The sequence below is a fragment of the Microcebus murinus genome, chromosome 16 (assembly GCF_040939455.1).
Source record: "Microcebus murinus isolate Inina chromosome 16, M.murinus_Inina_mat1.0, whole genome shotgun sequence".
Lineage (NCBI taxonomy): Eukaryota > Metazoa > Chordata > Mammalia > Primates > Cheirogaleidae > Microcebus > Microcebus murinus.
In genome coordinates this window covers 66,135,066-66,275,939 of record NC_134119.1, presented here as the reverse complement: position 1 = coordinate 66,275,939, position 140,874 = coordinate 66,135,066, and the positions used below count along the sequence as shown (strand labels likewise).

Genomic DNA, 140,874 nt, shown 5'->3' with positions numbered 1-140,874 from the left:
CTAGGCTGGGCGCCGTGGCTCACGCCTGTAACCCTAGCACTCTGGGAGGCTGAGGCGGGAGGATCGCTTGAGGAGTTCGAAACTAGCCTGAGCAAGAGCGAGACCCTGTCGCTACCAAAAATAGAAAGAAATTAATTGGCCAACTACAATATATGGAAAAATTAGCCAGGCATGGTGGCGCATGCCTGTAGTCCCAGCTACTTGGGAGGCTGAGGCAGGAGGATCGCTTGAGACCAGGAGTTTCAGGTTGCTGTAAGCTAGGCTGAAGCCACGGCACTTACTCTAGCCTGGGCAACAGAGTGAGACTCTGTCTCAATAAATAAATAAATAAAAATTTTAAAAATGAAATAAAAATTCTACTGCACTCGCTAAGGAAAGAACAGGCAGTTTTCACAGGCTTGGGCTGCAAGGCTCACTCCCACGTTTTAAAGATTTAGAATGGAATGCAAATAACAAACGCATATTTCTATCCCAGGGATTTTCTCGTTTGCAGACTTTTGTGAACGACTGCCTGCTGGACGCCCATACTTGGGCATCCAAGGGGCTTCTCAAACCGGAGTTCCTGATTTCTCTCCTCCACCGCCCCCAGACCTGGGAGCCCCATCTTAAGAAATGGCAGCTACAGACCAAGTCCAAAAACCCTGCAGTCACCTTTGGCTATTTTTTCCTTCATATGTCAGCCAATTTTGGTGGATATACTTAAAATAGATCCCAGATAGGCCGGGCGCGGTGGCTCACGCCTGTAATCCTAGCACTCCAGGAGGCCAAGGCAGGAGGATTGCTGAAGGTCAGGAGTTCGAAACCAGCCTGAGCAAGAGCGAGACCCCGTCTCTACTAAAAATAGAAAGAAATTAATTGGCCAACTAAAATATATATAGAAAAAATAAGCCGGGCATGGTGGCACATGCCTGTAGTCCCAGCTACTCGGGAGGCTGAGGCAGGAGGATTGCTTGAGCCCAGGAGTTTGAGGTTGCTGTGAGCTAGGCTGACGCCACAGCACTCTAGCCTGGGCAACAGAGTGAGACTCTGTCTCAAAAAAAAAAAAAATAGATCCCGGATGCACCCACTTTTCCCACCTGTACCTGCCGGCGTCACCGCCCACCTGGCCTCCCTGCACTCCCTGCCCTGCCTGTTCCCCACACGGCCGCCAGAGGGCGCCGCTCCCGCCGCGTGGCTCCTGCTCACGGGGACCCGGTCGCCGAGGCTCTGCGCCCTGAGCTGGCCGATCTCCCCGCCCAGCCCTCCTCGCCGTGCCCAGCCGCACCCGGGTCTTGCTCCTCGGGGAACACAGCAGACGTGCTTCCTTGTCCTTTTTATTGTTTTCCTTTTTCAAAAATTGAGGTAAAATTCACATAACATGAAATTAACCATCTTAGTGCATGAGTCAGTGGCATTTAGTACATTCACAAAGTTTTTCCCTTTTTTTCTTTTTTTGAGACAGAGTCTCGCTTTGTTGCCCAGGCTAGAGTGAGTGCCTCGGCCTCAACCTAGCTCACAGCAACCTCAAACTCCTGGGCTCAAGCAATCCTCCTGCCTCAGCCTCCCGAGTAGCTGGGACTACAGGCATGCGCCACCATGCCCGGCTAATTTTTTCTATATATATTAATTGGCCAATTAATTTCTATTTATAGTAGAGACGGGTTCTTGCTCTTGCTTAGGCTGGTTTCGAACTCCTGACCTTGAGCGATCCTCCCACCTCGGCCTCCCAGAGTGCTAGGATTACAGGCGTGAGCCACCACGCCCGGCCCCATTTTTCTTAATTGTGATAAAATACACATAACCTAAAATGTTCCATCAGTGGCATTTAGTGCATTCACAATGTCGTGCAACCATCACCTATATCTAGTTTCCAAAATATTGTCATCACCGCAAAAGGAGGCCTGCACCCACTAAGCAATCACGCCCCACTTCCCGTCTCCTCCCAATCCCTGGCACCAGAATCTGCTTCTTGCCTCTATGGATTTGCCTATTTTGGGCATTTCACACAAATGGAATCGTAAGATCTGTGACCTTCTGTGTCTGACTTGGCATGGTGTTTCTGAAGGTCACGACGTAGCATGTATCCCTCTCAGAGTTTTTGCATTGGCTGTTCCCTCTGCCTGGAACACTTTTCCTTCAGATAATCACAGGGCTCTGTCCTCACTGCCTTCGGATCTTTGCTCAAATGTCACTTCACAATGTGATCTCCCTTGATGCTCTATTTAAAATTGCCAGCCGGGCGCAGTGGCTCATGCCTATAATCCTAGCTCTCTGGGAGGCCGAGGCGGGAGGATTGCTTAAGGTCGGGAGTTCGAAACCAGCCTGAGCAAGAATGAGACCCCGTCTCTACTAAAAATGAAAACAAATTAATTGGCCAACTAAAAATATATACAAAAAAAAAATTGGCCAGGCATGGTGGCGCATGCCTGTAGTCCCAGCTACTTGAGAGGCTGAGGCAGGAGGATTGCTTGAGCCCAGGAGTTGGAGGTTGCTGTGAGCTAGGCTGACACCATGGCACTCTAGCCTGGGCAACAGAATGAGACTCTGTCTCAAAAAAAAAAAAAAAAATAGATACAATTACGAACATTCTTAATTTTCACAAAAACCACCTATGTTCACAAACATTTAAAACAATTGAATTACGTAAAAACTTACTATGAAGGCAAACTCAGGCATTTGTTAGCACCAAGAGAATTCTTATCTTCTTCTCCCTGCAATAATTCTTATCTCTCTCTGGGCAAGTACCCAGGGGCCCCATTTCCTGCTCAAACAAGCCTGCTGCTGATAAGAAGCAGATTTACATACTTACAGGAAAAAGGCATATTTCAGATTTTAAATTTTTTAAAGTAGGGCTTAAAGGCTCTTCCTCCAGGGGGAGGGGGAGGGCAGAATTTTCCAAAGCCCCCCTGAGTTCCTGCTGGTCAGGCTTCTTTAGTTTGCATACTGTACCGCCAACACAGGGGACAGAAATCTGTTGTGACTTCTCCTGGGGACTATGGTACTCAAAGGAGCCATGGTGAGCTATTTGATCCCTCCAGATCCAGATGTGAATCATTTCCAGGTCCCCAAGTTCTCGCAGGCATCCCAATTAATCACAAGGGTCCACTAGCTGGACTGAGACTAACTTATCTCACCATAGATTAGGTTGGCTTGTTCTAGAAGGTTACAGACATGGAATCATATAGTGTGTACTCTATATCCAGATTCTTTTTCTGCACTTTATGTCAATGATGGATGGATGGATGGATGGATGGATGGATGGGTGGATGGATGGATGGATGGATGGGTAGATGGATGGATGGATAAAATGGGTGGATGGATGGATGGATGGATGGATGGATGGATGGATGGATGGGTGGATGGATGAAGAATGGGTGGATGGATGGATGGGTGGATGGATGAAGAATGGGTCAATGGATGGATGGGTGGGTGGATGGATGGATAGAATGGGTGGATGGATGGATAGAAGAATGGGTGGATGGATGGATGGATGGGTGGATGGGTGGATAGAAGAATGGGTGGATGGATGGATGGATAGAATGGGTGGATGGATGGATGGGTGGGTGGATGGATGAAGAATGGGTGGATGGATGGATGGATGGGTGGATGGATGGATGGATGGGTGGATGGATTGATGGGTGGATGGATGAAGAATGGGTGAATGGATGAATGGATGGATGAGTGGATGGATGAATAGAAGGATGGGTGAATGGATGGATAGAAGAATGGGTGGATGGATGGGTGGATGGATGGATGGATGGATGGGTGGATGGATGAATGGATGGATGGGTGGATGGATGGATAGAAGAATGGGTGGATGGATGGATAGATGAATGGGTGGATGGATGGATGGATAGATGAATGGGTGGATGGATGGATGGATGGATACAAGAATGGGTGGATGGATGGATGGATGGATAGATGGATGGGTGGATGGATGGATAGATAGAAGAATGGGTGGATGGATGGATGGATAGATGGATGGGTGGATGGATGAATGGATGAGTGGATCAATAGGTGGATGAGTGGATGGATGAATTGATAGATGGATAGATGGTCCCATTGATGGATAATGGAATAGGTGGATGGGTAGATGGAAGGGTGGACGGATGGATGGGTAATACAATGGATGGACGATGATCCCTGCCATCTGGTGTTTATACCCTTGTGTTGTCTCCTCGACTACGTCAGGGCTGGCTGGCCCTGTTTTGTCAATTGTACACAGCAATGACAGTATGTGACTTCTAAGACTAGATTGCAAACAGCATTGTGGCTTCTGCCTTGCTCTCTGACTTCCTGGAGTAGAGGGGCTTGAGGAAGGGGCAGGGACCCAGTGAGCCAGGGCGAGGGGACCAGGGCTGACATACCAGGAGGAGAAAGGGCAAGGTGGCCAGACTGGCAGGCCAGGCCCCAGGTCTGGATGTGGTCCCACCACAGGGGTCAGTCCTGACCCCCTTTGCCCACTGAAAAGCAATGAGGGCTTGTACAGACTGTCTCAGCGACTTGTCCCCCCACCCCAGTGGTCTACACATGCCAAGCGTGGCCGGGGACCCCTGCCCTCCGGGCCCACTGCCAGAACCCACATCCTTCCCCCCCCCACTGGCCCTGCCCCTTTCGCCCCTCCCCCACCTCTCCGGGCCAGGCCCCCTGCCCCCCCCCACTCCGCCAGGCCAGGGTCTGGGTCAGGGCCAGATGGAAGGGGGTTGTGGCCAGTGTGGACATGAGTCCGCTCAAGCCTCAACTCCAACCACAGCCCCCAGGCCCTAGACAGCCTCCTGCGCAGGCTAGAAAGGGCTCTCCCGCCCTTCCAGAAAGCAGCGCTACCCCGTGGGGCCCAGCTGCCATCCCGCCTGCTGTCGTGCGGCCCTTTGCGGGGCCCCGAGTGGGGGAGAAGGGAGAGTCGGGGCGCGCGGGGACCTCGGCGGCAGTCTGGCTCCTGGCGCGGGCTCTCGGCGCCCCCTGGCGGCCACTGGCTCCCGCATCGCCGTTCTCCTTGAACTTGGGAAGCCCTGGCTGTGACAGTGGCCCCGGGGCGCCCGGAGAGTGGGGGACGTTCGTGTTCACGCAGGGACGCCGGCAGTGCCACGGGCTGCTCCCGGCACTGTCACCAGGGCGCCCCGGCCCGGGACCCCCCAGGCAGTTCTCCTGGCCACCCTCCTCCCTCCTGCGGGTACTTCCGGCCTTGTGGGGGTGGGGATGAGGGAGAGGTGCGTCGGAGCCCTGACTCGCCCGCATCGTGCGGGGCCCTCATCTTCCTCTCCCTCCCACCCCCCTCTGGTCCACACTCGACTCCTCCTACCCGGCCCAGCCGCCCACACCACGTGCTGACACTCCAGTCTCGCCCTGGCGGGTCCCCTGGGCTGATTCCCGTGTCCCGCAGCCTCGGCGCCACCGTCCTGTGCAAGCTGGCCAGGCTGCTAACCTGACTTTCTCTGCCCCCAACCCCCTGTCACGTGAGTGGGCCCACCTCGTTAACCTGCCTGAACTCACGCCCCTTCCACCCACCCTCCATCCATCCAGCACCCAGTTTTCTCCCATCCCGGCTCCCTCTGCATCTCCCCACGGGCCGAGAAGGTATTAGAGCTTCACTTTCTGGAATTGATGTCCCCGAAACCATCCACGCCCCATCTCAGGACATCTCCATCCATCCAAATGTCCTGCCCAAAATACCCTTGGGGTCCCCCTGCTCTCGCCACTCCGTGGGTTCCACAGTCAGACCGTTCCTCACCTCCCCCGTGTGACTCCCTGGTCCAGCTGCCATCGTGCAGTGCCTGGACTGTTGCAGTGGCTCCCTGCTGCTCTTCTTGCCTCTTGAAGTCTGTTCCCCACCCACAGCAGGAGGGACTCCCGTCGCATGGCCCTGGGCTACGCCATGGCCCTCACCTCCCACACTCTTGCCTTGGTTCACGTGGCCACGAGTACCCCAGTGTCCTTGCACCTTCTTGAGGCTCCCAACCCCAGGGCCTTTGCACTTGCTATCTTCTCCACTCGGAAAGCCCTTGCCTGTGACAGTCACGTGGCTGCCTCTCTTATTTTATTGCAGCCTCGGCCCAAATGTCAGCTCCTTGGAGAGGATGCAGTATTTGGGCGTGGCACCTGGCCGGGTGAGTGGGGTGGACACAGATGGGCTATTTCAAAGAGGCTGGGCACGACCTGGGTTAGAATCTCAAATCTGGGGAGGTCACTTCCCATCTCTGCCCTCAGATCCCACAGCTGTAAAATGGAATCACAGTATCTCCTGTCACACTGGGACCAGGAGGACCTGCCACAGAGACAGTTTTCTACATGTGGAACAAGGATTAATTTGTTTAATGACATTATTATCATCGAAGGAAAGGAATCCGCGATGTTGCCAGGTTACCAGCCTGGGGGACTTAATGGGAGTGATGTCCTAAGTCCCTGGGTCACCATCCTTTGCTCACAAATGAACATAGCAAGTGTCAGCTCTTCACAGTGGCTTGGTTTTATTTTATGCAGACCTTGGAAAGCTCTTAGAATTTTAAAAAGTCACTTTCCTGATTATAAAGGCAACGCATGATCATCTCTGACAGGGGATCAGAGCCTAAACAGAAACCACTCCAGGTGTTTTAAACAGGAAGGGACTGAATACAGGGAATCAGGTGCTTACAAAATCTTGGGAGGCTGAAAGAGCAGCTGAGGCCAGGCCCTCAGGAATGACACCCAGAAGGACAGCACAGAACTGACTGTCCAGGGCCGCTGCTGCTTGAGGCCACCGGAACCGCTGGGCTCCAGAACACGGGGCCTGGCTGTGACTCTGGGGTCACTCCTGCCATCGCTGGTGGGACCTAATTCTCCATCCAGAATCCCAGCTGCCGGGGAGTCTGGCAAGTTCAGCTGTGGCTTCAGCCTCTGCTGCAGGGAGGAGGGTGGAAATCAGCCGAGCCACCCAGTGTCACCGCAGTGAAGAGCGTGGTAGCGAATGGAGAGTGCAGAGAAGCGGATGTGAGGGGGAAATAAAACCGCCCACAATCAGCCACCCGAGGGCTGCCCTGCTAACCCAAAATGTGCAGCCTCCCCAAATTATTTCCTATTTATATACATTTTTATTTATTTATTTATTTTTGAGACAGAGTCTCACTCTGTTGCCTGGGCTAGAGTGCCGTGGCGTCAGCCTAGCTCACAGCAACCTCAAACTCCTGGGTTCAAGGGATCCTCCTGCCTCAGCCTCCCGAGTAGCTGGGACTACAGGCATGCGCCACCATGCCCGGCTAATTTTTTCTATTTTTAGTTGTTTGGCTAATTTCTAATTATAGTAGAGACAGGGGTCCTGCTCTTGCTCAGGCTGGTCTCCAACTCTTGACCTCAAGCAGTCCTCCCACCTTGGCATCCCAGAGTGCTGGGATTACAGGCATGAGCCCCATTTAACATTTCCATTAAGTATTTCCTCAGATCATTAAAAATCTTCCCAAATCTGTTTATTTTTTTTTCTTTTTAATGGCAGTGAACTATCGCATTGTGTAGACATACCACTGGTGAAAACCTGTTTACTACTGTTCTACACGTAAACTGTTTCTGGTTTTTCTATTAGCTTTTGTTCTCAAGTGTTCCAAAGAACACAACGGTAGACATCTTCGCAGATATGCCTTTTTCAGGAAATCCTTGTCGTTATTTTCGATTCCTATATCATAGGTTTTTTTCAATTTGCTGAGTAATCCAACACTAAGATGGATTTCTGTTTTTTTGAGACAGAGTCTCGCTTTGTTGCCCAGGCTAGAGTGAGTGCCGTGGCGTCAGCCTAGCTCACAGCAACCTCAAACTCCTGGGCTCAAGCGATCCTCCTGCCTCAGCCTCCCGAGTAGCTGGGACTACAGGCATGCGCCACCATGCCCGGCTGAGTTTTTCTGTATATATTAGTTGGCCAATTAATTTCTTTCTATTTATGGTAGAGACGGGGTCTCGCTCTTGCTCAGGCTGGTTTCGAAGTCCTGACCTGGAACAATCCACCTGCCTCGGCCTCCCAGAGTGCTAGGATTACAGGCGTGAGCCACCTCGCCCGGCCACTATTTTTTTTGTTGTTTGTTTTTAAGGCTTGCTCCATTATAGAAAATTTGGAAATGCTGGGAAAACTAAGAAAAAGACTCCTGTGAAATGCCCCTAACCCAGGAGACTTTGGGCACGGGGTTTGTCGCGTGGGAGTCCCCGTGGGCAGTGGCAGATCCTTTGCTGTTTTCCATAAAGCACCAGCACGCACACACAGCCCCTGGTCACCGCACACGCCCCCTGCCCCTGGGTTAACAACCCAGAGCCCCTCCCCCCATGGGCGGATCCTGCCCCACGGTCATTACCACACTTCCTTCCATTCTGCAGACCAGCCCTTGCCATGACGTTTTTTCCTGAACTTCTGGCCATTTCTGTAGGGCACATTCCCCAGAGAGCAATCACTCGGTCAGAAGGTCAGAGGTTTGTGGGGAGGTTCTGGCACAGGTTCCAAAGTTCCATCTTTTTTTCCCACCGACCTTGTTACAATAGCAAAAACTCACCTAGCGCCGACCGTGTGCCAGGCCCTGTTCTGACTGCTCTCACGTGCCAGCTCGGTTCGTCCTTCCAATAGCCGAGACGGGCGCTATCATATGCGCCCATTTTGCAGATGGGGACGCCGAGGCAGAGAGGTTGAGCGAGCTGCACAAGGTCACCCAGCCAGCCTGTAACAGAGCTGGGACTCAGACTCAGGGCTGTGGTGCTGGCAGCAGACAGTCACCATCCCTTTCCAACTGCCAGGTCTTGCTCGTCCGGCAGCTCGGATGTACCCGCCACCTGACAGACAGTCCTGTCCATCTTTTCCTCACGATCAGAGGCAGAACCAGGTTTTGTGATGCCCGAAGCATTTACAATTTGGGGGACCCTCTTTTGGAAAAAACATCAATGTTACAGATTCAAAAGCAGGTGCAGGGCCGTGGAAGGGACCTGCACAAACACATGACCCTGAGACCCCATCATGCGTTAAGCCGCTCCGGCGTCACAGTAAGCGATGACAGGCCTGCTCCCGCTATTAGGAAAACCTTCAAACGACGAATTTCCCTGTGAACACTGCTCACCCCCCACTTAGACTCCGGCCTGAACACTCCACTGCTCTTGTTAGTTATATTGGACACTTGGCCACCCCCCACCTGGCCACGAACCCACCTCATTGTCTTCTGTGTTGCAAAGGAAATTGCAGGAATCAGCGCGCTCGTTAACTAGTTCTGGACTTGTGGGTTTTTCTTCTGATGTGAGATCCAGATGTGAAACGCAATATAAGCGCACGAAGACACACAGACTCCGTTTTTGCACACGTGGGAACACACGCATTTCCCCAGGCACTTAAGTACCAAGGACTTCCGGATGACACTGCGAATGTCCAGGCTGCGGAATCTGTCCTTGAGCAGCTGTGACCACCCTCATCTGCCCCCCCCCCAGCTACCGGCGTATCTGCAGATGCCATGACAGCCATCTCTGGCCATCCGTGAAGTTTCCTCCTGATTTCCAGAAGGTTCCTTCAGTCACATGCGTGGATTCACTGGGTCAGAGGCCAGGTGCTAACGCTCCTTGGCACGTGGCTTTCACCTCTACCTACTGTCCCGGTCATTCCCTATCCCTCCACACACACACAGAAAGAGCTGTTTTCTTATCTGTAAAATATTTCCTTTTATTTTTACTTAAGGTGGGGCATGGGGAAGAGCAGAAATAGCTCCTTTAAAATCATGTTTTTATGGGATACAGTGGGGGAAGCACTATGTCGTCTCTCCCTTCACCCATTTGTTATAAATCTCACTCTCCTTTTTAAACATCTTGTCCCAGAGAAACGTTCCCAGTGGCCATAAAAAATGAAGGAACCAGGCGTGGTGGCTCACGCCTATAATCCTAGCACTCTGGGAGGCCGAGGCAGGTGGATTGCTCTAGGTCAGGAGTTTGAAACCAGCCTGAGCAAGAGTGAGACCAAGTCTCTACTATAAATACAAAGAAACGAATTGGTCAACTAATATACATAGAAAAAATGAGCCGGGCATGGTGGCGCATGCCTGTGGTCTCAACTACTCAGGAGGCTGAGGCAGGATTGTTTGAGCCCAGGAGTTTGAGGTTGCTGTGAGCTAGGCTGATGCCACGGCACTCACTCTAGCCTGGGCAACAAAGCGAGACTCTGTCTCAAAAAAAAGAAATTTTATAACAGGTGCTTGGCAGATGTCAGCTGCTGCCACCTCTCAGTGACCTGTGGCAGGAGGAAGTGGGCCAGTCCCTGAGTCAGAAATCCAGGCTGGGTCTCAGCTTCGCCTCCACCCCACCCCCAACACCCTGCCTACCGTCCGTTTAGGACCTACCCACCCACCCCCACAATGGCCTTGCTATCAGATGGGCCATAACTCAGCTGGCTGTTCCACACGCCCTGGAGTCTCACTGGGCACTGGAGGAAAGGAATGTTCTGGCATCTGCATCCTTGTGCACCAAGGGGGATGTACAAAGACCCCACAGAGACAGAAGCCGCCTAGGGCAGCGAGACAAGTCGCACACGCGGCCAGAGGTCAGAAGGAGCTTTATTGAAGGGAGGGGCTCCCGCAGCCAGGGCAGCTATAACCTGGGGACAGAAGACAGGGGCTGAGGGGGCGTCGGGGGAGAGAGTGTCCCACGTCCTTGCCCACTTAGCACCTCCCTTCTGCCCTTCACTTTCCCTTTGGGGACCCTCCCAGCCCCATCCTGGGTTCAGGGCCGCAGAGTGGGCCCGGGCCCACCCTCACCCGGGGCTGGCCAAGGGGCACAGCACTCAACTGCTGGCCACAGCTGCTGGGTTGGGGAAAGACCACAGGGAGGGAGGAGGGGGCCACTCACTGGACCTCACGGAACGCCCGCTTCTCCACGAGCTTCACTTTGTACTTGCGCTTGAACCTGCGGAAGGGACGAAGGAGCGCTCGATGACCCGTGACCTCGCCAAGCCCAGTGTGGGTTCCAGACGCCCTCACCCCCAGACAGCCTCAGGCCCTCACTTGGCTCTCTCGCGCGGCTCGATCATATTCCTCCTCTGGAAGCTCTTGAACCGGTCTCGGAGGATGTTGCCCTCGGGCTGCGGGACAGAACAGGAGGGAGCCCTCAGCGGGGCCTGGCAGAAGCCGAGGGCCTCGGACTGGGGGTGGTGGGGGGTTCCCGGTGGGGCTCAGGCCCTTCTGGCTCCCCAGCCTGGCCCTGTGCTCACGGTGCCGGGCCTTGGGGGGCGACGGCCACCGACCCACGGCCGCCTCTCAGCTGGGAGGAACCGAACCCAGAGGGACAATAGTGTCAAGACTAGGTCCCGGGGAGATGGCGCATGGCCCCCCGAAACAGCTGGCTGGAACCCCAAACCAGGCCGGCCACACGGGGCTTGTGCCTGTGGAGAGGAGCTGGGCGTCCTCGGGGCACTGGGGAGCCACAGCAGGTTCTGAGCTGAGGAAGGACAGGAGCTTTAGCAAGGTCCCTTTAGTCCTGAAGAGGGTGAGACGGAGGCCGGGAGACAGGACTGCGACAGGGACCCAGCTGGAGGACTGGCCTTCTGAGGGCCATGGGCCCGAAAACCACCCGGCCCCTCACCCCAGGACCCTGTGCCCTCAGCCCCCGGGCACCGGCCCCAACCAGCCTGGCCCGGGGGCAGCCATGTGTCGCCCACAGCCCCTGGAGGGCACGGGGAGCAAGGATGAGTTTCATCACCGGGCACAGGCCCCCACAGCCCACACTGCCCGGACAAGCAGGTACCTTCAGTGTCCTGAGCGAGTCCGACAGCTCCGAGCTGAGCTGCACGTCGATGTCGGGGGCCTGGTACCTGGACGGCAGGAGGCAGGTGCTCAGGGGACTCAGTCCCTGGCACAGCTCAGGGGACACCAAGCCCAAAGCCCCTCCCGGGGAAGGGTGGGCCCCTGAGAACACAGGGCTTTGGGGGGCTCTCCAGAGGCCCTGAGCAAAGGCAGGAAGGTGTCAGGACGTGGGGGCAGGACCCCTCCCCCGGGGTCCCCAGCCCGGGCCTCACTTGAGCCGCCCCAGCCTGCGGGGCTTGTCGTCCTCGGCCACCCGCCGGGCCTGCCGCCGCCTCCGCCGCAGTGCCAGCTCCGCCAGCCGCCGGGCCACCTGGGCCTTGATCCCGCGCAGCCTGAACAGCTCCTGCTGCCGGAGCCGGGCAGCCCGCACCGCGGCCTGCTGCACCCGCTGTGGGGACAGGGTGGGGTCAGGTCCGGCTGGCACCAGCCAGTCCCCGGGCCTTCCGGCCTCTCCCGCCCCCGTCCCTGGTCGCATCGCCAGCTGCTCGGGTGCCGTCCCAGCAGCTGTTTTCTGACACCAGCTTCGTCACCATCCGTTTGCTTCTCTGCGGTCCATAAACCTCCCCCGTCCCTGCCCCGCAGAGCTCCAGGACCCCTGGCCCCCAGCCCAGCCTGGGGGCTGCTGGGAAACAGCCTTGCGGACGAAGCGGCAGGGAGGCGGCCGCGCAGCACAGGCTGCAGGCTGGTGGCGGGGCGGGGGTGCGGGATCAGCGGCCAGGGGCAGCGTGGCCCGTGCTCACCAGCCTGCGCGCCTCCTTCTCCCGCCGCCGCTGCTGCTCCGTCTTCTTCTCAGCCGCGGCCAGGCGGGCGGGCGCGAGGCCGGCCTCAGCTTCTGCGACCTCGGGGCCGCCCGTGGCCTGGCCCGGCTCCCCCTCGCCATCGGACTCCTCCAGCAGCCCCTGGCACAGCTCCTGGAACGTGGACTCCTAGGGGACAGGGCGGCGGTGTCAGGGGCAGGGAGCGGGAGGGGAGGGGAGGGGAGGAGGTGGGCAGGTGCGCGGCATACCTGGGTGGCGGCCTGCTCCCCGCTGGGCAGGGCCAGCTGCCGCTCCAGCTTCTCCGCCTCCTTCTCCCGCTGCAGCTCCACCTCGTGGGCCGCCAACAGCAGCGTCTGTGCAGGTGCAGGGGAGGGGGGAGGACCGTGCCTGGGACTCCACAGACCTGGCCCCTCACCCCTGACCTGTCCCCAGCCAGGACCTAAAGCCCCTGGCCTGGCCCCTGCGCCTCGCCCACCCGCCATGGCCGCCAGAGGGCGTTCTCCCACCCTCCCCTCGCAGCTGCCCTGCCTGTCTGAGGCCTCTGGTCTCCGCGCTTCAGGTTCACCTACGTGACCTGTCCACGACAGGCAAGTCCCCAGAGGCACGACGCTTGGTGGCTGCCTAAGACTAGGGGAGACAGGGAATTGGGGGGCCATGGCTGACGGGCCTACAGTTTCTCTGGGGGGTGGTGATGAGAATGTTCTAAAACGAACTGAGATATTACACACGGGTCACTAAAAGCCATCAGATCACACACGCTGTAAGCAGGTGACTGCACGGTTCGAACACGCAGCTGTGCAAAGCAGTTACACGAAGACAGACAGAAAAGACCGATCCTCACGCCTTGTCCTGTAGGGCCCACCCTCCCGTCGGGTCCACGCTGGCCACCCTGGAGTTAGGTGTGTCCTCTGCTTGGGGCCAAACCCTTGGAACAGTGACAGCCTACCCCGAATGCTGCTCCCAGGTGGCCGAGAGCCCTTCACATGAACAGCGCCGAATGCCGTTCAAATGAGCATCCCGCCTCTGCGGCCATCACCTTGACCTCCAGCAAAGGGGTTTTGTCCCTTCGTCCCCCCCCCCACCTGGGCTCGATGTATATGGCTGGTAACTGGGAGCAGTCCGGCCCCCACCTGGCAGGGAGCCTGTGAGGACAGGCCTAGGCCGCCTCGGTCACACCTGAGATGCCAGCACCGGCAGGCTCCTGGCCAGGGCACGCCGACTGGGTGGCCGAGCTCAGGTGAGGACAGGGCTGGGCGCCGAGTACCTGGTGGTCTTCAAAGGACGGGTTGTAGGAGGCTCCGGCAGGCGTCACCTCCACGGCGGGAGCCTGGGAGGGCTTGGTGTGCAGACGCGGTGGCCGCTGGGGAGGACACGGCAGAGGCAGGGTAAGGCCATGCTACGGTCTGAACCTATCACCCCAGGCTCATAAGCTGAAAGTTAACTGCCAACATTAAGAGGTAGGGCGTTTGGGAGGTGACCCAGTCACGAGGGCTACGCCCATGCATGGGATTAACACCTTATCAAAGGCCCTGCTGGTCACCAGCATAAGCCTGGGGGTCACCCGGATGCCCCCCAAGCTCTTCCCACAGCAACCACCGGTGAGTCCTGGTGCTTCTGTCCTAGGACTCTGTCCCCAATCACCTGCAGCCCCAGCACAGCTGTCACGGGCCCTACCCTCATGCCCTGCTAGCCGGCCCGGCCACAGTCCAAGCACCTGGGAGTGGCCACCTGGACCCCATAGCTCTCATAGCACCCTCTGGGGGCTCCCCAGCCCCATCACCCCACCCAGAATAAGCCCTGTCCCCAGGTCTGCTCCTTGCTAACCACACCGGCCTCCTGATAGTTCTAGAAACATTCAGTCCCACCCCTCAGCCTCGGCCCTTGCTGTGCCCGACCTGGAGGCTCGCCCCTCCCATCTTGGGCGTCACTTGCTCCCTTGCCTCCCCACCCTGGTCTCTAACCCCGCTGGGTCCTGTGTTCTTCCCAGCTGCGGCTTCCCTGCCACCGCACTGACCTCCCCCTGTCAAAGAACCAACCGCAGACGAACTTGCAGATGAGACCACCCCCGCCCCTTTACTGCTTGCTGCACTCGAGCACCTGGAGGGCAGAGGAAAGAAGCCGGACCCCAGAGATTCCAAAGCACCTGATGCTTGGGGTCGAGCTGCTCAGAATGAAGACAGCTGCAAACTGACACTAAAACACACAACACGCCCACCACGTGCCAGGCACTGCTCTCGGCTGTTTCACGCATCGCCCCTTAAAATGTTCCCAACCGTCCCGTGAGCTAAGCACCATGTCAGCCGCACCTTACAGTACAGCAGGAACAGGCCGCCCACCCCGGCAGCACTTCCCACGCGTCTCACCTTCACTCCTTTCTTCTTGGTCTGCTCCAAGAAAAACTCATCCTGGCCCACCAGCGGCCTGTCCAGAGGGTCTGTGGAGGCGGGGAGGACGGCTGCTGGGGGCTTTCCCGGTGTGCCGCAGGCCCGTGGCCCCCTCCCTCGAAACCCTCTGGATTTCAGAAAGGTGGGACTAAAGCTCAGGAAGAAGGACGGACTGATTCTCAGACCCTCAGGGGCGTGAACAACAGGCAAAACCACGTCTGGACAGGGTTCAGAAAGGAGGGGAGACCCAAGGTGGACAGCAGGAGCCCCCAGGACTCAGGAAAGCATGAACGGGGAAAGGGCACCACTTCGAGACGTTGGACTCTGCCGGGAGATTGTCACAGCAATACTGCAGACGACTGCCTTAGACACCGTGCTCTTGTATGGTGCACAGCACACACAACCGCACGTGGCAGGCCCCTGGCTGTTCACAGGAGGATCACTCACTGTCTGGGGCCCAGAGGTCGTAGAAGGGCCGCTCGACGGTGTCCTGGGGCGTGGGCTTGGCCTTGGTCAGGGGAGGGTTGAGAAGCCGGGCCTGGGCCCTGCGCACCTCCCGGGGCAGCTCGCCCTGCGTCGCCAGCTTCTCCCATAGCTGCTCCTTCCGCCGGAGCTTCTTGGCGTTGGGGACCTGGTGAGCAAGGACGCTGGCCGGGGAGAAGCAGCACAGTGTGGAGGGTGAGGTGACAGCCGGAGAAGCAGCTGAGCCCCCACCGGTCAGACAGCTCTTCCCCCGGACCCCTCCCCAGAAGGCCGTGCCTGGCCTCCCTTTCAGAGACCCCCTCTCGCCACGTCTGTCCCCAGCCCAGGCCTCTCTCCTGAGCCCCAGACGGACCAAGTGATAGCCTTGTCCTGGGTGCCACCCCCCCCAGCACCTCACACGTCAAAACCAACCTCAGCATCACCCCAAAACCCACTACTCCTCTCCTACGCCCATCTCAGGGGCAGCCTGGCTGGCTGTCACCTGTCCACCCTCTCCCCCTATTGATGTGCCTCCCAAACATGGCTCCCACCCACCCCCTTCGCTCTGTTCCCAAAGCCCCCAGCCAGGCCCAGCCCCTTCCTTGCCTGCCTCGGCCCCAGCACCCTGGCACCCAGTCTCACTCCCCCCAATCCCCCAAACCCAAATCTGACCCCACCCTCCCCTCCAAATGACCCTCATCTATCGCCCCCTCCCCAGAAATCCTTTAGGTCCAGGGTCTGGTGGGAATGAAGGGCTAGGAGGTGTTGGGACGCTCACTCTTTGGGGGCAGGGACCTTGGATGTGTTCTCAAGAATGAGGTCGACACGAAGGGGTTTCTTGAGAAGCAGTGACTTCTTCTGGAATTTGGTCCTCTTCTTTTTCAGCTCTGCGAGCGGAAGAAAGGAGTCGTCAAGGCCTCGGGCTTCCCCACTACCAAGGACCGCCGCCACTGCCCCCGACCCCCAATTTCAGCTCCATCAGAGCCATGACATCTGCATCCCAAGTCATCCCAGTGCAGACTCAGGAGGTCCCCAGACTGACCCCAGGCTCCCAACTGAGAGCAGAGGCCCCCAAGGGTGGGGCCCAAGGTGCTCAAGCCCTCGCCCTCCACCACACCCACGTCCTGGGGACAGAGGGAGTCACACCCACCACCCTGTACATGAGGGGCTCCCAGACACAGCAGGGAAACAGCCACAGAACAAGGAGAGACCGGGTGGTCAGGTGACACTGAAGTCCTAGACGGCCGATTCTCAGCATAGCTTGAGATCTTTGCTTTTTACTTCTAAAGGCCAACAGTTAAAAGCAAGAACCCTAGAACAAAACATACTGGGACCGAACTGTCCCCTTCTTTGTATGGTGGGAAGTCAAGAGACTTCACTCCTCTGTGCCTGCAAACTAAGGAGGTTAATAGCTCCCTCCCGGGGCTGTTGTGAACATGGAATTATTTCAGAAGCACAAAACACAAGGATCACCTGTGAGGGCTCATAATCACTATTCTCTTTGCCACACTGTCTTTTTTTTTTTTTGAGACAGAGTCTCACTTTGTTGCCCAGGCTAGAGTGAGTGCCGTGGCGTCAACCTAGCTCACAGCAACCTCAAACTCCTGGGCTCAAGTGATCCTCCTGCCTCAGCCTCCCGAGTGGCTGGGACTACAGGCATTCGCAACCTTGCCCGGCTAATTTTTTCTATATATATTAGTTGGCCAATTAGTTTCTTTCTTTTTATAGTAGAGACGGGGTCTTGCTCTTACTCAGGCTGGTTTCGAACTCCTGACCTGGAGCAATCCGCCTGCCTCGGCCTCCCAGAGTGCTAGGATTACAGGCGTGAGCCACCGCGCCCGGCCTTCCCACATTGTCTTACTAAAACTGAACCCATAAGATGCCTCTTCTCTACTCCCTAAAGAGATCAGCCCCTGGCTAAAGCAAGCCCTTAACTATTAACACTTCCTCACCTGTCCAATGGGCAGGTCCCTGACTTTTCCTTTCTGTTCCTACAGCAGATCCACTCACTTCTGTGAAAGCTGATCTAATTTACCTCTTTTTTATCTGCTCATTCGAAGTCTCCTATGCCTCAAAGCAGTCCTTCCACTCTGTCTGCTCATTGAAACAGATCCTTCCATCTTTATTAAAACAGACCCATCGACTGATCTTGTCATACAAGCTCAATAGAAAAACTTTCAGCTTGTTTTCAGTCCCCTCATTAAAGCAAACGATCTATTCTTAGTTTGTTTTTCTATGTATTGATGTCAACCCTATTACTCATCAAAGTAACCACTAACTCGGTCCTCCACTTGTTTCAGCAGGTCCTGACCCTGAATTCTGGCAAATTAAAGCAAGCAGGTTAAGATTAGTTTCTTACCTGCTCAGTAACACAGGCTCTCTTGCTCTTACCAACTAAAATCGGTCTGATTCCTTCAAGCAAGTCCTTGACTTACTTTTCTGTATGCCAACAGGAAACCCCCTAACTTATTTCTAACCTATTCATCAAGGCAGGCTTATCTGTTCATGGAGATCACTGAGACCTTAAGAAACAACAACAAAGAAAAACACCTGGCCAGACGTGGTGGCTCCCACCTGTAATCCTAGCACTCTGGGAGGCCAAGGTGGGAGGATCGCTCAAGGTCAGGAGTTCAAAACCAGCCTGAGCGAGACCCCATCTCTACTAAAAATAGAGGGAAATTAATTGGCCAACTAAAAATATATACAAAAAATTAGCCAGGCATGATGGCACATGCCTGTAGTTCCACCTACTCGGGAGGATGAGACAGGAGGATTGCTTGAGCCCAGGAGTTTGAGGTTGCTGTGAGCTAGGCTGATATCATGGCACTCTAGCCCAGGCAACAGAGTGAGACTGTCTCAAAAAAATACAATAAAATAAAAACCCAAAAAACTACCTTTTTTAAGTTAGTTTGTAGGCCGAGTCCGGTGGCTCACGTCTGTAATCCTAGCACTCTGGGAGGCCGATACAGAAGGATCGCTCAAGGTCAGGAGTTCGAAACCTGCCTGAGCAAGAGCGAGACCTCATCTCTACTAAAATAAAAACAAATTAATTGGCCTACTAAAAATATATAGAAAAAATTAGCTAGGCATGGTGGCACATGCCTGTAATCCCAGGTACTCGGGAGGCTGAGAAAGGAGGATCACTTGGGCCCAGGAGTTGGAGGTTGCTGTGAGCTAGACTGATGCCACGGCACTCTAGCCAAAAAAAACTCTGTTCAAAAAAAAAAAAAAGTTTAGTTTGTAGATTGTAGATTGCTTTCTTTCCACTGAAGGTCTTCTTGTTTACATCAAAGCTGACCCTTTTAGCAGGTTATTTGTCTTCCAAGCCACGTCTGTAACACAGATCTCAGAGGCTGCAGGCCACAAAAGCCCCTCCTCACCTTTTTCCTTGGAGCCAGTGTCCACGAAGAAGAGTTTTTCATCGGGGGCCTCCGACACCAAGCCTCTGGGAGATGGAAACGCAGACGTCAGCCCAAGATTTTGGGGAGGGTACAGGTTTAATCTCACGGGGTCCAGTCTTCCTCTTATGCTCACTCGAGCACCCTCTTCCCGCCATCTAGGCTAACGCCTCGCCCTCAGTTTACAATACTTAATGTTTGAAACACACCAAGCTTCGCTAAATCTGGTAACTCTATCAAGTTCGCCAGCTTCCCACCCTGAGGCCGCAGCCCATCCTGTTGACTCCCACGGCAGAGGAATACCCCCACCAGGTACCTGAGGTACCTGTGGACAGGTGCCTCTCAGCTTCCCGGGAGGGCACCCGACCCCCAAAAGCACGCTCTGCCTCGCACCTGGCCGCGCAGAACGTGGCCCAGCTCCCGGAAGTCCCGCCCCACGTACCCGCTCGTGCGCTCCTGCAACCGCACGTCCTCCAGGAACTGATCAACCTCCAGCCCCAGCGGCTCCTGAGCGAGCCGCCGCCAGCCCCGCTTCTTATTTCTCGGGCCTTGCCGTCGCCGCCTTAGCGCCGGGTCCACCGAAGTGGGCCGCAGTCCCAGGAAACCAGAATCGGCATTGGTTTTCGAGCGGGGCCTGCCACCGCCGACACTGCTTCCCGTCGCCATGTTGCCAAAGGAAGAATTCAGCCGCCGGTGCCCCAAAATCCCGTTCTGGGCGTGCGCGCGCAGATGCCCCACCCCATTCCTGACGTACTTCCTGTGGAGCCATCTTGGTAGAGTGCAAAGGGGCGGGGAGGCTGCCATCTTGGTTAAGGACAACTAGCTCCTCCCTCCTTCGTTCTTTGCTATGAGATCTGTAGATTCCTAGCGGCGGGGGCGGGGCAGAGGTTACAAGTTCCAGGCTCTCGTCCTACGCAAAACACTTTCCTCGGCTGCCCCGGGTCTTTGCTCAAGCTGGTTATATATTTAAATCTCTCTGTTTTCTTTTTTGGAGATAGAGTCTTGCTCTGTCCCCGGGACTGGAGTGCAGTGGCGTCCTCATAGCTCACAGCAACCTCAAACTCCTGGGCTCAAGCGATCCTCCTGCCTCAGCCTCCCGAGTAGCTGGGACTACAGGCGTGTGCCACCATGCCCGGCTAATATTTCTAGTTTTTTTAGAGGGGGGGGGGTTCCTCGCTCTTGCTCAGGCTGGTCTCGAACTCCTGACCTCAAGCGATCCCCTTGCCTTGCCCTCCCAGAATCTCGTTTTCTTAAAAGAAACAATCAGAACTGTAAGCGCAGGCAGATTCTGCCCAGGACGAGTTCCAGTCTGAGAGCGTTTGTCCTCTCAATGTTCCAACCCTGGAATCTCAGGACTCAAAGAACCTTAGGGATGTCGCAGTTGGAAGCACAGAAGGTTGCATTTGAGGGACGCTAAAAGCATACACTGTTAGGGCCTTGCGAGCGCAGACTGAGAATCTTTCGTCTTGGGCAGGCTGCTTCGCTGTGCCTCAGTTTCCCCATCTGCGACATAAGGATGATAGTGGCACATCTGCCTCACAGATTATTCGGAAGATGAAGCGAGGGGACGAGGCCGAGCCCGGCACCCGAACGCTAGCTACCGTCACCGCCTGGCCCCGAGGCTTCATCTCGGACTCCGCGAGTCGCGGCTACTGACAAATAAGGAAGGAGGCCGGAGTGCGGCAGCCTGGCGGCCGTCCGGGGGGCCCGCGCCGCGGGGAGGCCACGCTGGACTCGTAAAGGAGAGGCACGGCGACGCACGGGGGACTCGGATCCAGGAAGGTCACGAGCCCCAGGGCCCCACCTGGGCGCCGACCACCTGGGACAGGGGTTTCGGCACCCCGCCTGCCTGGCGTCGCGGCGTCCGCCAGGGGGCGCCGGGCGCCGGGACACGCGCGCGCGTGGGCGGGAGGGGCGCGCGGCCAGCGTGGCCCGGGGCGTGGCCTCGGGACGGGTCCCCGGGGCGTGGCCTCGAGCGTGTGCGCGGGACGGGTCCCCGGGGCGCGGCATCGAGCGTGTGTGCGGGACGGGTCCCCGGGGCGCGGCATCGGGCGTGTGCGCGGGACAGTCCCCGGGGCGCGGCATCGGGCGTGTGCGCGGGACGGTCCCCGGGGCGCGGCATCGGGCGTGTGCGCGGGACGGTCCCCGGGGCGCGGCGGCGTCGCCTCTCCCCCGCTAGCAGCCCTTGTGTCCCCGCGTTGCGCGTCCCTGCCGCGCACCCAGGCTGTGTGCCCGGTGCACGCCGGGGGGCAGGGCGGGCACGGGCGCGCCCCAGGCCGCGGTTCCCAGGCCCCGCCGGGGAGGCGGGAGGAGGGATGTCCCCGAGGGAGGGCCCCGAGTAACTTTTCTTCGGAAAATATGCCGGTCTGGCCCGCAGCCCAGGCCTGAGTCACCGGCTCTGCTGCAGTGAGTCACGGACTCCGCCGCGCCCGACGGCTCGGAGGGGCCTCCCCTCCCCCTGCCCGTCCCCGTCCCGCCCGGGCTCTCCTCCCCGGGGGTGGAGGTCCTCGGGGGTGGCTGCTCCCTGTCCCAAAACAGGCTGACTGCGTGCGACACAGAAGAAGCCTTGGCTTTATTCGCTCCGTGGGGACCCTGTTCTGTTCACGGGCCCGCGGGGCGTGGGTGGGGTGGGCGGTGGGCGTGGGGTCCCAGCGGGCGACCTGGAGGGGGCGCCGTCCCCTCCCTCCTGCGCGTGCCCCCTGTCCCACGAGGCCGCCTGCCAAGGGCGGGGAGGGCAGGAGAAGGTGGGCGGTCCCTTTTCGGGATGGCGGGAGGGCTGTAGCACCAAGAACCCCCCACGACACCCGGGAAGGGGGCTGCAATAAAGCCCGGAGCCTGAGGACCGGGCAGGACTGTCGCGGTGGGGGGGACCCCGGGCTGTGGGGGCGGGGCAGGCTGGCACTGCAGTCCAGGCAGGGGGGACAGAAACGCCTCCGGGGACACAGTGGCAGGAGGTGCGGGCTCAGGAGGGCCATGTGCAGAGGCAGGAGGGCGTGTCCCCCAGGACCTGAGGTGGGGCCCCTTGCCTGGCCGGGCAGGAGAGGTGAGGCAGGGGGTCCTGTCGGGGATCAGCGTGTTCCTGTGACCCAGAGTGTCAGCTCCGTGAGGACAGACGTGTGTCTCCAGTGCCCAGGGCGGGCCGGGCACATAGTAGCTGCTCAATAAATACGTGACCGCGGTGGGCGGGCGGGCGGACGCCTGTGTCCGCGTCCCGTGCCTGAGTGTGCGCGAGGGCGGAGGTGAAGCCCTGTCACTCCCAGGTCCCCACTAAGCCTGCACCCGGGCTGTGTGGCAGCGGCGGGGGGGAGGGCGCGCGGGGTGCGTGAGCCGGGCAGGGGCGCTGGGAGCCACAGCAAGGCACGTGGGCGGCGGTGGCCGCCTCACTCGGCGGAGCCCTTGTGGCGCCGCTTGGAGGGCGGCACGAGGCGCCGGGGCAGGTTGGCGGGCAGCCCGTGGCCCTCGAGCTTGGCCTCGATGAGGTGGCTGGCCAGGGCGAACTCCTCGTCGTCCAGCATGCCGTCGCGGTCCACGTCGCTCAGCTTCCAGATGCGGCCCAGCACGGAGTTGGGCAGCTTGGTGCCCACCATCCAGGTCTTGGCCTTGGAGCCGCTCAGCTTGCCGTCGGCGGGCGCCAGGTTGTAGAAGATCTCGTCGTACTTGGACTTGTCCTTGGTCACCACCCACTCGGCCTCGTCGTCGGAGCCCTCGTCGCCGTCCTCCAGCGCCTCGTCGGGGCCGCGCTCCACGAAGGGGCCCATGCGGGCGCCCTCGAAGGCGCCGCCCTGCACGCGCGCCTCGGCGCCGTCCAGCTCCTCCTGGCGCAGCAGCGGCATGAGCGCCGCCACGTCGCGCGTCAGCATCTCGTCCAGCGCCTCCAGCAGCCGCGGCTTCAGCGAGTGGAACTTGGTGAAGTCGTGCGCCATCAGCAGGTCCTGCGGGCGGACGGGCGGGCGCGGGAGTCAGGGCCGCGGCGGCATCCCGCTCCTCCCCGCGCCCCAGAATGTTCTGGAAGGGAGGGAGGTCGGGCCCCTCCCAGGACTCAGACTGACCCAGTGGCTGCCACGCTAGGAGGCTGGGGAAGGTCAGATCGAGAGAGGATCCTGGGACCCACCTGCCACCAAGAAGTCACCTCGCCCCAGAGCAGCCGCCGGAGCGGGTTGGCGGCCACACCGCTTCTCCTATGGGCAACTCTTAAGTCCCCTGCGCGGTGACAGTCCCGCAAAGATGGCTTCATTGCACAGCCCCGCGTGAACCGCCCGCAGGGAGGGGACAGGCCCTGCCAATCCCAGGCGCCAGCCCGGCTCCGCGGCGCAGGAGCTGTGTGTCCCCCCATAAGTGACTTCACCTCTCTGGGCCTCGGTGTCCACGTTGGTAAAAAGGGAGCGATGACATTAGCGCTCCTCTCATATAGGGAGTAGGGAAGGGCCAAACGCGTTCATCTGGATAAAGTGCGCGACAAATGTCAGCGTCGTGGCAGCAGCTGCCATTTACATAGCCCGGACGCTCAGCCAGCGTTGTCCTGTCCCACAGGGGACACTCGGCAATGTCCAGAGACATTTCTTTTTCTTTTTTTTTTTTTTTGAGACAGAGTCTCACTTTGTTGCCCAGGCTAGAGTGAGTGCCGTGGCGTCAGCCTAGCTCACAGCAACCTCAAACTCCTGGGCTCAAGCGATCCTCCTGCCTCAGCCTCCCGAGTAGCTGGGACTACAGGCATGCGCCACCATGCCCGGCTAATTTTTCTATATATTTTAGTTGGCCAATTAATTTCTTTCTATTTATAGTAGAGACGGGGTCTCGCTCTTGCTCAGGCTGGTCTCAAACTCCTGACCTCGAGCGATCCTCCCGCCTCGGCCTCCCAGAGTGCTAGGATTACAGGCGTGAGCCACGGCAACCGGCCTCTACGGACATTTTTGATCATCATGACTAAGCAGGGGCCGGGGAAGCCACTAGACACCCCCCAAGGCACAGGACAGCGCCCCACAGCCAGGAATTACCGGACCTGGGGCGTCAGCGGTGCTCAGGCTGAGAAACCTTGCTCTGGCCCAAAGCAGGCGCCGGGCACTGTGCTAAGGGGGTTGCACACATTTGCCGACTCAACACCCGCCACCATCTGCTGATGCTGACATCATTAATGGCCATTTTCCAACTGAGACGGAGGCTCAGCGAAGGCAGGACTGGTCTCAGTCTAAGAGCTAGTGAGTGGTAGAGGTGACACTCGCTCTGCCCAAATCCTCGGGGTCTGGGCTGGAAATATCTCAGATTCAAAAGTTCCCAGGCTTTGGGCTGGGCACAGCGGTGCGCGCCCGTAGTCCCGGCAACTTGGGAGGCAGAGGGAGGAGGATCACTTGAGGCCAGGCGTTGGAAGGTGTGGTACCCCGGCCTGGGCACCCCGGCCTGGGCAACACGGTGAGACCTCGCCTCTGGCCACCTCGAGGAAAGATCACACACTTCCCAGCGTGGCCGTGTCACTAAGTGCCAGTCAACTGGATGGAAGCACGGGTTGCATGTGCAACTACTTCTAGAATTTTCCAGCTCAATGTGGTAGCCACTAGCCACGTGTGGATATTTAAACTTAAATTAGTTAAAATTAAATACAACTTACAGGCCGGGCGCGGTGGCTCACGCCTGTAATCCTAGCACTCTGGGAGGCCGAGGCGGGCGGATTGCTCAAGGTCAGGAGTTCAAAACCAACCTGAGCGAGACCCCGTCTCTACCATAAAAATAGAAAGAAATTAATTGGCCAACTAATATATATATATATAAAAATCAGCCGGGCATGGTGGCTTGTGCCTGTAGTCCCAGCTACTCGGGAGGCTGAGGCAGGAGGATCACTTGAGCCCAGGAGTTTGAGGTTGCTGTGAGCTAGGCTGACGCCACGGCACTCACTCTAGCCTAGGCAAGAAAGCGAGACTCTGTCTCAAAAAAAAAAAAAAAAAAAAAATACAACTTACAATGCAGTTTTAATGTGGCTTGTGACTACCATATTGGACAGTGCAGCATACAACATTTCCATCACTAATGAACAGGAAAAAAGTGTCCTGCTCTTCCCCTCCCTCCTCCTTGCTGGCTGGAATGCAGACCCGATGGGTGGAGCTTCCACAGCCATTTTGTACCATGAGGTTTCTTGGGACAGGAGGGTCAGGCATGGAGGAGAAATAAGATAGAAGGGGACTAGGTCCCCAGCTTAACAAAGCACCAAACTCTCCCTGGCCCACCTTCTGAGACTTCGTAAAAGAGAAAAAGAAACTCCTAAATGAAGCCACTATTATTTGGGGTTTCCTCTTCACTCCCTTATCCTGAGTCAGGAAACCATGCTCCTCTGGAGCCCTGTGCAAGAGGTACTTTCCAGAATCTTCCATGCATCCCTCCAGCTTTTGAGGCCCCACCCTGGAGCTCACAGAAGCCCACCTTCCCGTCACCCTCCCACTGCCCCCCTGCCCCCCGCGACCTCCCACCTGCATCTTCTGGCAGTCGGGAAAGTCGCCCGGGGATATGTGGTGCTCCAGCTGGATCTTGGCAAAGATGACCGGCAGCTTGAGGATCAGCTGCTTCTTCTTGTTCTCCTTCCCGAACACGGAGGGCATCTCCTTCTTCAGGTAGCTGATGATGTATGCGTGCACCTGCGGGACAGGAGCTGTCACCTGAGTCCCCATCAGAGTCCCCCGGGAGTAAAACCCAGCTTGCAGGGCACACTCCCAGGGTTTCTGACCCACTTGGTCCGGGGCGGGGCACGAGAGTGTGTGCATTTCTAGCAAGTTCACCGTAGGGCCGCGGCCACCCTGTGCGCCCCTCCTCTTCCCACTCGGGGGCTCCAAAAAAGGTGGCACGCAGTGGCTCACGCCTGTAGTCCTAGCACTCTGGGAGGCCGAGGCGGGAGGATTGCTCGAGGTCAGGAGTTCGAAACCAGCCTGAGCAAGAACGCAAGAGCCTGTCTCTATTACCAATAGTAAAAAAAGAATTGGCCAACTAAAAATATATAGAAAAAATTAGCCGGGCATGGTGGCGCATGCCTGTAGTCCCAGCTACTTGGGAGGCTGAGGCAGGAGGATTGCTTGAGCCCAGGAGTTTGAGGTTGCTGTGAGCTAGGCTGACGCCACGGCACTCTAGCCCAGGCAACAGAGTGAGACTCTGTCTCAAAAAAAAAAAAAAGAGAGAGAGATAAACACCCCTCCAAGCTGCCCACTCCCAAATCTACACACCAGCCTGAGCCATGGATCCTGTGAGAGACTGCCCTGGTCAAAACTGTTTTAATAACAACAGTAAGGCCGGCGCGGTGGCTCACGCCTGTAATCCTAGCTCTCTGGAGGCCGAGACAGGTGGATTGCTCGAGGTCAGGAGTTCAAAACCAGCCTGAGCAAGAGCGAGACCCCGTCTCTACTATAAATAGAAAGAAATTAATATTTTCTAAAAATATATAGAAAAAATTAGCCGGGCATGGTGGCGCATGCCTGTAGTCCCAGCTACTCAGGAGGCTGAGGCAGGAGGATCGCTGAGCCCCGGAGATTGAGTTGCTGTGAGCTAGGCTGACGCCACGGCACTCACTCTAGCCTGGGCAACAAAGCGGGACTTTGTCTAAAAAAAAAAAACCCAAAAAACCCCAGTAAGACTTATTTGCTTTTTTCACTCCCAAGCAAGACGGTGGAATTTTCAAGAGGCTACAAGACCTGTGATATCAAGATGGACAAACAGAGGAACAGATGTGAGAATCCTGGAGCCAGACATTAAAGAGTTTGGCAAAAATGTAAAACAGGCCCAGGTTCCTTGCTTTCTTTTTGGGGGGAGGAGGGTGGTGAAAATTGTTCATTTTGATAAAATGTTATTTAGGTTAACAGGTAATAGGTTTGTTTTTGTTATTTTCAAATCATCTTGTACTATTATTATTAATGCTTGTTAATTATAAATTAACATTGATAATTTATTGATACCTTTTCTCATAAATTACTATATATTAGTAATTAAGTAATTATTCATTGTTGATTAATATTATGAATTAGAAATAAATATGAAATGTTTTTAACTTTTCATATGGTAAATATGGACAAATTTAATCCATTTACATACAAGCTATTTAGGGTCCTCGATAATTTTTAAGAGTATAAAGGGAGGCCGGGCGCGGTGGCTCACGCCTGTAATCCTAGCACTCTGGGAGGCCGAGGCGGGAGGATCGCTCGAGGTCAGGAGTTTGAGACCAGCCTGAGCAAGAGCGAGACCCCGTCTCTACTAAAAAAGTAGAAAGAAATTAGCTGGACAACTAAAAATATATAGAAAAAATTAGCCGGGCATGGTGGCGCATGCCTGTAGTCCCAGGTACTCGGGAGGCTGAGGCAGGAGGATCGCTTGAGCCCAGGAGTCTGAGGTTGCTGTGAGCTAGGCTGACGCCACGGCACTCACTCTAGCCGGGGCAACACAGTGAGACTCTCTCTCTCAAAAAAAATAGTAGAGTGTAAATGGAGCCGGGAGCACCTGTAGTCCCAGCTGAGGCAGAAGGACCACCTGAGCCCAGGAGTTTGAGACCAGCCTGGGCAATACAGCGAGACCCCATCTCAAAAAGTTTAAAAAAGGCATAAAAGGGTCTTGAGACAAAAAGCTCTGGGCGCTGCTGCCCTGCACAATCCGGCTCATGCAGAATCACCCCACATTCTCTCTCCTTACCCACTGTGGCAGCTTCCTCAGCAAAACAATGTTTCCCCACCCCAGGGCCTTTGCACACGCCCCTTGCTCTGCCTGGAACTCTGCCCCAACCCGCCCACGCACAGCTGGCTCCCTCGCCGTCCTTCAGAGTGTCACAGAGGCCGTCCTATGGGAACCAGATGCCCCGGCCACCACCACCTGATTATTTTCTATTGTTTCGTTCGCAATTATTCTAACTTCCTAGGATTTTATTGATTGCCTGTTTATTTATCCTGTCTCCCTCCATAAAATCACCAGCAAGATGTGCACAGAAAGCACATCGAGAAATGTCTGTGGAATCAGCCAATGAACTTGGGAACCTCTGAGCTACCCTCTTCTAAGTTACTGAAAAATCAATACGGAGGGCAGAATAATGAGCATCGGTGTGTCTGGTTTTTGTAGGAGGCTCCAAAAATTAAATACATATGATTATATTAAATAGATTAAATATATCCAGAAAGAGGCACGAGAAACTCCTTATGGGGGTTGCTTTCAGGGAAGAGAACCTGTGGCCTGGGCCACACCTGACATAGCATGAATGTTTTACCATGAGACGGTCCCAAATGTTTGATCAAAAAGACTTGGTAAAAAAAAAAAATATTTGAAAAAGTCACAGGTTTAGAATGTTAAGAATGTTGGTGGCCTCTGGCTGGTTCTGAATCGTTATCTCCTCCTACCCTCCACCCGCCGGTCTCCTGCAGCCACTGGGCTCCCAGTTCAAGTGCATCAAGCATGTCGCTGCCCCAGGGCCTTTGCACCTGCTGTTCCCTTTGCACAGAACGCTCTTCCAGCGGATCTCCGCTCGGCTCACCCCTGCCTCTCCGTTAGACCCCAGTAAAATAGTCCCTCAGTATTCCTGTCCTCTGCTTCGTTGTCCTTCGCCACCATTAATTTGTCTAATGTCTGCTCTCCCACCATAGAGTGACCCTGCAAGCAAGGGAGCTTATCTGGTTTGTCGCCTGCTGCCTCCTCGGGGCCCAGAAGAGCGCCAGCGCGCGTGGCGTGCGCTCAGTCACTGGCGAGCGAGTGTCACCGGGCCACCTCGGGGAATTTCGGTCTGAAAGGTCAGGGCGTCGTGGCCTCTTTAGAATCGGACCGCGCAGTCGCCCCTTGGAGCAGCTCTCACGTCAGCCCAAGGGCAAAGCCAGAGGGCTCATCCACCCCCTGCATCGTACAGACGGGGAAACTGAGGCCCGGGGTGGGGGGAGCCGCGGTTCCTGAGAGTCCAGAAAGGCCTTGTGCCGTGGGGCAGAGCACGAAGGGAGGCACACAGGAGGCTGGACCAAGTGCGGCGGGCCCGCACGCGAGGGGTGGGGGCGGGCCAGCAGGCGGGAGGGGCAGCGAGGCTTGGCCACCGCCGCGCTCCCGCGTCCTCAGGGGTACTGGGGAGCCACGGAGGAATCTGCAGGAAGAGGGGGAAGGCGTGGCCTAGGGGCCCGAGGGGCCAATCAGGGAGGGGTGGGGCGGGCCGGTGGGCGTGGCCCGCGGGAGCGGCCCAATGGGGCGCGGGGGCGGGGCCGGCGGCGAGGGGCGGGGCCGGCGGGGGCGCGGATGGCTTTCCCAGGGAGGAAGCGGGGGAAGGTGCCAGGAAGCGATAAGGGGCGGGCGGGCTCCGGGACTCCGGGGTTTGTCTGCGTTTCCGGAGCCACCTCCTGCCTGGCGGGGCCACCAGGTGTCCGGCCGGCCCTGGGCCGCAGCTGCGGCGGGGACCGGGGGACCCGGGCCAGGCGGCGGGGGCAGGGACGGGCTTGGGGAGCAGACGGGCCAGGCGCGGAGGGAACGAGTCCGAGGGCGAGCGGGGGACAGGCGGGCCCTCGAGCCGCCCGGGCCGGCCGGGGGAGGAAAGGTGGGTCCCGAAGGTTCCAGGCGGTTCCAGGCGCGCAGCTCCCTCCCGCGGAGGATTCCTGGGGTGGGGGCGGGCTCTGACTCACCCCTCTCCTCTGCTCCCTAAACCAGAGCCTCGGGCTCCTCCACGCCCCAGAACCTTCTTGGCGCCCCTGCCTGCCCAGCTTCCTGCCCCACCCCCGCCCTGGCAGCCTCCCTGGGAATGTTCCATGCGGCCTCCAAAATCGCTCTTAAACCAGTGCTCCCGCCCCAAGGCCCCTCCTTGCTCCTCTCCTGCTCCCTGGGCTCCAGGCTCCTCGTCTCACCCGCCTGGAATCTACCCTCCAGAAGGCAGCTGGAGTCTAATCCTGCCCTTCCCCTGCTCCCAAGCCTTCCATGGCTCCCCAGTGCCCTGAGGACAAAGCACAGCAGCCCACGGCCAGGGGGGCCTGACCCTGCGGAGCCTCGAATTGAGTTACTGGCACTGTTTATCCTGGGTTCAAGGCTGACATTTTTCCTCGGATGTCCTCTCCTCCAAGGAGGCCTCCCTGACTCCCCGGCTCCCTGGCCCCAGCCCTGACCACGCTGGGTCATCATGGTCTGGGGACCGGTCTCTCTCCTGCCCAGGAGCCCAACAGGGCAGGGCAGGAAGCGCCTTGGCCACTGCTCTGTCCCCAGCAGCCCAACAGGGGCCGGGCACAGAGGGGGGCTTGTTGAATGTGACTGTTTGTTTAATGTCGGCCGTTCGATAAATATTTACTGATGACCCATTCTGTTCCCCCCGCCGGGGATTCACCAGGGAAAGAAGTCAGAGCTCCCTGATTCTGCAGAACCCAAATCCCAGTCGAGGAGGCAGACATTAAACACACAAACCCACGAATGGGGCCGGGCGCGGTGGCTCCCGCCTGCAATCCTAGCAATCTGGGAGGCCGAGGAGGGAGGATCGCTCGAGGTCAGGAGTTCGAAACCAGCCTGAGCAAGAGCGAGACCCCGTCTCTACTATAAACAGAAAGAAATTAATTGGCCAACTAATATATATAGAAAAAATTAGCCGGGCATGGTGGCGCATGCCTGTAGTCCCAGCCACTCGGGAGGCTGAGGCAGGAGGATCGCTTGAGCCCAGGAGTTTGAGGTTGCCGTGAGCTAGGCTGACGCCACGGCACTCACTCTAGCCTGGACAACAAAGCGAGACTCTGTCTCAATAAAATAAAATAAAATAAAATAAAATAAAATAAAATAAAATAAAATAAACCCATGAATGGGTAGCAGAAGGTCAGGCAGGGATGACAGGGTAAGGCGCAAAGCAAGACCCATATTCGGGGAGTTACTGTCATAAATAGGAGGGCAGGGACGGCCTTCCCCAGAAGGGGACATGTGAGTAGAGGGTTGGAAGAAGCGGGGAGGAGCCATGCGGATAGGCAGCTGGGAGGGGGCAGGAGGCGGCGGAGGTTCCCAGGAGGCGGGAAGAGCAGGTGCAAAGGCCCTGAGGTAGGGCGGAGGCGCACAGGGTCGAGTGCAATGAACGATGGGAAGGGAAGAGGAGATGGACACAGACAGGGAAAGGCGTGGGGGAAGGCGACAACATGGGCCACCGAGAGGGCCTGGGGTTTGTCCAGGGGCAAGGCGCGGCGGGGGACGGGGTTGGGGGGCACGGAAGGCGAATACCAGGACGGAGGAGGCAGGGGACTCGGAGGGGACACGGAAGGGCAGCAGTCGCTCGCTCCCTGCAGGGGGCTGGCTACCCGGGCGCACAGGGGCGGAGCGGCACGTGGGGACCCCGCCCGCCGCCCGGTCTCTCACCCGCACCAGGCGCGCCCGCTTCACCAGGTCGTTGAGCTTGCGCAGGGCGGCGTGGCGCGGCAGGCCCTGGATGTCGCGGAAGAGGTCCTGCTCCTCCAGCTCGAAGAGGCGCCGGTTGTCGGGCACCAGCAGCGGCTGGGACCAGAAGGAGCCGATGTAGACGCGCAGGACCTCGGGCGTGCCCACCACCTTGCCCAGCGCCCACATGAGCGCGCCGTACACGCGCATCAGCTGCTGCGTCTCCACCATGTCCGCCTTGTTGAGCACCACGCGGATCTTGTCCTCGTGGCCCCGCAGGGCGTCGATGGCCTCCGAGAACTCGTCCGAGATCTCCAGCTTGTGCGCGTCGAACAGGAGGATGATGAGGTCCACGCGCTCCGCGAACCAGCGCAGCACGGCCGGGAAGTCGTAGCCTGGGGGGCGCGAGGGGAAGAGGGGCGAAGGGGCGGACGTCAGATCCCCACCCCACCCCCCGCCGCTCCGTCGCCTCTGTCCCTTTGCACGGATATGGGACCGTACGGTTGCTCAGGTTGTTGACTGCTCAAATCCTGTCTAGGAGAAACGGCCCAGGACCCGAGTGTCCGACTCCCCAACCTGCAGAATTACCCTGTCGCCTTGGCTCCAACCCGCTCAAGCCATCTGGCTAGAGGGGACAATCACAACCAGCCACTTTTTCATTCATTCATTAGGCAGATATTGGTGGCACGCCTTGGTACCATGCAATACTGAAGTGTCCCCTCCCCCAAACCTCCAAGGGCCTCTCCCACCACCCCCCTCCTCCCCGGGTCCTGTCTGATCCCCCCAAAATCCAGCACCTACGGCTCACCCTGGATGTTTATGTTCTTGCCATTAGCAGATATTAATTATTTTTAATTTATTTAACGATATTTGCCAAGAGTCTTATGTGTGCCATCCCCTGTCCCAGGAACTGGGGACCCCCCAGAAAACACAGACACGGAGCACCCATCCCAGCAGCTGGCTCCTGGGCCCCTTCATTCATTCCTTTCACCGTTCGTTTCCTCATTCACTCATTCATCGACCGGCTCTTCCCTTTGCTTGTTCACTCATTCGTTCACCAAAAAGCCATGTCGGGGTAACCACAGAGGAGTCCTTGAGACCTGACTTGGCAGAAAGGAAGCCCTGGATTTCAATCCCTCCTCTGCCCTCATCGGCTGGGTGGCCTTAGGCAGGTAGCTTAACCTCTCTGAACTTGTTGCCTCTTCTGGAAAACGGAAATTATAATAGGACTGCCGCGAACATTACAAGAAGATAACTGAGTGAATGTAGTGACATATTAAGAACTTAAAGCAATGCCTGGCATTGAACTGCACACTTCAAAATGGTTGAGCTTTATGGTATGGAAATTATACTCCAACAAAACTGAGGGGTTTTGGTGTGTTTTTCTTTCTTTCTTTCTTTTTTTTTTTTTGAGACAGAGTCTCACTTTGGTGCCCAGGCTAGAGTGAGTGCCGTGGCGTCAGCCTAGCTCACAGCAACCTCAGACTCCTGGGCTCAAGCGATCCTCCTGCCTCAGCCTCCCGAGTAGCTGGGACTACAGGCATGTGCCACCATGCCCGGCTAATTTTTTCTATATATATTAGTTGGCCAGCTAATTTCTTTCTATTTGTATCAGAGACGGGGTCTCGCTCTTGCTCAGGCTGGTTTTGAACTCCTGAGCTTGAGTAGTCCACCCGTCTCGGCCTCCCAGAGTGCTAGGATGACAGGCGTGAGCCACCGCGCCCGGCCGTGTTTTTCTTTTTAAAAAAGTGTCACTCCACCTAAGTTACAGAACAGGCCATATAAACTTTTTTTCTACACGCTTGTTAATAAATGTTGTTTGTGTTTTAAAAAAAAGATTATTTTAATTGACAACTAAAAATTATATATATACAAGAAAAAAATAAAAAGTAAAAAGAATTTATATAAATAAAAATTTTTAAAAATTATATATGTTTATGGTATAAAAATTTTAAATAAAAGGGAGGCAGGATTTTTCACTGTCCTTCACTTCGCCTCCTCAAAAAAAAAAACAACAGCGCCAGACGCGAGGCAAGTGCTCAACAAGTGTTAGTCACGGCTAGCGCCAGGCACAGGGGTGTGGCGGTCATTCGGGACCGAGCCCGGCACTGCCTGGCCTGTGCTGGAGCCCCAGCCCTGTCCTTACAGGCTCACAGTCCACCGGGGACACAGACCTGTCCCCAGAGTGGCCAGGCAGGAAAGAGGAGCCCACGGAGGTGTGGGAGCCCAGAGGGGTGCCCGACCCAGCCTGAGCAGTCAGGGAAGGCTTCCTGGAGGAGGTAACACCGAGTGGGGCCCACAGGGACGCAGAGTTAACTGGCAGAACAAGGGACGTTGTTGAGTCACCTGCACCGTGCAGGACAGAACTAACCTTCAGAACCCCAGGGCCGGGCGCGGTGGCTCACGCCTCTAATCCTAGCACACTGGGAGGCTGCGGGGGGAGGATCGCTCGAGGTCAGGAGTTCGAAACGAGCCTGAGCAAGAGCGAGACCCCGTCTCTACTATAAATAGAAAGAAATTTATTGGCCAACTAATATATAGAGAAAAAATTAGCCGGGCATGGTGGCGCATGCCTGTGGTCCCAGCTACTCTGGAGGCTGAGGCAGGAGGATCGCTTGAGCCCAGGAGTCTGAGGTTGCTGTGAGCTAGGCTGATGCCACGGCACTCACTCTAGCCTGGGCAACAGAGTGAGACTCTGTCTCAAAAAAAAAAAAGAAGCCCAGGAGGCAGGCAGTTTTAGGAACCCATCTTCCAGATGAGGAAACTGAGGCACAGAGTGGTTAAGGAACTTCCTTAAGACACACAGACTGGTAAGAGGTGCCCACGGGCTCCGTGCTCTGCTGGGGGGGGGGGGCTGGTGCTCAGACCCACCCTGCGGGAGAGGAAGCAGGCTCCTTGCTGGGGCTGCTGGGGACAGGGTGGGGTGGGGGACATTGTTCGGGGGGAGGAAGGGCCGGGTCACCAGAGGGACAGCAGCTGGAGCCCCTCCCTCCCCAGCGTCTCCATAAACACACAGGCTGGCCCGGATTGGAAAGTGAGTCTCATGGGGCAGGGAGGAAGGGATGAGGGGTGTTGAGTCAGCACGGGAATGAGAGACGTGGCGGAGAGGAAGCCTGGGTGCACACAAGAAAAACAAGCATCGTTAGCACTTATGTAGCACCTACTGTGTGCTGCACGTTGTTCCAAGTGCTTTGCATGTTTTAAGTAATTGAATTCTTGCAACAACCTAGGTGGCTGATGCTTTGATTATTCCCATTTCACAGATGAGAACACGGAGGCAAAGAGTGGTTAGTGGCTTGCCCAAGGTCCCACAGTTTTTGTTTGTTTTTTTTTTTGAGACAGAGTCTCACTTTGTTGCCCAGGCTAGAGTGAGTGCCGTGGCATCAGCCTAGCTCACAGCAACCTCAAACTCCTGGGCTCAAGCGATCCTCCTGCCTCAGCCTCCCAAGTAGCTGGGACTACAGGCATGCGCCACCATGCCCGGCTAATTTTTTTGTCTATATATATTAGTTGGCCAATTAATTTCTTTCTATTTTTAGTAGAGACGGGGTCTCGCTCTTGCTCAGGCTGGTTTCGAACTCCTGACCTCGAGCAATCCGCCCGCCTCGGCCTCCCAGAGTGCTGGGATGACAGGCGTGAGCCACTGTGGCCGGCCAGTCCCATAGTTTAAAAGTAGCAGAGCCCAGATTGGAGGGCTCCGCTCTGCTACTGTCGCACACACGCGTGTTCACAGACCGTACACACAGGCAGCCGCGCCTCCACGCCAACGCACGCACGAGCACGCACGAGCACGCATGAGCACGCACGCACACACACCTGGCGGCACGCGTCCGGACGCAGCCCCGGCCGAGCACTGCAAGACGCGGACTCCCAGACACAGCCCTGCTCCTGATCTGGGAGTGCACTGATGCTGACGGTCACACAATCACAGTGACGCAGCGAGAGCCACACGCAATCACACACGTGGCCACCAGCACACACACGCACAGAGGCACAGCTGCACACCATCCACACAGACGCAACCACACACAGACACGGTCACATGAAGGACACGCTGCTACACACACACACACACATGCTCACATGTGTAGCCGGAGATACAATCACATGCGGTCGGTCACACGAAGTCCCACGACAGCCCCTCGATCCCATACAGTCCTATATGGCCACACACAGACACAACCGCACACAGCCAATGTCAGACTCACATGCACAATTACACACCTTCCCAGACACACACGAAACTATCTGCACAGTCAGACAAAAGGCACCCTTAGACGCATGCACACGCACGCACATGCACACACACATGCACACACACGCACAGACACGCATGCACACATGCACACACCCACACACATGCACACACCCACACACATGCACACACATGCACACGCACACACATGCACACACAGAGACGCATGCACACATGCACACACTCACACACATGCACACACACGCACGCACATACACGCATGCAGACACCCACGCACATGCACACACGCGCACATGTACACACATGTGCACACGTACACACATGCACATTCACACACGTGCACACACGCACATGCACACACGCACACACACGCGCACATACACGCATGCACACACCCACACACACGCAGACACCCACGCACATGCACACGTGCACATGTACACACATGTGCACACGTACACACATGCACACTCACACACGTGCACACGCATGTACACACATGTGCACACATACACACATGCACACTCACACACGTGCACACACGCACATGCACACACGCGCATATGTACACACATGCACGCACGTACACACATGCACACACACGTGCATGCACGCACATGCACACACGCACGCACATGCACACATGCGCGCACATACACGCATGCACACACCCACGCACATGCACACACGCGCACCGGCACACGCATGCACACACGTGCGCACGGACACGCAGGCACACGCGCGCAGGCGTCACAACACGACAGGACAGAGACCAGATCGTTGCACACGACCCCACGAAGGCCCTGCTAGCCCTACGCGGTCCCCCCAGAGCTGCACACCGCCACCTCCAGCCGCAGCCGCAGGCGCAGACGGAGGCGCACACGCGGTCCCGCGCCCGGGCCTGCACACACTCCCGCCGGGCCACCCCACCTGAGTGCCGGCCGCAGTGAGCAGTCAGCGACACGCACAGGCACGCGCCAACACGAGCCACCGCCGCGCCCAGCCCTACACTCGCAGGACTTTCTCAGGACGCACACAGGGCCACGCGCGCCAGCAGACAGGCAGGCTTCTCCTCCTCCTCCTCCTCCCTCAAGGCCGGGAAAGGAGACCCCATGCCCAGCCTTCCGACCCCACCTCCTGGCTGCCCTGTCCCGGCTTGGGGACTCTTGGGGACTCGGCTCTGTCCCCAGACCCGGCCCAGCCCCGCGGTGGCGGCCAGGGAACCCCTCCCCCCTGGGCTGGCGGGGCCTCCCGGTTTCTCCCGCAGCTGCCTCCTGCCTTCCTCCCGCGGGGCCGCTGGCCGGCGGCCAGGGACAGGGAGAGGGACAGGGACACTGACCCCGGGCGCCCCGGCCCGGCCTGCCCCTCGAGGCCCAGCCTTCCCCAGTGCCTCCCCGTCCCCTCTGCCCCACTCTGCGGCCGCCTCTGCCCCAATTCCGGCCTCCCAGGCCGCGGGGGCGGGACGGAGAGGCTGGGGGGCACATGCGGGAGGGTGGGGGTGCGGCGGGCTCCCCGCGGTGGCCCCTCTGGAATCCTGAGGCCCTGCACAGCTGTTTACGAATTCCAGGCCGCGCCCGGGGCCTGCCCAGCCCCCTCCCGCCCCGTCTCAGCCCCGTCTGCGCCCGCCGGCCGGGTCACAGGCCTGTCCCCTCCCCGCCCCCTCCCCGCGGGCCCCACTCACCGCGGCTCACCCTCTGCTTGGCGCCCGACAGGATGCCCGGGGTGTCGATGATGCTGATGCTCTCCAGGACCTGGTTGGGGAGCTGGGCGCACATGAACCTGGGGGGGGAGGCCGCGTCAGCGCGGGAAACGTGCGGAGGGAAACCCGGACGGCGCAGGGGGCACCGGGCACAGAGGGAAGGAAGGCTCTGGAAAGAGCAGCGGCGGGTGGGGACAGAGACTGGTGTCTAAAAAAGTAGCAGCTCGCGTTGGCTGAGCGCCTGCTCAGTGTCCAGCGCTGTTCTAAGTCCCCACGACCGCCCTACAGAGTGGAGACTGTGGTTATACCCATTTTCCGGATGCGGATAAGAGAGGCACAGAGAGGCTAAGGCATTTGCGCGAGGCCACCCAGCCAGCCCGGGGCAGGGCGGGGATGGGAAGCCAGGCGGGGGCAGGAACTGAGAAGAGTCGAGAAGAAGGGAGCAGGGGGAAGGGACGGGCTGGCTGGCGGCCGCCGCACCTGTTGAGGAAGGTGTTCCCGAAGGGGTTGAGCTTGCGGAAGGGCTTGTCAGGGTCCACCACCAGGGCGTTGCCGGGCACGGTGCCCTCCGCGTCGCCGTGCATGACGGCCACGAAGCAGTCGGTGGTGGGCTCGGGCCCCACGCGGGCGCCGGGCACCTCCTGCTCCAGCAGGTACTGGATGAAGCTGGTCTTGCCGGTGCTGTACTGGCCGGCCACCAGCACCATGGGCTTGCCGTCGAAGTCGGCGTCCTCGAGCGCGGGCGAGTGGAAGGCGCCGAAGCGGTAGTGCTCCTCCAGGGGCAGCAGCTTGGAGCGGTACAGCTCCTTGAGCGCCGAGGTCACCGTGCGGATGGCCTCGGGCTGCTGGCCGCGCGCGCCGCCCCGCTTCAGCCAGCTGAACATGGTGGCCGCGCTGGGGTGGCGGACAGGGACGAGGCCTGCGGGTGGTGGAGAGGGCGCTGACGGAGGACTGCCTAGCGGAGGCGCGGGGCCGAAGGCAGAAGGTCCAAGCGCAGGAGGAGGTGCGGAGGGCGCCCGATGGCCGTTGGCGGGAGGAAGAGGGGGACAGTGGCGAGCTGGCTGCAGAAAAAGAAGATTAATAGAGGTATGGGTGAAGGAGGTGAACTAATGGATGCTGGAAGGCCAAGAGATGCACAAAGGGAAAAAGGCAGAAGCTGGCTGGAAGAAATGTATCCCTCCATCCCTTCATTCTTCTTCCTTCCGTCCCTTGACACATTTTATTTTTTTTTTTAGAGACAGGGTCTTGCTCTTGCTCAGGTTGGTCTTGAACTCCTGACCTCGTGCGATCCTCCCACCTGGGCCTCCCAGAGTGCTGGGATTACAGGCGTGAGCCTGCCAATTCAGCATTTGGGATCACTGCGTGCAACACTGTTGCCACCCGCTTCATCTCATGCCCCGCGGGGCAGGTGTGTTACCGGCCGCTTTCCCGGCCAGGAAACGGAGGCTCAGGAAGACGGCAGGGACGCGCGCGACATCGCCCAGCCACGAACACAAAACGCTCCACCTGGGGCTCAGACCCAGGCAGGCTGCGCTCAGAGCCCGCGCTAAGGGCCACAGGGCTAAGGGACCGAGTTGGGGGGCGAAGGGACAGCCACCCCAGCAGCGGGAGCACCCCGGCACGCGCACTGTGAGCTCTGCGATCTCTCCCGGCCTCGTCCGCGGCAGGGTCTGTAGTGATGTCCCCCTGTCACTGCTGCCATCGGGACACCTGTCTTTGCTCTTTTTTAACAAATATCTCGAGCAGTCTAAGCAGACGCGGGTGCTCGCCCGTGCGGAAGCGCGTCCCAGGACAAGCACGCAGAGCCTGGCTGGGCAGGGAGGACCAAGCCAGCCTGGGACAAGCGCCAGAGACCAGCGGGGCGTCACGGGGCCACCCGACCCCATCGCGGGGGCTCCCCTGGCCAGAGACGGGGATCTGAGCACGACATGACCGCACCCCGAGTATGCTCACGTCCAGACAACCACGCAGGTGGTTTTAGAGGGGGAGAGGGGGGAGGGAGGGGCGGAACCGGGACGTGGGCAGGGGGAGGGGACCTGCGTGGGGTCCCAGGCCAGGGGGGCACTGCAGGAGACTGGGGGGAAAGCAGAGGGAGGATTGGGGGCTGGGGACACTGTCACAGGCTGGCAGGGACTGGCGGGACACGGGGTGGGGGGACCGTTAGAGCCTGGGGCGGGTGAGGATCGGTTTTCAGCGAGCAAGGAGACCTGGGGGGGGTCAGGGCCAGCCTGCGGGGAGGGGGTCGGGGTCGGGGCAAGATCTCGTGGTGGGGGGCCAGGGCCTGGGCCAGCCCGTGGGGTGGGGGTCGGGGACCAGGCAAGATCGCAGGGTGGGGGTCGGGCCGGGGCCAGCCCGGGGGATGGGGATCAGGGACCCAGGGCCAGCCCGCGAGGTGGGGGTCAGGTCCGGGCCAGCCCGTGGGGTGGGGGCCGGGGCAAGATCGCGGGTTGGGGGCCGGGGGCGGGCTACCTCGCGGGGTTGGGATCAGGGACCCAGGCCAGCCCGAGGGGTCGGGGTCCTGGTGGGGGCCGGGGGTCTGGGCCAGCTCTCGGGGCCGGGGTGGGGCTCGGGGTGGGGGTCGGGGTCCAGGCCAGCCCCTGGGGTGGGGGTCGGGGGCCAGGCAAGATCGCAGGGTGAGGGTCCAGTGTCCGGGCCAGCCTTCGGGGTGGGGGCCGGGGCAAGATCGCGGAGTGGGGGTCGGGGTCCGGGTTACCCCGCGGGGTTGGGATCAGGGACCCAGGCCAGCCCGCGGAGTAGGGGTCGGGGTGGGGGTCGGGGCCAGCCCTCGGGGTGGGGGTCGGGGTGGGGTCGGGGCGCCGGGGCGGCGGGCACTCACCGGCGGCGCTGGCGGGGCCCGCGGGGATCCGGCGCCCGCGGAGCGGCCGGCGTGGCGGAGGGTCCGGGCGGTCTGAGCCGGGTGGGGCCGGCCGGGAGGCGCGCGGGGAGCGGCGGGGCGGGACGCGGCCCCTCCAGACGCGCGCCCGGCCTCCGGCGCCCCCTGGTGGCCAGTGCGGACGGCGCCTTCGCGGGGCGGGCGGCAGCGCGGGCTTGCAGCCCGGGGTTCGAATTCCGCTCCCCTCGGGCGCTGGGCCACCGCCGGATCTCGGTCTCCCGTCTCACCGTGGGCCTGACAGAAACAGCGGCGGCAGCGGCAGTCACGATGATAACCGCAAACGCGAGTTCACGGAACTCCGCTGCTCGCAACCCTCCCTGGCTCCCCTGTCGCTGGGCCACAGGCCCGGCACGACTTGCCCACATCTCCCCTCCCGCTCTGCCGCTCCTGCTGCGGCCACACTGGCCCCTCGCTGTTCCTCAAACACACCAGCAGCCCCTCAACCTCAGGACTTTTGCACCTGCTGTTCCTTCTGCCTGGACTGCTCTCCCCCAGAAACCCGCATGCCTCACTCCTTACCAGGCCTCTGCTCAAATGGCACCTTTCTTTCTTTCTTTCTTTCTTTCTTTCTTTCTTTCTTTCTTTCTTTCTTTCTTTCTTTCTTTCTTTCTTTCTTTCTTTCTTTCTTTCTTTCTTTCTTTCTTTCTTTCTTTCTTTCTTTCTTTCTTTCTTTCTTTCTTTCTTTCTTTCTTTCTTTCTTTCTTTCTTTCTTTCTTTCTTTCTTTCTTTCTTTCTTTCTTTCTTTCTTTCTTTCTTTCTTTCTTTCTTTCTTTCCTTTTTTTGAGGCAGAGTCTCGCTCTGTCACCCAGGCTAGAGTGAGTGCCGTGGCGGCAGCCTAGCTCACAGCAACCTCAAACTCCTGGGCTCAAGCGATCCTCCTGCCTCAGCCTCCCGAGTAGCTGGGACTACAGGCATGCGCCACCATGCCCGGCTAATTTTTTCTATTTTTGGTAGAGACGGGGTCTCGCTCTTGCTGAGGCTGGTCTTGAACCCCTGACCTTGAGCGATCCTCCCGCATCGGTCTCCTAGAGTGCTAGGATTACAGGCGTGAGCCGCGGCACCCGGCCTCAAATGTCACCTCCTTGAAGCGGCCCTCCCCGATCTCCTAGTGTGACGGAGCACCCACCCACCCCCACCCTTGTCACTGCTTTTCCGCTCTCCACAGCCCTGACAACCATGTGACACATGCTGCCTTTCTCTGCTGAGGCGACAGTCTCCCTCATGGGAACACGAGCCCCAGGAGGGCAGGGATCCCTGACTGCGGGTCCCTCGGCACCTACCGCGACACCTGACTCAGGCTCAGAAGTATTTGCTGGACGAATCCCTAACGCTGGCCGAGCTATCCTGCTAGAGCAGGCGCCGCTCTGAGCTCCTGACATGCACTATCTCATCAAATCTTCAGGACTGGCCGGGCGGGTGGCTCATGCCTGTAATCCTAGCACTCTGGGAGGCCGAGGCGGGAGGATCGCTTGAGGTCAGGTGTTCGAGACCAGCCTGAGCAAGAGCGAGACCCCCGTCTCTACTGAAAACAGAAAAAATTAGCTATGCAACTGAAAAATAGAAAACATTAGCCAGGCATGCCAGCCATGTGCCTGTAGTCCCAGCCACTCGGGAGGCTGAGGCAGGAGGATCGCTTGAGCCCAGAAGTTTGAGGTTGCTGTGAGCTAGGCTGACGCCACGGCACTCTAGCCCGGGGCCACAGAGCGAGACTGTGTCTTAACCCTTTACACTCTGATGTCGAGTGTGGATAATGAGAAAAAAGCAAGCGAGTGCAAAGGGTAAAAAAAAAAAAAAAAAGAAAAAAGAAAAGAAAATCGGCTCTTGGATGATCCCAGTACAGAGCCTGGTTTTTCCTCTAGGTCCCTGCACCTCTGGGACTCAGAGCATACAAGGCCTTGAGTCAAACCCTGGCCCTGCTACTTACTTCTAGAGAAGCCCAGGGAAGTGACTTTGCTTCTCTGTGCCTCAGTTTCCCCATCTACGAAATGGGTCTTTCTCTGTTCCCCGTAAGAACACTTCGCTCAGTCTTTGCCTGAATGGCACGTCCTTAAAGAGGCCTACTCTGATGTCCCCAAGGAGCCCCTGCATTCCTGTCCCCTGTCCCTACTTTATTTGCCTTCTTAGCACTTGTCACCATCAGCCATTCTACGTAGGAAAATATCTCAACGGAGCTGGTGTATACGACCCGTGTACAGATAAATGTAAACGACCTGGGGCTCAGCCCAACTGACATGAATGTCATTGCCGCTAGGAGACAGGCTCCGTCCTAAAAGCTTGTCCCAAATCATCCCCCTTCCCCCTAGGAGGGGAAGTCCTGTTATTATTATTCCCATTTCTCAGGTAGGGAAGTTGAGGTACAGGGAAGTGGAGTCTTGCCCAAGGAGTAGAAGAACGAGGAAGTGAGCCCAAGCTGCGTGCTTTCATTTCTACCATGAACTTGGATGGGGGAAAAAAAAAAAGGCTTCTGGAGTTTTCCCTGAAATTCAGGGTTGCTTTCCTTCAACCGTGAATGTTAGCAACAAAGCATGGGACCATCAGCGGGGCCTGTGTCGCTGTCACCCGGAGGAATCGCTGATGTTCTCCTCAGGCGGCGTTGGTTGCAGAGATTTCCAGTGACCGGTGACACTGTCGCCATCAGACCCGCGGCCAGCTCTCCCTAAGTCATGCGTTGGCACAACAGCCCACATCACTGGGTCGCAAATTTGTTTTGTATTTTATTTTTTCAATACACCGATAACTGTATTTCGGTTTAATTGGTTCCCTTTGTAACCCTGTGGCGTTTATTTTTTGCTGCATTTAAAGACACCACTCCAGGGTGTAGGGAGTGAAAAAGCCCCTTGTCTACACCACCCTGCCTCATTGCGTGCTATTTGAGCCCCGAGTAACGGGGGCTGCTGTCTTGTCTCGTGTGTCCCTGCTGTCTGGACCGGGGAGCCCCCAAGATCTGTCCTGGGTTGTCGCCAACCTTCCCGATGCCATTGCAGCCACCGGGCCACCTCCCCAAGGGACAGTCTCATTCTTTCTCTAGCTCCCTCCTTCCTCACCCGCCAGATCTGAGTGGAGAGATTCTGACACGCGCTGCGCCACCTGCGATGAGCCCGTCACAAGAGGACACACACTGGGGGTGTGCGCACGTGGAGGACGGGCCCAGCCGCCGCTGATTGCGTCTTTTGGGCCTCAGTTTCCTCCCCTGCAAGATGGGGCCATTGGTTCCCACACAGAGCTGCTCAAGGGCCAAATAAGGGCCCCACGTGGTCACGTGTTCAAACGCGTTAGTCACCGCTGCTCCTCTGCTCCAGCGGCATGCAGCGAACCTTCCAGAACCGAGCCCCTGAGCGCGTGCCTAGCCACGAGGGGTCTTTGGGGAGAGAGCCAGGAATTTGTGACCCAACGACATTGAGAACTGCCGGTTCCCTGCAGTGCTGTTTCCCACGTGGGTGGTCTAGAGCTGGGAAGGGGAACGGGCCAACCGCCTAGACGCCACATGCCGCTGCCCACCCACAGACACGCCCAGGGGCCTGCAGAGGAACCGGGCACGGCAGGGCACCCAGGTCCAGGCGCCGTCACCACCCACCGGGACTTGGTGGCGCTTCGTGTCCGCCCTCGTTCCCTTGTCTTTCCCTCCGCGGCCGCCAGAGGGCGCTGATTACCTAAATCAGCTCGGAACCCTCGGTGCCTCCCGCCTCACTCAGGTACCTGGGGAGCACAAGGTCCTCCGGAGTAGGCTCCCTTTGTCCCCTCTCTGTCCTCTCCCCATCTCTCACTGGGCCCACACTGTTCCTCAATACTCCTGGGTGAGCTCCTGCCTCAGGGCCTTTGCATTGGCTGTTCCCTCTGCTTTGGACGCTCTTCCCTCAGAGATCCCTCCCTCAGTTCATGCGTGCCTGTGCTCAAATGTCACCTTCTCAACGAAGCCTTCCCTTCCCACCTGATCCTGAGGGCCTCAATGTGCCGTTGGGCAGGTTACTCACTGCACAAGGCACTCAGTGAACGCGTGAGAAGCGACTAAAACCAAGCTCATGCTCTGCTCTCCAAATTCTGGGCCCAGGAGAAGGGTGCCATTCCACACTTGGGGACTAGCAGCTGCCTTATCCACACCCTTACTGTCACGGATCGTGTCCCCCCACCCCCCAAAGATATGCTGATGTCCTAAGCCCTGGTACCTGCGCTGTGACCTCATTTGGAAATAGGGTCTCTGCAGATGGAACCAAGTGAGACTGAGAGGTCTAACCAAGGGACTCCTCCAAGAGGCCACTCCGGAGCGGAGAGATGCAGCCACAAGCCAAGGTCCACTTGGGGCCACCAGACACGGGGACAGGAAAAGAAGGGTCCTCACCTCTTAGAGGGTGGCCCTACTGCCACCTTGTTTCCCGACTTCAAGCCTCTGGGACTGGCAGAGAGTAAACAGCTGTTGCTTTAAGTCCCCTGCGACCTCGTCCCAGCAGCCCTAGGAGGCTGACACTGTCCCCAACCCAGGGACTCCGACCGCCAGCCCTGAAACACCCGAAAGCAATGGGGCCCAGGGCGCAGGAGTACAGTTTTAAAAAAAAGGATCCGTTTTTAATTTACAAGAGTTCTAAATGTACAGAATTCTTCTTTAAAAAAATTGTTATGCACAATAAATACAGTACAAAAAAATTTATCTTACAGTACTAGTTTTGTCTCCGAGATTTCAAAATGTGGCGCGGGCGCCGGGGGCGGGAGGGACAGGGAAGACTGGCTGGCTGGGGCTGGTGGGGGGAGGAAGGCCCCGATTTCTTGTTTTGCTCAGATTTCAAAGTCGAGGGACAGGAGCGTCTGAGATCTCTCTCTCTGTCACTCGAGCACGCACAGACGGAAACACGGGCCACCGGCTGGAGGCGCGGGCATGACGGTGACAGACGCCCGAGGGCACAGCTGCGAGGGGCTGGCACCCAGCGCCCCTCTCTGGTTTGGTTTCGCGGCCCGTGGGGCGGAGGGCGAGGCTGGCACCATGGAGGGACCTCCCCGCACGCGTGACCCGTGAAGCGGCACAGGCAAGACGGTACCTGGCGCAGTGACACGACCAGGTGCCCCCGCCCCTGGCAAACACACGCGTGTCCCCGGGGCAGAGGGGCGGAGTGCGCCTGCAAGTGGAAGGGACAGGAACCGACCACCGGGTGGCCCCTGGTTTGGCAGGGGGACATTTGACATTGTAGCCCCTCCCCCACATCCAAGCCACCCCCACTCCCGACAACCTAGCCGAAGGGAGGCGGCAAGGAGGCCTTTGTGACTCAAATAACTTAGGCAAGAAAAACTGTCAGGGGACCGGCTCACGTCCCCAGGAGGCTGAGGTGGCAGGCCCTGCGGCCCTGGCGCCCGTGGGCGGCAGCGCGGGGCAGGGGAGGGAGCCGGCCGGTGTTATCTGTTCAACGTCCTGGCGCCCAGGCCGCCGTTGTGGCTGGAGGGCGGGAAGGCCTCGGGCCTGTGCAGGGGGGCCGGGGCGGCGGGCGCGGGGGCGCCGTGCGGGTGCGGGTGCGGGTGCGGGGCGGCGGGCGTGCGGCCGGGCGCCTGCTGGAGGTTCAGGATGCTGTCGATGGCGCTCTGGAGGTGCTCCGTGAGCGTGTCGTCCTGGGGGCTGTCGCTGGAGAAGCTGGCCTGGTCCACGTCGGGCGAGTCGGACTTGCGCCGCTTGGCGGGCGGCAGCGGGGCCGCCTCCCAGCCGGGGTCCCCGCCCGCGCCGCCCGCCACGCCGCCCCCCGCGCCCTCGGGCGGGGCGCCCTTCAGCACGCGCTGGTACAGCTCGTCCTCCACCGCGGCCAGCTCGCGGATGAGCCCGCTGGTGGCCTCGTCCACTTTGGCGGGCGGCGGCGCGGGGCTGCCCCCGCGGGCTCTGCCGCCGCCCGCGCCCTCGGCGGCGCCGGCGCCCGGGCCGGCCACGTTCTCGCGGTAGGTCTTGCGCAGCGGCAGGCGCGGGCAGGGCGGCGCGGGCGGCCTGCGGGCCTGGGCCGGCGCGCCGGGCGGCGGGTGGTCCACCGTGCCGTTCATCTGCGCGGCGGGCGGCGGCGGCGGGGGCCGCGGCGGGGGCTCGGGCGCCCGCGGCGCGGCGGGCGGCGGGTGGTGCACCGGGTCGAGCGCCGTGTTGTGCACGACCTTGCTGAGCCCCGCCTCCTGCTTGATCTTGAGCTTGAGGCCGATGCGGCTGCGCGCCTCGTACGTCTTGATGGGCGGCCGGTTGCGCGAGGGCATGGGCCCGTCCTCGTCGGCGTCCAGCGGCGAGGCGGCGGACGACGAGGACGACAGGGACGACGACGCCCGGGCCCAGGTGACGGACGGGGAGCCGCCCGCCCCGCCGTGCCGGATCACGAGCTTGGTGGGCAGGTGCGGTGGCGGTGGCGCCGAGGCCCCGGGCGCGGCGGGCGGCGGGCCGTGGCCGGGGGGCCGGTGGCCGTCGGCGGAGGCGGCCGCAGGGAGGCCGAGCGAGCGCGAGGAGGACACGTACTCATCTGCAGAGCGGGCGGCGAGCGGGTGAGGGCCGGGCCGAGGGTGCGGGCCACCCGCCCGCCGCCCCGGGACGGGCGCTGCTGGGCGCCACCCTCGCCGTGATCCCGCCCCGACTCCAAACCCGCGCTGTTGGCACGGTGGCTAGCCACGACAGCCACGACGGGCTCATTTAGGGTTAAACGAATTAAAAGGACATAAAGCAGAAGTCCCACTCCTCAGTCGCGCGGGCCACACTGGCCGGCAGCTCCTGAACTGAGCAGCGCAGACACGCAACGCGTCCGCACCTAGAAAGTTCTCTGGGACAGCGCGCTCTCTAGGTACACTAAAGAAAAAAATTGGGGGGGGGGGCGGCATCTCATTTGATGGCAAAACCCGGTGTGAAATGCCATGAGGTTATTTATGGTCTTGATTTATCCCAGTGGCCGGGACACCCATCTGTTCCACTGCAGAGATATTTATAATTTGATCCCAGAGTGCCTCTCGCGCCCACCGGGCTTAATCAGAAGACAGTTAATCACTGTCTAGGCAGCTCATCACCTTTCTAAAAGCAAAACAAAAAAATCCAGAACATACAGGGCCCCAAGCGTTTTAGGTAAGGGATTATCAACTGGTGTTACAACCTCCACTTTACAGGACGAGGACGCGGAGGCACAGAGAGGTTAAGTAACTTGCCCAAGGCCACACAGCAAATAGCAGAGCCAGGATTGGAACCAGAGGGTCTGGCTCCAAATTGTGCCCCTAACCAGCAAACTGTCCTGCCTCTTCCACCCTGAAATTTAGGAACCTCTCCAGCCCCTCCTTCACCACGCCCCCACTTCGCACCGTTTCTCCTTTAAGTACCAATGACTACTTAAAAAATAATAATAATAAGGTCCGGGGCTGCAGGATAAACAGCATGAAGGTACAGGTCCGAGGGTGGACAGAGGGGCCATTTATTTCTTAAGGGAAGCGCTGGAGGTGACTGGATTGGATGCGGGCTAAGGGGTATTTTGTTAAATCCAGCAGCTGAGACACCTCAGGAGCAAAATTGAAGGAAGCGCCCCTCTCCTGTTTTTCTGTGCCCCTGGGGGTGGCAGAATGGTCCCCATCCCAGGATGGAGGGGATGAAAGGGACCCACAGTGACGAGGAAGACAAAAGCAGGGCTCTGGCCTGGCGGGAGGTCCGGGAAGGAAGGAGGTGCTCGGGCGCCGCCTGCTGGCGGGGTAAGGTAAGGGCGCGGGCCACCCCGTCCCGACCTAATTCTGCTGCCCGGTGGGGTGGGGACACCTTCCCCCTCCCCTCCCCTCTCACCTGGCTTCTCCTTGGCCAGCTGTTTATCCAAGGCAAGGGTGGTCTTCTCCTCCTGAATGAACATCCGGTCGATCATGACCATCTCCGCTGAGGGGCTCACCCTCTGGGGGGCGCGGGGCAGAAGAGAAACGGGCAAGTGAACAAGCAAGGGGGCGAAGGGGACGCCAGCGACCCGGGCGGGGCCTGCGAGCAGCTTTCAAACTGTCCCTGCGATCTGACCGCCTGCCTCCCTCCGAGCCACCCTCCCGAGGCTAAGAGGAGCGGGCAGGGGAAAGGGCAGGGTCCCAGCGGGGGAGGAAGGCGACCTGATCCTACCCGGGACTCCTCCAGGAGCAAGAGACGGTATTTATTGAGCATGGCCTGGGTGCGCTTCAGCAGCTGCGTGGAGACCGTCTCAAACTCCTCGTCCACTGCGAGCAAGAGACGAGACCAGGGGCGGAGATGCTGGGGTGCTCGCGCGCATGCGCCGTCTCCACCCCTTGCAGCGCCCCGCCCGCAGGCCTCACCTTTGTGGTAGTCGTGGGGGGAGGGGAGAGCACCCTGGTAGACGTGGTAGGGCAGGAGGCGATGTAGGGCGTCCTCGAAGGAGGGGAAGGCTGTCTTGTAGTCGGGGTGCAGGACTGAGCCCTGATGTTTGTGCAAATGCTCCAGGAAACTAGGGGTGGGGCGGGGAGAGACCGCGCACACAGCCGGGCGTGAGGGCCAGGAGAACCCGGCGTGCTGGACCGCCAGCCCCAGGCCACAGCTGCGTGGGACAGCAGAGGGAAAAGGGACGCTTGGGAAGCTGGCGCGTCTCCCTGAATCCCCGGCCACAACCAGAGGAAGCAGATGCTGTCATTGCCCCCATTTCACAGAAGAGGAAACTGAGGCCCAGGGAAGTAAAGTGAAGTCACTGGTCTCCAAAGCACAGAAGAGAGGAAGAGACGGCCTGTGCGAGTCCTCCTGCCCGGCCCTGCCTGGCCTGGGAGCAGCCTCCCAGGGAGAGAGGCTGGCTGTGCCGGTTGGTGAGATCTGCTCTCTCTCTGGCCCGCTGTGTCTCTCTGCTGTGTCTCTCCCAGCAGGTAAGCCCAACTGCACCCGCTGCTAAAGGCCAGCTGGTGGCGGAGGAGACCGAGGGCCCTAGGGAGCCCGCGCAGACAGCCAGGGTTGGAGCTGGGACCGGCATCAGGCCTGCCCGCCCGCTTCTGAAGGGGGCCCATGCCCCCCCCCAAAGGCGCAGGCTGGCTGCGTGGGGAGGTGCTGCGACTCACTTGGCTTCCTTGCTGGGCTGGAGCGCGGGGGGCTTCTTCAGGCCGCTCAGCTTGCTGTCATACTGGGGGGAGAGAGGCGGGTGAGCGGCACTGCGACACGGACGCCTTCCCCCGCGCCCTGACCCCTCTCTCCCTCCAGCCTGGGGCGGAGCGTCTCACCCGGTGGGGGCCTGGCCCCAGCTGCGGGAGCCCATGCCCATCCAACTAAACCTGCAGGGGGGGAGAGGGCGACAGGCAGGCGCAGCCCTGGGCGCCCGCCACCTGGGTCCCCTCCGTCCCCTTGCTGGGGGCTGCTCTCTGTGCGCCTCCCGCTCGGGGTCAGGGGGCCTGTCTCTTCCAGCGGCAACTCTGATCTGCGTGGCCCCTCTCCTCCGCCTGGCCTGCGCGCACCTCACGCTGCCCCAAATCTCTTCGGGACCCCCTCTCGTCTGCCGTCTCCCCTCTTGGCCTGGGCATGGCTGGTGTCTGAGTCTCTCCCAACTTCTTGGGTCCTGCGCCCTCCGACCTTCCGCCCTTCACTTGTCTTCCCATCCCCCTGCGTCTCACCGGCGGCCTCTGCCTCAGTCTCCCCGCTGCTCGCCCTCTGTTCTCGGTGTGGCCTCCCTGTCTCTCATCTGACTGTCCCGTCGGTACCCACCTCTCCTGTCCTCAGCTGATCATCTTGTAGCCTCGACCCTGTCCCCTCTGCCTGTCTCGGTGACCAGCTCTCATGCTGTCACCAGTCTGGGTGCCCGCCTGTCCCTGTCCACCGTCCTGGGCCGCTGCATCTCCGCCCACCTGTCGGGGGCTGGCCAGCCCCTCCTGGCCCTGCCTGGCTGTCCTGGGGTCTCAGCTGCCTCTGTCTGCCGTTCCTCTTGCAGCCCCTCCCGTTCTTCTTGGCGTCTCCCTGCCCTGCCGCCCCGGTCCCGGCTCCCTGGCGACATCCGGGTGCTGCCCTGACCCCTGCTCTGAGGCCTCTTACCTGCAGCCCGGAGGACTTCCCTGGCCCGGACGAGGCGGCCTTGGCCATACTCAGGGTTGGGAGGTTGCTGGCAAAAGCTTTGTTCTCGGCAGGAAGCAGAGGAGGGAGGCCTGGGGGTGTGAGTGCGGAGGTGGGGGGACAGGGCCCGGGGTCACTGGCACGAAGGCCCCTCCTCAGACGTGAGCCCCAATCCTGCTCCCTCCACTCTCCTGCCCTTCGCCCGTCACAGCCGGAGAGGCAGCCCTGCCTTCTGCACCTTCCCTCGGTCCCCTGAGGTCTGGGTGACGCCCCAGCGCCGTGACCCACAGCTCTGCCCCAGCCCGGCCTCCCTGCCGCCAGCCCGCGGCCCACCCACCTCTCCCCTACCTGCGCTGGCCATGGGTGCCGCGGCAGGGGCATGGCCGGGGCCGGCGGGGGGCCCGGACGCGGCCTGGCCGCTGACCAGCACGGGGGCAGCGGGGCTGGCGAGGGCGCCCAGGCTGGCGGAGGTCTGCGGGGCGGCGGGGGCTCCCCCGGCCTTGTTCTGGAGAATGATTCCCGACGGCACCTGGGGAGGGGACAGGTGGATGGGGGTGGGGGGCGCAGGCGTGCCAGGGCCGGGACGAACGAGACCGTGAAGCAGGAGGGACCGCTGTGACACAGCGGGCGGAGGGCAGGGGCTGGCTGAGGGCGGGGCGGTCGCTGGTCCCTGCCTCCCGTTACCTGGTGAAATCTCTCGAGAAGAGCCTTCGGCTGGGGCAGCGCTGGGAAGGGGGTGGTCACCATCTGGAAGGTCCGAGGAGGCGGTGGGGGGGGCGCTGTGGGCTCAGGGACCAGGTGGAGGGTCGGCGGGGGCGTGGGGGACTTGTGGGGCCCTTGGCCGGGGGGGAACTGGAGCTGGAAGTCGGACGGCGTAGGGGCTGGCAACCTGGAGGACGTCTCGGAGGAGGAGGCCACAGCGGAGGCAGTGGAGGCCGGAGGGAGGTGGGAGGCTGGGGGCAGCGGCCCCTCGGGCGGCTGGGAGGGGGGGCGCAGGGGGGGCTGGGGCGGGCCAGGCACAGTGGGGGCCGGGGTGCTGGTGGGTGGGGGGACGCCCAGCTGGTTCTGGATGACGAAGATGCCGGGCAGAGCAGGGGGGGCCTGGGGTGGGGGGCAAGAGTGCAGGGCCGGCTCTGACGGGGGGCGGGACACACTCTGGGGCTGGGAGGGAGGGCGAGAGTGGGGCCGGGAGGGGGGGCGGGAGGGGGGCCGGGCGGGGTGTGGGGAGGGCAGGTGGGGGCTGTCTCCCAGAGGGGCCTGGTGAGGTAGTGACGGGGATGACGATGGGCCCGGGCCCTTCAGTGGAGCTGCTGCCGGGATCTGGGCAGGGGAGGGAGGCAGAGGGGAGGGGGTGGGGGTCAGAACCAACCTTGGCTCCCACTGCCCCAAGACACCGGGACCCAGCCCCCCCTCCAGGAACACCCTTCTCGGCCCAGCCCGGTCCTGAGGAAGGACCTCCCCACAGCCCCCAGCCCCCCACCCCCTTTCCCCGAGTCCCACCTGACCCCTCCCCCCATCCCCTCCACACTCCTCTGGCCTCCCATCTCCCCCCACCCCGCCCAGTTCCCAGATAGGGCGAGCCTGCAGGGTTGGGTGGCGGCAGCAGAGGAAGCGGCAGCAGCGGTGGCGGCGGCAGGGGACACTACGCCAGCTGCCCGGCATGAAGGCAGGAGGGCAGGGGCAGCGACACAGCAGCAGGGGGGGAGGGGCGGGCGGGCCGGCGTCCCAGCTGCGGCCCCGCCCGCCCGTCCAGCGAAGTCAAGGCAAAGCCACCACATAGGCGCCCGGGCGCAGGGACTCGGGCTGCCAGGGAGGACAGCGGCTGAGCGGGAAGGGCCAGGCCTGGGTTCGCAACCACGTGGGGGGCCTCTGGTGTTGGCACCGAAGGCCTGGGCCCCCTTCTGAGTGTCCAGGGTGCCCGTGTGGCTGGGGCTGCGGGCCTCGCTGGCACGGCGCATGCGCACAGGACACGCTCGGCTGTGGTCTGTCTGCGGGCACTGGCGATGCGGGTGCTAGTTCTGTAACACGCACGCAGCCACCGCCCTAAAGTTCACTCAGACGGAGCTCCTCGACCCTCTGGACTCTCCTCCCCGAGAATCCTAACCACGGCAGCCACTGTGTACCCAACACTGGGCTGGCACCCTGATGCTTGCTGCCCCAGAATCTGCACCCTAGTCACAGCTCGTGCTGATCCAATGCACACGGCCGGCCACACGCAGCTGCCCATGTGATCTCTCCACGCCCCAGAGCAGTGATCACATTGCACCCATTACACAGATGAGAAACTGAGGCCAAGGAGCCCAAATGACTCCCGACTCTCCAGACAGGGAGAAGTGGAGCTGGGACTGAAGCCCCAGGTGTGTGCACATCGCCTTAACACCACTCAGGTGACATCTGAGCTGTTTCTCAAAGCTGACAGAGGAGGACCCAGGTGACATGCACAAGGCCACCCGACGCTGCCACGCTCCAAAGCTCAGCCTCTTTGTGCGACTTCTGAATTATCACCAGCTTTGGCCTCCAAGTCCTGGGACCCTTGCAAGCTTGGCCCTGAATAACTTCTGGCAATTAAAACAAACCAAAACAAAAACAACCCAGTCCGTCCGTCCGTCCGTCCATCCATCCATCCTGACATCCCCAAGGTTTACCATCTCCAAGGAGAAATCAGAGGACTGTCCCCTGGACAGCACCTATGGAAGGCAGCTTGGTCTGGGACTTTGAAAGGGTCACAACTTTTGACCTAATAATTCCCCCTTCAGGAATGTGTGGTAAAGAATATTCAGGTTGGCCCCGTGAGACAGCTTATGCCTGTAAGCCCAGTGATCTGGGAGGCCAAGGTGGGAGGATCACCTAAGCCAGGAGTTTGAGACCAGTCTGGGCAACATAGAGAGACCCTGTCTCTAAACTAAAAAAGAAAGAGATTAATGTCCCTGTTTTGAAATGTTATAACGAAACATTAAGTGGGAAAGAAACATAATGTCTGCAGCTTACTCCCAAATGATTGAGAAAAAAGAAAGTGTGCATATTGAGAGAACTAAGGATAAAGCTAATGCAGCCAAAGGTTTACAGGGGGTAAAGGAGGCGTGAGGCCAGCGTCACACACCCCAAGACGGTCCCCAACAGTGCCACCTGCTTGTATTTAGTCCCCTCCCACATCACTCGCGGGCTGTTCTCTGTGGCCAAGAGAATTCAGCAGAAGTGGTCTTGCATCACTTCCAAGATGAGGTTATAAAAGAGTCTGTGGCTCCCGGCCTGAGCGCTCTGTCTCTCTCCCTGGGTCATTCACCCGCTTCGCAGGAAGAAAACTGGGCGTGCCCTGGGCCGCCCTTCGGAGAGGCCCGCGTGGGAGGAAACGCCGCCGCCTGGCACAGGCCACGTAAGCGTGCGTGGGGGCAGGCGCTCCAGCCCGTCAAGCCCTCGGCGGGCTGCAGCCTCGGCTGACGTCCCCACCGCAACGATGTCAGAGCCCCAGCCGCCCAGCTAAGCTGCTTCCAGACCCTGACCCCCGAAACCATGAGATGCCCGAATGCTTGTTGTTTTGTGCTGCTAAGTCTTGGGGGTCATTTATTACCTATCAACACAAAACTAATGCATCTGGTTAAAGAGTAAAGCACTCCCACGACTTCTTTCTACTAGTCTTCAAACTTTTTATATGTTTGAAATCATTTAAAAATAAAAAGTTTAAACATGCCAAAAAATAAAAATATATTTTTTTAAAAATCTCATTCTTGGCCGGGTGCGGCGGCTCATGCCTGTAATCCTAGCACTCTGGGAGGCCGAGGTGGGAGGATTGCTCGAGGTCAGGAGTTTGAGACCAGCCTGAGCAAGAGCGAGACCCTGTCTCTACTATAAATAGAAAGAAATTAATAGGCCAACTAATAGATATAGAAAAAATTAGCTGCGCATGGTGGCGCATGCCTATAGTCCCAGCTACTCGGGAGGCTGAGGCAGGAGGATTGCTTGAGCCCAGGAGTTTGAGGTTGCTGTGAGCGAGGCTGACGCCACGGCACTCACTCTAGCCTGGGCAACAAAGCGAGACTCTGTCTCAAAAAAAAAACCACAAAAATGTTATTCTCATATAAAAGGCAGACACACACATTCCATAAACTAAGTCACAAGCCAAATGACATGGACAGGGATATAGCTACAACTCATAGCACAGACAAAGCCCATCTCTCTCATATATAAAGAGCCTCTAGAAATTACTAAGAATTACAACTGGTGAGAAAAGGAGGGCAAAAGATCAGACGTGCAGGTGCCTGCACGTTAGCACAGGCTGTACATGCACAGAGAACCGGAAGTGTGCACACAGTAAGTCCCTCTGGTTACCTGAGAGGGGACACACCAACAAGGTGGCCGTGGGTAGGGATGTAGGATGGGGTGGGACACTGTCCACTGTACTTTGAAAAATACTTTTTGATGATTGAACTGTGTGAATAAAATCCCTAATTTAAAACATTTTAGAGGCCGAGGCGGGCAGATCACTCAAGGTCAGGAGTTCGAGACCAGCCTGAGCAAGCGCGAGACCCCGTCTCTACTAAAAATAGAAAGAAATTAATTGGCCAATTAAAAATACATGGAAAAAATTAGCAGGGCATGGTGGCACATGCCTGTAGTCCCAGGTACTCGGGAGGCTGAGGCAGAAGGTTGCTATGAGCTAGGCTGATGCCATGGCACTCTAGCCCGGGCAACAGAGTGAGACTCTGTCTCACAAAAACAAAAACAAAAACATTTTCAATGGATGAAGGGAAAAAGGCTAGAAGAAAACTACATACCAAAATATTACTAATTGCTTTCCACACAGTGCTATTTATTACAGGGGATTAATTTTTCTTGTTTGTCCTTTTTTGTATTTTCTAAATTCTCTAAATAAGCATGAAATTATTTTTATCGTTTTTTTAGAAAACTACCACAAGTGAATGAGTGGATTGTTTACCAAGAATGTTTTTTTTATTATTATTATTAAGAGATAGGGTCCTTAAATGTAGTCCTACTTACTGGGAAGATTTAAAAAAAAAGAAAAAGGAAAAGAAAAAAATATAAAATAATTTAAAAATAAATAAATAAATAAAAAAGAGATAGGGTCTTGGCCAGGTGCAGTGGCTCACGCCTGTAATCCTAGCACTCTGGGAGGCCGAGGCGGGAGGATCGTTTGAGCTCAGGAGTTCGAGACCAGCCTCTGAGCAAGAGTGAGACCCTGCCTCTACTCAAGACATAGGAAGAAATTAGCTGGACAACTAAAAATATATAGAAAAAAATTAGCCGGGCATGGTGGCGCATGCCTGTAGTCCCAGCCACTCGGGAGGCTGAGGCAGGAGGATCACTTGAGCCCAGGAGTCTGAGGTTGCTGTGAGCTAGGCTGACGCCATGGCACTCACTGTAGCCCAGGCAACAGAGTGAGACTCTATCTCAAAAAAAAAAAAAAGAGATAGGGTCTCACTATGTTGGCCAGGCTGGTCTCAAACTCCTGGGCCCAACCAATCTTCCTGCCTCAGCCTCCCAAGCAGCCACAGCACCCAGCTACCAGGACATTTCAATTGCCCTAGGTGTGCCTGAGAAGATGCTCAACTTCACGTATGATTAGAGAAAAGCACGGGGGTGTGTCACTTTGCAGCCTGGGAAAGGGCGAGTTGGTGTTGGTAAAAAGACAGGAGGAAGCCCTGCATTGGCACAAATTTTGTGGCCACTGGTTAGTACTTTCCATAAAATGTTTGCAAAGTGCTTACCCTCTAGATGTTACCCTCTGGATATGGCAATTCTATTTCTGGAAAGGTACCCTACAAAAACTTGCACGTGCGTGCAAAGCCTGGTGGAGGATATCTGTATGGGTGTTGTTTGTTAACAGTGACAAAGATGCCACTTGAAGTATTCATGACATGGGGACTGAATAAATACATCCTGGTGTGGCCATATTATGAAACACAATAAAGACATCTTTTAAGAGGCAGACCTACAGCCCACAAGCTAAGAATAATTTTTACATCTTTAAATGGCTGGAGAAAAAAAACTGCAAGAATAACATTTTGTGACTCATGAAAATGGTATGAAATCCAAACTTCAATGTCCATAAATAAAGTTGTATTGGAACATTCCCATGCTCATTCATCTACCTGTGGTCCACAGCTGCTTTTGTGCTATAATGACAGAGCCCGTGTGGCCTGCAAAGTCTAGAATGTTTCCCATTGGCTCTTTATAGAAAGTTGGCCTGTTCGAGACCAGCCCGAGCAAGAGGGAGACCCTATCTCTACAAAACATAGAAAAATTAGCCAGGTGTTGTGGCTGGCACCTGTAGTCCCAGCTACTGGGGAGGCTGAGGCACAAGGATCGCTTGAGCCCAGGAGTTTGAGGTTGCGGTAAGCTGTGATGACACCACTGCACTCTAGCCAAGGTGACAGAGCCAGACTTTGTCTCAAATAAAAGAAAAAATAAGAAGAAGAAAATAAAAAGAGTTTCTGGAAAAATTAATAAAGAAATTAAAATTAGGCCAGGCGTGGTGGCTCATGCCTGTAATCCTAGCACTCTGGGAGGCCGAGGTGGGCGGATTGCTCAAGGTCAGGAGTTCGAAACCAGCCTGAGCAAGAGCAAGACCCTGTCTCTACTATAAATAGAAAGAAATTAATTGGCCAACTAATATATATATAGATAACAAATCAGAATCTCGATGAAAAAAGTAAAGATATTATAAGAATAAATTAAAAAAAATATATATATGTATATAGAAAATAATTAGCCGGGCCTGGTGGTACATGCTTGTAGTCCCAGCTACTCGGGAGGCTGAGGCAGGAGGAACGCTTGAGCCCAGGAGTTGGAGGTTGCTGTGAGCTAGGCTGACGCCACGGCACTCACTGTAGCCTGGGCAACAAAGTGAGACTCTGTCTCAAAAAAAAAAAAAAAAAAAAATTAAAATTAAATAAAAAATACATAAAAAGAAAGTTTGCCTGGCTTCTTTCCCTTTGTAGCTCTTTCAACATGCCCAACCTTGTTCTAGCATATTTTGATATCAATATACATACATTAATTGACTTACCATCACAGGTAAGGAAACTGAGGCACAGAGAAGCAAGCAACTTGCCTAAGGTCACAGAGCCTTTCTGTGGCAGAGTCGAGGTCCCAGTGTCCTCGTCTCTAACTCTCACGCCACGACAGCCCTCCCAGACGGTGGCTTGCAAACCCGCACCGTGCCATCAGCTCAAGTCCTTTAGTGGGCGGTGACCAGCATTTAAAGGGAGTGGAGGAGACAGAACAGGAAACGGCAGCGTGCAGCTCGCGTCGCAACGACAGCTATTACCGTGCGAAACACAGAGGCTATCAAATCTCTCTGGGTCCAGAGTTCACAGAGTTCAGACACTGAGGGATTGCTACACATGCGCAGAACGGTGGCTCCCAACCCGGGCGACTCTGTGTCCGCAGGGGACACGTGGCTGACCACCGAGCCACACATCCGTCCAGCCAGCCACTTGCCCACCCAACAAACACGCATACCTCTGTCACGCCAGTGACTAAGAGTCAGCTCGTGCGCACACCTGCCCGGCACGCTGACCTTCCTTCTTGAAGGTCATCGTTACTGTCACTGCTGATGGTAAGTGTCTGTTCACTGGGCAATGGCTCTGGGCAGGGCCACCGAGTGAGGTCAGTGGCCTTGTTCCCGTTTTACAGGTAAGGAGACCACGCCCCAGAGAGCTGGAATACGCGGAGCTGGGATTCGCGCCCAGGGCTGGCGTCCTCACGCCCTCGGTGTCTCCAGCAGCAAACTCCCAGGGTTCGAATCCAGGCCCTACCGCTTGGCAGCTGGGGAGCTGGTGCGCGAGAAGCAGACAAGCATTCTCTGAGCCTGGTTCCCTCGTCTTGGAGCCACTCCTCATCTTGTCCCTAGAAGTCTACACCAGCCACCTCACAGACTTCTACCCTTGACCCCACCAAACCGTTTTCCAATGACAACCCCAGAGGGATCACTGAAAGTCACATCATCAGACACGCCACGTCCTGGCTGGAAACTGGCTGCTGGTGTCCAGGTTTGAACTCCTCACGGGGCCACCAGGGCCCTGCTGACATCTCCTACCCTGTCTCCTTCCTCTCCTCTCCAGCCTTCTTTCTCTCCTTGAACATCCCAAGCTCATCCCTTCCTCAGGGCCTTTGCACATGCCGTGTGCGCCCTCAGCCTTCCCTCGGAAGGCTCCTGCTTTCTCCAAGCCTGCTCCCTCCTCACGGAGGCCTTTCTGCCCACACCCCCAAAGTGGCACCCTCGGCTGTACTCCCTGCCGCGGTCAGTCCTTCCATCTGTCTCGCTGTTGGCCTGCAGGTGAATCGTGTCTCCTCCCCGTGACTTCACTGTGGCCAGCACACAGTGGGCGCCTGTGTGATGCTGAGTCCATCCCTCCACTCATTTATTCAGAAAATGTCCACTGGGTGCCCGCCACATGCCAGGCACTCTCTGGCCACTGGGGACACGGCAGGGACAGAACACACAACTCCCTGTCCTCACAGAGCTCACACTATGGTGGGGAAGAGCAAGACCTGGCACACAGTAGGTGCCCAGTGACATCTGATCGACACTGAAACGGCAGGAGCACAAATGGCCTCTCACCCAGCTCCAACCACAGCGGTTGGGGGAAGAGACTGGAACCGTCCGCACACGACAGCTGAGCACAGGAGGCTCGGAGAGAGGAAGTCACTAGCTGGCGGCACCCAGGCCTGCGTCTGACTCATCCCAGAAACAGCCTCTCGGAGGCCAGGGGGTCCCTGCCCCTCGTGCCCCCTCATTTCCGCCCGTCTTTCCTCCCCTTGTGGAGGTGATCTGGCACCATCGTGGCCCCCTGCCCCTCTGGATGACAATGTGGCCTGCCCCACGCTTTACCCCATAACAAGAGCTAAAGATAGTAATAACAGCAAGCATTTCCCGGGTGCTTACTTTGTGCTAAGTATATACTAACTCGTTACTCCACCTAAGCCTCACCCCACACCCGCAAAACATCTCTTTGTTGATGGACTGAAGAAACTGGTTGCTCAAGGTTATGTGGTAAGCGGCAGAGCCTGAAAGTGAAATCACAGCTGCTCAAGGCCAAAGCCCATCCTGGTTTCTGTCATCCTGGCCCTCTCGATGTGACTCTCGCTCCTCTTTCTACCTACCCATGAGTCCTTTTTGAACAGTATTATACAACATCCACTGCTCCAGAAAAAAAGGGTAGCCCTCCCTACCTTCCCATGTGCTTATAACTTACACGAGACAAAAGGCTAGTTCTCGTAATATGCAAAGAGTTTCTACAAATCAACAAGAAAATGACCAGTAACCTAAATTTTAGAATGACAAAAGATATGAACAGACAATCTAACAGAACAGAAAGTACAAATGGCTCTTAGTCTATAAAAGTCTGACTAACTTCATTCACAATAAAAGAAATGCAAATTAAAACAAAACAAGATACTATTTTTCATCTATCCAGATTGGCCAAGTTCAAACTCTAACAAGGTTATCGAAAAACAGGCACAAATCATATATTGCTAATAAAGGTTCATACTCCACAGAGAGCAATCTGGCAATATCTGTCAAAAATACAAATGCATATGCCTGGCCAGGCGAGGTGGCTCATACCTGTAATCCTAGCACTCTGGGAGGCCGAGGCGTGAGGATCACTTGAGCTCAGGAGGATTTCAAGACCAGCCTGAGCAAGAGCAAGACCCCATCTCTACTAAAAAATAGAAAAAAATAGCTGTGCAACTAAAAATAGAAAAAATTAGCTGGGCATGGTGGCACTTGCCCAGCTACTTGGGAGGCTGAGGCAGGAGGATTGCTTGAGCCCAGGAGATTGAGGTTGCTGTGAGCTAGGCTGATGCCACGGCACTCTAGCCCAGGCAACAGAGTGAGACTCTGTCTCAAAAAAAAAAAAAGAACTTATCCTAAAAAATGGCATACATAAAAAGTTATTCCTTGCAGCTTTGCTTACCATTGCTAAAGAGCAGAAGCGACCTAAAAGCCCAACGACAGGGACAGGCTAAATAACAGTACGCCCATCAGCAGAATACCATGCAGTCATAGAAAAGAATGAAGAATGGTCCCTAAGATCAATTTTTCAACGATAAAAGCAAGATGCAAAACTGCAGGCAGAGTATGCTATCATTTTTGTAAAAATGGAAGGAAAATAATCCGTATGTGATCGTGTTTGCCTGTACACGGAAAAGGAATGCCAGAAACCACTCTGGGGGGCTCGGGGGGCTGGGGTTCGGGAGCAGTGGGCTTTGCACTACGTACTTTTTTGTAACTTTTGAAATGTGAACTATTTGAATGTATTACTTGTTCAGATGTGAAAATTATAATTTTAGGAAATGATCGATTTCCCGCTGTGTCTTGCATCCCTGCCTAGAGTGTGGGTTCCCACAGGGCTGGCCCTAGTCTCGAGTGTGCGCGATTGTCAGGCGACACTCAGGGAACACCCGGGGGGCGAGGGAGAGCTCCGTGTTCCGAGTCAGCAAGACAGGGGTGCAGGCAGGGCAGCGAGCGAGGAGGAGGGGAGCGGGCGGGAGGGCGCGGCTGGGTCTGAGCTGCGGACAGAGGCTGAGCTGGGGGCAGGTTCATCTACCTGGGGGGCCGGAGCCGGGGAAGCCTGGCCGTCGGGGGCCTGAGTGCCCGGCCCAGCTCCTTTGGCGACAGGGGTGGCCGGGGCTGGGTCTTGGGCGGGAGGCGGGGCGCTGACTATGACCGAGGCAGGCACGGAGAGGTGGGGCCCCTCTGTGGAGAGGGGCTGCTGGCTCCTCTCCTGCAACGGGCAGCCCGCACAGGGTCAGAAGGCCACCCACAGCCCCCGGCCTCCCCACCCGAGACCCCCATCCCCGCTGTCGCCGGCGGAAGGCGCGCTGGGGGCTGGGCACAACCTGGCAGCGCGTCACACTCTGAGCTCCGTGGCCCTCTGCCAGCTGTCCCTCGCTTTCCCTGTCCCGCCCCGCCTGTCCCTCTGTCCCTGTCTTGCCCACGCCCTCCCTGAGACCCCGCCCCTTGTCTGTCATCTGGTCCCTTCTCCTTGTCTGTTAGTCCTCCTGCCAGCTTTGCCAGGCCCCTCACCCCTGTGCCACCTGTGCCATCCTGAGATGCTCTCCCCAACCCACAGGTCCTAGCCCCTCTCCCAGCCCCCCTCTCCCGGGCACCTGCTTCCCTGGTGGGCCCAGCCCTGGTTACCTGGGGCAGGAACATCTGCAGGGAGTCCTGAGTGAGGATGGCGGTGGCTGCGGCAGAGGGCGGCTGCCCCAGGACGATCTTCTCCGGGCTGGAGGCCAGGCCTGGGCTGGGCTGCGGGGTGGTGGCCTGGGGTGGGGCGGCGGCCTGCGGGGTGGGGGCCTGCGGGGGCTGCTGTGCCGGTGGCTGCTGCAGGCCCAGGGGCAGTGGCGTGCTGACCGCTGGGGGCGGCTGGGGGGAGGGCTGCACCGTGAGGACAGGCGTGGCCTCCCCCGCAGCGGCGGTGACGGGGGTGGCCGGCTGCACCAGCCCGTCCGGGGTGTTGAGCATGGCCACGGCGCTGGGGGGCAGAGTGACCCCTTGGAGGACGGTGGTGGCGGCAGAGCCTGCGGGTGCCGGCTGGCTCTGTGTGGGCAGACTGCCTGCAGCCAGCGACACGGGCATCTGGAAGAGCGCCGACTGGCCCACCTGGATGGGGGCGGCCGAGAGGATGTGGGCCGCGCTGTGGGCCCCGGAGTGGGGGGCCAGCACCGGGCCCAGGCTCAGCGGGCCGGCCAGGTTCTGGTTGGTGAGGATGGGGTTGGCGATGAGCTGTCCGCCCGCATGGGGCGCGGCGGCCGCCAGGATCTGCCCGCCCACGTTGGCCGGCAGGGCGGAGAGCGGCTGCGGGAGCTGCACGGCCGGCGTGCCGGGCAGCAGGAACTGGTTCTGGCCGGGCAGCATGTGTGGGGCGGGGATGACGATGCTGCTGCCCTGGTTCAGCAGGTGGACGCTCATGGGCTTGCTCAGGGCCCCGGGCGGTGGAGGCGGCGCCGCCCCCGTCGTGGTGGCTGGAGGCTGCTTGAAGACGTTGGCCTGCAGGGCGGGCGCGGGGAAGCCCGACAGCACCACATTCTGGCCCGCCTTGCCCATGAAAGTCAGGTTCTGCGGGGCCTTGGGCTGCTGCGGGAGGGCCGCGGGCTCGCCCTGGATGGTGAGCGTGGCGCCCGTGGGCGCGAACGGCTTGGGCGTCAGCTGGTAGAGCTTGGGGGGCAGCACCCCGGTGGGCTTGGGCTGGATGGGCGTGGGGGTGCGATGCAGGATCACGTTGGGCGCCGGGACCAGCGGCGACGTGCCCAGGCCTGGGGCCACCGCCAGCGGCTGTCCCGAGGGCGCTCCGCTGGCCGCCGCCGTGGCGGCCCCCGCCCCTCCGAACACAGAGTTCCCGTTGAGCGTGGTGGCCACGGCGGCTGAGAGGTTCTTCTGGATGACCAGGCCGGCCCCCTGCGGGGAGACGCCGGCCGATGCCAGGGTCACCGGCTCCGAGGGGCCAGCTGCTGAGGCCAGGTAGCCGCTGACAGGCACCTGCTTGGCCAGGAGCTGGGAGGTGGGTGTGTTGAGTGCCATGACAGGCTGGCCCACCACCTGGATCGGGGCAAGGCCCAGTGTGGCCGCGGTGGCGCCCCCCGGGCTGCCATTGGGCAGGCCTTGGAGGCCCGGGATGGGCTGCAGGGTCACGTTGCCCAGGCCCACGGGCTGCAGGAAGGGCTGGACGCTCAGGGCCTTGTTGACCACGTCCTGGGGCGGCACCAGGGCCTGGTGGGTCAGCACAGTGGGTGGGGCCTGCAGCCCCAGCAGGTCGGTGCCGCCCGGGAAGAGGGCCTGGGCCCCCGCAGCCACGGTGGCCGCCCCGCCAGCGCCCGTTGGGCCCGCCCCGCCATCTGCCGGCTGCAGCGTGGGCAGCTGGAAGGGGCCCAGGTCCAGCTCGGCCTCCGCCTCCAGCGTCTGCTCGGTGATGTTGGCCTCTTGGAGGCTCTGCTGGAGGATGTCACAGGGCTGGTCGGAGCCCCCGCTGCCCCCGCCACCGCCCCCTGTTGCAGGGGAGCCCAGGATGTCATCTTCCAGAAAGTCGAGGTCCACGCTGGGGGCCGGCTGGCTGGGCTCCGGGTTCAGGTGGTTGCCAGAAGCTTCTTGCACATGGAGCTGGAGGCCAGGTAAGGCGGGAAGGAAAGCGCTAACGTTAGCAAGGCGCTGGGCTGTGGCCACAGCTGGAGCAAAGAGCACGCGCGTGTCAGGGCAGCCGTGGTCAAGAAAGAACATTCCGCTTGCAAGTGGCTGGACCCATGATCAAATCTCAGCTCTGCCAGGGCTTGGCTGTGCCAACCAGGGGCTTGCTTAATCTCACCTCAGTTTCCCCATCGGTACTTATCAGTCGAATGTAATCAAAACAATTTCTTTAAATAGCCAAACAGGCCCACAACACTTACCAGTAACTCCAAAACCCAAAATGCTCTAAAAAATAAGATTGTTTTCCTAATTCTTTTGGCAGCAAAACTTAACCAGAACTGATGTGGTACTTTTGATGGAACACATTTATGCATGTGACTCGACTCTATAAATCTGGCCACAGGAAGGTGGGTGTGTGACGTTACATAGGGCACAAATACCGTATCCCCTTTCCAGAGGCTGAAAAATCCTCAAGTCTGAAACTCACAGCTTTTGGGAAAACAATCACAGTCCTGTCGGACTGAAGAGCCTGCTGGTGGCAGCGGCTACCGCCCGTGGGTTCGTGTCCCAACTGTGCCGCAGGTTCACTGCTTTTTAGGTGCCATTCATGCTGCCGTGGACCAGGACACACATGCACCAGTACTAACGCATGTACGGGCAGGACACGCCACAAGCAGCACGTGAGCTCATGGCACACAATCTCCACGGAGGTCTGAGCAGATAATGCACCGAAACCTGCAGCTTGAAAGCCTCTGACTTCATCCACGTGGGGGGCGCACAGCAGGACCCGGCGGCCACGTGGGGACATTGTCTATCATCGTTATCAGGCACGTTGTTGTTCATGACAGCCCAGCCAGGCGGGCGCTGCCCGGGTCACCCAGCTGGCGGGACGCGGCTCCGGCTCGGCCTCCACCCGACTGAGGCCCAGGCTGCTGTGCCCGTCTGACTTCTTACCAACTAAGTGTAACCTGCCGTACCCAACCTGCCTCCTAGGATGGCTAGGAAAATTCCCCGACGTCCTGTGCGGGGAGCGCTTAGAACCCGACCCAGGACCTTAAGGACATCAAAAGACATGGTAGTGATGAGAATAAGAATCACAAAATAACGAAAACCTAGGATCATTATTGCTCTATTGTGTCTAGAAACGTAATAACATTAACGTGATATATAATTATTGTGTTTCTGGATTTAATCATTTATATTACGAAAGATAAATTATTTTTATATAAGTTACATAAAATATTAATTTATATAATAAACATTATAGTATTTATTATATATAATAATATAATATTATAGTATTGTGGGAACAAACGAAAATTACCATAAAGGGCCTGGCACATGACAATCAATCGTCATCATGATGAAGAAGGAAGGAGGAGGAGAGGAGGAGGAGGAGGAGGGAAGGGAGAAGGAGGGAGTGGCGAGGCTAGCACTTAGTGGGGGGGGGGGAGCCCGGCACATCCAGGCATACAGTAAGCACCTAATAAATGCCCTCTGCTTCCCCCACGCTGGGCTTCACTGTCCAGGTGGAGACGGTAGCCTGTGGTTTAGGAGGCCACTCCCCTGGTCTCACATGTCCCCATGGCTGAGTCTGCGCAGGACCCCAGGCCTCCCAAGCCCCCAGAGGAGTGTCCCCCAGGGGACCCCAGGGACCCTCACCTCCTTCTCCAAGGGGCCTGCAGGGCTCGGCCATCTTTGCCCACGTCAGCCTCTCGCCCCCCCAGCATCCCCCACCTCTGCTCCCTCCTGTACAGCCAGGGTCTGGCAGCTGCAGTCCCACCTCCAACCCATGAGCTCCCAGCGACCGTCCCCAGCCTCCTCCCATCAGAGCCCCTCGGGAGGACAAGCCCAAGCCTCCCCTCTGGCCTCCAGGGCCTCCCTCCCACTGGCTGCCTTCACGGGCCACTTACCCCAGGACCTTCATAGAAGGCACTTTGGGCCTCGCCGGGATTATCCAGGAGGTCGTCACTGTCGAGCTGCAACGAGACCCGCCCCCGCCCAAGGTCAAAGTCAGCAGGGCAGGCCCGCGCCCCAGAGCAGAAACCAACTGAGGGTTACTCAGCACAAGGGGTAGGACGGAGGGGGCTGGGGCTATGGCAAACTCTGCCCCCAGAAAAGAGGCCCCAAACTGGTGCGCTAGCATGCTTAAAACTCAAGGCGTCCCCAATGCCACATCCCCTAGCCTGGTCTCTGAAGCTCTTTTGACATGCCTGTCCTGAACTTGAGCTTCCTGCCTCCGTGCCCTTGCCTGAGCTCTGTCCCCTGCCTCGGGCCCTCAGGCCCTTTGGCAGCTGCCGCATGTGCCACCTCCTTCCAGCGACTGCCTGCCCCTTCTCACTGAGCGATGCTCTCTACGCACCCAGTGCCTGGCACGCCTCCTATCCGGGCACCTGACGCGCCACGCTGTGCCGTCTCTGGGAGGCAGGGGCCTGCTCGACTCCCAGGGGCATCCTGGTGCCCAGAACAGGCCCTGGAGCCACACAAGCACCAGTGAAGGTCTGTCCTCGGCTGAGGCCTCCCTAACTCCTCTCCAGAATCCCAACTTGTATCTCCAGTACAGCATTACTCCCTGGACTTCCGGAATCTTCCCCCAGATCCCAACCTCAGCAAACGGCACCACAATCCACTCGGTTGCTCAAGTCAAAATTCGGGAGTCACTCTGGATACTCTCTCCCTCAACACCTAATCCACCAGCAAGTCTAGTTGATTCTACCTCCCAAACGGATCCCAAATCCAGCCCTTGCACGACACCAACTGCCTGCTCGGTGGCCCAGGCCACCAGCATCCGACCGCACTCACCTCTGCTCTACAAATTATTTGATTCTCCGAGTGGAGTTCAATTCCCCTCCCTCTGAGCATGGCCAGATTTAGTGACTCCCTCTAGTAACAATGTAACAGAAGTGAGGGCGCATGCATGACTTCAGAGAGTAGGTCATCAAAGGCACTGTGGCTTCCTCCTCCCTCTTAGATCACTGGCTCTGGGAAGAACAGCCGCCATGTTGTGAGGGACTGAGCCTTCCCGCCGGTAGCCATGGGCACGAGTCACTGTGGAAGTGCACCTGTCAGCTCCAGGCAAGACTGCAGGTGACTGAAGCCCCAGTCCACCTCTTGACTGCAACCTCAGAGTCCCTGAGCCAGAGCCACCCAGCTAAGCCGCTCCCAGATTCCTGACCCTCAGACACTGCAAGAGCCCTGACAAATGTTTTAGTCACCACATGTTGGAATAATCTGTTGCATAGCTGTAGATAACTAATACATTAGGTTATTAAGTATGGAATGTCTGATTTCCTTAAGTACTAAGTTTGACAGTTGATATCTCTGACATTTCACTTTGACTCTTCGGTTGCTTTTTTTAAAAAAATTATTAGTGTCAAGGTACATCCTCATTCTTTGAAACGCATGTTTTGGCTTGTGATGATCTTTCAAAATTTTTTTAGAGCAATTTTTGTGCAACCATGGATAAGTAAAAAATTAGTGTTATTTTTGAATATGAGATCTGTCATGGAACCCAGGCAGCGCAGATGGCTAGAAATATCAATGAGGTGTTTGGGAAGGGTGTGGCTAATGAACGCACAGTACATTGATGGTTTGAGAAGTCAACTTCTGGTGATTTTAATCTTGAAAAGGAGCCACCCACAAGACCACAGTGGACAATGACGAGCTGAAAGCTGTAGCGGAAGCAAATCCATCTCAACCTACATGTGAATTAGCAGCCAGGTTTGATGTCATTATTCCAACAATATTGGAGCATTTGAAACAAATGGGCAAGGTAAAGGACATAAAAACAAACACTATTTCTACACTATATTATCACATGTGATGAAAAATGGATTCTTTTTGACAACTGCAAGTATTCAGCACAATAGTTGGATACAGATGAAATGTCAAAACACAGCCCATAGGAAACTGTTGTCCTTATAAAAAAAAAAAAAAAACAAAAAAAAAAACACAGCCCAAAACTGAATATTCATCAAAAACAGCTAATGGTGCCTGTTTGGTGGTCCAGCGCTGGTATTATCCGCTACAGCTTCATGACACCTGGTCAACTGATTACAGGGCATGTCTACTGCAACCAAATAGACAAAAAAGATGAGGATGTTTGCGATTAAGCAGCTGAGACTGGTCAAGAGAGACAGGCCAATCCTCTTGTAAGATCACATTTTGCACAGACAATGCTGCTCAAACTACAGAGGCTGGACTTGGAAACTCTTTGTCATCTACCATACACACCAGACCTTGCACCAACATGACTACCACTTCTTCCAGGCTTTGGACCACTTCTTTTTTTTTTTTTTGAGACAGAGTCTCGCTTGTTGCCCAGGCTAGAGTGAGTGCCGTGGCGTCAGCCTAGCTCACAGCAACCTCAAACTCCTGGGCTCAAGCAATCCTCCTGCCTCAGCCTCCCGAGTAGCTGGGACTACAGGCATGCACCACCATGCCCGGCTAATTTTTTTTATATATATATATTAGTTGGCCAATTAATTTCTTTCTATTTATAGTAGAGACGGGGTCTTGCTCTTGCTCAGGCTGGTTTCGAACTCCTGACTTTGAGCAATCCACCCGCCTCGGCCTCCCAGAGTGCTAGGATTACAGGCTTGAGCCACCGCGCCCGGCCTGGACCACTTCTTGCAGGAAAAAATATTCACTTCTCAACAAGCTGTGGAAAACGCCTTTTGTGATTCCATACTCACTCACTCTCCTGGCTTCTTCACTGTTGGCATAAGCAAGCTACCCTTAAGATGGCAAAACTGTTTGTCGATAGTTTAGGCACATACTTTGAGTAACTGTACTGCTTCTTGTTTGAGATATAATGAACTAAACTTTTGATTCTCAATTGGACATTTCATATTTAATGACCTAAAATCTCCTCAAAGTTCAACAGATTTCTACTCTTCCCCATTTCATTCCATTCTCCAGGGAGCGAATCAAATATGGCATTCTCCTGCTTAAGAACCCATAAGAACTGTCTGTCACATTCAGAATGAAAATCAAAACTCCTCTATCAGGGCCCTGTAAACTTGGTAACTTTTGTCTACTACCTTCTCAACCTCCTACTAGTTTCCCCTTCAGTTTGGCCCCACCAGCTTTCTTTCTGCTCCTTGAAAGCACTTTTCTAGCTTTGCATTTGCTCTTTCCCATCTTTGTGATTGCTCTTTCTCCTCCCAGGAACACTGTGGCCACCTCCCTTTAATTCTGAATGTCACCTTCAATGTTACCTCCTTAGGGCGACCCTCTGACCACACTGCACCCATTCATTTTCTTTTAAACCTTTTTTCTTATGCAAGTGACATTATTATTTTTTAGCATACTCTACATGGTGCTTTTCACCATTACTATTATCAGTTACTAGTTTCTTTCCTTTTTTTTTTTTGAGACAGACTCTCACTCTGTCACAAAGGCTAGAGTGCCGTGGCGTCAGCCTAGCTCACAGCAACCTCAATCTCCTGGGCTCAAGCGATCCTCCTGCCTCAGCCTCCCAAGTAGCTGGACTACAGGCACGCTCTACCACACCCGGCTAATTTTTTCTACTTTTAGTAGAGACAGGGTCTCATTCTTTCCCAGGCTGGTCTTAAACTCCTGAACTTTGTCAAAGGATCCTCTTGCCTCGGCCTCCCAGAGTGCTAGGATTACAGGCGTGAGCCATCGTGCCCGGCCCTAGTTACTGGTGTGTTTACCAAGGAGGCAAGCATGGCACAAAGGCAGGGACTTATCGCTTTCGTTCACTGCCATAACTCCAGTGCCTGGCTCATAGAAGACACAGGGAAAATGTCCACTGAAGTAAGGGGATATGTCTCTCACTGTTTCTCACCCCCAATCATGCAGCCCCCCACATGGGGAAGGCTGCTCCCTGCCCCAGGACTTACCTTCTCGGATCCATGCAAGAAGTCGTTGAGGGCCTGAGGATCACTGGAAGAGAGAGAGGAAGAGACACTGAGGAGGTAAGGAGCTGGGGAGGGGCGGGCAGGGGAGCGGGGGTGGGGAGCCCATTACTCACCAAATCACGTCTAGTAAGCATCTCCCATCCTCATCATCCATCGCCACTGGATGGGGTGGGGTCAGGAAGAGGGCGAGGGAGACAAGGTTAGATTCTGCAGCGTGCCCAGCCCCCTCCCTGCAGGGGAGCCCCTTGGAGGGGTCCGAGTTTCTGTTCCCTGAGTCCATGGGGATGGGAGGGGTGAGCACCTCCCGGGTGTCCTCCCTGCCGGAAACTCCTGACTGGGGACAGCTTCCTTCACCTCCCCTCCCCCACCCACACTCCCCCAGCACCTGATGATGATAATGATGATGACGACAATGGTATCAACCAGGACTAAGTGAGCCCTGGTTGTGTGCTTCGTACACATTTAACTAAATGGGCTCTCACGGTATCCTGCCACCCCTACCCTGGGGTGGGGAGCTTGCCCTGTGTGTGAGGGGTGGAGGAGGGGGAGGGAGGGAACGAGAAGAGCCCTGGGACTCAAGGCTCTGGGCCCGAGGAAGGAAAGGGAGGGAAGGGAGAAGGCAGAAGCAAGGCACAGACGCCACATGGACAGGCGCTCTGCACCAAGAGGCCACGGGCATGAGGCTGGGCCTCCCCGTCAGAATGATGAGGATGAGGACGGCTAACGTTTGCTGAGTGCTTGCCACGTGCCAGGCACTGTCGCAGCGCTTCACCAACGTTAGCTTGCACGCCCCCCGCAGGAGGGGATATTGCCAGTCCCATTCGACACCCAAGGGAGCTGATGTTCTCTGTATTTGCCCGTCCACCCTTCAGCCATCCAGCCTTCCCTCCCTCCATTCATCCATCTCTCCATCCTTCCAAATCTCCTTCCATCATCCATCTCTCCATCCATCCACCCATCCCTCCATCCATCCATCCATCCTTCTAAATCTCCCTCCATCCATCCATCCACCCACCCACCCATCCCTCCATGCTTCCAAATCTCCCTCCCTCCATTCATCTATCCATCCACCTACCCATCCCTCCATTCCTCCATCCTTCCAAGCTCCCGTCCTCCCGTGTTTCCCTTCTGGCAAACACCCAAACCAACCCACCCTTCCACCCGCCCGCCGCTCCACGGCTCCCTGCACCCTCTGCCGGCCTCTCCTCCCAGTAATGGCACACAGGACATGGTGAGAAAGAAGACAACATCCCTGAACGTGCAAATCTACAGCTCAGGGTTCCTACTCTCTTTTCTGCCCTGGGGTGGTGGGTTCTGAACCTCACCGGGAACGTGGGGACTGTCATTACGGCTCACCAGCCCCTGCCCTAAAAAGCCCACATACAAAGATCCTACCTGCGCCCGGAGCTGGGTCACAGCCCTCACCCTGACAGCCTTCCCTGCCGGCCCCAGCAGGAAGCTGCTCATTGTCACCCCCAGCGCCCGCATCCTCGAGTGCTCTGTGACTCAGAGGAGGGTCTCGGACAAGGACCCGTGCTGTGGGCATCTGATAAGAGGCTCTCTTGCCAGAAACACACACGTGGGTGAAAATGCCACACGTTTCCCTGGGGTCCGTGGATCTTCCACATGCAGCCCCAGAGCCCTACACTCCAGGGGACTGTCCCCCGAGAGGCCCTCTCCTGCCCCACACCCCTGCCCCATCACGCTTCCTTCTCCCGGTGCTGCCGGTCTGTGGCCTCCGAGCCCCTGCCGTCCCGCCAGCCCACACGGGCGCGGAAAGGCGAGATCTGCAAAGACTCTTGGAGAAGGCGGAAAGACCCAGGGCCCGGGCAGGAGAGGGGACAGCTGAGGGATGTCGCCAAGCCAGGTTCCGCTAAGAGGGAAGGTCCCTTCCTCACCCAGGGGCCAAAGGGGAACCCGGGAAGGCGGACTGAGGACCACGGCACTCTGGGAGTGAGCTGGGACGCTTCCCTGGTTACCTGCGCTACAATCGAATCATGAAGGGAAGGAGGGGGTGTCGGCTCCAGGTCTACGCGGGGCCCCCAGCTGGGGACTTGGAGAGGGTCCTTTCGGGGGCCAGCTGTGGAGAAAGAACCAGAGAGAGGCTGTAAGCGAGAGTGCCGGCGAAAAGGAAGAAGACATCAAGACGACAGACACTCAGGTACGGGGCGTGGTTGTGACAGAGGCAGAGGGACTGGGGGGAGGGAGGACAGAAGGCAGGGGGAGGGGTGAAAAGACAAGGTTAATGGGGAAATAAGAAAGGAAAGGACACTCACAGGTTTAAAATCACACAGAGCCACGCTGCACGTTACCATGCACACCGTATGCATTTACCACGCATGTAGCATTACACCGTGCCATTTATTGCCACTTCAATCTAATGAACTACAGCCAATCGTTGCTATCTGCTGCCGTATTTTAGGTTCTAGAAAGGCACTGTGCGCACGGAATTGGCCAATCCTGAGCTGCTGCTCCAGGGAGAACGCAGGGCTGGGCTCCCGCCGGCCTCTGGCCACACTGCTGTCACTGACCAATCGGTGCCTCACCTCCCTCGTGTGTGTTTCAGCTTAAAAACACCTTCTTTTTTTTTTTTTTTTTGGAGACAGAGTGTCACTTTGTTGCCCAGGCTAGAGTGAGTGCCGTGGCGTCAGCCTAGCTCACAGCAACCTCAATCTCCGGGGCTCAGCGATCCTCCTGCCTCAGCCTCCCGAGTAGCTGGGACTACAGGCATGTGCCACCATGCCTGGCTAATTTTTTGTATATATATTTTTAGTTGGTCAATTAATTTATTTCTATTTTTGGTAGAGACGGGGTCTCGCTCAGGCTGGTTTCGACCTCCTGACCTTGAGCAATCCGGCCGCCTCAGCCTCCCAAAGTGCTAGGATTACAGGCGTGAGCCACCACGCCCGGCCAAAAACACCTTCTTTAATACACAACGTTGCTTCATTCACAATGAGCCACAGCCAGCGGGACCGTAGCCCGCACCTGAAGGCCACTTCTCTAACACACATGCATTCTCACGAGGAGCACCGGACCACGCTTCACGCCATGCTTGCGAGCCGTTTTGTGCAAAGTCTCCAACGAAAAACGCAAAGATGCGAAAAACGTAGCACTAACTAGACTGTGCAATGGATGCTAGTTTGCAACAGGAGCTGGAGTGAGAAGGCGGAGCGTCGCCTTGCCTGCCCTTGGCGGAGAAGGTGCACCTCGAGCGGCTCCAATGTGTTTGCTGCTCTGCACGCTTCTCGCCCGGGAGGCACCATTTTGGGGTTACAAACATTGGCAATAGGCGCATCTGCAAATACGGAATCTGTGAAGCACAAGGACCGACTACAATGATCACGAGGATAAATCACTGGCTTAAATACTCTATGCACATTAATTCATTTCCCCTTCGCTAAATCTCTACAAGGCAGGTGATTTTGTTATCCCCATTCTGTAGGTAAGGAGACAGGCTCAGAGGTTAGTAATACGTCCAAAATCCCACAACTAGTAAGCGGCCAGGCTGGGATTTAAGCCTTGGCAGGCTCACTCCAAAGGCTCTGCCCTCTTGTCATGATAAATATTTTTTTCCTTTAGAGATAAGATTTCGCTATGTTGCACAGACTGGTTTCGAACTCCTGGCCTCCAGTGATCCATCCTCCCGCCTTGGCCTCCCAAAGTGCTGGGATTACAAAGGCAGGAGCCACTACACCTGTCCTCATCCTGATATTTCTCTTTTAAGATCTGAAGCAAATACGGGAAAAATGTTGAGATAATATCATGAGGCCAGGTGACAGGGGTGTGTGTGTCGTTGTTATCATTTTATGAATGATTGGGATGCTTCAGATTTGAAAAAGCAATGAAGAGATGGGCATGGAAGACAGAGGAAGGAATGGTGGCTGACAATGAAGAGCTAAGAAAAAAAGAAATTCAAAAAAAGGTGGGGCGCAATGGCTCATGCCTGTAATCCTAGCACTCTGGGAGGCCGAGGTGGGAGGATTGCTTGAGGTCAGGAGTTCGAGACCAGCCTAGCCAACACAGGGTGATCCCATTTCTACAAAAAAAATAGAAAACTTAGGTGGGCCTGGTGGCGCATGCCTGTAGTTCCAGCTACTTGGGAGGCTGAGGCAGGAGGATCGCTGGAGCCCAGGAGTTTGAGGTTGCTGTGAGCTACGATGACAACATTGCACTCATGCCCGGGCAACAGAGTGAGACCCTGACTCCAAAACAACAAACGAACAAAGAGAAAGGAACAGGAGTAGACAGCGGCTTCCCCTCTTCCTCTCAGGTTCCAGACCCCAGAATGATCTAGAAACACCATGGCACATGGGACCCTTTCCATCTGGAGTCCAGGTGCACTGCTCCGGGCCTGGAAGTGTTCACAAACTCCCAAGGTGGCTCCAAGTTCGTTCTTTCCTCCTCCCTGGCTGTAGCTTTGGGTGTGGCCCAACCTCCCTGGACTACAGCAGAATTGGAGACGGGAGGGAGGGAGTTTCCTGAGTGAGGCTTCTCCCAGTGTGGATCCTGGATCCAAGGGTGAATTTCCAGGGAAGGGGAAGCTCCAGAATTTTTTATTAGTGTTTCCATTCCAATGGCAACGCTAAAGAAACGGAAATCGGAACTTCTGGGAAGGGGGAAATGGTCTGCATTGTAATCTAGGTGCCGGTTCCTTGAGTGTTCAAAATGCCACAGCTCAGATCAGCATTTCAATGCATGTACCTCTGACTTTTAAAAAGTATAAAAAAAAATAAAATAGCAATCCTGAAGACACAAGAACAGCAGATTGGCGGGAACTGCTGCAGGCGACTGGGACAGGGGCTTTGTTATACTGTTCTATCTAATTGAGAGAATTTGGAAAGTTTCCATAACAAAAATAAAAATACATGCCCATGATAGGCAGGTCTGGGGACCTCGGAGATGGCCCCTGCCACTCTGGTGCCTGGGCTGGCATCCGTGTCTCCCACCCCCATGAACTGGCTGGGTGACCTTGGGCCTGGCATCCTTGTCTGTAAAATGGGCACAGTCGCAGTGCCCGCCCCGTGGTTTGCACGTGGCAGACGCAGGCATGGGGCTTACTGGTACGGATGTTATTTTGTGAGTATTACTAAACACGGCTGGCTAATGAGAAAAGGTCAGAGATGCAGAGCCCTCGCTCCCTCCCCCTCCTCACCTCCACACAGTCTCACCCATCAGGACCTGCCCAGGATCCAGAAGGTCACAAATCAGGAGAGGGACCCAGGCTGCTGCTTTTTTAACAAACCCTCCAGATTTGCAAAGCGCCTGCTGCCTGTGGGTGCTCACAGAAGGAATCAAGCCCACCGTGACCAGTTCTGCAGCCAGGTGTCCTGGGTCCCCATCCTGGGACTGCCACTTCCCAGCTGTGTACCCTACAACAAGTTACTTAGCCCCTCTGTGCCTCAGTTTCCCCATCTGGAAAATGGGCATGTTAGGAGTATGTCCCCCACTAACATTGTTACACAGTAACACCTTTAATCCTTACGTGTCCTAAAGCACTCTGTATGCGACATATACCACCAGCCCCCGGCTTTTCTACCAGATGCTGTTTGTCACGTCACCCTCATGCGAGTTTGGAAGGGTTCATGGATCATCTGCTTTAGCCAGGGGTTACAGATGGACATGGTCCTGCTGAGACTGATTCGAGGCACCGAGTCTCCTTGAATCCTTCCACCCACCCTGGCATTACCCCCATTTTCCAGATGACATAAACAAGGCTGCAAGAGTGGGGACACGACAGAAAGAACACTGTGACGCTTGCACTGGGCTAAGCACCTGTCCCACAGCTTTCACCCAGGAGGCAGAGGGAGCTTTAATGACACATATGGGCGGACGCGGTGGCTCACACCTGTAATCCTAGCACTCTGGGAGGCTGAGGCCCGAGGACTGCTCAAGATCAGGAGTTCAAAACCAGCCTGAGCAAGAGCGAGACCCTGTCTCTACTAAAAAAATAGAAAGAAATTAATTGGCCAACTAAAAATATATAGAAAAATTAGGCGGGCATGGTGGCGCATGCCTGTAGTCCCAGCTACTCGGGAGGCTGAGGCAGGAGGATTGCTTGAGCCCAGGAGTTTGAGGTTGCTGTGAGCTAGGCTGATGCCATGGCACTCTAGTCTGGGCAACAGAGTGAGACTCTGTCTCAAACAAACAAACAAAAAAAGACACATGAACCCACCAGCTGTTGAAAGAGAATTAGAGCCCTGCCTGGATATCTAGCGACACTAACGAATCATGATTAAGATTCTAGGTGTAATAATGGCATCATTATTTTTTCTTTAAAGAGTTCTTGCGTTTCAGAGATACATCCTGAAATATTCAGGGGTGAAATTATACACTGCCTGCAATTCACTGCGAAACAAGCCACTTGTGTGCGTTCAAGCTGCATAGGGACCCGAGCTGTCCGATATCGTTGCCGTGAGTCACGTGGGGCTATGTCCACTTAATGAAAGTTAATTAAAATTAAATGACATTAGGGCAAAGGACTTGAGTAGACATTTCTCTAAAGAAGACATACAAAGGCCAATAAGCACATGAAAAGATGCTTAATATCACTAATCGTTAGGAAAATGCAATCAAAACCATAATGAGCTATTACTTCAAATTCATTAGAAAGGCTATTATCAAGAAAACAGAAAACGACAAGCACTGGGAAGAGTGTGGAGAAACTGGAACCCATGGGCGCTGCCGGTGGGAGTGTAAAATGGTGCAGCCACGGTGCACCAACAGTGAGGCAGGGATGCGGAACATTAATAGCTGAATTACTACATGATCCAGCGAATTTCACTCCCAGGTTTATGCCCAAGGAATCGAAAGCAGACTCCAAAAGAGATTTTCCTAGCAGCATTCATTATTCACAACAGCTAAAAGGTAGAAGCAACCCAAGTGTCCACCGACGTGGAGGGACAAATGTGACAGGCACATACGGTGTGGTATGAAGGAGGGAAGTTTTGGGGCATGTGACAACATGCATGAACTTCGAGGACGTTATGCTAAGTAAAATAAGCCAGTCACGAAAAGACAACTATTATCCGATCCCGCTTATATGATAAGGGACCTCGAGTTGTCAAATTCACAGAAACGGAAAACAGAATGGCGGTGGCCAGGGGCAGGGGGGAGGGGGACAGGGAGTCGGTATTAAGGACAGAGTTTGACTTTGGAAAGATGAAAAGAATTCTGCAAATGGATGACGGCGATGGTTGCCCAATGATATGAAAGTACTTAATATCACTGAGCCTACACTTAAAATTGGTTAAGCTGGCAAATTTTATGTTTCTGTGTATTTCAACAAGATAAATAAAAAAGGCAGGGGGAAGGCAATTATAATAGAAACATCAAAGTTTTTTCAAAAAAAAAAATTTTTTTTGAGATAGAGTCTCACTTTGTTGCCCGAGCTAGAGTGAGTGCCATGGCGTCAGCCTAGCTCACAGCAACCTCAAACTCCTGGGCTCGAGCGATCCTCCTGCCTCAGCCTCCCAAGCAGCTGGGACTACAGGCATGCACCACCATGCCCGGCTAATTTTTTCTGTATATTTTTAGTTGGCCAATTAATTTTTTTCTATATTTAGTAGAGACGGGGGTCTCACTGTTGCTCAGGCTGGTTTCGAACTCCTGACCTCGAGCGATCCTCCCGCCTCGGCCTCCCAGAGTGCTAGGATTACAGGCATGAGCCACCGAGCACTGCCTAAAAATCTTTAAATTGAAGAAATTAAATGCAATCAAACCTTTAGTTCTCATTCCAAGTATTCAATAGCCACGTGGGCTGGTGGCAACTGGAAGGGCCAGCGTAGATCTGGGACATGTCTACCAGGATAGGAAGTTCTACTGCACAGCGGGCGTGTGTACGATTGGGCGGGTTGGTGCGTGGAAGGGGATGAGTGGCCGCATGTTTCATTCTATTTTGTGTACACTTGAAAGTTTCTACAATGAAAGAATTTTGGCTGGGCGCGGTGGCTCACGCCTGTAATCCTAGCACTCTGGGAGGCTGAGGCGGGCGGATCACTCAAGGTCAGGAGTTCGAAACCAGCCTGACCAAGAGCGAGACCCTGTCTCTACTAAAAATAGAAAGAAATTAATTGGCCAACTAAAACTATATAGAAAAAATTAGCCGGGCATGGTGGCGCATGCCTGTAGTCCCAGCTACTCGGGAGGCTGAGGCAGGAGGATCGATTGAACCCCAGAGTTTGAGGGTGCTGTGAGCTAGGCTGACGCCACGGCACTCACTCTAGCCTGGGCAACAGAGTGAGACTCTGTCGGAAAAAAGAAAAGAAAGGAAGGAAAGGAAGGAAGGGAAAGAAAGAGAAAGAAGGAGGGAGGGAGGGAGGGAGGGAGGGAGGGAGGGAGGGAGGGAGGGAGGGAGGAAGGGAGGGAGGGAAAGAGAGAAGAGAAGAGAGGGGAAGGGGAAGGGGAGGGAAGGGAAAGGAAGGGAAGGGAGAAAGAATTCTAATTAGCAAATACTTTACTATCAAATCTCACCCGTCTGATGGTTTAGTTGCGCTCTGTCTGTCTGTCCGTCCTCCCTACCAGCACGTCGGCCCTCCAGGGCAGGGCCCCTGCCTGTCTCGTGTGCGGAAACTGCCGGAGCCCACAAGGTGGGCACACAGTGGGAGCTCAGTGTTTGTGAGATGAATGGATTTAAAAAAGTTAGACAGCCGGGCGCGGTGGCTCACGCCTGTAATCCTAGCACTCTGGGAGGCCGAGGCGGGTGGATTGCTCGAGGTCAGGAGTTCGAAACCAGCCTGAGCAAGAGCAAGACCCCGTCTCTACTATAAATAGAAAGAAATTAATTGGCCAACTAATATATATATAAAATTAGCCGGGCATGGTGGCACATGCCTGTAGTCCCAGCTACTCGGGAGGCTGATGCAGGAGGATCGCTTGAGCCCAGGAGTTTGAGGTTGCTGTGAGCTAGGCTGACGCCACGGCACTCACTCTAGCCTGGTCAACAAGCGAGACTCTGTCTCAAAAAAAATAAAATAAAATAAAAAAATAAAGAAGTTAGACAGATCCAGTCATTCTTTCAAGGGCATTTATTAAGCACTTACTGTGTGTGTGTGTGTGTGTGTGTGTGTGTGTGTGTGTGGTTGAGGATACCCAAAGAGCAAACGCAGACCCCGTCCTTGGCCTCAGAGAGCATGGCCGTCCTCAGAGAGCATGGCCGTCCTCAGAGAGCATGGCCGTGGGGCTCAGCCAGGGGTGGCACTGGGGACCCGTCTCCTCCTCTGCTGCATAGTCGAAAGCTTTTGAAAAAATGGCAGGGGTGGGGAGGGGAGTCGGAAATCAGCGTGCAGAGCCGCCGAGCGGGTACTGTCAACGGCACCCCGTCAGCCAGCCTTGGTGTGGACAACTGGCCTCTGGGCCAACCTGCTCCTGGCTCCTCCCTTTCCTGGGAGAGACTCTACTTCCTGCAGGGACAGCCACGTGACGTGAATGAAACGGGAGTGGACACACCGTGTCCCTGCAGGGTGGAAGCTTTAGGTGGCATCGTATGGTCCACCCGAGTCCCAGAACAGGACAGACACGGATGGAGCCCAGGCAATCCAGGACGGGCATGCGCACAAACGAGAAACGGCCTTCGTGAGCCGCCGTGACCTGGGCTTCCTTGTCCCCGTGGCACCAGGCGGCCAACGGTGCCGGGCACACCGGGAGGAGCCCGTGCCGCCCAAACGCTTCCTGGGGCCAGGCCCTGTGCCCACTCCACACCCGACCCCTCCGGACGCCCAGGGAAGCGGGAGGAGCAGCGCCCGTGCACACTTTACAGGAAACAGACACTCGAGATCGGGACACTTGGGGGCCAGAATTCGAACTCAGGCCTTGAGATTCTGCAGACCGCACTGCTCACCACCGCGCTATAAAAAGCAGGAAAGGCCGGGCCTGCAAGCCACAACCAGCTCGAGAGAACAGCGACGACGCAAGGACGACAGTGTCCCTCCAGAACGCCGTGCGATTCCTCCTCCGGTCGCCGTGCCATCGGAGCTTTGCGCTGTCGCCGGGCCGCGCAGAGGCCAGACTGCCTCTCGGGTGCAGGACAAAGTGCCCGCGGAGCCCCAGAATCGGGCTCGCTTCAATTTCCCCGCACGAATCGGAGTGACCCTCAGGCTACTTGCAGGCTCATAAAAACGAGCGTCTACAGAACTCGTGCTGACGGGAAGTGAGGACGACGTGGCAAACTGTCGCTTTCCAAAAACATTTCCCCACGAACCCCCTTCCGCGCTCGCAGAAGCCCGAGGATGCCGCGGGCGACGCCTGCCAAGCGTAAGACGTAAACAGAGGCTGCTCTGAGCCAGTCTTGCGCAAACTGCGGGTTACGCCTTCGAAGGTTGTGAAATCAAATTAGCAGGTTGTGACCGGGGATTTCTTTAAAAAATTAAATAGTACGGAGTGAAACGGAATGGAATAGGAAATATTAAAGTGTATCGCACGGGGTAAGGATTGGTGTGCGAAGCTGGTTTCGATTATGTGTGCCCGTATGTGTACGCACACGAACGTATTTTGTGCTGTGAGCTGTGGTTAAGACAGCCTTAAGTAATTGCACTGAGCAAAAGGACTCCTGTCCCCTTTATCAGAAACTCACTTTCCCAGCCTTCTTTGCAGCTCAAGCAGCCACAGTTCTGCAAACAGTAAAAATCAAAGTATGCAGAGATGGGCTCTGTTCAATGAGACTTTCAGGAAGGACTCTGGGAGACTTTTCCAGAAAACAAAAACAGAGCTGCTCTAGAAAGAAAGTCTTTTGCTTCCTGCTTCCAACTTTGAATATAGTCGGGATGACTAGAGCTGTGGCAGCCATTTTGCCACCATGAGGCAGCAAACCTGAAGCTGATAAGCCCACCTGCAGAGGATGGCTGTTGGGAGGAGAGAAAAAGACTGGCTTCTTAACAACGCCTCATGGTCTGCCTGCCCAAAACTTCTTAATCCTTACTGTTTAATCCACTAATTGTCCTCCGAGTATCTTCAGACAAACACAACCTGACACAAAAGAGCTTGCATTTCTAGATATCTTTGCAACCCATCGCAAGGACTCTGACAGCCTACCACGGGGTCAAGGACTGTCCCTTGCGTATCACTGATTGGGAAGAGAGGCCCAGCAAAAACGGAGAGGGCTGCTGGAAAGAGGATCTGAAACAAAGACCACTGTGGTTGATTGCAAAAGTGACCAGCAATTCTTCTCCTTCCTGCTCCACACCCTCTGCAGCTCCTCCTATCAAGGGATGGGGTCTATTGTCCCACCCGGACCCTGGGCTGGCTTCTTGGCTTGCTTTGGCTGACACAATGTGGCGGAAGTGACGGTGTGTGTTTCTGAGGCTGGCACGCTTCCGCTCTTTGCCCAGCCGCCACATGCCAGCCCGGAGGACGTGACACGTGCCTGTCGTCCCCACCCTCCCAGCCAACAGCCAGCCAAGCCCCAGAAGCACAGCCATCCGGCTGACCACGGATTCCCCAGCCAAGACCAGAAAAGTACCCGGCCATGCCCGGTGCAAATTCCAACCATTAGGATCACGGTTTTGCGTTCAGCTGCTGTAACAGACTCTATTTTCCAACGATGGCTGCAACAATATCTCCAGTCCCACGTGACCTTCTACGATGTGATCGTATACTTATTATACTTCCCCTGAACAGAGGAGAGATGTGACTACTTCGATCAGTACCGTGCAACTCTGTCACTTAGGAGCTAGGTCATTAAAGAAGATTCAAATTCAGCTCCTGCCTTGCCCACCAAGTCCCTTACGTTGGAAGCCCGGAGCTGCCATCCTAGAAGTCTGACCACTCTGAGGCTGCCTTGCAAGAGGAAGCCGAGGCTAGCCACGTGGGGCGCCACAAGTAGGCGCTCTGTTGACAGCCCTGTCTTTGGATCGTCCCAGCTCCCGGGCCAGCATGTGTGGCGTCCATGAGCCTTCGGCCCCCAGCAGGGAGTAATAACCCCTGGCCTTCGAGTCATCCCAGCCAAGACCCCGGACAGATCTTGTAGAGCAGAGACCCACTGTGCCATATGGTCAAATTCCTGACTCTCAAAATCCATGCGCGTCACACGCCAATTCCTTTCAGCTGCTATGATAACTTGTTAAACCGCAGGGATAACCAGAACAGCTGCTAAGAGTCGGGGCTGTTTGTTATGCAGCAAGAGCTACCAGATACAGTCTCTTTGGTGACGAGGGACCAGCCTTGACCCCACACTTGACTCATCCAAGTCTTATCCATCCCCCTCCCAAATCTCTGCAGTCTGTCCCCTCCTCTCTGTGGCCACTGTTCTGGCCCAAATCTACGCCTTATCACATCTCTTTTCACCTGTCCATCCACCCAGCCTGTTAACCAGCATTCAGCTTGCTCACAAAACGGCAGCGCCTATTGTTAAAATACTCAAAACCAGCCGGGCACAGTGGCTCACACCCCTCATCCCAGCACTTTGGGAGACCGAGGTGGGAGGGCCGCTTGAGGCCAGCCTGGGCAACATAGCAAGACCCCATCTCTGCAAAAAAATTAAAAATTTTTAAAATTAGCTCAGCGTGGTGGCACGCACCTGTAGTCCCAGCTACTTGGGAGGCTGAGGCAGGAGGAATACTTGAGGCCAGGAGTTCAAGACCAGCCTGGGCAACATAACAAGACCCCACCTCTACCTAAATTAACCTGCCCAAACCACAGTCCAACCCCTGCCTGGGGACCTTCCAAAGACCCCCCTGGAGTTTGAAAGTGGTCCAGGCTCTGTCCCATGTGCCCTCGGCTGCCGCCACCTCCCGCTGCATCAGCACTGTCACCATAGCATACTGAGGGCTGGGTGCTGTGCTAAGTGCTTCATCTTATTCATTCCATTCTCGCAGCAGCCCTGTGAGGCAAATGCCATCACCCTCATGCCCATTTCACAGATGAGGCAACGGAGGGCAACTTGCCCAAGGCCACTCAGGTAGCAGAATGGCTGGGCCAAGATTTGAACCCAGGCTGAGATGCCCAGGCCCACGGGAACTATACGATGGTGTCAGCCTGGCCACCTCCCGGCCAGCCCGCCCCAGGAGGGGTTTACCTCCTGCACTGCCCTCACAGGTCCCTACCTCCTCTGGTGGCCGGCCTGGCCCTCTTCCCTTACAGTGTCCCCAGACGAGGTGGAGGGGGACACTTTGCCTTGGTCAGACAGGCGGATTGGGCGGCGGGCCCCCAGCTCACGGCACGTGCACTCAGCGTCCCATCGTGCCCAAACGAGGCTACCCGTGACACACTGAACAGCGGGTCCCCATACGTATGTCCGCGTTCCAGACCCGCAGATGTGGCTGTCTCAGTTTGGACAAAAGAATCTTTGAAGATAAAATGAAGTTAGTCATCCTGAGATGAGATTGTCCCGGATTATCGGGCAGGTCCTAAATCTAACGACAAGTGTCCCTTTAGCTGAAAAGGAGACTATGTGACGGCAGCGGCAGAGGTCAGCGTCAGGCACCAACAAGCCAAGGAACACCTGAGGCAGAGGACTCTTCCCCAGAGCCTTTGGAGGGGGCACAGCTCAGATGACCCTGCTGACACCCTGATTTTGGCCTTTTGAACTATAAGAGAACGACTCCCTGCTTTAAGACATCACTTTTACGACATTTGTTACAGCAGCGACAGGAAATAGAATATGTATAAGGTATAAGCACGTAATACGTACCGGGTCTAGAAGATGTGTGTGTGTGTATGTGCTACCACGTACGGTCGCACAGGTTGTTCACTGCACAAAGGAAACTTGGCAAAGGGGCCAGTGGAGCCTCAGATCCAGTCCAGGTCCTGCTCGCACCTGTGAGAAGGGTGGCATCTGCCTGGAGAAAAGAGTCCCCTTTCCCTATTCATATAAGGACACTCCACAGAGTCACACCATGTCGCAATTCCACGTAAAGGCTGAGTAGGAGCTAGCTCGGCCCTGGATACATAGCCACTGGCATGATGTGTCCATTTCAAAGCCAGAAAAGGAAAACTGGGGCAAAAAAATGTTGATTCTTCTCCCTCGCCCACCCCTTTAAGGCAAGACAAAGGAGGAGGAATTTGAAGAGCAATTAAAATCTACACCATCTTTGTTTTTAGTGAACTTTAGAGCTCTAAAATCATTGAATTAGTTTAGCCACATAAAAGCGAGCCCCATAAAGCTTGGATTGCTCATAAAGCGACTGGGGTTTAGCTCCTGAAAGCCTCGTTTATACGGGTCTTTACACACTCGAAATGTCTCGTGCGTTTTCTCTGTTCCCTTTTTACCATTCGACGCTGTTCTAAATACAGCTATAAAGCTGCAGGCTTTGCCAGGAAAACCAGGTATCTCAAAAGGTTTTCGATTTTTCTCAACGCTGGTTTATGAGAAATGGAAAAACCCTAAGAAATGGTGAGACACAGGCGTATAAGGGTGGGTGAAAGGAACATAGAAGAAACGATTACGTTCCCCGGACACGGGCCCCCTCCCTCCGTGTCATCAGGCAACAGAGAAAGTTTCGAGTTCAGGGAAAAACCTGAGCAAGAGAAGCAAAAGGAAACAAAACCACTGGCTCCTCAACTCCAGTCTGCGCCAGAATCAACTGGGAGCTTTTAAAAAACAGGTTGGGGCCAGGCATGGTGGCTCACGCCTGTAATCCTAGCACTCTGGGAGGCTGAGGCAGGAGGATCGCTCAAGGTCAGGAGTTCGAAACTAGCCTGAGCAAGAATGAGACCCCGCCCCTACTAAAAAATAGAAAGAAATTAATTGGACAATTAAAATATATAGAGAGGCCGGGTGCAGTGGCTCACGCCTGTAATCCTAGCACTCTGGGAGGCCGAGGCAGGCAGATTGCTCGAGGTCAGGAGTTCGAAACCAGCCTGAGGAAGAGTGAGACCCCATCTCCACTAAAAATAGAGAGAGAAATTAATTGGCCCATATATATAGAAAATATTAGCTGGGCATGGTGGCGCATGCTTGTAGTCCCAGCTACTCAGGAGGCTGAGGCAGGAGGATTGCTTGAGCCCAGGAGTTCGAGGTTGCTGTGAGCTAGGCTGATGCCACGGCACTCACTCACTGTAGCTTAGGCAACAGAGTGAGACTCTGTCTCAAAAAAATAATAATAATAATAAAATACAGGTTGGATTCTGGACTCAGCTTGTCCGAGTGGGGTCTGAGACTGCATTTCTAGCAAGTTCCCAGGTGATGCCGATATTGCTGGCACACAGACCACACTCGTAGAACCACTGCTCTAGAAGCGTCTGTCTCTCTAGTTCTTTCCTTCTGGGCTTGTTATCCCATCAAACACAAGCCACCAGTTCCCAGACAATGTCCAGGCCCCCGACACAGTGGCTTTACGGAGTCTTCTCTGAGGCTCAGGAGGGCTAACGAAGTTGCCCAGGGTCCAACAACCACTCCCAAGCCTGACATCCGGGTAAACAGAACTGGGGTTTGGTTTCATTCAGCAAGATGCCCCCCAAGAGGACGAATCACAACGAGAGTAGGTAGGCCCCTGCAGAAAGATTTTGACATTTGGACAAAAAGGCAAGGCGTAGGAAGACTGGTTACCCCTGGTTATTCCTTCTGCTTGAAAGACTGTTGCCAGCAGGATGACAATGACCGGCGCCACAGCAGCCACTATGTACCCCCGAGAGGAAGGCCAAGAGAATCAGAGACACAGACCCACTGGCCTGGCCATCTTCAGCTGCCAAACATCCCTGGAATGGCCTTTTCCCAGGCATCCTGCTCAAGAAGGGAATTAAAATCCCAGATGACCGAAGTTAAACATACACCAACTCTGTGATCCAACAATTCCACTCTAAGGTATTTACTCAAGAGAAATGACAAGTAAGTCCACAAAACACCACTTGCACAAAATTTTTCACAGCAGCCTTATTCATTAAAGCCCCAAACTAGAAACAGCTCACATAGCCGTCAACTGGTAAACAGATAAACAAACCGGGTTCGATCCATATGACGGAATATTTTCTCAACACTCAAAGGGAATGAACCACTGTTGCACGTAACCACGGGGTGTCCAAGGGGCAGGGGTGAGAAAGGAAGATAGACACAAGAGACTACACACCGTGTGGGTCCATGCGTGCAAAGCAGGAAGGACTAATTTATAGCAGGGACAAACCCCAGAGGTGGTGGTCACCCTTAGGGAGAGGATGGGAGCACTGATCGCAAAGGGCCATGAGAGAACCTTCTGGGACAGAGGAGATGTTCTGTGTCTAGACCTGGGTGATGCCGACACAGGTGACATCTGTCCAGATTCATCAAGCTGCACATTTGAAGATTTGTGCATTTTACTGCACTTACATTATATCCCAGTAAAAAGTGCTGGCACGTAAAAAAGAAATCCGTTCTGATCATAGCTTCAAATTCTTTAATATTAAAAAAAAGAAAGAAAGAAAAAAAGAAAAAAAGTAAAGTAAATTAAAAAAAAAAAAAGGAAATCTGTGCAATCGATTCCCGTCAGTCAAGGTAACTGTGTTCTATGAAGTCATGGCAAACACTGACTTAGCTAATACTGAACCATTGCTCCTGGGGGAAATACAGGATTAGGTGCCTGTGAGCTTCTGGTCAACATTTTCAGCAACTCATTGATACATCACCTTGTTTTTTAATGTAGATTTCTGTTTAAGGACACCTTATTTAAAACACATTGATGACTCATTTACATTGACCTCATGGCCAACAGCAGGATAACTCACGCCTGAATGACGCTTCTCTGACACACGTATTTTCTCCATAAGGCACATCACAGCCTTCTTGCGCTTACGAACACCAGACAGCACTCTGGCACTGAGCTGGGGATATTTTAAACAGTGAAATCATAAAGCACAAAAACGTGAAAAAACATGTGGCACTAACTGGACCTTGGAAAGGACACTGTTTACAGCATGAGATGTGAGAAGGCAGGGCACTGCTTTGTTTGACCCCAGCTGGGAATGTGTACATCATCAGGTGACTCAAACTTTTTGCTGCTCTGTGCATGTCTGCAAATGACCGGGACAGCGCTGTGAGTATGGGGTTTGGGGCTACAAATAAACTTTGGTGAGGACAGGAATTTACAAATACGGCATCCCCGAATAATGAGGGTCCACTGCACATGGCAGTATCTACCAAGACTATAATGCGTTTTCCCTTTACCCAGCTACTGCACTTACGGGAATGTTTCCAACAGGCACAATCAACATGTCCAAAATTATGCATTTAGGAGATTTTACGGCCATACTTCTAATAGCAAAATATTGGAAACAATCCACGGGCCATCGGTAGTAAACAGGTTAAATAAATGCTAATCTAGGCTGGGCGTGGTGGCTCACGCCTGTAATCCTAGCACTCTGGGAGGCCGAGGTGGGTGGATCATTCAAGGTCAGGAGTTCAAAACCAGCCTGAGCAGGAGCAAGACCCCGTCTCTACTAAAAATAGAAAGAAATTAATTGGCCAACTAAAAATATATAGAAAAAATTAGCCGGGCATGGTGGCGCATGCCTGTAGTCCCAGCTACTCGGGAGGCTGAGGCAGGAGGATCGCTTGAGCCCAGGAGTTTGAGGTTGCTGTGAGCTAGGCTGATGCCACGGCACTCTAGCCCAGGCAACAGAGTGAGACTCTGTCTCAAATAATAATAATAAAATAATAAAAAAAAATAATAAACACTGGTCCATCTCAACAGGGGAATGCTATGCAGCTGTAAGAAAGAGAATAAGGTATACTCGTGGCCAGGAAGCATAGGAAAAGATGCTCTGTCGTCAGCCACCATTTGCATTTGTCATCAAATGCAAATTGAAACCACGAGATACCGCTTCACCCCCATCAGGATAGCTAGAATAAAAAAGACAAAAAATGACACGCACCGTGAGGACATGGAGAAGTCAGAACACTCATACGCTGTTTTTTTGTTCTTTTTGAGACAGAGTCTCACTCTGTTGCCCAGGCTAGAATGAGTGCCGTTGCGTCAGCCTAGCTCACAGCAACCTCAAACTCCTGGGCTCAAGCGATCCTCCTGCCTCAGCCTCCCGAGTAGCTGGAACAACAGGCATGCGCCACCATGCCCAGCTAATTTTTTCTCTATATATTAGCTGGCCAATTAATTTCTTTCTATATATAGCAGAGACGGGGTCTCGCTCTTGCTCAGGCTGGTTTCGAACACCTGATCTCGAGCAATCCTCCCGCCTCAGCCTCCCAGAGTGCTAGGATTACAGGGGTGAGCCACCGCACCCGGACCTCATACGCTCTTGGGGACAATGTAAACGGATGCAGCTGCTGTGGAAAGGTCCTCAAAAACTTTAACATCGAGTTACCAAATGACCCAGCAATTCCACTGCTACAGACGGACCCACGAGAATGGAAAACACGGGTCTACGTACAAACTGGCACACGAATGCCCAGAGCAGCAGTCTTCATAAAAGCCAAAAGGTGGAAATAACCCAAATGCCCATTATGGACGAGAAGACAAACATGCATTAATAGGACGCCCACAGAACGGGACGCCGCCCGGCCATACAGAGGGAGGAAGCACTGATATAAGCTGCGACATGGATGACCCTTGAAAACACGCTAAGTGAAAGAAGCCAGACGCCAAAGGCCACACGCCCTGTGATTCCGTTTACACGAAATGTCCGGAATAGACAAATCCATAGAGACAGAAAGCAGATCAGTGGTTGCCAAGGGCTGCGGGGAGGCAGGAATTTGAAGTGGCTGTTCACGGCGACAGAGTTTCTTTTTGGGATGATGAGAATGTTCTAAAATGGATTATGACAACGCTTGCAAAAAACTCTGTAAATACACTAAGAACCACTGACTTGTACACTTTGGATGGGTGAATTTTATGGTATGTGAATGATATGTCAATAAAGATGCCATAAAAAAATATAAAAGAACGAGGATGTTCCTCTCTGGATCCTGGTAGGGCAAGATCTCCAGCACACGGAAAAGTAAAATGCAGAACAGAGCATATAAAAAGTTACCATCTGCTTAAAAAAGAGGGTGAAAGGCCGGGCGTGGTGGCTCACGCCTGTAATCCTAGCACTTTGCGAGGCCGAGGCGGGCGGATTGCTCAAGGTCAGGAGTTCGAAACCAGCCTGAGCAACAGCGAGACCCCGTCTCTACTATAAATAGAAAGAAATTAATTGGCCAACTAATACATATAGAAAAAATTAGCCGCCCATGGTGGCGCATGCCTGTAGTCCCAGCTACTCGGAGGCTGAGGCAGGAGGATTGCCTGAGCCCAGGAGTCTGAGGTTGCTGTGAGCTAGGCTGACGCCACGGCACTCACTCTAGCCTGGGCAACAGAGGGAGACTTTGTCTCAAAAAAAAAAAACCGGGTGAAGGAGAAAGAATACATCCTCTGAATGCTTTTATACGTCTAAGGAACTTCAGGAGGGGATGGGACGACACTGAACACACCGATCGACCACCAGGGGACCCGGCACATGGAAACAAACATGGGAGGGAGACGTCTACAAAAACAGATGTCCCGTCTATTTTTCAAAATAATGTTTGCTTTTTCAGCCATGCCAGTGTACTCGCCATTCCAAGAAGTGAATTAAGAAAACAGTCACTGAAAATAATAGAGACGACTGAAGCCAAAAGTACTGGGATCAACCGTGACACACAGCCCAATGCACACAAGCTAGAACGCCACTCGGCGGCCGGAGGTGGCGCTGGGACTAGAACCCAGGTTCTGAGGACACCAGAGCCGTCGCTGCTCTCTGAGGCAGCCCACTGGCGCGTTCCTGATGTCTGCAAACACGCCCGACAACTTTCCTTCCCTCCACCCTCCTGCGGCGGACGCTGGTTTCCTCCTGGATTTGGCGGGAGCTCATTAATCACGGTCCGATTGCTCTCGCACGCCACGCAGGGCGAAAACCTGTGTCGGGAGCAGTGACAGCCAGCCCCGTGCCCAGGAGCCGGCAGAGAGTCGCGCTGGCAGCCCGGCCTTGGTCTCAGAGTGAACCCCTGAAGATGCGGGTCTGGCGCAGCCCACACATTCGGGTCCAAGACAGGTCCCCAGCGGGCTGGGGGCTTGCAACCATCCCAGAGCCCGGAGCGGGTGTCCCCGGGGATCGGACCACGTCGCTGGCTCCGGGATGCCACTGTTCCTCCTGCTTCCTCGCTCTGCCCCGCCCTGCTCTAGGTCTGGTCTGCGGGGACAGCTAACATGCCTCTGCGTACCCGTCCCTCCACAGGTCCCACTCGGCAGCTGTGTGATCTGCTTTATTCAAGGTCCTGTTGTTCCCCTTCTCGGGACTCTTTACTGTCCCTACAGCCCCAGGATGAAAGCTAAAGGCTCTCCAGGAGGTGCTGGGGCGACAGGACAGCTGCGAGCAAAGCAGACACTCTGTGCTGGAGTTGGCCACGAACGCACCAAAGAGCGGGCGACAGCTAAGCAGCTAAGACAAGGAGAAGCGGTGGAAGGCTGGGGTGTGCTCCGAGCTAGAGTGATCAGGAGGGTGCGGTGGCTCGTGCCTGTAATCCCGGCACTCTGGGAGGATCGCTTGAGCCCCAGAGTTGAAGACCAGCCAGGGTAACATAGCAAGACCCCGTCTCTACAAAATAAATAGGAACAATGAGCCGGGCATGGTGGCGCATGCCTGTAGTCCCAGCTACTCGGGAGGCTGAGGCAGGAGGATTGCTTGAGCCCAGGAGTTGAGGTTGCTGTGAGCTAGGCTGACACCACGGCACTCACTCTAGCCTGGGCAACAGAGTGAGACTCTGTCTTAAAAAAAAAAGAAGAGAAAGCGGAGCGGAGGGAAGGGCAGTTCAGAGAGACAGAACAGGCAGGAGCTGCGCAAGGAATCGTGTGCCCTCCGCCGCCCTGCACACCAACACAGGAGCAAATTAATCCAGTCCATCTATACCAGCGGTTCCTGCTCAGGAAATGCCAGGAGCCCCCCACAATGACTCAAATGCCAGGGCTAATATGCAACCCCTCTTCCAGGAGATAACAGCCCTCACCCCAAGAACCACGTGTATAGGCACTCACACCAAACAGGACGCCCCCACGGTGGAAGGGACCTCCTCGTGCTGTGAGCAAGGACGTGGCCAAGTCCGGACTAAGGACGTGGACGTGTCGTCCGCAGCCACTGCGGAAGAGCACGCTTCTCAAGACCACAGGGCAAGCGTTACGGAGCTAAAACCAGCAGCAGGGGTGCAACAGGGGCTTCCAGGCCTCACCCGAGAAGGACGACTCTAAAAGTACAGGAAATACGGGCCACGCATGCCCAGAAGGTACGGCAGCCTACGGATCGTTTGTACCTATTACCTCGCTTTGTCCAGAGCCTGGGGCTACTCTCTGTGTAACTCCAACTTTCTGAATAATGGGGTGGAGGTGGACCGCAAAACATGTTCTAGAACGTTCACAGCACCCCCAAACTGGAAACAACAGGAGAATGCAAGAGTCATCAAAAAGACAGAAAAAGCACTCTGGGACGCCAAGGCAGGTGGATCATTCGAGGTCAGGAGTATGAAACCAGCCTGAGCAAGAGCGAGACCCCGTCTCTACTATAAATAGAAAGAAATTAATTGGCTAATTAATATATATAGAAAAAATTAGCCGGGCATGGTGGCGCATGCCTGTAGTCCCAGCTACTCGGGAGGCTGAGGCAGGAGGATCACTTGAGCCCAGGAGATGAGGTTGCTGTGAGCTAGGCTGATGCCACGGCACTCACTCTAGCCTGGGCAACAAAGCAAGACTCTGTCTCAAAAAAAAAAAAAAAAAAAAAGAAAAGGTGGTCTTACCAGGCAATGGAATATTATTGGGCCATAAAAGGGACGCAGCAGCGACACGTGCCATAGCACGTCTCGGTCACGCCGCGCGCAGGAAGCCAGACATAAAGGCCACACATCGTACGAGTCTGCTTCTACGAAGTCTGAACTCGGCAAATCTACAGAGACACCAAGCTCTGGCTTCGTGGGCGCCAGGGCTGGGATGAGGCAGGACTGGCTGGCGACAGCTAGGGAATGACAATATTCTCAAGCGGATCACGGCGGTGGTCACAACTCTGCGTGCACACCGTAACCTCGGAACTGCACGCATGGAGTGGGTGAGCTGGATGGTGTGTGAATCGCATCACAACAAAGCTGTTAAAAAGGGGCCACTGTGGACGAGAGCGGTGTGTTTTACACTTTTGTCTATGAAACCTCCAGTCGCTTCACCTCGGTGCACCTCGGTTTCCACTTCTGAGTGACCGCTTCATCTTCCTGGGATCGTCAGGAGGATTAAATGAATGCACACAAGTGACACGCGTGTGCCAGAGAAGCGCACGCTGCCAGCAGCAGTGGGGGTGACGCTCAAATCCCCAGCCTCAGGCCCCAAAAAATAAAACACAGGCGGAGAAAAAAAATGTCCTTAAGCGTGACATGTCTCCACTGGTTGCGCACGCATGTGCTCACTCGTGTTGGGCTGAGCGGACCCCTTGGACTTGATTGAGAGCTTCCATGCCGAGCCCACCGGGAGCTGGTGATTTCTGGAGATTTTTGCAGCCGCTCTAGAGATCCAGGGATGTTTCCAGCAGGGACCCAGCCCGGCTCCCCTGGGGACCCAGGTGTCCACACTGTGGGACAGAAATCCCAGCTCCAGGGGCAGACACCCTCAGCGGGCAGAGCATTCGCCACCCTGGATGCACCTGCCTGGCCAGCTCCCAACGCCTGAGTTCCCACCTCGCCTTCGGTCTCTCTCTTCTCTTCGCCTGTGCAAGAGCTGAACACCTGAGGGCACGAGGAACAGCAAATCCACCCAGGGAAAGCCACAGGTGATAGGATTACAGGTCGCCTTTTGAGAACTTTGTATATTTTCAGTTTCTGTCTTGTCCCCTCTCCTTTCCCCTTTTGTTCCTTCTAATGATCGTCTATGACTTTTGTAAAAAAAATTTATAATTAAGAGACTGCGTTTTTCTTTAACCTTTGCTTGAAATTACATGCCTTCGAAATGCCCATCAGTGCGACAGACTGTCGAAGAGAACACGGCAGCCACCAGAACAAGACAACAACAACCGGCCTGCTGGAATGTTCCTTTTAGAAGAAAAACCTCGGGGTGGTTAGGAATTCAGGCTCAGGGCCAGGCGAGGTGGCTCACGCCTGCAATCCTAGCACTCTGGGAGGCCGAGGCAAGAGGATCGTTCAAGGTCAGGAGTTCAAAACCAACCTGAGCAAGAGCGAGGCCCCGTCTCTACTAAAAATACAAAACAAATTAACTGGCCAACTAAAAATACCATGTTCCCCTGAAAATAAGACAGGGTCTTATATTTATTTTTCCTCAAGAAGACAGCCTAGGGCTTATTTTCAGGAGATGTGTTATTACGGTACAACAATCTACATTTATTCAAATACAGTCGTCTTCTTCTGGAACATCATCATAACTCTCCAAATCCCAAATTTCATCCTGAATGTCTTACGACTCTATTTCCTTTAGAACCATTGGCCCCAATCTCTCATGTCGAGCAATAGAGCTCTCCTGGGGCAGATGAGAAGGGCTGCTCCTCTTCTTTCCTGCTCCGCAACGAAATGCATGGGTTGTGCAGATGCGCTGCGTAGCCACGCCCGTCACTAGGGCTTATTTTTGGGGTAGGGCTTATATTGGGCAAATGCTTAGAAATCCTGCTAGGGCTTATTTTATGAGTAGGTCTTATTTTTTGGGAAACACGGTATATAGAAAAAATTAGCCGGGCATGGTGGCACATGCCTGTAGTCCCAGCTACTCGGGAGGCTAAGGCAGGAGGATCGCTTGAGCCCAGGAGTTTGAGGTTGCTGTGAGCTAGGCTGACACCATGGCACTCACTCTAGCCTGGGCAACAAAGTGAGACTCTGTCTCAGAAAAAAAAAAAAAGAATTCAGGCTCAGGACATTCCAGCCGGGACACACGGCCTGAATCTCACTGCGGAAACCCAAATTGAGGGATGTTCTACAAAATAACTGGCCTGGACCCTTCTAAAATGTCAATGCCAGGAAACACAGAGAGAGGCTGAGAAAACACTCTGGAATGAAGGGAATGAAAGAGACAAGACAACTAAAGGCCACTTGTGTGATCCCGAGCTCGGTCCTATACCGGGGCGAGGGGGAGGACGAAGCTCTAAGGGACAGCATTAGAGGATGCGCAGAGTCCAGTAACTGGTCCATTTTCCATGTGAACAAACGGACTCGCACACAGAAAGCCTTTGCACTACTGTCTGCAGAAAGAGAATGAGATGGAACGAAAAAAGAAAATGTGACAAACTGTGCAACCTGAGTGAATTACTTTCCCTCTCTGTGCCTCAGTTTCCAGTCTGTAAAACGGACGTTGGAATAAAACGTAACCCCCTTCCAGGCCGGTGGTGTTGGGGCTGAACACGAGTGTGGGTGTTTCGCAGCCGCCCTGCGTTCTGCCAGGGCTCTGGGCATTTAAGTATCCTCAAGGTCGCCCCTGCTTACTGGGCTGCTTCAGGATTGGATGAGTCCACGAGCCTCACACGGAAAACGCTCGATCGATGGTAACTGTCATGTTCACGCACAGAGACCAAGAGCGTGAAAACTGACGCCTCCTTTTCTCAGCGAACGCAGAGGCGGCTCAAAGCCGGAGAATGTGGCTTCTCCCGAGCTTGTCTGTCCACGGCCACCCAGTGGGAGGCTGGTGTCCCCAGTCCCTCGTCGCAGCCTGTCTGACGCCAGGGACCTCAGTGACAACACCGGCACGGGGAGGGATGGGTTATGGCTGGCTGCCGGGGACACTGATGAGGCCACAGGTCCCAGTGACGGGTGCCCCTCCAGGGCCCGGGCTGAGCAGCCAGGGTGGGGAAGAGCCACATGCAAACGTGTCACTTTGTGACTCAGAGGCAGCCAGCCAGTGGCCCCAGATGTGTTACTGTTGGTTTACACAGAGTGACTGTCGTAGGCCAATGTTTAGCAATAGGGCAAACTGTATTTTTAAAAGAATCCAGGTTTCTGGCTTTTCTTGAACAACTAGAACATCTGACCTACCTAGACTTGAGCAGCAAATGACCCCTTTTGACAGAGAGGGGGCTCCTCGGTTGCCCCAGCGCCCCTCACTCTCGGAGCCTAAGCTTTCGTTTGCATTATGCCCCGCCTGGTCCATCCACGCCTGAGCCCCTGGGACAAACAGGTCAGCGGCCCTGGCTTACTGCTCAGCTGGGGACTCTTGAGCCAATGGTTTTCTCTCTGAGAGCCTCAGTTTTCTCACCTGGAAAATAGGCCAGTTGTACCTGAACCCTGGTGAGGGAAGGGTGTGTTGATGCCAGGATCAAACCAGACCGCCCAATGGGAAGCAGCTGGTACAGAGGGGGCCCCTGTCAACCCTAATCCTCACCCCTTGTGTATGGAGTCAGGCGTTATTTCCATAAAAAGAAAAGGGGCCAAGCCTCTTGTACCACTTTATAAGATCCGAGCCCAAGGCCGGGCGCGGTGGCTCACGCCTGAAATCCTAGCACTCTGGGAGGCCAAGGTGGGAGGATCGCTCGAGGTCAGGAGTTTAAAATCAGACTGAGCAACAGCGAGACCCTGTCTCTACTAAAAAAAAACAGAAAGAGATTAATTGGCCAATTAGTATCTATAGAAAAAATGAGCCAGGCGTGGTGGCGCATGGCTGTAAGTCCCAGCTACTCAGGAGGCTGAGGCAGGAGGATCACTTGAGCCCAGGAGTTTGAGGTTGCTGTGAGCTAGGCTGACGCCACGGCACTCACTCTAGCCTGGGCAACAAAGACAGACTCTGTCTCAAAAAAAAAAAAAAAGATCCGAGCCCAAGAACACGGGAGTGATCAGAGGCCCACAAACAGATGAATGGATAAACAATATGAGGTATTCCCAAATAATGGAGTATTATTTGGCTATAGAAAGGAATGAAGTACTGACACATGCTGAAACATTGCAGACCCTTGGAAACAGGATGCTCAGAGAAGGAAGCTGGTCACCAAGGACCATATAGTGTAGGATTCCATTTACATCCCCCACTTGGGGAAACCAGCAGGATCTCGAAAAAGAAGCCAGCATGTGTCTTTCCCACTTTATAGAGCATACCTCCTGGGAAGAATGAGAACTGACTACTAATTGGCAAACCACAGATTGGAAGAAAATCTTTGCAACATATATAGCACACAAAAGATATATCCAGAATATATAGAGATATCCTACAACTCAACAAAACAACAACAAAAACAATTTAAAAATGAGCAAAAGAAGATAGGCAAATGGCCCATAAGCCAATGAGATGCTTGACATCTTTAGTCATGGGGAAGTTAAAATTAAGACCCTAATGAGATACTACTGCATACCCATTAGAATGTCTAATATTCAAAAGACCGGCAACAGCAAGTGGTAGTGAAGGTAAGGAGTTTCTAGAATAATCATACATTGCTGGAGGGAATGCAAGATGTTGCGTCCACTTTGGAAACCGGTTTGGCAGTTCCTAACAAAGTTAAACACACCCTTCTCACCCAACCCTGTCTAGCTCTAGGTATTTACCCACGAGAAATGACTGCATGTGTCCAAAGACTCGGACAACAATATTCAAACAGTGTCATTTGCAGGGGCCAAACACTGGAAATAACCTAAAAATCCATCAGCAGGTAAACAGATAAACAAATCGTGACGCATCTGCACAATGCAATATTGCTCAGCAATGAGAAGGATCGAATCACTGGTACACACAACACCGATGCATCTTAAGATGATTTGCTGAGGGACAGAAGCTAGACACAAAAGAGTACATGCTGTGTCATAATACTTACAACAAACTCTAGAAAACACAAATCAAAATTCAGTAAAGTTGCAGGATACAAAATTAATATACAAAAAAGGATATAGAACTTATAGAAAATGAACTCTTACAACAATCAAGTCTACAAAAAAAGAAATTAAAAAATAATTCCAGCCGGGCGCGGTGGCTCATGCCTGTAATCCTAGCTCTCTGGGAGGCTGAGACGGGCGGATTGCTCAAGGTCAGGAGTTCGAAACCAGCCTGAGCAAGAGGGAGACCTCGTCTCTACTATAAATAGAAAGAAATTAATTGGCCAACTAATATATATAGAAAAAAAAATTAGCTGGGCATGGTGGCGCATGCCTGTAGTCCCAGCTACTTGGGAGGCTGAGGCAGGAGGATCGCTTGAGCCCAGGAGTTTGAGGTTGCTGTGAGCTAGGCTGACGCCACGGCACTCACTCTAGCCTGGGCAACAAGTGAGACTCTGTCTCAAAAAATAAATAAATAAAAAATAATAATTCCAGCTGGGTACGGTGGCTCACGCCTGGCATGCGAGCACTTTGGGAGGCCAAGGTGGGAGGATCATCTGAGGCCAAGACCAGCGTGAGCATGAGCAAAACCTCATCTCTACAAAAAACAAAAAAAAAGTTTAGCCAGGCATGGTGGCACACCCATGTAGTCCCTGCTACTCTGGAGGCTGAAGCAGGAGGATGGCTTGAGCCCAGGAATTTGAGGTTGCAATGAGCTATGATGACACCACTGCACTTTAGCCTAGGTAACAAAGCAAGACCCTGCCTCAAAAAAAAAAAAAATCCCATTTACAACACATCAAAAAGAAAGAAAGAAATTTAACCAAGGAAGTCAGAGATCTGTATAATAGAAGCTATAACACACTGATGAAAGAAATTGTAAAAGACACAAATAAATGGAAAGATATCCCATGTTCACTGATTGGATTACTTAATATTGGCAGAATGCATATGTTGCCCAAAGTGATCCACAGATCCAATGTAATCCCCATCAAAATTCCAATGGTATTTTTCACAGAAATAAGAAAAAAAATCCTAACATTCATATGGAACCACAGAAGACCATGCATAGCTGAAGCAATTTTGAGAAACAAGAAGAAAACTGTAGGTATCACACTCACCGAGTTTATTAGAAAAGACAAATTAAATCTACAGTTATAGAAAGCAGATATTATTACCTGAGCCAGGGGGTAAGCCAGACTGATTGCAAAAGGATATTAGGGATCCTTTTGGGGTGATGGAAATTTCTGTATCTTGATTATGGTGACGGTTACACAATGGTACACATTTATCAAATTGCATCCAGCAATACTTTTTAAATGGATGCATCACACTACACATAAATTATACCTAAGTAAAGTTCACCACTTAAAAAAAAATATGGCTCCAGACTGCCCAGTTCCAATCCTGGCTCCTCTGCTTACTGGCTGGGATGTTGGGCAAGTGTCTTCACTGCGCTGCCTCAGGGCCTTTGCACTTGCTGTCCTTTCTGCTAGAGACACCCTTCCTGTTGATGCTGACAGGGCTAGCTCCTTTAGGTCTTTGTTCAAATGTCACCTTTTTAGCAAGGGCTGGTTAAAATGACCACTCGCACTGCCAGCCCTCTCCCCCCTCTTCCCTCTCTCTTCCTCCACAACACCCAGCAGTCTGATGAACACTGTCACGATCCCCTCACGTGCTCCCCCGCCAGCAAGTCAGCTACCCGAAGGCAGGGCCTGACGCACAACAGGAACTCAGTACATCGCTTTTGAATGAGTTGACAAACTCATGTATGTTACTCTCATGTTTGGATGTTAACTGCAGAAATGCTCAATAATGTATCCTTGTTTATAACAGACTGGAGCTAACCTAAGTGTCCAGCGAAAGGGGATTGGTTCCATAGGTTAGGGCCTTCCAATGGAATACTATGCAGCCATGAAAGAGATGAAGCTTGACCAATTAGAACCTTCTAGACATAATTATCAAAAGGAAAAGGCAGGCCGGGCGTGGTGGCTCACGCTTGTAATCCTAGCACTCTGGGAGGCCGAGGCGGGCGGATTGCTCAAGGTCAGGAGTTCAAAACCAGCCTGAGCGAGACCCCGTCTCTACTATAAAAAATAGAAACAAATTAATTGGCCAACTAATATATATATATATATAAATTAGCCGGGCATGGTGGCACGTGCCTGTAGTCCCAGCTACTCGGGAGGCTGAGGCAGGAGGATTGCTTGAGCCCAGGAGTTTGAGGTTGCTGTGAGCTAGGCTGACGCCACAGCACTCACTCTAGCCTGGGCAACAAAGCGAGACTCTGTCTCAAAATAAATAAATAAATAAATAATAAATAAATAAATAAGGAAAAGGCAAAGGGAAGAACAGTGTTAGACTATCCATTAGTCAGTGCCTTAAAAAGAGTGTGTGAATGTGTGCGGGTTAGAGAGACAGAAAGAGAGGAGAGAGGCTTCCACATGCACGAAACACCTCCTTGGAAGGAGGCCCCCCAATTCTAACCGTGTTGCCTCTGGGAGGGAGGAGACGTCACTAGAAATCTTTGCCGCCATCTGAGTTTTGTACTTGGGCATGTGTTCCCTATTCCCCAAAACTAAAATAGATGCATAAAATTGTAAAAGCCCCAAATAAAAGCTGTCTCCTAAGCATGGCCCTATCCACCCACCTCCCCTGAGGCTGGATTAGAAGGTCAGGTCATCCCTTCGGTCCCTTCTCTCCCTCCCCGGGGTGGGTGGGCAGGGCAGGCCGAGGCCTCCCTGCAGGGCGGGGCACAGGCATCCCATGGGCCTGCCCAGGGCTCCCTGGAAACTTCCAGAATCACACTCCACTCCCTGGGCCAGCTGAGGCTGAGGGAGGGGGAGATACACAAAGAAGGAGGAGGAGGAGGAGGAAGGGGAAGAGGGAGGCCTGGCGTGCGGGCGGGAACACAATGGAAGCACAGCTCCAAGCAGGGGGAGGCTAAAGAATGGCCACCAAGCAGCTGTGAGCATAATAGCCGAGGGAAAACAACTCAGATGTCCACCGACTGGTGAAGGGGTAAACACAACCTGCTCCAGACGTCTACTGGAATATTATTCAGCCATAAAAAGGAACGAAGCCCTGGCACGTGCTACACAACATGGGCGGACCCGGAAACAGGACGCAGCGTCAAAGATGCCGGGCACAGCAAGTGCCATGCGTCGCGCCATCCCATCTGTGCGGCACATCCAGAGTGGGCACACCCTCGCAGGCAGAGAGCAGGTTAATGGTTGCCGGGGCTAGAGGGGGCGGGAAGAAGGAGGAGCAACTGCCTAGTAGGTGGAGGTTTCCTTTTAGGCTGATGAAATGTTCTAGAGCTAGACAGGGGTGACAGTTGCACAACTCTGCGGACGGTCTAAAAACCACTGAATTGCACACTCTCTAGATGGGTGGATTTTATGGTATGTGAATTATGTCTCAATAAAGCTGTTTAAAAAATTTAAGCAAGTGGGGGAAGGAGTGCAAAAGAAATGTGTCGCGTGGCCCATGTCACCAGCTCTCCCCGAACGCTCGGTTCCGACCCGCGTTGCCCAGGCTGCAAGTTCACTCAGAGCATCTCCCCCGGGCCCAGCCCCCACCCCCAACACAGAGGCCTGGTCACCGGGCAGAGTCGGGGTCCCAGCCCCCAGGCCTGGCTGAACCTCCTGGGTGTCCCCTACATGGTTCAGGGCAGTCCCCCAGTTCGTCCTGGGTCGCCTCCCTTCTGCCTCATGTTCCATCCCCCCACCCTACCCCCACCCAAAGGCAAATAAGGGCCCGACAAGAAGATGCAGAAAATCCAACATGCTGGGTTTGCAGGATTGCCTAAGTACGTAAAGTGCTGACTTCAGAAGCACAGGTACCTTCACACTTGAGCGAAACCCAGAAATCTTTAGACGTTGATAAAAAGTAAACACGCACGCGCACACATACACACAGAAAACCAGACTGGCCTTGAGGGACTGAGAAAGGATGGGAAGGGACCCCACCCTGTGCTTCGTGGTCCCTGGGGAGGTTAAGCGGATCATGAGGTGAGATTTAGGGCTGGTATTAAGCAGGGAGGAGAGAAAAACCCATGTTGTTCCTAAGCAATTCTTTTCTGCAATAATTATCTACAGACACATGTTCTTACTTTCAAGCAACCAAGCTATTGGTTCCATAGAATTCCTGGGAAGGGCTTTTCTAGCCCCAGTTTCTCCCCTTCCCACCCCACCCCGTCTCCCCCTCTCACCCCACCTCATCTCCCCTCCCACCCCACCCCATCTCCCCTCCCACCCCACCCCACCCCACCTCATCTCCCCTCCCACCCCACCCCACCTCATCTCCCCTCCCACCCCACCCCCCCCCCACTCCACCCCATCTCCCCTTCCCATCCCGTCTCCCCCTCTCATCCCACCTTATCTCCCCTCCCACCCCACCCCATCTCCCCTTCCCACCCCGTCTCCCCCTCTCATCCCACCTCATCTCCCCTCCCACCCCACCCCATCTCCCCTCCCACCCCACCCCACCCCACCTCATCTCCCCTCCCACCCCCCCACTCCACCCCATCTCCCCTTCCCATCCTGTCTCCCCCTCTCACCCCACCTTATCTCCCCACCCCACCCCACCCATCTCCCCCATCTCCCCTTCCCATCCCGTCTCCCCCTCTCACCCCACCTTATCTCCCCACCCCACCCCACCCATCTCCCCCTCCCACTCCACCCCATCTCCCCTTCCCATCCCGTCTCCTCCTCTCACCCCACCTTATCTCCTCACCCCACCCATCTCCCCCTCCCACCCACCCCATCTCCCCCTCCAGCACAACAGCCCAGGTACAATTCGCCTTCCCCAAATGCTAACTGCTGGAAGCTGCTTTCCAGGTGAGCAGGGAAAAAAGCCAAAAAACTCTGATTCATTCACTCAACAAACATTTAGTGGGCACCTCCTAGGATGCAGGCCCTTGGGAGATCCCTCATGGAGCTAAATCCTGAAAGGAGCAAACCATACATTAGGAAACAAATTACTCTTTAGTGGCATGTGGCTAGGAGAACATAACTAAAATAAAGGCATGACGGGTAAGGGGAGGTTTCCATTTTAAATGCACGTTATTTAAAATGTACCTATTTTGGGGGACTGCAAGTCAAAAAGTCAGGAAAACAGCTGATCCGGATCTCCCCTCCCAGGACTGAGTCCTTCCCACCCACCCCACTGGCCACATCAGCATTTACTAATACAGCCCCGCTGTGGTCAACTGTCTTGTGTCCCCCCAAGACCATGTTCTTGTCGTCCTAGGCACATGGCTGGACTACAACTCCCAGCATCCCTTGCAAAGAGGGTGGTCAGGTGACTGCTCTGGCTGAAGGAATGCAGGTGGAAGCGATCTCCGCCTCTCCTTCCTCCTTGCTCATCTCCAGTGGACTCCACAGACCCAGGAGGGCAGAGCCACAGAAAGGAAGACATCTGCTGCCCTCGATGAGTTCCCACGAAGCCACCAGGACAGGGGCCCCCGCACTGATCGATGCCACGTGCAAGAAAAAACTTGCACTGTGCTGAGCCACCGCTGAGAACAAAGGACACTTTCGTCACAGCAGCTAGCAAAGACCTGTGCCTGCAGGAGTCCAGCGTGAAGGCTGGATGACTCAGCAGCTGGCTGTACTGAGAACTTTTTACAGAAGTTTCGGTTAGAGAAGAGAGGAAACAGTTTCCGCACGTCTCAAGGTACCAGGACAACAGGATGCCAAACTCAGAGGAGCCTGCAGTGAAACATCAGGGCCACATCCAAGGCCAGAGGCTTAGTGTCCACAAAATGTCCTAGGCCACATCAAATGCGCGTTTTGAAAAGACACGTAAGTGCCATAATCAAGGCCTGACCCGTGTCTCAGCCCAATTCCACGCCAACGATAACAGCCTCCGTTGTTGGACCACCATTCCCACGAACAAGGAGCTGGGCTGGGCACTTTGATGACCTTTTCAGGGCAACCCTACTTTTATTCCCATCTTACAGATGAGGACAACTGAGGCCTGTGGCAGCTGCTTTGCAAAGGAGAACTGCAGTTCACCAGGGGCTTTTAAGTGCTAAATTCGCTTCAGCCCCAGGACGTGGGAGCCTAGACTAGAAGCTCAACAAGGGCAGGGAACGATGCCCACCGCATCTGCCTATCATAGGTATCCAACAAGTATTTGTCAAATAAATGAACAAACAGCCACTTTTTTTTCCTTTTTACAGACGAGACAATGAGGGTCAGAGAGGGTAAGTCACTGACCCAAGGTCGCCCAGGAAATGAGTGAGGGAACTGGGTTTCAGTTGAGATTTGAGCCCCAAGCCTGACACCCACCCGAAGCAGGCAGACTAGCCCCAGCTCCTAAGCCTCTGGGCCTGTTTTCTGATGTTCCTAACTCCCCTCCACCCCCAACATACTTCCTTCGGCTCACTCAAATCTTCCCAAGTTCGTCATTGAATAAATATTCAGACAGCTATGAACAAAACAAAGATCCCTGTTCTCTCCGAGCTTCCATTTTTGAGGAGGGTGAGGATGGAGACCAATAATAACATATATTAAGTATTTACAAATATTTCATTTATAAGCATTTGATTTATATGTGTTGAATAAAAATGTTACAGGATTTATATTTATAAATATGAAAATACAAATGATATGCTATATTAAATTATTTTATAAATGCTAAAAAATATGGTTATATGTAAAATCAATATAGATGTAGAATAGATGGCATGTCAGAAATTGTTCAGTGCTAGGAAGGATACGCAGTGAGAGAGAAGGCCAAGGGACCTGCAGTTTTAAACAGGGTGAGAAAAGCAGGCTTGGCTGAGGAAGGGAGGGAGGGAACGTGGAAGAGGGAAAGGGCAAGTGCAAAGGCCCTGGGGTCAGATGTGTGTCTGGCTTGAGGAAGGTCAGTGTGGCTGAAGCAGAGGGAAGAAGAGTCAGAGGGAGATGAGGTTAGAGGGAAAGTCAGAAGCTAGATTGTGCATTAAAAATAATAATACACTGTAATCCTAGCACTCTGGGGGGCCAAGGTGGGTGGATCATTTGAGCTCAGGAGTGCAAGACCAGCCTGAGCAAGAGTGAGACCCTGTCTCTGCTTAAAAAAAAAAAAAAAAAAGAAAGAAATTAGCTGGACAACTAAAAATATATATACAAAAAATTAGCCGGACATGGTGGCGTGCACCTGTAGTACCAGCTACTTGGGAGGCTGAGGCAGGAGGATGGCTTGAGCCCAGGAATTCTGATGCATGCTACAACATCGATATGCCTTGAAAACACTATGTATGCTAAGTAAAATAAACCAGACACAAAGGGACAAATAGCCTATGTTTCTGCTTATATGAGGTGCCCAGAGGAGGGAAATTGATAGGGAAATAGAGTAGAATACAGGGGCTACAGAAAGGGGAGAACGGGGAGTCACTGTTCAATGCGTATAGAGCTTCAGTTTGAAAAAATTCTAGAAATGGACAGAGGTGATGATTGCACAGTATTATGAACATACCTAAGGCCACTGAATGGTGGCCTTAGAAATGGTTCGATTTTACATGGCATCCATTAACAGCAGCTAGCATTTATGTTCTGTTTGATGCACCAGGCATTGTTCTAAAAGCTTTACAAATGTTGACACATTCGCTTCTCCAACAACCCTACGAGGAAGTATCTTCCAGACCCTGCATGCCCAACAGAATCCCAGTAGTCCCAGCCTGTCCCCGGCGGGTACCTTCCAAGACTCCCAGTAGATGCCTGAAACCTCAGCTAGCACCGAATTCTGTCAATGCTATGTTTTTTCCATCGGATGCTCAGACGGCTACGAAGTGACTAACGGAGGCAGGTAGCGTGCACAGCTGGGCAAGGGATGATTCACATCTGGGGCGGGGCGGCGTGAGATTTCATCATGCAACTCGGGAACGGCATGCAATTTAAAATGTATGAACTGTTTATTTCTGGAATTTTGTGTGCAATATTTTAGGGCCGTGATTGACCTTGAGTAAATGAAACCACAGAAAGTGAAACCGTGGATAAGGGGGGCGGGTACTACGTGATGGAAGCCACATGTTATTTACATTTTTCTGGGGAAAAGAAACAGAGGGAGATTAAATCTTCATAATATGTTTGATGTAACCTGGTGGATATAAAACATCATTTCAATGTGTAATTAACACAGAAATATGATTAATGAGATAATGTGCTTTTGTTTTCAGTCTCTGCCTTCAAAACACTCAGAGCGCATCTCAATTCAGGCTCGCCACATTCCAGAGCTCAAGGGCCACCTGCGGCTGGTGGCGACCCCATTGGACAGCAGAGGTCTGGCCACCATCAGGACTGTCTGTGGCTTTGACGCTGAGTGACAGGAGCCACGAGAGGCCTCTGAGCAGAGGACGGATGGGAGGCGACTTCAGTCCTAGCAGGGTCCCCTCAGCTGCAAGAAGGGACAGACTATGGGGGCAAAAGGTCGGGGAGCCTATGAGGACACTGTGTTGGTACAGCCGGGAGGTGACAGTAACCAGACCAGGGTGGGGGTGTGGAGGTGGGAAAACGGGAGATTCTGGAAATATCCAGAAGGCAGAGTGGACAGGATATACTGCCGGACTGACTGGCTGTACCAGTGAATGGAAAAAGAGGCCTTTGATGCAATGATATGAACATACTATACACTACTCAATTGTACATTTCAATATGGCTACAATGGTACATTTCAAGTGTTTTATCTTACCATAATAAAAAATAAATAAATTTAAATTTAAAAAGAGCAAGAGAGCTGGGTGAGGTGGCTCACGCCTGTAATCCTAGCACTCTGGGAGGCCGAGGCGGGAGGATTGCTCAAGGTCAGGAGTTCGAAACCAGCCTGACCAAGAGCGAGACCCCGTCTCTACTATAAATAGAAAGAAATTAATTGGCCAACTAATATATAGAGAAAAAATTAGCAGGGCATGGTGGAGCATGCCTGTAGTCCCAGCTACTCGGGAGGCTGAGGCAGGAGGCTCGCTTGAGCCCAGGAGTTGCTATGAGCTAGGCTGACGCCACGGCACTCACTCTAGCCTGGGCAACAAACTGAGATGCTGTCTCAAAAAAATAAAAATAAAAAGAGCAAGAGATAGGCCGGGTGGTGGCTCACATCTGTAATCCCAGCACTCTGGGAGGCCAAGGCAGTAGGATCTTTTTTTTTTTTTGATGGCACCAAAGTAACTGGCCCGGCAGCTAGGAGAATGGAGACGAGCTGGAACAGACTGGCTTTGTTTTTTGTTTGTGTTTTGTTTTTTAGTTTTTTTGTGTTTTTTTTTTGGTGAGGGGGTGCAAATCGGAGCTCAGGGTTGAACGTGTTAAGCTGGAGGAATTCGGAGAAGCGGCGGAGCCTGGCATGCGAGTGACCAAGGGAACCCGAATATAAACAAAATCCCGCTGGCTCCATTTTTCCCGAATGCCTCCACTGGGCCTCAAACAAGGGCTTGCCTCCACCTGGCCCCACCAAACTGGGTCTGGCCAGCGGGGCTCCCTCCTGGCCCCACAGGGGCACCCCGTGTCCGGGGCAGGCCCTGTCTACCCCACGATCCCGTTCCTCCCCACCCCCTCCCATCACCAGCCAGGGCCTGGCTCAGACCCCGGGCTCTGAGCCTTCAGAGAATGGGTTTCCAGAAGCCACGCTGCCCCTCCCGCCCGCAGGGCCTACCGAGGCCTGATGCCACTGCTCGTTCTGAATCGTCTGGCGAGGGCTGGAGAGCTGAGCAGTAAATACAAACAGAACACAGGCCTGGGAGATGCCAAGCAGCACGTGCATACGCAACCGCGGGTGTACAAAGGGGAAAACAGCGAGTTTCTATTCGTACAGGTCTGCGATCTTTTATTCAAAACCCTTGAAGCGTGGCGAGTTCTGAGACGCAGCTTTCCAAACTTTGCAAGGTGACAGGGCGTGCTCGTGTCTATTACAAAACACCCCCAGCAGGCTCTGGGGCAGCGCCCGGCGACCCAACGTTAATATTTCTGCGGCCAAACATATGAATATTCACGTGGTGCTGGATAAAGACAGGCCATAAATAGCCTGGCGCCGGGTCAGCTCCTGTCACCCGATGAGTCACTGCGGGTGAGCCGCCGTTATCATTACTGATGCCGCCGCTGGTGTTTTCATACCGTGTAGTGTCCCGGCCGTCTTTGTTCCCTAACCTGGATTCTCTCCAAAGACCCGGGACGAGGAGGCCCGTGAGCTCCCGGTCAGGCCAAGCTGGCTTCGAATCGCCACTCGGCTATTTCCTGGCCCAGGGCAACGGGGCCCTCACCTCCTGGGCAAAGTCCTAGGCCATGAGGAAGGCCTCGGCTGTCGCTTATAAATGAATAGTAACAATAAAAACAACAGCAGTAATAGTAACAGCAGCTAACCTCTATCAGCGCGTACTGTGGTCCAGGAAAGATGCTAAACTCTCCGCTGCCATCGTCACTGAGCTGATGTCACTGAGCTGAATCTTTACAAACCAGGGCTGGGAGGCAGATTCTGCTGGCATCCATCCTCCTCTAACAGAGGGTAACTTGCCTGAGGAAGGACAAAGCTGAGGATCCAAGCTCAAGTTTAGCTGGCACAGGCCTTAAACACTGTCTAAAACCTGGTCAAGCCTGCCATGGAGGCTGGATCAACCCGTTCCTGAAGGTGATCCCTCCCACCACGCTGACAAGTTAGTCGAACAGCAAGGCTGATCCCTAAGTTCTGTGTATCCCAGTGAGTCCTCCCAAGCAAGCCCCACAAGGGAGGTGACATTACTTTACTAATCAACTGCACCCCTGCATGTCCTACGGTGACCGGGGCCCACACATGGGTCCCCAGACCAATAATGTCCATCTCCTGATCACGTTCCCTGCAGGGGAACGATCAGAGGCAGCCAGCTCTCACACCCCCGTGGTGGCCCAGGCCTCCTTCTACCACCATCCAGAATATTCTCTTGCTCTCTTGCTTCTCCTTTTTTGGTCCCTCTGACACCCTCGCTTTTTTTTTTTTTTTTTGAGACCAGAGATGGGCCTCTACGACAGAGAGTTATTAAGCAGCTGGACTCAAGCTGATTCTTGCCAGCGTCCCCGGAGTCCAGCACAGGCCTGGCACTGAGAAGCCACTCAAACACCCTGGCTGCCGTGTGCCAGGGGTGAGAGTGGCAGAGCCTTTCTGGAATGCAGCTTGGCAGGGCCTACCCAAGGCTAAGTGCACGCTCCGCTTTGCCTGAGCAATTCCTCTTTCAGGAATCTGGCGGGTAGAAACACTCTTGCATAAGTGACCCAAGGTATGGATATAAAAATGTCAGGTCGGGTCACTCCCCCGGCTCAAAACTCTCCCACGGCTCCCAGCTCGCTCGGAATCAAAGCCGAAGTCCTAAACAAAGACACTGAAGGGAAACTCTAGAGCAACAAAAGTGGTGCTGCTACCAAGCTAAAAGCAGAGATAAAATGGAATGCTAAAAGATTCAATATAAAGGAGGCAGGAAAAGAGGAAAAAAAGAAAAAATGAACAAAGAACACAGGAGATAAACAGAAAGCAAACAGCAAGGGGGAACATGTAACTGCAACCACAGCAATAATGACAGCAAAATAAATAAATAAATAATGACAGCAAACACAAATTATCCAAAGCCACACTGTCCACTCTACGCTGCTACACGTGACATTTGAGCACGTCACATACAGGGAGTCCAAACCGAGAAGTGCTGCGGTGTACAATACACGCCAGATTTTGAAAACTGAGTGCAAAAAAAAAAAAAAAAAAAAAGGACTATATAACAAGTGTTGGCGAGGACGGGGAGAAATTGCAACCCACGTGCATTGAAGGTGGGAACAAACAATGAGGCAGCCACTATGGCAAGCAGTATGATGGTTCCTCAAAAAGTTAAACATGTCATGACCATAAGTAAGACCCAGCCATTCCACTCTAGATACACACCCAAACGAACAGAGAGCAAGGAATCAGCTACCGAAAGGCCAGTGTTCATAGCAGCTACTCTCCACAAGAGCCAAAGACTAGACACAACGCAACTGTCCACTCTTAGTTTATCGATCGATGGAATATTACTTAGCCAGAAAAAGGGAGGAAACTCTAACGCATGCTACAACACGAACGAACCTTGAAGACACGATGTTAAGTGAAATCAGCCAGACACAAAAGGAGAGTGTATGATTCCCCTTATATGAGGTACCAGGAACAGACCCATCCACACCGAGAGGAGAACAGAGGTCCCCAGGGGCTGGGGTCCGGGGGGGAGGGACGATAGACAGTGATTGTTTCACAGGCATGGAATTTCTGTCCGGAATGCTGAACAAGTTCTGGGAAGGGACGGTGGTGATAGTTTGCACAACACTGTGCATATACTCAATGCTGCTGAATTATACATTTAAACATCATTAAAATGTTATGTTTTAGGTTATGTTTCTTGAAAATGCAATAAAAAGGACTGTACAATATCTCACTAATGACTTCTATATTGATTACATGTTTTTTGTATTTGTTTGTTTGTTTTGAGACAGTCTCGCTTTGTTGCCCAGGCTAGAGTGAGTGCCGTGGGGTCAGCCTAGCTCACAGCAACCTCAAACTCCTGGGCTCAAGCCATCCTGCTGTCTCAGCCTCCCGAATAGCTGGGGCTACAGGAGCACGCCACCATGCCCAGCTAATTTTTCTATATATATATTAGTTAGCCAATTAATTTCTTTCTCTTTTTAGTAGAGACGGGGTCTCGCTCTTGCTCAGGCTGGCTTTGAACTCCTGACCTCAAGCAATCCGCCTGCTTCGGCCTCCCAGATGCTAGGATTACAGACGTGAGCCACCACGCCCAGCCAATTACACGTTGAAATGAGAATATTCTGGATATACTGGGTTACATAAAATATATTAACATTAATTTTCCCTGTTTCTTTTTACTGTGGCTACTAGAAATTTTTATTTATTTTGAGACAGTGTCTCACTCTGTTGCCAAGGCTAGAATGCAGTGACGTCAGCCTAGCTCACAGCAACCTGAAACACCTAGACTCAAGCAATCCTCCTGCCTCAGCCTCCCGAGTAGCTGGGACTACAGGTATGAGCCACCATGCCCGGCTCATTTTTTCTATATATTTTTAGTTGTCCAGCTAATTTCTTTCTATTTTTAGTAGAAACGAGGTTTCACTCTTGCTCAGGCTGGTCTCGAACTCCTGAGCTCAAATGATCCGCCCGCCTCGGTCTCCCAGAGTAGAAAATTTTAAATAATATATAAGTGGCTCAAATTTTATTTCTATTGGACAGTGCTGGTCTCAACATTCCACTTACCAGAAAGGGATTATCAGACTATATGCTGTCTACAAGAAACACACTTGAAGTATACTTGAAGTATAAGCCCACTTTAAATATACAGACACACTACAATTAAAAAAAAACAGAAATTGGCTGGGCACAGTGGCTCATGCCTGTAATCCTAGCACTCTGGGAGGCCGAGGTGGGCAGATTGCTCAAGGTCAGGAGTTCGAAACCAGCCTGAGCAAGAGCGAGACCCCGTCTCTACTATAAATAGAAAGAAATTAATTGGCCAACTAATATATATAGAAAAAATTAGCCAGGCATGGTGGCACATGCCTATATAGTCCCAGCTACTTGGGAGGCTGAGGCAGAAGGATCACTTGAGCCCAGGAGTTTGAGGTTGCTGTGAGCTAGGCTGATGCCACGGCACTCACTCTAGCCTGGGCAACAGAGTGAGACTCTGTCTCAAAAAAATAAAAAACCAGAAATTTATAAGTGTCAGTGAGGATGTGGAGAAACTAGAACCCTTGTGCATTGCTGGGAATGTAAACTGGTGCAGCAACTGTGGAAAAATTAGCTAGGCCTGTTGGTTCATGCCTGTAGTCCCAGCTACTCAGGAGGCTGAGGCAGAAAGATTGCTTGAGCCCAGGAGTTTGAGGTTGCTGTGAGCTACGATGACGACACTGCACTCTAGCCCCAGTGACATAGCAAGACGCCCCATTTGAAAAATAATGTAATTTATGCATTGGTGGTATAGTGGTGAGCATAGCTGCCTTCCAAAAATAATGTAATTTAATAAAAATAAAATGATCATATGATCTAGCAATCCCACTTATATATATATCTCCAAATGAACTGAAAGCAGGATTTCAAAAAGATATTTGCACACCCATGTTCAAAGAAGCATTATTCACAATAGCTAAGAAGTAAGTATAACCAATGCAAGTGTTCATCGATGGATGCATGAAGTATTTTTCAGCCTTAAAAAGGAAAAAAGTCCCAACACATACTACACTACGGCTGAATCCTGATGACGTTATTATGCTAAGTGAAATAAACCAGTCACAGGGAGACAAATACTATGTGACTCCACTGGCAGTATCTAAAGTAGTCAAGTTCAGAGAGACAGAAAGCAGAATGGTGGCTGCTATAGGTTAGGGGGAGAGAAAAATGGGGCGTTTACCAGGTATAGGGTTTCAATTTTACAAGATGAAAAAGTTCTGGAAATCTGTCACGCAATTACATGAAGCAGTTTAACACCACCAAACCATACACTTAAAAATGATTAAGATGCTAAATTTTATGTTATGTATTTTTTACTACAATCTAAAAACCATACCACTGCGACATACCACTACGCAATACACGATTTCAATCAAATTCCACAACCATCCCTACCAGGTAGGTGTTTTTAGGTCTGTGGCCCCCAATCTATAATTCCAACCTCCAAAAATCTTTTTTTTTTTTTTTTTTTTTTTTTTGAGACAGAGTCTTACTCTGTTGCCCAGGCTAGAGTGCCATGGCATCAGCCTAGCTCACAGCTACCTCAAACTCCTGGGCTCAAGCAATCCTCCTGCCTCAGCCTCCCGAGTGGCTGGGACTACAGGCATGCGCCACCATGCCCGGCTAATGTTTTCTATATATTTTTTTAGTTGGCCAATTAATTTCTTTCTATTTTTTAGTAGAGATGGGGTCTCGCTCTTGCTCAGGCTGGTTTCGAACTCCTGACCTTGAGCGATCCTCCCGCCTCGGCCTCTCAGAGTGCCAGGATTACAAAAATCTTTAGAGAAAAAGAAGCCATCCTTTTTCTTCCCCTCCGATTCACTCTGGTGCAAAGTGGAACAGCTGTGACTGTCCCTCTTGGTGTCAACAGCCACAGACACATTATTTGCTGCAGGAATGCTGGTGTTTGTGGATGAGAAGTGCCCCGCCTGGCATGTTCCACACCATCCCGTACATGCTCCAGGCTGAAACAGCTGCATTCCGAGCCGTCCATGAGGCGGGTGACTGCCGTAAACGCAGCACTTCCCTTGGCACTCGGATGTCACCTATTTAACCTCTGGGAAGGCGGTAACTTTCTACCTGACTGGGGAAACTGAGGCTGAGCGAAGTGGGGTCCTTGCTCCAAGGCAGTCCGACCTCCGGAGTCCAGAGCCTGCAGCCCGTGGGCCTCGCTGACTCACCCCGGCGTGGCGCCCAGCCGCCCCAGCTCATGGACGAGTCCCTGGTTGCAGGAGGCCGGGGCAGCCATAGCCGTGCTAAGGGAATAGGGATGGAGTCCCCAATCGCTCAGCAGCCACCCGGTGGGCTCTGGGGCAAGAGGCGGGGAGGGGCTGCTGAGGGCCGTGGGCTGTCTCGTCTTGGTCCCTGTACCAAGGGGGCAGCGAGGCTCGATGGACATAAACCTGGGCTCTGAAGCCAGACCACTCGGGGGGACCCCCACTCTGCCACCCAGCTGCTGTGGGACTCCGGGCAAGTCACTTAACCGCTCTGTGCCTCAGTTTTCGCACCTGTAAAATGGGGATGCTCACCACACACCTCCCATAGTCTTTCTGTGGGTGATGGGTCCATACTTGAAAAGGGGCCTCACCAGGGGCTGGGCCACCGAGAGCCAACGGAGCTGGTGGCTGCTATTAGCACAGGTGCCACCGCAGAAAGCTCTTTAACCTGGATCCACAACCCTCCTGAAATTCTTCACCAAATTCTGGGACGTAGGGCCAAGTATGCATTCTCATAAGACCCAGGGCCCAGACGACACAAAAGGCACCTCTCCAAGCCCGGGCAGGACACCGAAGCTCTCCCTGTCCACCAGGTCCAATGTCACGGCCCCTCTCCTCCTGTGTCTCCCAGGAGGCGCCCACCGACCTCCCAATCGCACCCTCTCCGTCACCTCCTGACCTGCCAGGAAACTTCACTCCTGAGCACGACCCCGTACCACCTCCTCCTGCCACTTCTAGAACCTTCCCTCATTCTCTTTCCTTTTCTCTCCTAAGCCTCCAAGTCTGCCCAGATCCTTAAAAATCCAATCCAAAGTGGCCTCTCCGCACGTTCTGTGTAAAGGCCACCTGGCCCCTCATTCATTCACTAAACATTGATTACAGGTTTAGGAGTTAGAGTTAGATCCTGGGATGTATTCCAAGACAGAATTAAACTGAGTGGAGTGAAGAAACTGGGCAGGGGAGTCAGGGAAGGCTTCCTGGAGGAGGGGGTCACAGAAGCAGTGACCTGCAGGAAGAGGAGCCCAGAGGCAGGAAGTACAAGCATACCTCATTTGCACTTCAAAGATACTGCAATGTTTTACAAATTGAAGGTTTGTGACCACACAGCATCTGGCAAGTCTATATGATGCAAGTCATTTTTCCAACAGCACGTGCTGGCTTTGGGGCTGTATCAAACAGAGGGCACTAGGGAGTCACAGAGGGTGACAAGATTGTTTATCAAAAATCCCAGGCCACCTCTGGCCCAAGCCACCCCTTGTCCACGTGCTCACCATACTGCAGTCTGGCTGCCACCCCTACTACCCACCCAGCACGCCCAGGAAATCTTTGCTTCCAGAACACCTGCAAACCCGACCTCCAGGCTATCTATGCTAAGACCTTTCTGGAAACTGCCCCCTTTGCTCCTGAGAGTCTGACGAGCCTGACCCTGATCCTCCTCCACCTACTGCCCGCAGCCACCTGGGTGGATTCTTAACCCCCCTGCAGCCCCTCCCTGGGGACTTGGTTATCACTCAGTGCCACTGCCTGTCCCTGGGGACCTCTACAATCCAATCATCTGTCCTCTCCCTCCTCTCTGCAGCTGTCCCTCCATCCACGGGTGTTAGAGCTTCACCCTCTGGGGTCTGTGTTCCCCACAACACAGGCGCCTCTACCCTGCACAAGAAGGAACACCACCCTAATGACCTTGGACCCTGCCACGCCCTTCCCCCCCGCCCCCCGCCACCACGCCCATCGCAAAACCTCAGCAATCGCTGTCTCTGTCCCAACGTCTCAGGCCCAAGAAGCATCAACTGGCCTCTGAAAGCATCTCAGATGCTAAACAACTTCCGTCTGCTGGGAATGGCCTTGAGCCCAAAGCACACCCCGGAAGCCCCCTCCTCCAAGAAGCCTGCCCTGATGCCTCCTCCTCTGACCACAGACCCAGCTGGCAACGCTAAGACACAGATCTCACTCTGCAGGAGGGTGGGCGTGCTCCTGCCTTACCTTCTCCCCGTCCCCAGGACAGAGCTCTGGCTGGCTACTTCCGCCCCAGGGGCAAGCACAGGCCCCGGGCCGGGCGGAAGCAGGCCTCCCTCGGTGGGAGTCGGCCTTAACCATTAACCAGGAGGACGCCAATCGCAGCTTGGCCAGCAGCAGTGCTGTGTGACCTTGGGCGAGTCACTTCCTTTCTCTGCCTCTATAACAGGGAGATGGTGGCAACCTGAGGGTATGGCCCCGGGGAGGATTTTATATAAACAGCACTGACTGCAGCTCATGGGACATTCCAAAGCCGAGAGAAGCAACAGCCCAGAGATAAGTGGCAACATGGGTGGTGTCTACAGACACAGCACTGGGCACAAAGGAAGCAGGGGCAATGTAAGCAGGACCTTCATGTAAAGCAAAACCCACGCACAACGTGCCAGGGTGCAGGCCAACAAACACAAGACACACCAACTACGACAGGGGGCTGCCCACGGGGAGGGGAAGGGACTGGGAGTAAACTGGAATTTTATAAATATAAATATCTACTTTCATATATATAGTTTTATTATATATTATATAAGTAAATATACATACACATCCCTACGTACACACACACACACACACACACACACACATATATATATATATATTTTTTTTTGAGACAGGGTCTTGCTCTGTTGTCCAGGCTGCAGTGCAATGGTGACATCCTAGCTCACTACAGCCTCAAACTCCTGAGCTCAAGCGATCCTCCCGCCTCATCCTCCTGAGTAGCTGGGACTACAGGCATGCACCACCACGCCTGGCTAATTTTTCTATTTTTTGTAGACAGGAGGTCTCGCTCTCACTCAGGCTAGTCTCGAACTCCTGGCCTCAAGCAATCCTCCCAGCTCGGCCTCCCAAAAGTACTGGGATTACAGGCATAAGGCACTGTGCCTGGCCAATTTTTTAAAGCAGACTTTTGTTAGAAACTGAATTAAATAAATCTCCCAATTCTGCTGTACTCTGGCCAGGGGCCCTTTCGTCCCAGAAGTTGGCTCAGTGTCCTCCTCCCGTGACAAATGGAGGCATGGCTTCTTGCTTCTTAAAAGTATAAATAGCAAAACAGGACCATGGAAAAGGACGTGCTTGGGAAGGGACAAAGGGCTGGGCAGATGTCAAGAAATTCTGTTCATCTAGCTAAGGACATAGAAATGTGACAAAGAAAAAAACTTGCCCTGCACTGAGCGGCCCTAAGACTAAAGGGGCAAACCACAGGGCGGGTGAGGACTTTTATTGCATCGTATCAACCCCAAGATGCACATTTTTCACATTTTACCTTCCCCGATGGCTCAGTCTAAGAAACACAGCCCGTCTGGCCTCAGCTCCCAGCTGACCGTCAGGGCAAGCGCTTGCACCCCTGCACCCCAGGAGTCTCAGCTTCCCCGCTGAGCAGGCATCCCAGCAACAATCCTGACCTGCCCCAGGGGTTCTGGTTCCTTCCCTCTTTCCCCGGCACTCACAGGACAAGTGCTGGGCTCCAGGCTCACCAAAAGGGACGGAGGAGGCCGGGGGAGGAGGGGGTGCAGGGCGGGCGGCGTCTCTGGACACAGGGCCCGGTGCCACTCCAAGACCCTCGGCTGTCTTCTTGGGGTGCTGGGCCTGCGGGGCCAGGGCTGGGGGGGCAGGTGGCTGTGCGGAAGACCTGCTTGGGGACGGGGCTTGACAAAGTGCTGGCTCCTGGGCCCTCGCCCAGACATTCCCAGGAGCCGGGTCTGGGTGCAGCCCGGGATGGGCATTTTTCACCCACATCTCTGGTCATTTGGAAGCAGTGGGTCACTTTTTTGAGAAACAGAAAGTGACTCCACACGCAGGTGCCCTGCTTCCCTTGCTCACCCCTGGGACACGTCTATCATTCATTCATTCAACAAGCATCCGAGGAGCTCCCACTGCGCGCCAGGAGCCGAGAACACGGGTAACCCCACTAATTACTCCTCTTCTGCACTTGACAGTCTCCTGAGAAAGCCAGCCTTTTAGAAATGCTACGGGGAAGAATTTCTTGCTTTTTTTTTTTTTTTGAGACAGAGTCTCGCTTTGTTGCCCAGGCTAGAGTGAGTGCTGTGGCATCAGCCTAGCTCACAGCAACCTCAAACTCCTGGGCTCAAGCGATCCTCCTGCCTCAGCCTCCCTCTCAAGTAGCTGGGACTACAGGCATGCGCCACCATGCCCGGCTAATCTTTTCTATATATTCCTAGTTGGCCAATTAATTTCTTTGTATTTATAGTAGAGACAGGGTCCCACTCTTGCTCAGGCTGGTTTTGAACTCCATACCTTGAGTGATCTGCCCGCCTCGGCCTCCCAGAGTGCTAGGATTACAGGCATGAGCCACCTCACCCAACCATGCCGTGCCTTGATAGGGGTCGCGACTCATCGAAAAGACACACTGGTACGCTGTGCATTTCACTGTATATAAATCACGCCCCAACGAGAAAGGATTGAGAGGAAAATACACATATGTAAAACTTTCCGTGAAAAGGGAAGTTTACATGCACAAGCAACGGGTCACCAGGCACGTTCCAGGGAGAGAAATAAGGCCACCGTGGCAAGGACTTGCAAAGCCGAGGGCAGCTAAGATCTCTCCCAGGGAGACCTCCTTCATCTAAGCTGGGCACTGGGTGTCTGAGGACAATGAGTTGCCGGGCATGTCGGGTGACAGGCAGGAGGGAAACCACAGTCCCGTGAACTGTCACGGCCACTCCTGATGCAGGGGCTGTGGGCATCTTCCCACCCCACCCTGCACAGTGGCCGAGAGGTGGCATCCTGTCCCGACAGGTAGTTCTAGGGAGCTTCACCCACTCCCTGGACACTGGCCCAACCTCCGCCTCTAGCCTGGGAGGCCACCAAGGGCGCCCCAAGGGTCGTTAATGACGATCCCACAGCCTCAGATGGATACTCCTGGTCACTCAGCTCCCGAGGTTGCCAGGCTGGGCCACGGGGGACATAAGAAGCTAAGAGGGGTCACCTGGAAGCCCGCTCCAAGCTCAGCCTGGCTGGGGGGTTCTAGGGCCATCAGTCCTTTCTCTGATCATCTTAAACCCCAGCAAAAGCATTTATGTGCCCCATCTCAGGAGGACAATCGGAAGCACTAACAACATTAACAATAATGACGGCTTTCTCTGAGCCAGGCGTTTGCAGGACATTTTTCCAGATGAGACCTCATTTCATAGTAAGGTTCTCCAAAGAACCGTTCATTATCACTTTTGTACTTCCAGCTCTCTAACCTGGGCTTAGAGAAGGGACACAACTTGCCACCAAGTCACAAGGTTAGAAGGAGCAGAAATGGCACTAGAACCCAGGCAGTCGACCTAGTTACCTGTCACCTCTAGTGTCACCCCGTGGGTCCATGCCCTGCCGCCAGCCCCACTCTGACTTCTTCATGGGGACAATTTCTGCACAGAACAGCAGAACCTGCACCCTATGTTCTACGCATCCAGGCAGGGACCCCCAAACCATGTAATCAAAAACAGCCCCCAGAGTTGGAGGTCTGGGGGCTCTCACTAAGGTCCCAAGAGGGAACGCAGAGAAAAGAAAACCTGACTATGTCTATTTCCTTTCTCTATAAACAAAAAAAATAAAAAATAAAATAAAATAAAATAAAATAAAAAGAAAGAAAACCTGACCAGCCACACGCGGTGGCTCACGCCTATAATCCTAGCACTCTGGAAGGCCAGCGGATCACTCGAGGTCAGGAGTTCAAGACCATCCTGAGCAAGAGCGAGACCTCATCTCTACTAAAAATAGAAAGAAATTAATTGCCCAACTAAAAATATATAGAAAAAAATTAGCCGGACATGGTGGTGCATGCTTGTAGTCCCAGCTACTTGGGAGGCTGAGGCAGGAGGATCGCTTGAGCCCAGGAGTTTGAGGTTTCTGTGAGGTGGGCTGACATTACAGCACCCTAGCCCAGGCAAAAAGTAAGACTCTGTCTCAAAAAAAAGACAACCTGACCAAAGCCACACTCCCTGCTGCCTCAGTTTCCCCAATCTGTGAATAGGCTTACTGTCACCTCCCTCGCAAAACAGGACAGATCTTCGAGATGGTGAAACATTCTAGATCCCAGAAATAATAACACCATTAATATCAATAATAATAAAGTTGAAACGGTATGATATCTGGAACGTGCTTTAAAAGACTTCAGCAAAATAGGAAAAAAATAATGTGCAGAGTAGGGGAGGGGATAATGGACAAAAAAAAAACCAGAAGAAAATTGTTGCAGAAGTTGGTGATGGTTGCACAGGGGTCAGGTTATGCTAGTCTCTCACCTCTTGGTGGGTGCTTTAAAATTTCTATAATAAGGCCCAGCATGGTGGCTCATGCCTATAATCCCAGCATTCTGGGAGGCCAAGACAGGAGGACTGCTTGAGGCCAAGAGTTTGAGATCAGTCTGGGCAACACAGCAAGACCCTATCTCTATTAAATATTTAAAAATTAGCTGGACATGGTGGCTTGTGCCTGTAGTCCCAGCTGCTTGGGAGTCTGAAGCAGGATGATCACTTGAGCCCAGGAGCTCGAGCTTACAGTGAGCTCACTAGTGATTGCACCACTTCAGTTCAGCCTGGACGAAAGAGCGACACTGTCTCTAGAAATAAAAATAAAATAAAATTTCCATACTAAAAAGTTAAAATAAAAATAATAAGCAAAGGGAATCTTCACTGAGCACTCCTTCGAGCTAGGTCCTGTGCTAAAACCTTTCCCATCTTCACTCACTGAAGCTTCAGAAACCCCCAACCAAGGAGGGAAGTTCTGTTACAGAAGAGGAAAAGAGGAAACTGAGGCCCAAAGGGCACTCAATTGCTTTGGATGTTACCCTCTGTTTAAAACGCCAGCGATGACTGTCCCGGGTTTGGGAGGAAGGCAGTAAGAACCTGGGCATCCGATCTCATGGAAGAGTCTGCTATTTAATAATAATGCCGATTAAAATCACAGCCACTAACATTTTTTGAGCGCTTGCCCTATGCCAGGCTTTGTGTTAAGCACTGATATCCACGAGCATGCCCGAGGTGGGTTTCCTCTTGTGCCCTTTCTTCTAGTTGAGGAAACTGAGGCACAGAACAGGGAAGCCCTCTCTGCGCGCAATGCCAGGGCAGCCTGCTGCTTGCCCTCTGCTGCCACGCGGTTTAGAATGCCAACATTGTTCCTCGTGTGCCTTTCAGGAAGACAATGGGGACCTTTCAGAGTGGAGGAGTCGGCATGGGTCCCCTGGGAGGACAGTAATCATAGTGCAAACAACAGCAGCAGCGTTTGCCAGCTCCTGCCCAGCTCGGGAGAGCACTGCTTTGCTCAGCCCTCACGGCAGACCCTAAGAGGCAGGGAGGCATCATGGGCCCATTTCTCAGACAGGCAAACTGAGGCCCCCCCAAAAGGGATCACTTGCCCAGAAGCATGCTGCAATTAAGCAGAAAAGGCAGCATCCCATCTGATGCCTGCCGATTAGGGGGTTCACAGCCCAGCAGGGTTGAAAAGGCTCCAGAAGAAAGAACTGCCTATGAATGACAGACGACACACGACACTGACTGACAAGGCAACCTATGCACTTGACGGGTGTTACTGAACCCTCACCCCAGCCTTACAAAGTAGGCACTGAGCTGAACCCATTTGATAGCAGGGGAAACTGAGGCCCAGACCCAGCAAGCACCTTGCCCACAGCCATTCAGCCAGCAAGTGGCAGTGCCAGAATTCCAACCAACAGTCGGGTTCCAGAGCCACGCTCCTGACCCCCACACCAAATGGCAAGCGCGTGATGCAGGTCATGGGCAGAGGAAGGGGCAAAGAGGGGGGTCACTAAAGGCAAAGACACATGGCCTGGACACTCAGCCCAGCAGACAGGTTGCACGAGATTGCAGGGGACAGAGAGAGAGCGACTTCCTTCAAGACGCATGAGCTACCAAAAGACAAATCATGCACCCTTAGTCTGGCAGCCCCGCTTCCAGGAGTCCCTCCCACAGGCATAACCTGTTCCCAGTAAGACATGCAAACACGTGCCTTCCAGCTCTACACGCAGAAACGTCTAGAAACACCTCCACGTCCATTGTAGCAAACGAGGATTCGCCCACACGGAGGAATACCACGCAGGTAAGAAAAAGATGGAGGAAGATGCACGTTGTAGGGTCTTCCAGGGAGACAAAGTGGAAACAAATCGACGTGCAAAACAACAGGCGAGCGTGCTACCATCCATGTAAAATACACAGCTCTAAAGACATATCTGTGTGTATAAATGTGGGCACACAGAACGTCACAGCTGGGGACTTGGAGGAGGAAGCTGGGCGACCAGGGTGGCTGGGGAGGTTGGAGGGGCAGATGTATTATATTGGGTACTTTGAATTTGTCCCTTGCGCATGCATCACTTAGAAAAAAAGAAAGAAGGAAAAGCAGAGAGAGGGAGAGAGGAGAGAGAAGTCGCTTTTTCCATGAAGCCTTTTCAGACCACCCAGACAGAATTAATCAAATCCCACCGCAGCTAATCCAACACTTCTCCCTTTCCTCCTCCTGGACTGGGTCCCAGTGTCTCAACTGACCCCCAGGCACAGTGATGAGGGCACACAGTAGGCCCTCGGGATGCTTCACTGGGAGCCATTAAAGAAACAAAGGCGCCCTCTGCTTCTGCCAACAGCCATTCAACCTCACCCCCCACCCCAAAAAAAATGAATACATACACTCATACACAAAATTAATTGTCACCAAACTAGAAGTGCCTTAGAAAACCCTCCCTCTCCACTGGGGGAACCTGCAAGTCACTGAGACACAAAGGCGTCAGTCAACTGGGACAAACTCTAACTAACGGTGGTACTCCAGGCAGGGGACAGTGCTGGGGAAGGAACCAGGAGGCAATCCCTGGGGACCGTTCAACCAAACACTTCCCACGTGTCTCTGGTGTGGCACAAGGTGCATCCTACCAGGGAGATCCACCCAGCAAGAGAGGGGACAAAAAAATAAGAGGGATAGGAAGGGGTGACTAAGTGGGGAGGAGGGAGCCATTTGCACCACGGACACACAGCTCAGGTGACTGTTCTTGTTCCCACCAAGGGAGGCTGCCTGGGCGACTTGGGAGAAGACTCAGAAAAGATCAGGGCAAGATCACCATGCTCCCCACCCCTCTCCCCTGCAGGGCGGGGAGGGGAAATGGCAGCCCCTTGCTGCCTTCCAAGCCCAGGCCGGCTGGAAAGGAATGCCATGTTTTCCTGTTTCCAATTAACTTCCCCCACCAGCAGCCCTCTGCATTCTTGAGACCAGGAGTCAAGGCAGCCTGGGGGGCGGAGCTGGAGGGGGGGACCCTGGTGGCAGGACCTGGGGCTAAAAGGTGGCCCCCGGGAACCTGGGGAGGCACACACACCCCGGCACCTCCCCCAGGACAGGCCTCCTGGCAGCTGACCCCCTGGCCCTTCCACTGCCTGGGGCAGACCCCACATGCTGAGGGAAGGTTCCAGGAGTCCCTGGAGGCCTCTGGGGAGGAAGTGAACAGGGAAGGGGGTGGGCACAGGACTGCCCTTCTTGGGCCTTACTAAGGCTTCTCCCACCTGCCCCCTAAAAAGATCAGTTCTGACTTTCAGTGAAGGTTCAACGTTGAGAGATCTATACGTTCCTTAAAGCCCCTCTCCTCCTTCCCCTACCCCCAAGAACTATCATTTCTATGCCTGTCATCTCACCACAGGGGGTATCTGCACATGAAGGGGAGCAGAGGACCCCTCAAAACCCCTGAGACCAGACCCTGTGAGGCACCATCTCCCCAGCTCTGTTGACGAACATGGACCACCACCATCTCGGCCCCACTAGCCCCTGCAGTCTGGATGGGCACATGCTTCCCCCGCCTCAGTTTCCTCATCTGTAAAATGGCAAGATCACCTGTACCAGCTCTCTTGCTGGGTGAGCTGGGCCCCCAGGCCCCACAGCTAAACGTTGATTCGGCACAGTGAGTGCTGAAGAGTAGCAGTACTGTCCCCAGGATCCTCAAAGGGGAAGTGTCACTTGAGTGGAATTGTTTACAGTCTGCCTTCCCCCAACGCTGGGAATCCTTCTAGGGCAGAGAACTTCTGCTGCTCACCTTTATAGTGAAATGCTCAGCACCCAACATTCCTCCCCCATGCCCACAGGGCTCACTCTGTACCCTGTCCAAGGGTTTGGAATGACAACTGTTTGGATACTTCTTTCACTCACCTCCAGGTCACTTACAGGAACTATAATTATCCCCATTTATAGATGAGGAAACTGAGGACTAGCAGCTAAATGACCTGCCTAAGGTTACAGACTGGATCGAGCCAAGGGGAGGAACAAGAAAGTTCTCTGCCAGCTGCATCAGAGCCACAGAGGGTCACAAAGAGACAGCAGGTCACAGGGCAGAGGAAGAACAAGGACAATCCCGAACTGTTCAGTTTCTCTCCCAGCAGGGCTGGGTAGCAAATGGGGCCAAGAGGGGCCGGCTCAGGTGTAGGAGTGGGGAGGATGGCAGTGGGGCCAGCTCCCAGGGGCCACCCAGCCAGGCCTGAGGCACCCGTCCCTGACTCACACACCTCCAACTCTCAGCTCCAGCAGGTGACACCCTGTTCCAGCCACAGCTGAAATGATCCTGTCCTCAGCCCAGCTCCCAGGCGCTTCTTACCCCTTCCCAAAATCAGCTCTCAGGGGGAAAAAATCTGACGGCTCCTTCCATGTTATTATCTATAACTGAGACCCAGGTCAACTGAAATCAAAGGGACAAAGTGCCAAAAGAGGGGACCAAAGAGCCTAACAGTTTTGAGCCGAGTTGGAGAAACTCCAGGTGGTTGCATTACGAATTGAGGTTCCGTATGACCCAGGGCTGTGTGATCCTGGGCGAGGCCCTTAACCTCTCTGAGCCTCCATTAACCTGTCTGGAAAGTGGGAATGATAATTGTCCCTACTCTGCTTCCTCCTTGGATTGTGGCCAGTGTGTAATGCACTTAGCAGCAGCAATGCTCCCTGGGTAGGGAGATACTCTTATTTCTGCCTTGGGGGGAGAGTATGGGGAGGTAAACATGCCCCCCAAGTCCCACCAGTGTAAGGGAAGAGGGTGGTTCCTGAGCCGTCTGCCTCCCCTGTGTCCCATTAGCCAGGGTAGGGCACGTTGACAAAGCCCCCCACCCCCACCCCAGGTGCAGGGAGAGGTTGAAAGCACAGAGGGTTTGTCATAAATCTCAGGCCTGGGAGCCTCGGGTGTCCCCGCTGTTCCCCGACAGGCGCCCTCAGAAAGGAGGTGTAAGGGAAACGCAAACACTCAATACGTCCCCAGATTTGGATTCTACTCTGCGGGGGTGACAAAAGGGGGTGATGGTGTGGGCGCGATGGTCATGAACTGCAGCCCACAGGCTGGGGACTCCAGAGCACGGGGACCTGTCACCCAGGCCTCCGCCAGAGAGCTGACACGGCAGCCTCTGACCCCACCTCCCGGGAAGTTCAGCTGCTCAGAACCACAAAGCAAAACAAAGGGGCGCGGAGAGGAAGGAGCCGCGGCGCCTTCCAATCACCGCCGGCGCCCGCCGGCCCGAGCCCTCCCGCGGCTCCCCGCCCGGTCCCCGGCTGGCCGCGGCCCAAGGCCCGGCAGCCCCTGGTCCCTTGTCTGCCGCGGCCGCCCGTGACAGGAGTCAGGGAAGCAGCCGAGGGGCAGCCGGGGATGGGAAAACCAGATGGCCGCATCCCTCCGCCCTCCTCCTCCATCCCTCCCTCGGTGCCCGCGGCCTGGCCGCCCTCCGCGGGGGCCGGGGAGGCCGCCGCCCGGCTCGCCCGGGCTCACCCCAGGGAAAGGGCTGCCTTTGTCTAAAGGTCACCACCCGAGCGCGGTGCCCGGGCCGGGCCTGCTGCCTCCCGTTCCCGGGCCGAGGGGTGGAGATGGGGGGCCGCCCCAAATCTCGGGAGGTGACAGGAGTGGCTCGCCGCCCCCCCACCCCACCCCGTAACGGCCCCCGCCGGGATTAGCCAGCTGGGGGTGGGGGAGGGGGTCAGCGCCCTTCCCTGCTGGGGGGCGGGGGGCAAGTCAACTCCTTTCATTGTTTCGGGGCGGTGGGGGGGGCCAGGGCTCCCTCCGCGGCCGTCCTCCCCAGCCCGCCCAAGGCCCCGCGTCTGCCGGCGCCCTCGGGAGGCGTCTGGGGAGGGGGCGCAGGGCACGCGCCAGAGGGGGAGACGGAGGCTCGCCGCCTCCGGCCGGGAAGTCGCCGCCCGCTGCCCCGCCGCCCCCGTCGTCCCCGAGAGGCGGGGAGCGGGGCGAGGGAGGGGGCAGGCGGGGGCCCCCGCCCCTCCCCCCGTGGAACGCCAGGTCTCGCTTCTCCGCCGCCCCATTGTACCCGCGGCAGCCGGCGGGAGGGCCGGGAGCACCGGGAGCCGGGTCTGGACGGGGGAGCGGGGGGCGGGGGTCCCCACAGGCTCGGGCGGCGGTGACGGCGCGAGAGACGCGGGCTGGGGGGTGCCGGTGGTGGTGGGCGCCGAGCGAAAGAGCCGAGGCAGCGGGCGCTGCGCCCCGGTCGGGGGCTGAGGGAGCGAGCGTCGGGGGGGTGGGTTCGGGCCCGGCTCCGGCTCCCCCCACACACAGCCTCGCCGCCAGCCCCCACTCCCCCCTCGCTTTTGCGCCCTGTCACAGCCCCGACTCGCAGGTAGAGAGAGTTAAGAGATTTAAAGAGAAATTGCTACATTGTGAGAAACTCACCCTGATGTTTGAGCAGCCGTCGGCGCGGGGTCTCCGAGACGGCCCCGCACGGGCTGCACAGGGAGGACCCAGAAGGGGCCGGCCGGCCGGGCCGGTCAGCGCACTGCCTGATCGCATGGCGGCCGCTCGGCAGCGCCGCGGCCCGCGCGCCCCGCGCCGCGGCCCGCGCGCCCCGGGCCCGCGCCCGCTGCGGGGAGCGCCCCTCGGACGTGCAAAAAAAAAATTTTTTTTAATTAAATGCAAAAGAAAAAAAACCTTGCAGGTTTTGTGTTCCGCCCCCCCTCCTCTTCCTCCTCCTCCTCCTCCTCCTCCCTCCGCCCTCGCCGGGGGCCGGGCTTGCGGAGGCCCCGCCCCGCGCCTCGCCGAGCCCGCCCCGCGCGGCCGGGCGAGCGGCGGGCCCGGGAGCGAATGGGAGGCCGCGGGCGGCGGGAGGGCGCCGGGCGCTCCGGCGCGCCCCTCCCGCCCCAGTCCCGGGGATCGGGGGTGCGCCTGCCCGCACTCCGGCGTGGTCGTCCGCGGCTCCGAGCCGTGCTGCGGGCGTCGCGGAGGGCGAAGCCGAAGGGAGCCGCGCCCCCAGGTCCGCGGCGCCCGTCCCGCCCGGGGAGGGGTGCCGTGCGCCCGGGGCGCGCCCCCGAGGCGGGGCCGGTCGCCCCGCGGGAGGACGCGCCAGGGCGAGCGCCCGAGGTTCGGAAAGATAGCGGGAGTCCAGGCTAGAAGAGGGGGAAGTCCCCCGGAGGTGGGACCGCGAAGGAGCCCGGAGTCGGAGCCGATCGGGGGAGGCGGCGGGGACTTTCGGGGACAGGCCGGGCCCGGGCGGAGCGGATCACTCACCGCGGGCCGCGGCGCGGCTGGCCAGGCAGGTCGCTCCTGCCTCGGAGGCTCTTCCCGGCTTCTCCGGCCGCGCCGGTGGGATTCCCCGAAGCCCCGGGACGCCGCGGCGGTGTTGGCTCCGTTTCCGCCCTGCCGGCGAGACACTGGGATTCGGGCGCTGGTGCTGGGAACCGTGGTTTGCGCCACTGTGTCCGCCGCCCCGGGCTGGGGACCCAGCGGGGACCCAGAGCGCTGGGGCCCCTCCGGGGCGCACCGGCCTAGGGGACTCATATTCTGGTCTTTTATTCCCTCCTGTCTCCCCAGTGCTTGGAAAACCTCGTGCACACAGTAGGTGCTCAGTAAATGTGTGTTGAATAAATGAGCAATTGAGACATATTTGTGTTTTTTAAGTCTTAATATGTATCCTATTCCTTTGGCGGTGCCACCCATAATATTTACTTCAACGTAGACTTTTCTTCTTGGGTTTTTCTACTTATCAACCCCTGGTTCACATCCTGCCTTTGCCACCTCCTTGCTGTGTGACACTGGGCAAACTACTTCACCTCCCTGCCTCCGTTTCCTCATCTCTAAAATGCAAAGGGTCATTAGGAGGACTGAGCTTTGGGGCACAGCACGTGACTGGAAGTGCCAGATAATGGTGGCTGTTACTATTATTGATGATGATCGTATAAAAAGGAAACATCAATCCCAGAAGTGAACACATGCTTTACCTGAAACATGAGAGTTTAAATGTCTAAACTTACACAGAGTTCATCCACCATGGGAAGTACGTGGACTTTTCTGGAAAACAGCAGTATACACACGTTGACAATTTTTTTGTGTAGTGCACCCCTTCCCAACGCTGCACTTGTATTTGCCACGGTTGATTGAGCTACACTTTTTAAAGTATTAACTTGGTGGTGGGCACAGTGGGTTTTTTGGGGGATTTTTTTGGTTTTTTTTTTGAGACAGTCTCGCTTTGTTCCCCAGGCTAGAGTGAGTGCCGTGGCGTCAGCCTAGCTCACAGCAACCTCAAACTCCTGGGCTCAAGCAGTCCTCCTGCCTCAGCCTCCCCAGTAACTGGGACTACAGGCATGCGCCACCATGCCCGGCTAATTTTTTCCATATATATTAGTTGGCCAATTAATTCCTTTCTATTTATAGTAGAGACTGGTCTCGCTCCTGCTCAGGCTGGTTTTGAACTCCTGACCTTGAGTGATCCTCCCGCCTTGGCCTCCCAGAGTGCTAGGATTACAGGCGTGAGCCACCGCGCTGGGCCAAGCACAGTGTTTCTAATCAGAACTGCCCGCAAGGGAAAGACCATCACCTACTTCCACCTTACAGTATAGAAAACTAAATTGGCTCAGAGAGGGTGTTTTTTGCCCAAGGTCATGTGACCAGGAAGTGGACCCAATCCTGAAGGCTTCTCTGCACAAGGGGGACCGGGGTGGGTATCACTTGTATATCTGTCATAGCTTCTAGCCCCTGGGGACTAACAACTTGGGACTGACCGGAGACTTTGTTTTTATTCATTCATACAAGAAATATTTTTTGAGTACCTAGTGTATACCAAGGATCCAGCGATGATCAGCACCACTCTGGTTCTTGCCTACCACACAGCTCACAGTCTATTAGGCCGTACAGACAATGAGCAAGTAAGCAAACAAGTCACTTGGCCTCAGTTTACCACCTCAGTCCTGCCCTCTGTGGCATGTCCCAGGTTTCTTTGGTGCATTATAGTATATCCCCACCCATGAATAATAGTGCCTGGCACTTAGTTGATGCTCAAGAAAGGTTTGCTAGACAGAGATAATACCCACCCCCTTTATGTGCACACCTGGCCTCTTAGGGGGACGGTCTCTAGGCCATTGCCACTGAAATGGCCCTGGGTAGGTGTGGAGGGAACTAAAAAAAGGCCAGCCCTCAATCTAGCCATGGCTGACAAAGCCCTGGGATACCAAATAAATAGTGTGTCTTCCCTGCTGTCTTCTGGGCCCTGGAAGTCCTGCCCAAGCTTCAGAGTTGATGGTGAGTGTTGTCCCCATTGCTCTAGAATCAGTGGGCAATGTCTGAGAAATGTCCCCCGGCCAGATGCAGCAAAAGGGATGGCCAAAGGCCAGTGCTAGGGTCAATATGGGCCCCAGTGGAAAGACACCTGCTGTCTTTTGTGGGCAACAAGCCCCTTCCCTTGGAGAATCAGATGCAGCTTGTGCGTCCCAGGTTAAAAATTGAGTTGGGCAGTGAGACTCAGACAAGTTCATCACTTGTCTCAGGGCCATGCATGCTGGGTGGGGACTAATCCAGTACACCTGGGTGTTCTGTTGCTGAGTCACCAAGTGAACCCCAGGCAAGTCACTTTTCCAGCTCCTCCATTTTGTCATCCATTCAATAAGTGTATATTGTCAGACACCAAAATCTGCCCCCCAATTTTTTTTTTAATTTAAAAATCTAAAATAAATACAAATTTATTTTTTTTCAGCCATGTGATTAGGGTATCCTTAGATGCCCCCCCCAATTTTATTACAAAGATTTTCAAACATGGAAAAGCAGAAGGAACATCAGCATGTTACTCTCATTGCTTTATCACACCTCTTTGCTTCTATCCATCTACTAAATCCATCTTATTTTTTGATGCATTTCAAAGTAAGTTGCAGACATCCATTTACCTCCCCTGAACACATTGGTGTATGCATATCATCAATATCATTAACCAGGCAACTTAACTCTGCAATCTGATAAACACTCTGAAGACTGTAATAACAAACCTCTGGGCCAGGCACTGCCTCTCATGTAAATCTCAATTCTATCCCTGTCCCCATTTGTGATGGAGAAACCTAAGAAACCTACCTTCAGAGAGGGTAAAAAACTAGTTCAGGGTCATAAACCAGAGATTCAAACCCAGCTCTCTCTGTCCCCAGAGTCCAGACTCTTACGGTAAGATGCAAGGGACAATGGACATTGAAGTTATTTTGAGACAGGGACAAAGCAGCATACAGAGGTGAGAAAATTAGGACTGGAGAAGACACACCTACTCTTTCTCCACCAGCAAAGATGCTGCACTGTGTGGTCAGCTGGGCTGCCACCCCTTGCCTGCCAGTTTGGGGGTTTTTAATCCCATATGGGTCACCATATTTCCTCTCTCCTAACACAGGGCTGGGCAGGTGAAGGACATCTCAAAAACATTTGCTTAATTAGGCCGGCGCGGTGGCTCACGCCTGTAATCCTAGCACTCTGGGAGGCCGAGGCGGGCAGATTGCTCGAGGTCAGGAGTTCGAAACCAGCCTGAGCAAGAGCGAGACCCCATCTCTACTATAAATAGAAATAAATTAATTGGCCAACTAATATACATAGAAGAAATTAGCCGGACATGCCTGTAGTGCCAGCTCCTCGGGAGGCTGAGGCAGGAGGATTGCTTGAGCCCGGGAGTTTGAGGTTGCTGTGAGCTAGGCTGATGCCACAGCACTCACTCTGGCCTGGGCAACAAAGCAAGACTCTGTCTGGGGAAAAAAAAAAAAACAAAAAAACATTTGCTTAATGAATATAGTTCCCAAAAGGGACTGCTGTAAAACAAATGGCTTCAATAAGGCCCTGCAGCCACTTGGCCCTACACATTGGGCCTGGGGTTATGAAAACCCCAACGGCCCCAGCCCCAACATGAGCTTGGGATTTCTGAACTCCTCATCTCAATGTTTAATGGAGTACTTTAGGAAAGGCAAGGCCAGGCGTGGTGGCTCACGCCTATAATCCTAACACTGGGAGGCCAAGGTGGGCGAATCCTTTGATCCTCAGGAGTTGGAGACCAGCCTGAGCAAGAGCGAGACCCCGTCTCTACTAAAATAATAGAAACAAATTAACTGGACAACTATATATATATATATTAGCAGGGCATGGTGGCGCATGCCTGTAGTCCCAGCTACTCGGGAGGCTGAGGCAGGAGGATCCCTCGAGCCCAGGAGCTTCAGGTTGCTGTGAGCTAGGATGATGCCATGTCACACTAGCCCGGGTAACAGAGTGAGATTCTGTCTCAAAACAAAACAAAACAAAAAAACCAAGGCAAGGCAGGAAACCCTTTCGTTTTTTGTGGAAGGGTCCAGTACATTGGAGAACTGCCCTTTCCCAGGGGCCTAACGCTCTTCCCACATCCTGCCCCACTGGCTCTAAGTCCCTTTTCCACTTCCAACCAGCCGGCCAGCCAGCCGGAAAAGCTCCCCTTCCCACCAAGTACCCTAGCATCTTCTGTCCCCTCGCGTTTCTGGCTCAGGCTCTCCCAACCAGGTCCTGATTACCCTCACCCCTAACTGAGCCTGGCGTCTCCTAGCCGCCCCGCAGCCCCGCTCCTACCCAGCAAGACCCTGATCAATGCCTGGCCCGATAGCCATAGCCATCTCTCTGCTGAAAGGGGAGGGTTTTTTCCTCCCTTTCTTTGTAAGTAAGTGGCTGTGCCTCTGAGAAAGTTCAAACAATGTCCTCTGTGGCTCCCGGGCTCCCCCCTGCACCGGCGGCTGTAAGGTTGACAACTTTGCCAACTCGGTTCTCCATCTGGGAAGATGCCAGTGCCACAGGTAGTTTTAGTGTTCGGGTGAGCAGCACACGTCACGCGTGCATTTGTCCGTAGGTATGGGACGCTTCAGCAGCAAAGGGGAATAAATGAACAGCCGTGCCCAATCCTAAACACCCCTGCATCCCGCTCCAGGTTTCGTTCAACGGGGGTGAGGAGAGAAAGGCCCACCAAAACCCTTCCGGGATCCGGGTTTCAAAGCACGGGGGAATCGGAGGGCGTGGATTTCGGGGCGATCTCTGCCCTTTGACCGCACCCTCCGAATGTGGCAGGTACAGAGGAGCGCTCTGCCCCGGCTCCGCGCCCGCCCGCCCGCCCGGAGCGACAAGACGGCGAGCGGCGACGAAATCAGGCAGCTGCGCGCCCAGCCCGGCCTCGGGTCCTCAACGCGGCAAGTGCGGGCACGGAGTCTGGCCGCCTATTGGCTGGCGCGTGGGGGCGGGGCCCCGGCTGCGTCCCGCCCCCAACCCCCCGCCGGGTTAAATGGGCCTTGCGCCGGCCGGGGGGGGAGAATTATTCATTGGAGGGGCGGGGCCTTGGTTTGTTTACACACTGCCATTGGCTGAATTTGAATCGGGCCGACTGCGGGCGGGCCGCGGGGCGGGGCTCCCGAGGGCTGTGGCCGGCGCCTGACAGCTCCGGGCAGGCAGGGCTGGCGCGGGACGTACCGCCCGGAGCTCTGCGACCCTGGAGGGGGGTACCCTTGGCGGACGCGGGGAGACGGGGCACGATGGGGTTTTCGCCCGTTCCTTGATAAAGGCTAACCAAGTGTCATGTTTGTTTTGATAAAAATTCGTAAAGAAAACCAAAAAGTCTGCAAACAACCTAGTTTTCCATAGATGGGGGACTCATTAAACAATGCTACGCTTAGTATCCCAGTGAGGTAGGGACAGATGAACTGGCAGAGAATGAGCTATGCATTCAGACAGGGGTGAGAAAGCAAAGAAGGAAGCAGAGTGTATAACAATTTAAAAAGTGGGGTTGAAAAAATACAAGCTATTCCAATACCATAATATCCTGAAATTAAAAGAATAAACCCACAAAGATAAATTAAAAAAACAAAATCAGTCGTAGAAAGAGATGGGAAAACAGTAAAACCTATTGCTTGTTAAAGGCACAGAATATTTTCAAAAGCAGAAACAAACTGGTAACAGCAGTTGCCTGTGGAAAGCGAGACATCCGTGGGTAGATGGTAGATCTTTCTGTACCTTTGTTAAATTTGAGCCTTGTATCACCTATTCAAAGAAAAACACACAAAGTAAATTTGAAATTCAGTTCTGAGAACTTTCCCTTTTCAACCACGTGACTCGCTGCTACTTCCCCTAGGAAAACTCTAGACCCTGTTATAGAGGCCGTGGACTCCCGACCTACAGCCTCTGCACCCCGCCACAGTGGTATTGGAGGTTGGGGACACACTGAGAATAAGTTTCTTCATATACAGGGTATTATTATTTATGCACCACCAGATAAATATCCTGACCTGACTTAGAGTGGCTTTATTTATTTGTTGCTTTAAGGGATTTAGTAATCGCTGCGATATCTGACATTCCAGCGGCATGGGAGGGGCCCCTTCCTTGGTTATGCTTGGCAGAGGGTGAGGAGGAGGAACGTTCCAGGCCATTTTAGGAAAGAGAAGAGAAAGTCAAAACTAGGAGAGGTCCCTTTAAGAAGGGAAGCCCGCCTCAGCCACTCAAGGCCAGTGGCCAAGGGAAGAATTGGCCGGGTTTTGACTTTTATTACTCTGTCCCCCAAGATCTCCAGAAGAGAATGAGAAGACTGCCCGCCACCTACAAGACTGGGTCTGTTACAGATCTCACTTGTAAAGGCTCCACCGCCCCTGCCCCATAAGAGTTGGCTACAGGATTTGTGAAACACGGTTGAGATCCTATTTAAGTCACCCATGGCTAGAGTGAACATTTGACAGGCTACAAGATGTAGTTGCAAGAAATGCTTAACCAAGCTTGCCCTGCAGGCCAGATACGTGGATGCTCTCGTGGAATTCCCCAACAATCCTAGAGGATAGGGGATGCCAATATCATTCCTGGTTTACAGATGTGGAAACTGAGTCACAGAGAGGTTACAGAATTCTCCATTTCAGGTGCCACAGGGATTTGAACCCAAGGAGTCCTGCAGCCCTGCTCCGAAACTCATACTCGTTTCTTTTTCTTTTCTTTTCTTTGAAAGGGAGTCTCGCTCTGTCACCTGGGCTAGAGTGCCTTGGTGTCAGCCTAGCTCACAGCAACCTCAGACTCCTGGGCTCAAGTGATCCTCCTGCCTCAGCCTCCCCAGAGTAGCTGGGACTACAGGTGCAAGCCACCATGCCCAGCTAATTTTTCTATTTTTAGTAGAAACAGGGTCTCACTCTTGTTCTGGCTGGTCTCGAACTCCTGAGCTCAAGGGATCCTCCCGCCTCAGCCTCCCACAGTGCTAGGATTACAGGCGTGAGCCACCGCGCCATGCCTTGAAGTTCATGCTTTGACCTATCACATTATACTGCACCATACAAACTTAAGTGATACGAACCTCAAGGCAGATTCTTTTTTTTTTTTTTTTCCGAGACAGTCTCACTCTGTTGCTGGGGCTAGAGTGCCTTGGCATCAGCCTGGCTCGCAGCAACCTCAAACTCCTGGGCTCAAGCGATCCTCCTGCCTCAGCCTCCCGAGTAGCTGGGACTACAGGTATGTGCCACCATGACTGGCTAATTTTTTCTGTATGTATTAGTTAGCCAATTAATTTCTTTCTTTCTATTTTTAGTAGAGATGGGGTCTCGCTCTTGCTTGGGCTGGTTTCAAACTCCTGACCTTGAGCAATCTGCCCTCCTCCCAGAGTGCTAGGATTACAGGCGTGAGCCACCACGCCCGGCCTCAAGGCAGATTCTTAATGAAGGTGAACAATTTCACATCCACTTGCTGCAGCAGGGTTGTTTTTTTTTTCCTAAATAAAAGAATTTCTGGTGGTTTTTGCCTAAAATTCTATACCAGGGCAAACTTTTTTATTTTTTGAAGTACTTTTCATAAAGAAGAAGTTTGGCCCGTGGCAGTCCTGCTGCCCCCACTAAACACTTATTGCGTGCCAGCCACATTTCTAAGCCCTTGTATATGTTAGCCCATTGACTCGTCACAACCTTGAAGCAGGAACTCTTAGCATCCTCGTTCACAGAGGAGGAAACTGAGGCACAGAGTAAGAAGTTAAATAACTGGCCTAAGGTCCCACATTTCTCTCCAGTGAAGGAAGAGGAAGACCAAGCGTGGTTGGACAGGGAGGCACATGCCCAAAGTTGCGGAGAGAGGAACGAATGTGGTTAGTGAACGTGGCAGCAATGGTGGCTCAATGAGGCCATGGGCGCTGAGGTCACCTTGCAGAAAGCAGTGAGAAAATGGCCAATACACCCAAGAAAAGATGCTCTGAGTCATTCGTCATTACGGAAATGCAAGGCAAAGCCACAATGAGATACCACTTCATACCCACCAGGGTGACCATAATCAAAAAAAGGGGGAAATTGCAAGTGTCAGTCAGGGTGTGAAGAAATTGTGGAGAAATTGGATCCCTCATTCACTCCTAGCAGAAAAGAATCTGATGCTTCCTCAATAATTTGTACAGAGAATTGCCATAAGAACACTGCTAGGTATACACCCCAAATAATTGAAATCAGGTAATAATTGAAATCAAACAATAGCTTGTACACAAATGTTTGCAGCAACACTGTTCACAATAGCCAAAAGGTGGGAAACCACCAAAATGTCCATCAAAAGATGATTGAATCAATGAAACATGGTCTATCCATATGATGGAATATTATTCAGCCATAAAAAGGAATAAAGTAGGCCGGGCGCGGTGGCTCACGCCTGTAATCCTAGCACTCTGGGAGGCTGAAGCGGGCGGATTGCTCAAAGTCGGGAGTTCGAAACCAGCCTGAGCAAGAGCAACGCCCCGTCTCTACTATAAATAGAAAGAAATTAAGTGGCCAACTAACATATATAGAAAAAATTAGCCGGGCATGGTGGCACATGCCTGTAGTCCCAGCTACTCGGGTGGCTGAGGCAGGAGGATCGCTTGAGCCCAGGAGTTGGAGGTCGCTGTGAGCTAGGCTGACGCCATGGCAGTCACTCTAGCCTGGGCAACAAAGTGAGACTCTGTCTCAAAAAAAAATAAAAAAAGGAATAAAGTATTGATACTCGCTACAACATATATGAACCTTGAAAACATTATGCTGAGCAAAAAAAGCCAGGCACAAAAGACCACATGTTCTATGATTCCATTTATATGAAATGTCCAAAGTGGGCAAATCCACGGAAACAGAAAGCAGATGAGCCAGGTGCTGGGGGGAGGGAGGAATGGGAGATGACTGCTTCATGGATAGGCAGTTTTCTTTTGGGGGTGATGGAAAAGTTGTGCAATTAGAGAGTGGTGATGGTTGTACAGCATTGTGAATATACTCAATGTCATGCAATTGTGCACTTTAAAAATAGCTGGAGGCCGGGCTTGGTGGCTCTCGCCTGTAATCCTAGCACTCTGGGAGGCCCAGGCAGGCAGATTGCTCGAGGTCAGGAGTTCGAAACCAGCCTGAGCAAGAGCGAGACCCGTCTCTACTATAAATAGAAAGAAATTAATTGGCCAACTAATATATATAGAAAAAATTAGCTGGGCATGGCAGCGCATGCCTGTAGTCCCAGCTACTCGGGAGGCTGAGGCAGAAGGATTGCTTGAGCTCAGGAGTTTGAGGTTGCTGTGAGTCAGGCTGACACCACGGCACTCACTCTAGCCTGGGCAACAGAGCGAGACTCTGTCTCAAAAAAAAAATATATATATAGCTGGGCTTGGTGGCTCACACTTGTAATCTGAGAGGCCCAGGTGGGAGGATCGCTTGAGCTGAGGAGTTCCAGACCAGCCTGAGCAAGAGGAAGACCCGTCTCTACTAGAAACAGAAAAATTAGCCGGGTGTCATGGCTTGAGCCTGTAGTCCCAGCTACTCTGGAGGCTGAGGCAGGAGGATTGCTCAAGCCAAGGAGTTTGAGGTTGCTGTGAGCTAGGCTGACGCCACGGCACTCACTGTAGCCTGGGCAACAAAGCGAGACTCTATATAAAAAAAAAAAAAAAAAAAAAAAAAAGGATGTTGCAAAGGATACAGAGGAAGACATGCCTAGAATGAGGTATGGGGGAAGGGGCGTGGAGATTTCATGCCTTCTCTGGGCGAACCACCATCCAGGAACCTCCCGCTTGGTTAACTCCCAGGAGATCTTCTGGGTTTTTATGGAGGCTTCATTATGTAGGCATGATTGACTAAACCATTGGTCACCAGTGATCCACTTGACCTTCAGCCCCTCTCATCTCCCTGGAGGTTACGGGGTGGGACTGACAGTCCCAATCCTCTTATTGTCTTTCTGGTGACCAGTCCCTATCATGAGGCTACTGAGGGGTGGCCAGCCATTAGCCAAATCATTAGCATATAAACACACTTCTCCCTTTGGTGTGGCCAGGGACTTTTAGGAGTTGTATACCAGGAAACAGCGAAGACCAAATATATATTTCACAATATCACAGGAGGGACTGGGGCGCGGTGGCTGGCGCCTGTAATCCTAGCACTCTGGGAGGCCAAGGCGGGAGGATCACTCGAGGTCAGGAGTTCGAAACCAGCCTGAGCAGGAGCGAGACCCTGTCTCTACTATAAATAGAAAGAAATTAATTGGCCAATTAATATCTATAGAAAAAATGAGCCGGGCGTGGTGGCGCATGCCTGTAGTCTCAGCTACTCAGGAGGCTGAGGCAGGAGGATCGCTTGAGCCCAGGAGTTTGAGGTTGCTGTGAGCTAGCCTGACGCCACGGCACTCACTCTAGCCTGGGCAACAAAGTGAGACTCTGTCTCAAAAAAAAAAAAATCACAGGATGGCTGTTGGTTTTTTGGGCTCAAAATAGAGACAGAGCCTGGGGTTTCTAAAGCACAGATGAACCTTGACACTCCCCTGATTAAAACCCTGCCATGGGCCGGGCGTGGTAGCTCACGCCTGTAATCCTAGCACTCAGGGTGGCTGACCAGTGCCAATTGCTCAAGGTCAGGAGTGGGAAACCAGCCTGAGCAAGAACGAAACCCCGTCTCTACTAAAAAGAGAAAGAAATTAATTGACCAACTAAAAATATATATAGAAAAAATTAGCCGGGCATGGTGGCACATGCCTGTAGTCCCAGCTACTCGGGAGGCTGAGGCAGTAGGATTGCTTGAGCCCAGGAGTTTGAGGTTGCTGTGAGCTAGGCTGACGCCACGGCACTCTAGCCCGGGCAACAGAGTGAGACTGTCAAAGAAAAACAAAAAATAAACAAACAAATAAACCTGCTATGGCTCCCAGTGCTGTCGGGGCAAAGTCCAAACTTGGTAGCTTGGCATCTGTTCTTTCAACACATACTTCCTGGGCACCTGCTCTGAGCCCGCCCTGGGGAGGTAGTGATGGCGGCATGGCAGTGACTGCGACAGGCCTAGCCCTGTCCTTGTGGGGCCCCTACCCCACTGGGGGAAACAGACATGTAACAGATCATTCATCCCCCCGTGATGGGAGCGAGCCCAGTGGCTGCCATAGGCCATCAGGAAGAGTTAACCCCACCACCCGGGCTACCCAACTTCTGTCATTCCTAAATGGCTATTTCACAGTTTTTTGTTTGTTTGTTTGTTTGTGACAGAATCTTCCTGTCGCCTGGGCTCGAGTGCATTGGTGTCGTCATAGCTCACCGCAACCTCCCACTCCTGGCCTCCAACGATCCTCCTCCTACCTCAGCTTCCTGAGTAGCTGGGACTACAGGCTCGCACCAGCATGTGAAACTAATCTTTCTATTTTTTCATAGAGACAGGGTCTCATTCTCCCTCATGCTGGTCTCGAACTCCTGACCACAAGCGGTCCTCCTGCTTCAGCCTCCTAAAGTGCTAGGATTACGAGCATGAGCCACCGTGCCTGGCCTCTCGTTCCTTTTTATGGCTGAATAATATTACATTATGTGGATACACCGCATTCTGTTTATCCATTCATTCGCTGATGGACATTTGGGTTATTTCTACTTTTTGACCATTATGAACATGCAATTATAAGTTTTTTTGGGGTGGTTTATAGGTTTTTGGGTGCAAGTGTTTTCATTTCTCTTGAGTACCTACCTAGGAGTGGAAGGGTTTGTTTTGTTGTTGCTTTGGTTTTGTTTTTGTTTGTTTATTTGTTTTTTTGAGACAGTCTCACTCTGTTGCCTGGGCCAGAGTGACGTGGTGTCAGCTTCGCTCACAGCAACCTCAAACTCCTGGCGATCCTCCTGCCTCAGCCTCCCGAGTAGCTGGGACTACAGGCATGTGCCACCATGCCCAGCTAATATTTTCTATATATATTAGTTGGCCAATTAATTTCTTTCTATTTACAGTAGAGACGGGGTCTCGTTCTTGCTCAGGCTGGTTTCGAACTCCTGACCTCGAGCAATCTGCCTGCCTTGGCCTCCCAGAGTGCTAGGATTACAGGCGTGAGCCACCGCGCCTGGCCTTGTGATTTTTTAAAAATCACAAGGGAGGGATTTCTTTTCCTCCCTCCCTCCTTCCTCTTCTGCTGTTAGAATCAGCATCCAAAGTCCTTGAGTGGCATGTTCCAAGGAAGGGATTCATTTAAAGGAAAAAAAAAAGGAAATGCAAAGAGCATTCGGGGATAATGATGGGCATGGTCTGGTAGAGGGAGAAAGAGATGGATGGTATAGATAATAGGGAGAAGGAGGAGGAAGAGCGGAGGAGGGGGAGCAACAAAGAGGAAAGAGGAGGGAGATAGAAGGGGGAAGGAGGGAAGGAAAGAAGGAGGGAGGGAAGGAAGGAGGGAGGGAAGGAAGAAAGGAGGGAGGGAAGGAAGGAAGGAAGGAAGGAAGGAAGGAAGGAAGGAAGGAAGGAAGGAGGGAGGGAGGGAGGGAGGGAGGGAGGGAGGGAGGGAGGGAAGGGAGGGAGGGAGGGAGGAAGGAAGGAAGGAAGAAAGGAGGGAGGGAGGGAGGGAAGGAAAGAAGGAAGGAAGGAAGGAGGGAGGGAGGGAGGGAGGGAGGGAGGGAGGGAGGGAGGGAAGGAGGGAGGGAGGGAGGGAGGGAGGGAAGGAAGGAAGGAAGGAAGGAAGGAAGGAAGGAAGGAAAGGAGGGAGGGAGGGAAGGAAGGAAGGAAGGAAGGAAGGAAGGAAGGAAGGAAGGAAGGAAGGAAAGTAGGGAGGAAGGAAGGAGGGAGGGAGGGAGGGAGGGAAGGAAGGAAGGAAGGAAAGGAGGGAGGGAGGGAGAGAGGGAAGGAAGGAAGGAAGGAAAGGAGGGAGGGAGGGAGGGAAGGAAGGAAGGAAGGAAGGAAGGAAGGAAGGAAGGAAGGAGGGAAGGAGGGAGGGAGGGAGGGAGGGAGGGAGGGAAGGAAGGAAGGAAGGAAGGAAGGAAGGAAGGAAGGAAGGAAGGAGGGAAGGAGGGAAGGAGGAAAGGAGGGAAGGAAGGAAGGAGGGAGGGAGGGAGGGAGGGAGGGAAGGAAGGAAGGAAGGAAGGAAGGAAGGAGGGAGGGAGGGAGGGAGGGAGGGAGGGAGGGAGGGAGGGAGGGAAGGAAGGAAGGAGGGAAGGAAGGAAAACCTCAATCCTCGAGAGAGGAGAGGGACCCAGGGGTTGGGGATTGAAAAGGCCTCATCTGGGAGGGCACAATGAAAAGGAAGACAAGGCGGGAGGTGAGGGGGGGCTTGTGCTCTGAGTGACAAGGGGGTTCCCGTCTGGTGGCTTGTGTTTGCACAGGGAAGGGCGGGACCTGCCGTCAGCTGGAGGGCAAGCGGGGAAAATGCAAGCACGCCAGAGATGTGGCGAGATTGCCCTGTGCCTGTTTGAGGTCTGTGACTTCTCCAGTTCAGGTAAAACCTGTCGGGCTGGCTGGGTGGTTTGTTCCTGCTGTTCAGCTGGCAGAGAAGACGGAGGTGGCAGGAGTCCGGCCAGGTGAGCGCTTTGGAGGATGAGAGGAGTGAGGAGTTTGGGAGTGCTCAGAGGAGAGATGAATCACATCATGGGACGTAGGGCTGAGCGGAGCAAATAGGCGAAGACAACCAGAAAGGGGTGGTGGAGAGGAGGAGCCTGTGGTCAGGGTGGACCCCTCTCTCTGAGAAGCAGCTTCACTGGGGCTTTCCGTACTGGTTTTCTTGCCACTTCCCTAGTTCCTTCTTTTCTGCGCCCTCACTGATTGACTTCTCTGATGCCTGTACTTCTCGGATTGTAAATCGGGGCCCTCTTCAACTCTCTTTTTCTGCGGTTCAGGGACCTTGCCAAAGCTCAGTTAAAAAAAAAAAATGCTCAGAGAGATTCCAGGATCCCTGGAAGGTGAGCCCAGCGTGCTCAGCGCTGTCCCAACCTGTTGCAAAGTTCAGGTGGTCTGCACGCAGGTGTGTGTAGGGGCGGGGGTGGGGGAGAAAGGACCCCTAGGCAGCTTCTATCTGCCACTGTCCCAGGGAGCAGGTGGGGATTGCACTTCTGCACGGGCAGGTTCCCCCATGGCCACAGCGATGATTCCCAGTGCCCCGGTCACTCGCCTGCTCCATTAAGTCAGGATCTCTGGGCTTGAGACCGGGCTGGCCGGCCCCCCGGCAGGGTGCATTTCTACCACGCTGTTAAGTTTGGGGCTAGTTGTGTAATTCTTGGTCACAGCAAGGGGAGAAGCTATTGGAAGACGGTGAGTCTGCCCTCCCAGCGGAGCCTGCTTTGCAATGTCATATAATCAACCTCGAAACAGCTCTGTCACCTGGAATATTATTAAGGTGAGACATCGGCGACAGGTGGGGAATACGGACTGTATATTCGATAGTGTCACCAAATGGATCCTCAGGTGATGCGGATTTCTCGTCGCACCAAACCTAACTGGGAACCATGCGCGGAAGGGGGTTTTGAGAAAGGTGGTTGAGGCTTTGCTAAGTTGTGACAATATAAAGGCATGGCAGGCCCAGCGGACATTTGTGCAGATGTCAGTCACATCTTGTCTCCTCCTTGCGGGGGACCCTTCTGTGGATTGCATCGACTTCCTGTGCCATCCAGACTCCTTCCCGGGGCCCTCAGCTGCCACACTGGCTCTCTTTGAGCTCCTCTGGCCTCTTTTTGGCGTCACGACCTTTGTACTTGAAATCGCCTTTACTGGCATTATCACTCCAGACCTTTGTGTGGCTGGCACCTCTTAGCCTTCAGATCTCAATCCAAAGGCCGCCTCCTCCAAGAAGCCTTCCTGGATTGCACTATCTCAGGCATAGTTTCTCACCCCAACGGGCGCACAGGAGTCATGTGGGATCTTGCTAAAATGCAGATGTGATTGAGGAGTTCTGGAACCGGGCCAGAGCTGCTGCATGGCTACCAAGCTGCCCGGGCTGCCATCTGGGGAACCAGCTTCCAACAGCAACTGGCTACAGCACCCTGATCACTATCACATCATCCCGCCTTTCCTTCTTTCTTTCTTTCTTTCGTTTTTTTTTAATAGCCCTTATCTCACTTTGAAATTAACTGGTTTCTTTCCCTGTTTACTGTCCTTCACCCTCATGGGAAGGGAAATTCCAGGAGACCAGAGAAGGTGTCTGTTTGTTCACTTCTAGGCCCTGGCGCAGATGCTCAGTATTTGTAAAATAAATATGGGGCCAGGCGTGGTGGCTCACGCCTATAATCCTAGCACTCTGGGAGGCCGAGGTGGGAGGATCGCTCAAGGTCAGGAATTCGAAACCAGCCTGAGCAAGAGTCAGACCCCATCTCTACAAACAATAGAAAGAATTTTTTTTTTTTTTTTTTTTTTGAGACAGAGTCTCACTTTGTTGCCCAGGCTAGAGTGAGTGCCGTGGCGTCAGCCTAGCTCACAGCAACCTCAACTCCTGGGCTCAAGCGATCCTCCTGCCTCAGCCTCCCAAGTAGCTGGGACTACAGGCATGCGCCACCATGCCCAGCCAATTTTTCCTATATATATTAGTTGGCCAATTAATTTCTTTCTATTTATAGTAGAGACGGGGTCCCCCTCTTGCTCAGGCTGGTTCCGAACTCCTGACCTCGAGCGATCCTCCTGCCTCGGCCTCCCAGAGTGCTAGGATTACAGGCATGAGCCATTGCACCCAGCCAATAGAAAGAAATTAATTGGCCAACTAATATATATATAGAAAAAATTAGCCGGGCATGGTGGCGCATGCCTGTAGTCCCAGCTACTCGGGAGGCTGAAGCGGAAGGATCGCTTGTGCCTAGAAGTTTGAGGTTGCTGTGAGCTAGGCTGAAGCAATGGCACTCTAGCCCGGGCAATACAGAGAGACCCTGTCTCAAAAAAAAAAAAAAAAAAATATATATATATATATATCTGTGTGTGTGCGCGCGCGTGTGTTATGTGTCTACTAACTGCTGGAGACTCCAAGATGAAAAGAGACAGTCTAAAGGGGACGAAAGGGCAAACGGGAGCTTATGATAAGATAATGGAGGTGCGGCCGAAAATTTCCTACATGCCTTGTTTTCAAGGATGGCTGATTCCTACCCTTAACAATTGATCTTTATTTTATGTGTCTCTTATCTCTCCAACCTCTCAAACGATCACAAGTCAGTAAGGGCGTGGCTATCTGCTGGGGCTTTTTCTGTAATCTCTCTTGGTGCCTAGAACATCCCTGGGGACAGGGATGGCGGATGGCGACTTAGCACACACTTGGTTGCACCATTTATTTGTTAAAATGGCCAAATGTCAAAAGAAAAAATTAGACCGGGCGCGGTGGCTCACGCCTGTAATCCTAGCTCTCTGGGAGGCCAAGGCGGGTGGATCGCTCGAGGTCAGGAGTTCGAAACCAGCCTGAGCAAGAGCGAGACCCCTGTCTCTACTATAAATAGAAAGACATTAATTGGCCAACTAATATATATAGAAAAAATTAGCTGAGCATGGTGGCGCATGCCTGTAGTCCCAGCTACTTGGGAGGCTGAG

The 140,874-nt window shown here is 54.6% G+C and overlaps 3 protein-coding genes and 1 non-coding gene across 4 annotated transcripts; all 4 read right to left on the bottom strand.

The window, feature by feature from the left end:
* Window positions 1-10,490: 10,490 nt before the first annotated feature.
* Window positions 10,491-19,462, bottom strand: NOP53 (NOP53 ribosome biogenesis factor). The gene is made up of 13 exons (XM_075993200.1): window positions 19,198-19,462; window positions 18,738-18,802; window positions 16,136-16,244; window positions 15,343-15,542; window positions 14,875-14,945; window positions 13,776-13,871; window positions 12,760-12,864; window positions 12,494-12,679; window positions 11,966-12,141; window positions 11,695-11,761; window positions 10,956-11,032; window positions 10,801-10,857; window positions 10,491-10,549 (listed from the first exon to the last, which is right to left on the bottom strand). Exons 1-13 carry the CDS (start codon window positions 19,419-19,421, stop codon window positions 10,543-10,545), a joined length of 1,440 nt encoding a protein of 479 aa, XP_075849315.1. The 5' UTR covers window positions 19,422-19,462; the 3' UTR covers window positions 10,491-10,542.
* Window positions 11,545-11,655, bottom strand: LOC142861523 (small nucleolar RNA SNORD23). Its single transcript, XR_012912749.1, has one exon. It is a non-coding gene; the product is annotated as a small nucleolar RNA SNORD23 (small nucleolar RNA).
* A 2,594-nt stretch (window positions 19,463-22,056) lies between the features above and the next one.
* Window positions 22,057-39,924, bottom strand: EHD2 (EH domain containing 2). The gene is made up of 6 exons (XM_012761564.3): window positions 39,819-39,924; window positions 37,463-38,043; window positions 36,965-37,062; window positions 31,050-31,462; window positions 25,211-25,375; window positions 22,057-22,687 (listed from the first exon to the last, which is right to left on the bottom strand). Exons 2-6 carry the CDS (start codon window positions 37,864-37,866, stop codon window positions 22,136-22,138), a joined length of 1,632 nt encoding a protein of 543 aa, XP_012617018.1. The 5' UTR covers window positions 37,867-38,043; window positions 39,819-39,924; the 3' UTR covers window positions 22,057-22,135.
* A 4,484-nt stretch (window positions 39,925-44,408) lies between these two features.
* BICRA (BRD4 interacting chromatin remodeling complex associated protein) lies at window positions 44,409-123,761 on the bottom strand. Its single transcript, XM_012761563.3, has 15 exons — window positions 123,587-123,761; window positions 70,869-70,969; window positions 69,003-69,048; window positions 68,872-68,914; window positions 64,918-64,983; window positions 61,022-62,980; window positions 60,429-60,605; window positions 50,542-51,177; window positions 50,206-50,386; window positions 49,840-49,949; window positions 48,879-48,940; window positions 48,135-48,283; window positions 47,944-48,038; window positions 47,629-47,731; window positions 44,409-46,339 (listed from the first exon to the last, which is right to left on the bottom strand). The coding sequence occupies exons 3-15, from the start codon at window positions 69,041-69,043 to the stop codon at window positions 45,255-45,257; spliced, it is 4,707 nt and encodes a 1,568-aa protein (XP_012617017.3). The 5' UTR covers window positions 69,044-69,048; window positions 70,869-70,969; window positions 123,587-123,761; the 3' UTR covers window positions 44,409-45,254.
* Window positions 123,762-140,874: the final 17,113 nt, after the last annotated feature.

Coding starts and splice junctions, on each gene's coding strand:
- NOP53 (XM_075993200.1), bottom strand. CDS start 19,421: ATGGCGACGGGAAGCAGTGTCGGCGGTGGCAGGCCCCGCTCGAAAACC. Junction 12,865..13,775: donor CGTCCTTTGAAGACCACCAG/GTACTCGGCGCC, acceptor GCACCTGCACAG/ACGCTGCTGTTGGCGGCCCA. Junction 12,680..12,759: donor GGGAGCAGGCCGCCACCCAG/GTATGCCGCGCA, acceptor CCTGTCCCCTAG/GAGTCCACGTTCCAGGAGCT.
- BICRA (XM_012761563.3), bottom strand. CDS start 69,043: ATGGATGATGAGGATGGGAGATGCTTACTAGACGTGATTTG. Junction 64,984..68,871: donor TCTTGCATGGATCCGAGAAG/GTAAGTCCTGGG, acceptor GTCTCGTTGCAG/CTCGACAGTGACGACCTCCT. Junction 48,941..49,839: donor GGAAGTCCTCCGGGCTGCAG/GTAAGAGGCCTC, acceptor CTCTCCCCCCAG/TATGACAGCAAGCTGAGCGG.
- EHD2 (XM_012761564.3), bottom strand. CDS start 37,866: ATGTTCAGCTGGCTGAAGCGGGGCGGCGCGCGCGGCCAGCAGCCCGAG. Junction 37,063..37,462: donor GGGAACACCTTCCTCAACAG/GTGCGGCGGCCG, acceptor CTCCCCCCCCAG/GTTCATGTGCGCCCAGCTCC. Junction 31,463..36,964: donor CAAGCAGAGGGTGAGCCGCG/GTGAGTGGGGCC, acceptor CGCGCCCCCCAG/GCTACGACTTCCCGGCCGTG.